The sequence below is a fragment of the Natator depressus genome, chromosome 8 (assembly GCF_965152275.1).
Source record: "Natator depressus isolate rNatDep1 chromosome 8, rNatDep2.hap1, whole genome shotgun sequence".
In the NCBI taxonomy this organism is placed as follows: Eukaryota; Metazoa; Chordata; order Testudines; family Cheloniidae; genus Natator; species Natator depressus.
Window position 1 is genome coordinate 64,134,451 of NC_134241.1, and position 144,179 is coordinate 64,278,629.

Consider the following 144,179-nt stretch of genomic DNA (forward strand, 5'->3'; position numbering starts at 1 on the left):
GTACTAGGGTGTGGTCTGAGGGTGACCCTTCTGGTATCCACTCCAACTGCGACCAGGGTTGTTCCTCTCTCCTCCCTCTACCCATTTTGTTCCGGCATGCCCCGCCTCTCTGGTGGTCTGGGACTGCTTGTATTGATCAGCATAAGAAGCAAGACATTTGTCTGAGTCCATTTTCTTATCCCATAAACACTGTTTTATATGCTCCTTAGACATATTTAGGAATTGTTCCCGAGTCATCAAATCACACACTCCTTCAAAGCTAGTTACACCCCTTCCTTTGACCCATTTATCTAACAGATCCTTCATCTGGTTTACTTAAGATACATTACTTAGTCCTAGGCCCTCTCTTAAGGGCTCTAAATTTTACTCTGTAAGTTTCAGGTGTAACTTGAAATTGGTTTAAAACCAAATTCTTAAATTTACCATAGTCAGAAGCCTCCTCAATAGGCATCTTATTGAATATGTCCAGAGCTCTTCCAGTCAATTTTACGACCAAGATGGTCATCTTGTGAGCTTCAGGAATTTGATGGAGTGTGCACAGTCTCTCAAAGGTGAGAAAATATTCAGCAATATCACTGGATTCATCATACTGTGGACATAGTCGCTCCCATTTGTGGATTGTTGGGGAAGGATTGTTAGGGTTATCTGGTATATTCTGCTGAGCCTTTGCCTTCTCTATCTCCAGTGCATGCTTCCTCTCTTTTTCCTTTTCCTCCTCAGTATCCTCCCTTTCTTTTTCTTTTGCCTCCATTTCTCTCCTGTGGGCAGCCTCCCTTTCTTTTTCGTTGGCTGACATTTCTTTTGCCTCCATTTCCATCTGTCTGAGTTCTACCCATCTTTCATGTTCCTTTTGTTTTTCCTCAGCCTCAAATCTGGCTAATTCCAGCTTCTGTTGAACAGTGCAGTCTGTCATCCTAACATCTCTGTTTTTAACTAATTTTACACCCGAGAGTTAGAAAGAAAACAAAACAAAAACTGGCTTGTAAAATTTTGCTGTGCTGTAACCTGGTACCTTTTTCTCTGACAGCTGTTCTCAGACTACAGAAAAATCCTTTTGTTATGTCTGCTGCTCTGTCCCCCAGGCAGAGAGACAGAATCTACAGCTGCAATCACCTTTTACAAAACCTTTTAAAATCCTGCGGTGCTTCTGGTTCAAAATGATCTCTGGTTCAAAATGATCCCACCACTCTGCCACCATGTCAAGGTTCCTTCCCCACTCTGAACTCTAGGGTACAGATGTGGGGACCTGCATGAAGGACCCCCTAAGCTTATTCTTACCAGCTTAGGTTAAAAACTTCCCCAAGGTACAAACTTTGCCTTGTCCTTGACCATATGCTGCCACCAGCAAGCGTTTTAAACAAAGAACAGGGAAAGAGCCCACTTGGAGATGTCTTCCCCCAAAATATCTCCCCAAGCCCTACACCCCCTTTCCTGGGGAAGGCTTGATAAGAATCCTCACCAATTTGTATAGGTGAACACAGACCCAAATCCTTGGATCTTAAGAACAATGAAAAAATCAATCAGGTTCTTAAAAGAAGAATTTTAATTAAAGAAAAAGTAAAAGAATCACCTCTGTAAAATCAGGATGATAAATACCTTACAGGATAATCGGATTCAAAACATAGAGAATCCCTCTAGGCAAAACCTTAAGTTACAAAAAGACACAAAAACAGGAATATACATTCCATCCAGCACACCTTATATTACCAGCCATTAAACAAAAGGGAATCTAACACATTTCTAGCTAGATTACTTAACAGGGGTTGTAAGGCTGCATTCCTGGTCGAGTTTAGGATCCTGACACAGGGAAGAAAGGAGAGCAGCAGAATATGGACCCTGGACTTCAGAAAAGCAGACTTTGACTCCCTCAGGGAACTGATGGGCAGGATCCCCTGGGAGAATAACATGAGGGGGAAAGGAGTCCAGGAGAGCTGGCTGTATTTTAAAGAATCCTTATTGAAGTTACAGGGACAAACCATCCCGATATGTAGAAAGAATAGTAAATATGGCAGGCGACCAGCTTGGCTTAACAGTGAAATCCTTGCTGATCTTAAACACAAAAGAGAAGCTTACAAGAAGTGGAAGATTGGACAAATGACCAGGGAAGAGTATAAAAATATTGCTCGGGCATGCAGGAGTGAAATCAGGAAGGCCAAATCGCACCTGGAGTTGCAGCTAGCAAGAGATGTTAAGAGTAACAAGAAGGGTTTCTTCAGGTATGTTAGCAACAAGAAGAAAGTCAAGGAAAGTGGTGGGCCCCTTACTGAATGAGAGAGGTAACCTAGTGACAGAGGATGTGGAAAAAGCTAATGTACTCAATGCTGCTTTTGCCTCTGTCTTCACGAACAAGGTCAGCTCCCAGACTGCTGCACTGGGCAGCACAGCATGGGGAGGAGGTGACCAGCCCTCTGTGAAGAAAGAAGTGGTTCGGGACTATTTAGAAAATCTGGGCGAGCACAAGTCCATGGGGCTGGATGCATTGCATTCGAGAGTGCTAAAGGAGTTGGTGGATGTGATTGCAGAGCCATTGGCCCTTATCTTTGAAAACTCATGGCGATCGGGGGAGGTCCCGGATGACTGGAAAAAGGCTAATGTAGTGCCCATCTTTAAAAAAGGGAAGACGGAGGATCCTGGGAACGACAGGCCAGACAGCCTCACCTCAGTCCCTGGAAAAATCATGGAGCAGGTCCTCAAGGAATCAATTCTGAAGCACTTAGAGGAGAGGAAAGTGATCAGGAACAGTCAGCATGGATTCACCAAGGGCAAGTCATGCCTGACTAATCTAATTGCCTTCTATGACGAGATAACTGGCTCTGTGCATGAGGGGAAAGCAGTGGACGTGTTGTTCCTTGACTTTAGCAAAGCTTTTGACATGGTCTCCCACAGTATTCTTGCCAGTAAGTTAAAGAAGTGTGGGCTGGATGAATGGACGATAAGGTGGATGGAAAGCTGGCTAGATTGTCGGGCTCAACGGGTAGTGATCAATGGCTCCATGTCTAGTTGGCAGCCGGTATCAAGTGGAGTGCCCCAAGGGTCGGTCCTCGGGCCGGTTTTGTTCAATATCTTCATTAATGATCTGGAGGATGGCATGGATTGCACCCTCAGCAAGTTTGCAGATGACACTAAACTGGGAGGAGAGGTAGATACGCTGGAGGGTAGGGATAGGATACCGAGGGCCCTAGACAAATTTAGAGGATTGGGCCAAAAGAAATCTGATGAGGTTCAACAAGGACAAGTGCAGAGTCCTGCACTTAGGACGGAAGAATCCCATGCACTGCTCCAGACTAGGGACCGAATGGCTAGGCAGCAGTTCTGCAGAAAAGGATCTAGGGGTTACAGTGGACAAGAAGCTGGATATGAGTCAACAGTGTGCCCTTGTTGCCAAGAAGGCCAATGGCATTTTGGGATGTATAAGTAGGGACATTGCCAGCAGATCGAGGGACGTGATTGTTCACCTCTATTCGACATTGGTGAGGCCTCATCTGGAGTACTGCATCCAGTTTTGGGCCCCACGCTACAAGAAGGATGTGGAAAAATTGGAAAATGTCCAGTAGAGGGCAACAAAAATGATTTATGAGGAGAGGCTGAGGCAACTGGGATTGTTTAGTCTGAGGAAGAGAAGAATGAGGGGTGATTTGATAACTACTTTCAACTACCTGAAAGAGGATGGGTCTAGACTGATCTCAGTGGTAGCAGATGACCGAACGAGGAGTAATGGTCTCAAGTTGCAGTGGGGGAGGTTTAGGTTGGATATTAGGAAAAACTTTTTCACTAGGAGGGTGGTGAAACACTGGAATGCGTTACCTAGGGAGGTGATGGAATCTCCTTCCTTAGAAGTTTTTAAGGTCAGGCTTGACAAAGCCCTGGCTGGGATGATTTAGTTGGGGATTGGTCCTGCTTTGAGCAGGGGGTTGGACTAGATGACCTCCTGAGGTCCCTTCCAACCCTGATATTCGATGATTCCTGATCTGTTCCCAGCAAAAGCATATCTCTCTCACACACTCTCATACACACACAACCCTTTGTTCTCTGCCCCCCCCCTCCAGATTTGAAAGTATCTTGTCCCCTCATTGGTCATTTTGGGTCAGGTGCCAGCGAGGTTACCTTAGCTTCTTAACCCTTTACAGGTGAAAGGGTTTTGCCTCTGGCCAGGAGGGATTTTATAGCACTGTATGCAGAAAGGTTGTTACCCTTCCCTTTATTTTTATGACAAGGTGGTTAATATATAGTCCTTGATGGCTCACACCATATACACATGTGCCAAACTCAGTCCCTCCTAATTTCTGTATGTGAGATGGAACTTGTTCTTAAGGACTTGTAGAAATTCTTGGCTTTTTTGTTTTCTGTTTCTCCTTTATCTGTCCAAATGTTCTTACATCCATGTATCTGGGATATCTGTCTTGAAATTCACATAGGGTCAGTCTACATGTCATGCTTAATTTCATAACCCACCGCTGCTTTGAGTATAACCTGGTCCAGGTGAAAATGTTTATACACACGCGCGCGTGCACACACACACACAGATACACTCTTTATGAAAACCATTTAAATTATAAGTTTTTCTCTGTGAGAAGGCTGGTCTCCTCATAGGTGTCTGTATAGTGCCTAGCCTAATCCTGATGGAGGCCTCTCTGCACTACTGTAATATAAATGTTAAGTAATATTGAATCAGTGCAGGAAACAAAATAAGGTAGAGCTCCTCTGACACAGGAAGGTAATCAGGTATTATAAAGAAAGATCCCTTATACAAAACAATATATTCAAAATCAGCTTCCTTCTATGTGGAGCTGAAGTTCATATCTCCACACCAATTCTAGTATGCAATTTTGCTAACCAAAGACCATGAATGATTCCCATTACTTCTCTGTGTTAGGATGATTCCATACCAGGCTATTATTCTTCCTGTGTTACCAAATTCCAGGTTCTTCTATTCAGATAAATACCATGTCTATTCATAAACTCCTAGCACACCATAGCTATCTATCTAATATTTAAGAGGCTCCCTGAGGACAACAGGATATAGCATATTATAAATCGTGTTTAAATAAATCTGAATTCACACTGATGCCAGGAGATATTAGCTGCACCTTGATCTGAAAGTTACTACTTTCAGTTATAAGATGTAGCTTTTTGTGATCTCCAGAGAAAATGCTCCCTTTTTTAAATATACCTTTGGGGTACTTAGAGTAAGAACTTCTATAGTCATCTGGGGCACCATGCCAGAAAAGAAGAGGGAACACAGAGAGAGGATGTGGGTGGGTACCACTTAAAATACCCTGGGCTGGGAGGAAAAGAACCTTAGGAAAAGTGATGGAACAAAGGACCTAATGAATGCAGTCTAGAACCTTGCAGTGTCTCCAACAACAGTTCACCTGGAGCTATCCCCTCTTTATTGCAGTAACTAGAACAAAGCAAAATGTATCTTCATACTAAGGGTACCACACAGCACCAAAGTTAACTAAAAATCCATAAGTTTCTAGGAGGACATGGCCTTAGAATTTCAGGTATTTGTTTAGAGAACTGGTGCTCTATGCATTCTATGTGCATTGATCTCCCATTGGATCCATGTCAGATCTCTGTTGTAAAGAATAATTAAAAAAAAAAGTTAGATTCAATCACCCCATCATGATCAAGTTACGGAAGAAAATGCCATTTCATTAGCATGGTACTGTATAATACACTACTTGTATATGAGCAGGATGAGGGCCAGATACCCTAATATTTACCTGTTTGTTTGAGCTAAGAAGGAAATCTTAGGTGAAATGTGTTTGAAGCTTCTATTTATATGCATAATAAAAAGCAGACATTGTCAGTGGGAATGCATGTCACAAGGGAGAGACAAAAGAAATGATTTGTCATTCTTCTGCTTTTGGGAGTAATGGCTATGCAAAAACTCACCAACATACTAGAAACTGAAGCTAATGGATGAAATTAGCTTAGAGAATTGCATGATGTTTCAGTACCCATTCAGCTGGTGTTAGAAATTTAGGTTGGTGCCTGAGACTTGTAGGTGAAGCATGGGTGGGGATGGGGAAGTGGTGGTGTGCTTCAATTTTCCCTTTTTATTTTTTTTCCACTTACACCCGGCAGCAGGGAATGCAGCATGACCACTCACCACTCTATCCCACAATTGAAACAATGAGCAGAACTTTGTTACCAGCCATACAAGTAATTTCTTTCCAGCTTATCTCAAAACAGTACAAAGAGGCAAGTCCAATAAGGTTTGTATTTTAATGTTTATTAGGTGTTTAAATAAACTTCACATAACAGTGAATTGTATTACACCAAAATAAGGAATATTATCGCCGTTCTTTAACTAAGGCTCCCATTTGCAAGAAATTTTGGGGTAGGTTTGTCTTGTTGTGCCAAGGACACACACAGCTGTCATCTCTTTGCATGTGCAATGTTGCAGTGCATAAATTTGATTATTATTATTATTATTATTTATTATTTTAGAAGTGTTTTCAACCATCTTTCCTGTGCTCAGTGTCCTCCGGCATGCATACAGGGAGGCTTTTTCTATACCAGAGTTTTTGTTCATATCTGTAGTAAGTAAGAGATATTAATGGCAGAATGATCTCCCTTTATGTTGTAATCAACTCCAGGGAGGAGTGATTGTTGTCTCAACCATCTAAGTCAAACCAGCTTAAAACAAAAAATCCTGAAGATATTCGTCTTTTGATCAGAAAAGTTTCATATATGAAAGACTTTCAATGCTGCTTTCAGAGCTGATATTCCTCTTGACTGTGATCGCAAAAAGTGGGGCCACAGTTGCATTCATTGTTCAGTGAGCTTGTCCACATAGTTAAACCCACCGACAGCAATGAATGTTGATTGTGACCTTTTTAGTAAAGCTTTGCAAAGAGGATGGGGTGGGGGTAAGAGATACCTTGTGTGCTGGTTTGGCAGCTGTCTTCAGTGAAAGGCCTGAAAGCATGAAGCAAGGAGGATGATGGTTAGCTGGAGGGTACAATCAACGGTCGATGGTTTTCACTTTAATTCCAAACTCACCGACAGCGTTGAATGTTCACTGAAGCAACCACTAAAAACAGAACTCCACGGACTTGACAGCATCCTTAAAAATCTGAAAGGGGAGGGGGAATCATAACTGACACAGTGGTTTTTAATCATACAGATTATGCAGTTTGTCATTGTTCCCTTAGCACCATCACCCACCCTCCTTGGCCCATTCTATTACAGTCCTACAGCAAGGAACTGGCAACGCTCCAGGCTTTGATCCTATGAAAAGAAAAGGTCTGTTTCATTTATTTAAAAGCTTTATTTATCTAGTTTGGAAATCTAGACTGAAATATCTAATGTTGTTTAGCTCCATGGTTTGACTCACGTTAATCAGAGTGTGCAATCCCATACCTCTACACAACTGGGTAAAAGCAAAATGAACCAGCAACGTCACTAATAGATTGCCCAGTCCCAATAAAGTCTCTTCTGCTGGGTAAATTCAATCAAACCTGAATCTGTTTAAGGTTGTTGGGTATTGACTGTTTTAAGCAGCTTTTGTTTCTCAATAAGCTTCTAGGGGAAGATGGGGAGGTAGAACTACTTCATTCTCTTTGTAAATTACCATATATGCCAGTAGCATTATATTAAATAATTGTCTGTTCTGAAAGGAGCATCCTGTTTCTTCAAATGCTTCTATACAACCCATACAATTAATCTAATTTAGAAAGCCCTTCTACATACATATCCACCACACACATCTGCCTAACCTAAGAAGTCAACTGAAATCCCATTATACTAGTTTAGAGGTAATCAGATTGCAATCTGATGCAGTGTTAGTCTTTCTTTAAATGTAAATTTCAGTTTGCTCCCCCTGTTATGAAAGTAAGAGGTGAACTTATCTGGGTCATTCTAACCTAGAGATTCCTTCTTGGAGTGCAATGGGATGTGTGTGTGGTAGGCTTTTTTTGTTTTTGTTTGTTTGAAGTGTCTTGTCCATATCAAGGATTTGATTATCACGCTTCGTGAAGTACTCATTCTGATAAGGCTCCAGCAATAATGGAAGTTGTTTGCCTTTCTTCTAAACTTTGCCAGTTCATTTAGACTTTCTCTTCTATCAAAACTGGCTTTTAGAGAAAAGGAAGTGTATGTAGTATTGCAATTCATGTGTAACGCAACAAAAATTTGTCGTCTTTGGCCATTAATTGGAAGGGCTGGGAAGTGGAAAGACAAGTCTCACTTTGTCCTCTGATTCATACTCATCTACCTTGCTTACTATCTGCACTGGCACACAGAATTGGTCTGCAGAAGAGAAATCCCTTGAAAGGTTCAAGCTAAACTATAGAGTTTTTATCTTACTGTGCAGCAGAACTAGTTATCATGAAACTGATGATTTGTTGGTTTTCATTAAGTGCTGCATCTGAAATCTTGTTTCCAAGTGGGGTTGGTGTGGTATATTTGGCATATCAATGCATAACCTATTTTCACTTCAAGCATCTCTTGTTCAACTTGCTAATATTCACATAAATGGAACCCCAAAGCTAAAAGACACCACATATCATGACTCTGTGCTATTTCCTTTAGTATGGTAAATAAGGCTCCGTGACAAGGACTTTAAGTCATAGCTATTTCTTTTAACTGATTTGTCCTGCTGCCATAAATATAAAGGGAAGGGGTTAAGAAGCTCTGATACAGTACTATAAAATCCTCTTACCTGTAAAGGGTTAAGAAGCTCGGGTAACCTGGCTGGAACCTGACCATGAAATGACCAATGGGGGGACAAGATACTTTCAAATCTGGGGACCGGGGGAAGGCTTTGTCTGTCTGTGTGATACTTTTGTTATGCGGCTGCTCTGTCTCCAGGCAAAGGGACAGAACCTGCAGCTCTAATCAGCTTTAAAAAACTCTCCCTGTTTTTCAAGCAGAGAGAAAAAATTGTCCTTTTAAAAATCCTGCTGTGCTTTTGGTTCAAAAATGATCCCACTGCTAGCACCATGTCAGGTTCCCTCCCCACTCTGAACTCTAGGGTACAGATGTGGGGACCCACATGAAAGACCCCCTAAGTTTATTTTTACCAGCTTAGGTTAAAAACTTTTTCCCAAGGCACAAATTCCACCTTGTCCTTGAACAGTATGCTGCCACCACCAAGTGATTTAGACAAAGAACAGGGAAAGGACCAGTTGGAGTCCTATTCCCCCAAAATATTCCCCCAAGCCCTACATCCCCTTTCCTGGGGAAGGCTTGATAACATCCTCACCAATTTGTATAGGTGAACACAGACCCAAACCCTTGGATCTTAAGAACAATGAAAAAGCAATCAGGTTCTTAAAAGAAGAATTTTATTTAAAGAAAAGGTAAAAGAATCACCTCTGTAAAATCAGGATGGTAAATACTTTACAGGGTAATCCAATTCAAAACATAGAGAATCCCTCTAAGCAAAACCTTAAGTTACAAAAAAACCACAAAAACAGAACTACACATGCCCTCCAGCACAGTGAATTTCACAAGCCAAAAACAAAAGAAAAATCTAATGCATTTTCTAGATAGATTACTTACTAACTTTACAGGAGTTGGAGGGCTTGCATCCTTGATCTGTTCCCGGCAAAGGTATCCCACAGACACACAGCCTTTCTCTCACTCCCCCCCCACCCCCACCCCAGATTTAAAAGTATCTTGTCCCCACATTGGTCATTTCTTGGTCAGGTGCCAGCCAGTTTACCCGAGCTTCTTAACCCTTTACAGGTAAGAGGATTTTATAGTACTGTATCAGAGCTTCTTAACCCCCTTCTCTTTATATTTGAGACCTGCATATACTGGAATTGATTGCCCCACTTTTTAAACATGTAATAGTAAACTAAGATAAATGATTTGCTGTCCTTTATCGAACAGAAAATCATACTGGTGCACATCAGCATGACTGTAGTAGCATAAACTGGAGTCCTCTTTCTTCTGCGGGCTACAGTGTGTGTTGTAGACAGGAGGCTCCTTTTTCTTTTCTTTTTTTTTCTTTTTTGGCCTGGGAAATGAATCACTTGCAATTGTGAAAGCTTCAGAATTCAAAGTAAATGCAGAGTAAACTTGTTTTGCCAATACAGCCAAGAACTTGTGATGTATCCACATATAGCAGACCACAGTCTTGCGGCTTGATTATCTGCTCACTCACACTGGTTTTATTCCAGTGCAACTCCATTGGCTTCAGTGAAGTTACTCCTGATTTACATCATCATGAGTGAGTGGAGAATCAGGCTCTTGGATTCGACAGGCCTTTGTTCCGATCTGCGTGTGGTCAATGTTGTCCCAGCTAAATGAGCAGTTTAGGGTCACTCACATTTTAGCATAGAAGAAGGGAGGATGTTTGCTTTTTATTCTCCATTTCTTTTAGTACTACTTCTCCTTTTCTGTCACTTCCCCCCCCCCACTCTCTCTCACTCACACACACACACACACACACACACACATACACACACACACACACACACACAATGTTGCCTGGCTGATAACCAACCTCTCTATTTCCAAGGTTAGGTTCTGTGGCTGGGTTAAATTCTATCTCAAAAACTACAGCTGGCTTTTCATTCTAGTCTTCTAGACTGGAGATAGATGTAAAACCACAGTGTTGCTTTATTTAACTCTACGCTGATGGAAGCAGAGGCTCATGAGAAATCCAGGCACTCATGAGCTGCAGTCCCGATGCCCCAAACCTGCAGTTTATGTAGGGTAATAATGCTTTCCTCTTGTCATCTGGTTTTCATTTAAAAAAAAAATTCCCAACTGGGCAAATATAGCTTAGCTGGCTGTGCTACAAATGCCAGATTTATTTTAAGTTTTATTTCAAATCTCCAGGCTTATGAGAACATTCAGATTACTTGTATGCTTTTTTTTAATTTAAGGTTAGTAGGTCATAAATAAACCAAAGCACTTTCCTTGCTATGAGCAATAGGGTCATAACGTACATGAAATATCACTTTTAAAAAAGTAGGAACCTAACGTGAATTGACAGAGGTACATGAGGAAGTAGTTCATTGTGTCGCTGTAAAGGCCATAGGGATTTGGGCTGTTGAGATTGTCTGTTTCAGGAATAGATTATATATCTTGTCTGATGACCTGCACTTAATTTAAGTGACTGCCTTTGCCAGTCCTTCCAGAGGGCAACAGTGTGAAATAGAGCATCTCATCTTCAGTCTCCAGTCCTTTTTTCCTCTTCTTGATGGCTGACCTAAATTGAAGATATGGGGTGTGTGTTGCACAAACCATTACTTTGCTGCTGAGGAAGCTGCATCTCAACTCCTAATTAACAGGAGTCCACATCTTGACTTTTTTATCTGGTATCAAAGAAGAATGTTTAACTGCATAATATTGGCTAATATCAGCAACTAGATTTCACTGTTCACTACTACTCATGTTTACAGTTTCCCTATATGGTATAGTTAATTAGGCTTCCTTTCCCTATTTGGAAATAGTGACTGCAGCTTTAATTTGAAACTCTTCCCTGCCCTCTTCTTTGTCCCTCACCTTCCTTTTTCCTCCTCCACGCACCCACCCACCGATTGCGGAATACATGATAGATGTCAAATAAGTCTGGATCCATGTTGACTGCATTGAACATCCTTTTGAATCTGTCTTGCTGCCTTTACATGCAGTGAGATTGTTAAGACAAGCACCTGGTTATACAAATAGTCTGGAATTGGGGATTTCTTGCAAGTACATACAGGTTCTAAGTATTGCACTCCTAGCATAGCTTTTTAGGGATACATTTAAAAAAAAAATTCTATGCAGCTTCTGCACTGATTGAAAGATTATGTTAATGTAGCTCAGTGGTAAAGGCTTTGAGTGGCTTACAGCATCTTTAACTTGCACTGACAACATTTAACAGTTAATAGCATCCCCTTGATGTTGTTAAATTGTTACTACAGGGAAAATTATGCCTTGCATATAAATATTCATTTGTCTAGAAGCAAGGGGCAAAACCACGTTGTTCTGCACGTGTCACAAACTATCACTTGTGCACAGTTTTTGGCTACTTTCATTAATCTCCCACAGTCAGCAAGCCTTCAGTTATACACTTGGAGACAGGAAGAAAGAGAGTGCATTTTCAAACTCTTTTTCAATTTTGACACGAAAGTGTGAATTCCAGTGGCAGTATCTAAAAATGGTATTAAGACAGATCCTCCGCTAGTATAAATTGGCATAGCTCTATTGGTATCAATAGAGCTAGGCCAGTTCACACCATATGAGGTCCTGAGCATGATTTGCAAGTAGAGTGAGGCATAATTATTGGCTCCTTTTTATTCCCTTTTAAAACCAGTTTACCTGTTCTTCTGTTCCATTGTTCATGTTGTTTCTCCATTTTTAAATATATAAAATTATATATATAAAACCCTCTCAAATGCCACATCTTCATATTGTATTGACACTGGACCTGAAATAAAGTAACACACACAAAGAATGAGTTAAATCCACTTGACCATTGTCAACAGAAGCTTTATTTTATTTCTTGGCTGGCTGTCCAACGCAAGTAACTTATTGAAATGAAACTTAGTGTTAAAAGTAAAAATTTATGGACACTGCAAGAAAGGAAGTCCTTCTGTAGCAGAAAGGGGGGTGGGGAGGAAGCATTCACTTCTGCAACACATGGGTAAAAGACAACAACAGAACCTAAACTGCGAAGCAGTATTATCTGATCTCACAATATTTTTACAAATCCTAATTGAAGTGGATAGAAGTTTGGGGTGTGTTGGGAGTGCAGAATCAATTCCTAAATATGGACTCAATGTGGGAGTTACTGGGTGGCATTAGATGGCTGGTGTACGCAGGAGATCAGATTAGATCGTCATAATGGTCCTGTCTGGCCTTAAAGTTTATGAAAATATTTTAATATCCTTGTGTAGTACTGGAGCAAAAGGATGTTCTAGGGAATCCTTTCACCCACCATGAAATGCAGCCACCTCTGGGGAAAAGAGTAGCAGCTGTGTAACATGTCAGAGCAATACCACTTACCAGTCTAACACAGAAAGGGAAAATGTTATATTCAATACGAATCATAATAGATTGCTTTGTGTAAATTCTGCCACTTATGGAGCCATTTTTTTCTAGTGATATGGTGTGTATATATGTGTGTGTGTGTGTATGTATGTATATATAATGTGTGTATAAACGGAAACTATACTGTGTACCAAATTTATTCCTGGTGTAATGCAACTGCCCATGAAATTTAAAGAATAAATGTTGGCATGTTAGAAAACCTGCTTTGAAATAAAATAGCAGCTATAGAAATCTTTTAAAAACTTTGTGACCTACATGGCAAATTGCTGAATAAATACATAGCTTCCCTCAGGCCAGAAGATTTCACTGATGGCTACTGAAGATGGTTTTTGAGTAAACTTGCTGTCCAAAAATTAACTGTGCTGTTAAAATTAAACACATCAGCTAATATTACATGTCTGCAACACAATCTTTCTGAGAAATGGGATGCTGTTTAATCACAATAGTTTAAGACCAGTGCAAGTGTGAGCAGTGGTGATGACCTATTTGCTTAATCAAATATTTGATTACTCTTACAGAAATTATTCAGAGAACTAGAAGCTTTCGGTGAATACTTAGCCATAAAATTTTTAGCTTTGGAAATTTGCTAAAATTCTGATAATGACTAAAATACAAACTAGGTCATATTAATGTAATGTTTCCAAAGTGCATTTACTGTATATTGAATGTCATTATTTATTGGTTTAATTACATTTAATTATCTTAAACAGACATCTGTATTATCAGGTCTGATTATGCCATACTTACATGAATAGTCCTATTTTGAAATCAGAGGAACCACTCAAATGTGAAGGGATTACAGGATTGGATTTATAGTCTATTTTTCATTTAAAACCAAGAATTAATGGACAATTTCAAATACTGCCTGCAGTTGCCCAGCCCTCTTGGGCTAGAATTCTCTATTCAGTTTGTTACTGGAACATATTGTTATTTATGGAAGATGTACACATTTGTGTTCATAAATCACATACAAACATCTGTTCTTTAGATCACTCAAAGTAGTATGGCAACTGCTTTTTATATCAATATCCGTGAAGCAAAGCTCACCTACTGACTTCACACTTAACCTCTATTTATTCTAGCAAATATTTCAGCACTCTAACTTTCTAGGCAAGGCAAAACACTCGGAATTGCAAACAGTCTGGCATAGAGATCTGTGTGGCCCAGGCCCAAAACGTGTCAAGTGGAACTAAAACAAAGATGAGGTGAAAATTAGAAGCAACATGATAGGCTTAAGCTAAAGCATAAGTAGTTCAGCTAGCAATTCTCTGTACTCACTATCACCTTTTGAAGACCATTTCTTACCATCTCTCCTGTTTTGATTGCCTCAGACAGACATACTTTCCTTATCTGACATAGAACATAGTCTAGTGGTTAAAGACCAGAATGATGAGTTTGGAGATCTGTGCTCTCTAGTCCCAACTCTGCCACATTATTTAATTTTTTGCATACAAGTCACTGAAGCCAATAATTTTAAAGCTGCACTCATAAAATACCTGGTGCACCTGCCAGCTGTAGTTGTTCACAAGCAAATGTTTAAGTACATGTGAGGCAGTGTTGCCCAATAAATAGCGTACTGGGCGGGGAGTTAGGAGATCAGAGCTCTTTCTATTGCTGGTTCTGCTCTCTTCAGGGCTTTGTCTCCTTTTCCCCATCTGTAAAAGAGATTAAAATACTTGTCTGCTTTTGTAAATCATTTTAAGATCTGTGGATGAAAGGCACTATATAAGTAATTGTTGTTGAAGTCTGAAAGTGCATAAGTGCATTCAGTGTCTTAGGTGCTAAGAGTTGTTTTGTTTTTGCGTGCACTCATCTGTAAAATGGGAATATAATATTTCTCCTCCTGACAGGAATGGTATTGTGAGGTTCCCTTCATAAATGTTTGCAAAGCAACCTTTATGGTAGTTAGTGCAAAGTATGGATAATTTTATATGAACAATAAAGTATTAACTTTGAAGTCTCTGTAGTAATTGAATTTTAGACTGCAAACCCAATCCTGCATCTATACAGTACCTAGTGCAGGATTGGGGCTTTATATAAAGCTCAACTAGACATTTGTTTCCTTGGATCAAGAGGGAGCAGGATAATTGCCTGCATTCTCCAGCATGAACAGATTTTAGAAGAGCGGATGACTTTCTGGTCTAGGTACTGGATTGGGAGATGTGTATTCAATTCCTGCTTCCATGCCCTCTTGAGCTTAATCTCTGTACCTCGGTTCCCTAGCTGTAAAGTGGACATATTACTTTGTTTCTACGGCCCTTGATCTGCCTTGTTTTCAAAATCTCTTTACAAGAAACTGTCCCTGCTTAAATGGGTTTGTACAGCGCCTAACATAATAGAACGCTGAAATTGGTTTTGTCATCTAGGAGCTATTTTAATCCATTTTGCACATTACATGTGTTTTTTGCTGATGGCAGTGCTGCGTGACTATAATGGCTATATTTCAGGTTATTCAGCGTGTAAGATCAAAATGAATTGCTAATTAGAGAGAGAAGGACGTTTTTAGCGTTTCATCTAGAGATCCTATTTTAAAGCAAAGATGACATTTAACAGTTCAGATGTATATGCGTGCTCCCATCACCCTTCAGAGTCTGGTGGAGTAACAATACGATTTAAACTTGTTCCCCTTTTCTTTCTGATTCACTGTAGAATTGAACCCTTGGAACTACAAAATTCTAATAATCCTAACTCTGCCACTCAGTTACTTTCAACCAAGGTGAGTGTTTTTATCCTCACAGTGTCTATTTCCCTTGTCTAAAAGATGGATAAGAGTTACCTGCCTCACAAAGATGAATTTGTTCAAAGCACTATACAGACATTAAAATACTATATAAACCCTAAATAGCGTTATTGTGTACAGACATACTTTACATGCTGATAACTTGCAAGTTGTATCTAGAGTAGGCACAAGGAATTTTATTCTTCTAGGAAACATGACATTGAACATTGTCTAGGGTCTTAAATAAGGCATTCAATACTAAGCATATGTTTAAGATGGAAATGAGCTCAAGGCACAAATGGCATTCCACTCAGAATTGCGACTTTAAAGTCTGCAGGGCAATAGATCAGTGATAACCTTATCATTTTGGCAGGGAATATACCATAGTGCTTTAACACCCTTATTTTTTTTGAAAGCTCTGTGTACTGAACAAGTTTCAGGCATAATTATTACAATATTTCTCACATAATATCCTAGGTAGCATCAACTGGTTGTAGCATTCTACTTCACTTCCTGTCCTAAAAATATCACTGTTACTATTAACTAGCTGCATAACCAATCTTCAACATCAGAGGCTGAGCATTTCAATGGTGGATGAACTAATCCTATGAGTATATGGGATGAAATTCTACTCTTGAGATGTGGCCATGTAAGGGAGATGAAGTGGCACTGGCTCAGCATTTACTATTGGACTGCCCACCAGCACCAACAGGACTAGTTAGGTGGAACTGAGGTTGAAAGGGATTGGTGGGAATGCTCAGTTCACCTTACTGCTGCTCTGAAAATGAGAGCTAGTGACTGTGCCAACCTCTGCGTACACACTAGACAACTGAACACTATCACATCCACAGCTGACACATCATGCCCCCTTCCCCCCCACTTGGGATTGTGAAGTGCTGTGGGTTGCAGTACAAAGGCTCCTGTCTTGAATGTTAGTAGGACTCCTCTAATGCAATTGTATGGCATACTGGTTTGGGGATACAGAGAAGCTCCCTAGGTTCTCTTCACCTCAATCATCACTCTAATGCTCATCACAAGGGAGGATTTGGCCTAGAGTTAAGACTTCTAGCATTCTTTGAAGATGGAAATTTGTTGTTCTCAAGTACAAACAGCATCCTGGGCATTAACAATATTGTCATCTTGACTTGCTAGTATGTCCATTGTTCTCAGACATAATGACTATAGATGGCTTACTGATGGCTAAGAAGACATCAGCTGAACAGTTCAGCTGACCAACAACAACTATTGAGAAGCTTAATAAGTTTAGCCCACTTTCAACTCTTGTATTTTAATCTGCTGCTGATGTTCAGGCAACTGGAGGGTAACCCATTCCCTACACACCAAGTATTAAGATGCTCAGCCTTCCTACAAAGATGCACTGGGTTCCCCTAAGAGCTTTCTCAACAACCCCATTTCTAGAACAATGTCAAAAATGATCTTCTTGGGAAAGGAGTGGTGCTCCTACAATCCCAGGAAAGGAGAGCTTTCTTCTGTTGGAGCCTAGTAGAACGAACTCCTGTATCTCTAGAGTTTGGGAGGGTGGTAGAATTTCCATGAATCATTGGCTGTGCACTGAGACAAGTAGTAACTGGATCAGGCCATTAAGTAGCATTTTGACAATCAAGAATAATCCTTTCATGTATTTTTAGGCAGGTGTTTATTTCAGCAGACCCATAGCCTTAAAATCTCACCTATCCTGCAGGGAGGGAGGGACTCTGTAGAACTCGTCCTGCAGGACAGGCAATTTCTCTTGGAACAGAAACGACTTTAATGCTACAGGAGCATATATTTATCATTTAAGTATCTGCATTTTCCAAAGAAAATTTTTCAATTTTCATGAAACTTACCAAGAAATCAAGGGTCATACTCTGGCTCCATAAGTATACAGGTGAAATCCAGCCCTGTTCCTATTGCATTTCTGCACAGGGAGTAGTCCGTATTCCCTGATTTGAAGCATGGGGGGAGAGAGTTAGCACCACCAATGCCACCATACACTCCACAGTGGCCTGCAGTGGAGAGAACTCATGTTGTGCCCTTTTCAAAATTATAGCGATTGCTGCTCCAGTGCCTCCAGAAGTTTTCTACTGGCAGATCAACCCCAGCCACTGCTGCTGAAGTCCCTGCCTGCTACCCTCAAATATGGCAATAGTTTCTCGATCCACAGTTTAATTCTAAGCAAGGAGTACATCACACAATCTAGTATTGAGGCTAGTACAGAATGCACAAAATAGAGCTGATGATTAATGATAAAGTTGCTACTAATGTGAGATTGCCCACTTGGGAGGAAAATGTTGCTGTGTTGTCCTAGACTTGCTCAGAGGAGACAAAACAAGATGAGAATTTTTGCAGTAGAGGTTCTCTCAGTAGATCTCAGTTTTTCAGTGTCACATCTCAGGCTTTTACCACCGCTTCTGGAATGCAGATACTATGTGACAAGGACTCCAATCTATTCCATAAGGTGTCCCATGGAAGAGACTCAAGGACCATCACCTTTCCCCACTTGCAGTCATGAGGACCACCTCACGCATTGCATAACTTCTGAGTATTTACAGAAATTATTTACACATGGACAAGAATTTGGGGTGGAGGGGTTAATGACCCAAAGCTAATCTCCTAAATAAACTGCCAAATTTTCAAAAGTTCTGAGCACCCAGCTACACCCATTCAAAACAAATATGCTAATTATGGGCTCAGTTCTGCTGAGCTTGACATAAATTGCATGCTCAACAGCTGAGAGGAACAGACCCAAAATGTACATGTTTAATATAGCCAGGGCCACTCTACTTTGGCACTTGCTCCAGTAGCTTCAACCATCTGAAGTGGACCAGAAACCTGTTAGTACAGTGGCTTATTGTTAGTCTCCTTTTACCCCTTTAAAATACATTTTTATGTGCATGAGCAGGTATATATTGTGCAATGTATCTGTGACTAAAGAAAATTAGTTACCCATAGAAGGTTAAAATAGTAGATCAAAGGCTACAAACCCCTTCTCCACTTTTATGCAAGATAGTAATCTTTATAATCTAAGGCTTTGTCCTCTCTGCCTACCTAGTGTCCTGCTTCCCGTAACCAGTGAGCGCGGCTGCCCTTTGCGGAGCACTTTATGGTCCAATAAGCACCGTCGACTCTTGCTTTCTATTGAGAAGACTAAACAGGACCCCTACTTTATTTTTTTTTTCCAATAGGAAAATGCCAGGTGGAAGTGATTGTTAAAGTACAACGTGTGCTGAGTGGAGTAATTGGAGAGTTGGGAAGAGGGGTGAGGTGTTTTTTTGGTTGGTTGTTGTGTGGTGGGTTCTTTTTGGTTTGTTTGTTTTTGTTTTAGTTTTATATAAAGTCTCCTTTTCTTTATCCTTCAGTTCCTGGTTCGGGACTATTTAGAAAAGCTGGACGAGCACAAGTTCATGGAGCCGGATGCGCTGCATCCGAGAGTGCTAAAGGAGTTGGTGGATGTGATTGCAGAGCCATTGGCCGTTATCTTTGAAAACTCATGGCGATCGGGGGAGGTCCCGGACAACTGGAAAAAGGCTAATGTAGTGCCCATTTTTAAAAAAAGGGAAGGAGGAGGATCCTGGAAACTACAGGCCAGACAGCCTCACCTCAGTCCCTGGAAAAATCATGAAGCAGGTCCTCAAGGAATCAATTCTGAAGCACTTAGAGGAGAGGAAAGTGATCAGGAACAGTCAGCATGGATTCACCAAGGGCAAGTCATGCCTGACTAATCTAATTGCCTTCTATGACGAGATAACTGGCTCTGTGCATGAGGGGAAAGCAGTGAATGTGTTGTTCCTTGACTTTAGCAAAGCTTTTGACATGGTCTCCCATAGTATTCTTGCCAGTAAGTTAAAGAAGTATGGGCTGGATGAATGGACGATAAGGTGGATGGAAAGCTGGCTAGATTGTCGGGCTCAACGGGTAGTGATCAATGGCTCCATGTCTAGTTGGCAGCCGGTATCAAGTGGAGTGCCCCAAGGGTCGGTCCTCGGGCCAGTTTTGTTCAATATCTTCATAAATGATCTGGAGGATGGTGTGGATTGCAACCTCAGCAAGTTTGCAGATGACACTAAACTGGGAGGAGAGGTAGATACGCTGGAGGGTAGAGATAGGATACAGAGGGACCTAGACAAATTAGGGGATTGGGCCAAAAGAAATCTGATGAGGTTCAACAAGGACAAGTGCAGAGTCCTGCACTTAGGACGGAAGAATCCCATGCACCGCTACAGACTAGGGACCGAATGGCTAGGCAGCAGTTCTGCAGAAAAGGACCTAGGGGTTACAATGGACAAGAAGCTGGATATGAGTCAACAGTGTGCTCTTGTTGCCAAGAAGGCCAATGGCATTTTGGGATGTATAAGTAGGGGCATTGCCAGCAGACTGAGGGACGTGATCGTTCCCCTCTATTTGACATTGGTGAGGCCTCATCTGGAGTACTGCGTCCAGTTTTGGGCCCCACACTACAAGAAGGATGTGGAAAAATTGGAAAATGTCCAGCGGAGGGCAACAAAAATTATTAGGGGACTGGAACACATGACTTATGAGGAGAGGCTGAGGCAACTGGGATTGTTTAGTCTGAGGAAGAGAAGAATGAGGGGGGATTTGATAGCTGCTTTCAACTACCTGAAAGAGGATGGATCTAGACTGTTCTCAGTGGTAGCAGATGACTGAACGAGGAGTAATGGTCTCAAGTTGCAGTGGGGGAGGATTAGGTTGGATAGAAGGAAAAACTTTCACTAGGAGGGTGGTGAAACACTGGAATGCATTACCTAGGGAGGTGACGGAATCTCCTTCCTTAGAAGTTTTTAAGGTCAGGCTTGACAAAGCCCTGGCTGGGATGATTTAGTTGGGGATTGGTCCTGCTTTGAGCAGAGGGTTGGACTAGATGACCTCCTGAGGTCCCTTCCAACCCTGATATTCTATGATTCCTCGCTCCTCCCAGCACCTCTAGTTCTTTCCTTTTTGCTTTCTTCTCTCCCACTTGCCTAAAGTCCTGAGAAACTGAATTTGGGTCCATAGAGCAGCTCACAAGCCTTGTCCTTGTCCTTTTAAATCTTAGCTTAAATGCTCCCCAGCTGCTTCTCCAGCCCAGCAGCAGTGATGCTTTACCTTGCAGGCCAGCCACTGCAGTGATAGCTTAAATCCTGACTAACATCCCATTTAGGAAACTTGACTGGGAGCTGGTTTAATGACCCACATTCCATTTCTCAGAGGATTGGCAAAGGAGGTGTGAGAGACCATGGTGAAGAGACAAGCTTAATTTTCATTATTTGTACCATGATAGTGCAGAGCAGCCCAAACAGAGATCAGGGCCCTGTTGTGCTAGGCACTGTACAAATACCTAGTGAGGGACTGCCTCTGCCCCTAAATAGACAAGACAGGGTAGAAAGATAAACCAAAGGCACAAAGGGGTGAAGTTACAGATTTTGTCTGCAAAGTGTCATTTAAAAAGAACCCCCTGTGGCTGTTAGGTTAAATGGGGGATAGAACGTTAGTGATGAGAGAGAGTTAAATTGCGTGTGTGTGTAAGTAAAACGTGCATATAAGCTTTTAACCCCTTAATGGGTTCTCTTCCACTTGGTAACTTAAGGACCAGATGGTACACTGCTGTGACCTACAGAAGGCTAATAAAATATGACTGGACACCTGGGCCTATAGTTTACATATTCAGCAATGAGTTTGGGTGCCTAACTTGTGACTCATTGAAGGGGCCTGGTGTTCAGAGAATGAGTGTTCAGCCCTCTCAAAAAATCGGACCCTTTAAAGGTGTCTCAGGTTGGGCACCCAAACTTGATAGTCACTGTTAGATGAGACTTTGTCTTCAGTGTCCACAACCATTGTCTAATACGTTGGTAGATTTCTGTTGTCTTGCTTTTGCATAAAACCCTCTTCAGAATAAGAACTTTCCTTGATTGTCTGCATCTCTTGTATACCTACGTATCTTCATGGATAGTAATAAGTGAGGATTCTGTACTCCATGGATTTAGCATTTTGTATAGGTAAACAAGTGAAACTGATACTTTTTGTATCTTTCTTGTTCACAGCTTTAGGTAAAATTCACCTCTGTACAGAGGGCCAGTGCAAGGCCTGTGTATACCACTTAAGTCCTATGCAAACCCTATATTGAAGGCCTTGTGTCGAGGCTTTATGCTGACTCTGCATACTGGGTGACTTTCATTCTTGGTTAATGTGATCCAGGTGCTAAAAAACCCTGGCTGAAAAGTGTTAAGTTAAAAGCACAAGTCAGCTAGGTACATAAATATTACATGGTTAAATCTGTAATGGGTTCCCACAGCAGATTTGCTTTGTTTAAAGAGTTCCATAACCCTGCTGATTTATGGCATCTTTTCCAAGAGTACACTACTTGCAGAGAACTCCATCTAAACAGTTTCTGTCACACTGGAGGATTATTACACTTGAGTAACTAATTAGCCACAAGCAGCTAACCGCTGCTGTTTAGGACAAAAGACACGACCAAGAAAGCTTTTATTTCTGTTGTGGAAAATGACCTAAGGGGTTTGGGGACGGACCAGAAAGGAGACCTAACTTTTCTGCTTTCATTTAATATAATTCAAAAACTTTTTTACTTTAATTAAAGCTGATAACTAATAGGTCGTGTACCTAAAGGTTAGAGCACTAGACTTTGTCTCTGAAGACTCAAATTCTATTGCCAGCTCTGCCTCAGAGCTTCTGGACAGATCATGCTCCCTGATTGTACCTCAGTTTCCTTTTTGATAAAGTGGGGTTAACAGTTATTTGTTTAACAAAACACTTGGAGCTCTATGGCTGAAAAGTGCTGTGTTTAATGGTATGTTGTGTTCTGTTGAAACTGTGGGGTGAGGAGGGATGGGGAAAACATTTCCAAACCTGGGCTAAATGATTTTTTAGACTTACATTTACAGGTATATTAAGAAAACTATCAAGAAAGTGATTTAAGGTGAGATACTGGCCTCACTGAAATCCATGGATGACTTGCCACTTACTGCAATGAGACCAGGATTTCACCCTAATTTTTTTTTTAAATGAAAGCTGAGGGGGAAATATCAAGTGTAAAACAAGCTCTGAAATACAGACATGTCATGCAGCAGTGTTGTCACTTCCTATTTCTATCCACTGAGCGTGCAGCGGAGTTATCACTTCTCCATTATCCCATGTTCCCAGTGGCAGTGTTCCCCCTCCACTCCTCCCACAAATATTTGGGGAGAAAAGGAGTATATTTCATTGCTGTGTATTTACAGGAGAGAACAGATGTCCTTGTAGCCTTTGCTTTTTACTTTTTCCTTTCTTGGCAAGGTTAGGAAATGTAGTCACTAATGCATGTAAAATGTTTGAGAACCTTTGGTACCATGGAAGTGCCAAATATTATTTATTGTTCAGTAAATGTATTGGTGGGAGTCATAAACTCTCATTGCTGCTTAGCAAAACAAGAGATGAGGGGCAAGGGAAGTTCAAGCAAATACTACCTCATTCAACACCATTCACTTTTCTTCCTCTTTCTTCTTCTCTCCACTTTTTTACCCTTCCTGCAACTGCTCTCTCAGCCCCCTACTCTTGCTGGCTTCCACATATGTTGAAGCCTCACAAGTCTGTGCTGCCCACTTGTAGCAGAGCTGTTTAGAACAATTAGTGGCAGGGCGGAGAGGCTGGGGCCTGATCATCCAGTTGATGGACAAGATTGGGGCCATTGAGTCTTGATAGCATCAGATTAGTCCTTCCTGGTTTTATCAGATTATCTGCACAGTGCATGTGGATATGGTCTCTACACCATATAGTCTGAAGTGTCTGACATATTGAGATCTTGCTGTTTTTCCTCAGTTCTGGCTGTGATGCTACCTGTTTCGCTGGTAGGTGGAACTACAGTAAAGGGTAACATCCTGGAGAACTTTTTATGAGGGCAGGTTTGAATACATGTCAGCAAATATAATTTCACGAAAAAGAAACATGGAACCAATATGGCAGAGCTGTCTCCGAGAGGACCTTCCTGTAGCAAACTGGCACTGCAGTGTTATCTGTCCATTCAAACCAGCCTTAGCTTAGTATCTGTCTTAGAGAAATGGAGCAAACTACTTCAAACTGGGCGCACTGCCATTATAACAGATGGGCATAAATGTAGGCATCCAAGAGACTGTTAGGCAGCGCTGAAATTGGGAATATCTAAAATATGGGAGCTGGTCACAAAAAGCGGGGTGGGGAGAGGATTCAGTGAAAGCTCTCGTTACCCATGGTAATTTTGTAGCGTTGAAATTTTAAGATAGGTACCATTTACAAAATTCAAATGCAGATCCCGATAAAAGTTTTGAACTCCTCCTGTTTGGATTGTTCAAATTCGTGCCTATCTCTAGCCAAAGATGTGGAATGTTCAGCTATCATAAAATGCTGACTGACAGCCAACTGAGCATGAATGGTCTCTGTTCTGAAGACGTGCTCTATGGCCCTTTGTTGATTTGCATGCTCAGAAGAGGTGGATCCGTCATCTGAAAAAAACCCTCTTCACTGTCTAAGGAACAGTGAATATGAGACTCTCATTTTTCTTTTAAAGGAACACCCCACCCCACCCCCACCCAACTCCAGACTATCTCCCTATGTGATTTAAGAATAATTGTTGTTCTTCCCCTCCCTACAAACTGCAACTGAAAGATGAAATCATGAAATGCAAGGGTTGATTTGGGGTTAGGAATGTTGCACAACACCCCTGAGTGAGACACCATCAACGATGCAGATCGAACCCAGGAGACCTCCTGATGTAGCAGCGTGAGTCTCTCTGGCCTGAGCCAAAAGACCCAGCCCTCTAAGGCAAAGCTGTGGAGGGGGACAGAGGGCCACCTTGGGTGGATTACAGGAGAAGGCATATAAGAACAATCCAACTTCACTGTTAAGATACTTAACTTTCTTGAATGTGATTCAATATTACATTAGCTGTGCCCAATCGTATCTGAACATTGTGACCTTAGAGGAAAAAGGGAAGACATGAATGTTCATTGACCAAATGAATGAGGTGAACGTTAAAATGGGTATTTTGTTTTGAGAAGCTGTAGTAAGAGTTGAGCTGTCCTCTGTACATCAAATGAGGGCAAAGGGTGTAGGGATAGCACTTCTGGTATTTAGCTGATTATTGTACAGTAAAACATGAATTAAAAAGGGGTGTGCATCAAAGATAAAGTATTGTAGTTTGCTGTAACTGTCACCTGGCACATACCTCCAGTTTTTTTTCCCAGTAAGAACATCAGATCAAACATTCGAGCAGTAGCTTCCATTTTTTGCATCTGCAAATTGTATGTCTAATCATTATTTTATTAAAAGCATTGCATTTTTCAAATGGCTATAAAGCCCAAATGAGCTCCTATTATGCCAACCTTTTAAAATATGTTTTTTGATTCCATCTTCACTTTCAGCAGCAGCAACAATAACAAAACCATTGTTGTGGTCTCTTTTGACAAGACTAAGAGACCCCGAACCTCCGTTTGGAATTCTCCAAATCTAAGACTTACTTTGTTTTAAGTGAAATGTGGTAAATGAACCTGTTCTTAGTGTCTACTTTTTGTCTCTGGACTCTCGCTGGAATCTTAAGGATTCTGAACAAATACAAATAATGAAAAGCAGTGATTAGTTTTGTCGGTTGATTTAAAAAAAAAAAAGCAGGTAAAGAAAATCCCACCATAGGAAAGTCAGATGAGATCTATACTTTTTAACATAAAACTTTATCTCATAAAAATTAACGAAAGCAACTCTATGTTCAATATATTTAGATTTTTCAGATACTTAGTTATAAACTTTAAAGAAAATGATATGTGAAGTTGCCGTTATGTAATATCTTCCCTGGTAATCTGCATTAATTAGGCATGAGTTAGTTGCCTTAAAACAGGATCAGGAGGGGATATTGCTTTCTTTTTCCCTAAAATAAATTACATGTAGTGTCCTATGGATTCTGCCATGTGAAATTTGCCACAAAATTCATCCCTTGTTATAGGGTTGTGGGTTTTTTGTTTGTTTGTTTTTAAAATAGCTTTCTTTAAACAGCAGCAACAAACGTTGGTTCAAAGATAACTTTGATACTGGGAACCAAGTATAAACCAATGCAATGTTTTGTCTTTCTGAGTCTGCAAACAATCTGAAACAAGAGGTCTGAAAGGAGTGAAAGTGAACAGCCTTATTCGTCTCAATTGACTGTTTACTCTGCAACCTAAAGATGCAAATTTTAAAATGTCAGCATTAACTGTTTTACTGCTGATCTTTCAGCCTAAACATCCAGTTGATGTATTAATTCAACCATTACAAACTGTCTGCCCAGGTAACAAAAGCCCCTCCAAACTACTCAGCTACCAAAGCCTACAGCTTCCCTGCCTCCTTTCCCCCCCAACTTTACTGATGCAATTATCCTTCTGGAATACTGAAAACTTAAAATATGGAACAGCAGAACATAACTGAATATAATGGCAAAATAAGTAATGCCAGGGGCTAATGTGCAGATTTATCATTTCCATATTTAATTACAAGCCTTCATTTTTAAAATTTAAATCAAGTTGCCATGCTAGAATGTCACAGAAACCGGTGACCTTGCCAAAGATTTGATGCCCAGCGTGCTGCGGAAGGACAAGGCCTTGATTGGAATGCATTTTCTTTTATTGTCATGCAATTTAACAGATTATTTAAAAGTAATTTGGAATTGGGGGGAAAAAGCAATTTCAAAATTTAGTCTTATGGAAACCTGAGCAGGCTACATTAGCTTGGTTTAAAATTATGTGCCACAGATTTACTGATGCCAAGAACTTTTGTGTCAAACTTGGAGATCTGCTAACTTAACACTAGCTGAGGATATGGCCCAATGAGTCCATAGAAGAGGTAGAGTTTTGAATATGGAATATACGTCAGTATCCCTTCTTACCATTTTTAAGCCTTAGCCTCTGATTGAAAATATAAGTTTCAATCCCATCTCCAAAATAGTGACCTAAAATGGATGATTACGATCAGGGCCTGATTCTCAGGTAGTGTAAATTGACGTCAATGGAGCTATGGTGACTTCACACCAGCTGAGGACTGGGCCTGAATTTTTCTAGCTATTTCAGACACATTATATGACATCTCACAATAAACAGGATAGTATTTCAGTGGACTACCTCTGTGGACAAGAGACCTTGTTCACCCCCCTCCCCTTAATCTCCTTATTAAATGAGTTATGATGTAAATAATCAATATTCTGGCAAGCAGGACAACAGCAGTCATCTTAACAATCTGGTTATGATCCTTTCTCTCCCCCCCACCCCCCCAACTTCTGTTTTTCCATATGGTTTCTTTATCTGTGTGTTGAAGTGACAGCTCTCAGGTGATGTGGACAAGAACCAAGCCAAGTAATTGGCCCTCGGGGGTTTGTATTGTCTCCAGCTGGGCAGTCCTCCAGGGAGAGGTTCAGCAAGGAAACCAGAGCCACAAAGTCTGCCTCTATAAGAAAGAGTGTTAGCTGCAGTTGATAACTTGACGGGTCCATTGTATGCAGCTGCCTGATTCTAGGTGTGTGATTATAGTGGCTGAAAATTTAAGCCTCTGTTGAGCGTTCAAGTATTTTTTTTGCTCAGTATAACCTACTTAAGTATTCTAAATCCATCTCACTTCAGACTAAGGAATAAAGATAAGTAAATAGAACTGGTATATAAGGAATGGTAGACTTTTTTATTGCTACTAGCAAATAGTTAAAAAGAAAAAAGTATTAGCTCGCAAACTTATTTATCTAGTAAAACAATGTAAAACCAACTCTGACCAATTTTTTTACTACAAGATTCACAGCGTAGGTTCAGTGTCAGTGGTGAGCAACCCTCAATCCTAGAGGGAGAGTTTATACTTGTTCCATGTGCAAAATGAGTGTCTAATCAGAAAACAAGTTGTAAAAATATGTAATAGATACCCTGTTGTTGATCTTACTTAGCTGGCTTTGAAAACTTTTTGGTTTGAGATTTCACAAGAATGAACATTATTGGACACAAGGGGAGAAGGAGGGATGACACTGGATATCCTACTTGTGCAGTACACTTTTTTCACTACATTATCAGATGAGGTGAAGCTGATAAGCTATTATATGACATGATTTTCACCTGACTAAAACTGTCCAGATGCTACCAAATGTTGCTGCTAGAACTCCTACATCTGATTGGGTCTGTCTTACCCCCATCACACTCCCAATACTAAGCCATGCACTTTCTCTCGGGGGGGACCTTGGAGAAACACCGAGGGATGACAACAGTATTCCCAAATGGACAGAAGTCTGGTGATAAACTACAGGAATATCTTGGAGAAGGCGTGACTGTAACAAGGAGCCAAGAAGGCCAAATGTTAACTCAAAGTGCTACCCCTACTTGAAAATGTTGCAAAATATATTGCATTTCAAGGCTCTTTATAAATATATATACTGGAAACTGTAAACTGGGGAGGTGAGAGCAGGGCCGGTTCCAGTGTTTTTGTCGCCCCAAGCGGCAAAAAAAACAAACAAAAAACCTCGCCTCTGAACACAGACGCAGAGTGATGGTGTGGCCGCCGAATTGCCACCAAGCGCGAAACACGTTGTGACGGAGCGACCGCTGAATTCCCGCCACCACCGAGGGCGGATTGCCGCCCCAGAGCCCGACGTCCTGCCGCCCCTTTACATTTGCTGCCCCAGGCACCTGCTTGGTTCACTGGTGCCTTGAGCCGGCCCTGGGTGAGATATCTATATCTATATTTCACCTCCCCGGTTTGCAGTTATTTATTTCTGGGGAGGTTAGATATATAATATATCATTTCATTGGGGTTTTGTTTGGTTTGTGTTTTTGTGATGAATACCCATTTGCATCCTGATTCCATTTAGCTTTGGCTGTTGTTCCTTATAGAATTCTAATCCCCATTATTTTGGTTTTGTTATATCTGGTTTAAAGAACCAACCAACCAAAAAAAATATATATCCAGCCTATTCTGTATTGGGCAGTCAATTGACAGCATCTGTAAGACACCAAAACACAAATAGAGAACCACCTCTATGGATTTGGCTAGATCACTGAAGGTGATTGCAAATGCATACTTCTGATTCTCATCCACAATCAGATCCAGGTTCCGAGAGTCACAAAAACATGAGCCATTTGGTACCATTTTCTCTGCATGTGACAAGGACAGTAAAATCTGTTAAAATTTGCAGCTTTCAAAAGCAGGTCTTCAAAAGAGTTTTATCTGAGATAAGCATGATGATATACAGATTGTTAATTCATGGCTGCTCTGTAGGGAACCTCTGCAGTGAATTGTCGGATTTAAAGTAATTATTGGAATTAATACAGAAATTATCTCTGTCTGTTTAAAATATTTTCATCTTCATTGCCATAGGTTTCATGTGCTAAAATTGTACAATGTTCCGGAAGCACAGCTGCACTAGGCCTGCTCTAACTTTGTCCTCCCTCTCCAGTTCCCTGCACGTTCTGGTTGATAGTGAACAAATAAGCAGCCCACAGAGCTGACATATTGCTTTTTGCCTTTCACTGTCGTCTTGACTCCCATCAGAGAGCTCTGAAACCTACAGTTTGCTATTTGACTAAGCAAGGAAGTTATTAGCATTTTTCTTCAGGATGTTTATAAAATTAAGGGATTGCAAGTTTAGGACATTTCCTTCTATATTTTAAGTGCAGGGAGATGGAGTACACAAGAGATGTTTTAACTACAGCAGGCAGCAGAATGGTTTCAAATTACCTAAAACAAATTGACATATTGAGGCTTTTTATCAGACTGTTCAAAATACCACCATTGTGAACACAACTAAATACAATCCTGTCTGAACACAGGAAGACCAATGACTGCTGCAAAAATAGATTTTGGCTGAGGTGGTAACAAATAATCATTTGCCTTTGTGTTAAAGAAATCTGTATATTCAATTGGTCTCCTGGAACAAAAACTTTTTTTGTACAGCTAAGAAAAAAAATCTATTATTGCACCAGGTTTTTGTTAAGTCTTATGCCCACCCACATGCAATAATATCTTGTTTTGCAAGCTATTTTTGAAAATTTGTAGATTGAGTCTTGGAGTGTGCACAGAAAAGCTATACATCTGTCTGAACGTACTTGACATCCTAATGTGTCTTGTTTTGGCACTTTTACATTTGGTATTAAACTGTTTTTTTCCTGAACTTAATAATATAAATAGAATTAAATAGCAGGCTGTAGATATAACATTTCATCATTAACTCTCTGGTAATCATGGAATATACAGATTGAAATGAGATCCCACTGGGTGTTCAGAAAAAAGGGAAAGGAAGAAGTCATCTGTTGTTGTATAGAAAAGTAAATATATTTGAAAGTAGCCAGGAAAACAGTCCAAGTAGGACTCGGAAGTCATGAGTTCGTAGCACCAGCATGGTTTATCATAAAGAAAAATTTTCCTTTGTACCTGACTATTGGGCATATATGGAAGTGATAAAATCACTTGATAGAGAGCTGTATACAACAGAAGGATTACAAATAGATAGTGTTGTGATTTTAGTTATTGTTTTAAATGCTATCATCCCGCTGCAACCGTAACCAGTGGGAGTTCTGCTGTCCACTCCTGATCCTAAGTCTGTAGATGTTTTTTCTCTGATCCATTTTTTTTTAATGTTGTATTTGAATATGCATCTTTGTGCTCCCCCAATCCTAGGGCTGGTTCATTCACTAGCATAAGTTACAACAACCTTCAGGTTTCTCTAACATAAACCCAGCTGTCCATGGCTCCTGGAGCTGTTGTGACATCAAAAGATCAGCTGGGATCCTGGCCATATCCCATACACTGGTAGCCATGATGGGGGGAGGGGAACTGTGAGAAGAGCTGCTTCAGCAGTTTTATGATATTAGAGGATTCTCCTGTGCAGGGAGAAGCCATCCACGAGCCTTTAATGTGGGTTTATGGTTTCTTTGACCCAGTGAAGTGATGCAAAGCAAATGATTGCACGCATAAATTGGAGCATATTGACTGATCTGAACTAAAATGAAATACACAAAGGGGATGTTCTAGAGAATCATGCCACCCCGTCCAGAAAAGTTTACAGTAAACATCTGGGACTTGTATCCTTCCTTGAGAGCCAGCAAACACGACCTTTACCAAACCAATGGAGGGAAGCCAATTGTAGTTATATGGCCTCCAGGTCCTAAGCAGTCAAATCTAGGGATGTTTTAATCAGAAGCTTCTTGGCTAGCACAATAGTTGCGATGATTTATAAGGAAAGAGCTGTTCCAGAAGGCAGCTAAGGTCCACGCCAGCTTTGGGGTAGGATTTTCAAAAGTGCCCAGTGTTGGCCTAAGTAGCTTTTTCCCAAAGTCAGTGTGAGTTTTACTGCTGACTTCAGTGAGAGCACAGTAAGGTCAATGCTGGGCGCTCTTGAAAATCCCACCCTTATAGACCAAAATCAGCATTTACACTAAGTGCACCTGGCAATAACTCAATGCAGATTCAGATTTCACTAAGGTATGAATAACCTTTAAGGGCATTCCCATCAATGACATTGCACTAATAGAATCTGGAAGTTAAGTCTGGACAAATGTGGTGAGGTCAATATCAGGCAAGAGATCTCAGAAAGATGAGAGACAGTGATGCCTCAGTGAAAAATAGGCTCATCTCCGTATAAAAAAATAATTATGGTATGCCAGATGGTAAATGCTGTTGACTTAATGATGCATTCTCAGTCATAACAAATAACTATATGAAGTCACTCTTCTGACGATAGTTTAAACCCTGTGACTTGAATACTACAGCCAACATGTGGATGCATTTCTCCTTAGTTTAGCAATAAGCAGATGTTATATGCTAGTGCATATATACAGCATTTATTAACTCAACAGCTAAACGGTGCAACACCTCCTGTGAGAAGATTATGAAAATATTTTAAGTTTACTGAGTACACCTCTGTGTGTCTAGAGAACTGCTTGTTTCAGTGATGACAATTCATATGGTAAACACACTGAAATCTTTTAATAATGATTATATTCACTTAAATAGTTTAAATTGTGAGGATCAGTTCCTGCGCCTAGTAAAGTCAATATCAGTGTTCCCATTGACTATGATGGAAGTAGAATCAAGCTTCAGATATGAGAAAAGTAGAGGTATCTTGATCCAAGTCCAAGTCAAAGATCAGGTCTGTGATTAAAAATTGTGATGTAGTATAAAGTAAAGCTGATGATGAAGCAAATGGGGTATTTAAGTGACCAGCTGTTTTATAGGCTACTAAACCAAAACCTCTTTAGTTTTAACATATTTTAGACTATCTGGTAAACTTTGAATATGTGAAATGCTCCAGAAAGCTTTATACTAAGCCAGACTTTAAAAAAAATCTTCTTGTTTGCATTTAAAATATTTGTTGTCAACTGTTTGAATTTGTCAGAAGTACACAGTGCACTTTTCTTTAAAGTCTGAGGATAATAACAATAAAAAGCCCCTCTGGAATATAAATACTTTGTACTATCAAGACAAGGCCTAATGCTATCTAGTTTCCTTCGTTTTGCATGTTGTAACCCCCCTCTACTACGCTGTCCCTGTATCTTGGATTGTGCGCTCTTTGGGGGAGGTACTATTCATTTTATATTTGAAAATGCTTAGCCTGTCATGTGCTGTTGGAAACTGGCCTATACCAGGGATAAATTTGGCCCATTATAATCAGTTTCAGTGTGTGCTTTTCATTTTACATGAGGAGTCTAGTGACCTACAACCTTCAGTTCCTTAGGTGTGTCCAAACTGATGGGCAACACTCCGTTTTGGATTATGGAGAACTATGATCTGTGGGAAGGAGGGGAAGAAATGAGGCTAAATCCTGCTGGTCCTTACTCACCTGAGTAATCTCTCTTGTATTCAGTGGAGTAGCCCATGTGAGGTCTTGCCGGATCAGGCCCCAAAAGAACAATTCTCTGGCCTTAAAACAGCTGAATTTCAAAGAAAGCAGTTCCTTTGTTTATATCTGATGTTAGAGCCTTCCTCTGCAAAGAAAGCATCAGAGGAAGTGATTTAATATGCAGGCTTGGAAGGGTAGGGATGTAAATTCTGGTCCCAGCTCTGCCACTGACTTGATGTGACCCTGGGTTCCTGTTACTTAACTTCTCTACTTCAGTTTTGCCATGTATAGTTGAGGAAGGAGTTGAGGGAGGGGGGAGCCTTAGAGTATTTCCCAACCACAAAGCAGTGTTGAAGCTAAATTAATTAGTCCAGTTAGAATGTGCTATAGAAGTATGAAGGATTTAATGGGTATTTGCTATTGCAAATAACTTGATAGACGCAAAGGCCCATATGTGCCTCCCAGAAAATATTGTGCTTCCATCTATTTGTATATGTAGGTATTACTGTACCTAAGATGCAAAGATCCTAAAGACTAAAAGGAAAAAAACATATTTGATCTAGCTTAATTTAATTAAAAGAAACTTTGTGCTTTCTTTTATCTAGCTGCCTCTCACAGTCCTAGTTTATATAATCATAAAAGATTTTTAGTCTGATCCTGCATTTTGTTTATATCAATGGAATTTTTGGCTATCAAGGAGTCTTGCCTGTGCAGTGGATGAAGTATTAGGGCCCTTTGTTAGAAACTTTAGCGAGCTCTAAAGATAGCTGTCTCTTACAGCTATTCTCTGGCAGAGAGTGAGTGTGTGATTGATTGAGGACAAGTACAGTATAAGAAAGAATAGTTAAAACACAGACACGCTGACATTATAATGCAGTGTTTCGTCAGATGATGTGGTGTTTTGACTACTTGGCTGCTGCACGTCTATAATTTAAATGACATTAAATGGGACAAAATAGCTATAGTGTGGAGACGAGAAATCTTTGGGTCTGTACTTAGAATGCAGATAAAATAGCCCCCTTTGAACTTGTGGAGCCAAATGTTGTCCAAAGACACTACTGTTCTGTATGGAAAAGAGGTGTGTGGTGTTTTCTTTTCCCCTACCATAGGCTTTTTCTGGTTAGGGTGCTTGGCTTGTGTCATTACAAGGCTGCAAAGCAAAGGGAAGCAGTTTATATTTTGATATCCCATGCCCAGTTTTGCCATTCAGTACAGAATTCACTGTTGTGAACTATATCATGACTGTGTGTTCTTTGTACTGTTGACTTTTTAATATGCTCCTTTATACTTTCATTAAAGTAGCACACAAAGCTAACTTTTACAAGCAGCCATTGATGTTCAGCTGTAACAGAGTTTCCCATAACCCTGTGACTGCATCCCTGATATATCTCATTTGGTTCCACCAAGTTGTTGTAATACTCTCTCTGGCTTTTAGAGTTTTCTATTTTTTTTTAATTCTCTGCTATTAAAATTATAACTAGGGTATGTTTTGCTCATTGGATTTAAGCTATGTAGCTGCTCACATTCCTCACCCTCATGGAAGCCAGACTTTTAATACACCTTAGTGTAATGTATGCTGTAACTGTTTGTTTGCCAAATTAGTGATTCTTTCCAGGAATCGGCCTGATCATTGAATACCTCATGAAGTGTGTGTGTATAATAGGTTGTGAGCTGTTTTTTCAAATACATATTTCAAAAGGGAAAATAAATATTGTGTAAATTAAGCTTGTTTAAAGTATTCCAGATTTCTAGTGGGGGGACTTTTGATGATAGATACACAATACAAAGAAATAGAGCAAACCCAAACAAAAGAATACAGCCTTTGTAAGTTGCAGTTACTCATACCACTTTTCATGTACATTGGCTCATTGTATATAACTCGATTGCCATACCAGTTAAATATTTTCTGCCACTACTTGCCTCCCTCCCCAGGGTTAAGTTTATGTACTCTTACCAAAATATTCATGCCATGCATGACTTAAGTCCTATTTTTGTTCTATGGACAAACCAAAAGTAAATTGTTGGTCAATAAGGCAGCTTCTCCAAAACCAGTCATCTAGTAAACTGGAGAAATCCCCAAACCTTTAGTCAATGTGTGCATGTGCCTCTTCCCCTCATTGCATAAACCAGGTCTAAAACTCAATTGCCATTTCTATGTTGAATGATGCAAATATTGATAGACAAACAGAAGTCAAGAGAATTAAGGCTACCATGTTAATTTAAAGAAGTGTTATTCAAAACAGAGGTTACTCCTTTGAGGTGTATTTAATCCAGTGTGGTTGGTGGGGTTTTTTTTACTGGCCATAGTGATCCTTTCAAGGATCATTCTTCAAACCTGTGGAAAATTTTGCTACTTTCACAGCAGCCTACTTATCCTGTACACTTTTATATAATAAATCAAGCTATTTCATAACCTTCTGCATGTTAGGATGTGGTAAAACTCTCAAGTACTGTAAAGGCTTTGGTTTTCAGTTTTCTTAATACCGAATAGTTAATAAAAAGACAGCAAGATTATTAATAAACCTTGTTTTTTGTTGCCTTCATTAGGTCAGTTTCTCCAAGATCGTCCCCTCCAGGTATGACTGAGCTAATGAGACTTGCTAGAGGCTTCCCTTACTGAAGCTATTAGGCATAATGCTATGATTAGTAGGCCAAAAACCAAGGTGTTGGGTGCTTCAAGACAAGGATAGCTTACCAGAATTGCAGTAATTGTGACCTGAAGTTCTGACAACAATAAATATTCTGTGACATAATTTTGGTGTAAACTTCTTCTGTCAACCAATATAAACAAACTGAGACATCCATCAGGTATGGGAAGAAGGGCCTCTCCTCATCATATTCCTCATATCTCCTTCCACTTTCTTTGTTTTATTAATCGGAGATGATATGAGTAGAACAACAGAGTTTGATTATTTTGGTAAAACTAATGGCAAAAAGGGAATAAAACTCTTCCTCCCATATCCTTTCCACCTCTTTCGTGTCATTGCTCTGCCAATGTACTTATCCCATTTTTTGTTATGAATCTTGATCTTTACTGAGTGCCTAATGTTTACTCTTTATGCAAGTAGAAACTGGTTTCTTAAAGAACAGGTCTCCTTCTTCTCTAGCAGGGAAAGATCTATGGTCAGAGCTGCTTTCCGGATAGGAACAATTGAATATGAAATGCATTGGTTTAGTGTCATTGTATCTCCCCAATGACTATAACAGCCTGGTATTTACTCGCTACTGAAGAAATTCTCCTCTTAGCTCAAAGGATAAATGCCCGCAGTTTTTGATGCTGAATGTCCCAAATTTATCTTTTTTTCTAATTTGGGGCGGTGTGTGTGTCTGTTTGCATGTGTACATACATATAGACACAGTTCATTACACATAATGTCAGAGCTGCTGAAATTTAAACACCTCAGATGTTTTGTTGTTTGAATTCTATCTCATTTACATAAAATAATTGTGAGTGGAACCTGTGCACTGCTACTTATAAAATGAAATGTGTATCATTTGCTGAAAATGGAAACCAAGAATGCTATCAATCCTGAGAAATCTCTCACTGTTGGCTTGTGGGTGCTGGGAGGGGGAAAACAGCTACTTCCCCGATAGCCTTTCTGTAGACTGCACACAGGGAAGCTAGCTGTTGGAAATGGGAGCCCTGGACAGGAATGAGTTCAGCAGTGGATGGACATGCATCGTTTTTCACCTCCTCACTCACTCACAAATCAACAGCAGTTGAACTGGCCTACATCTCAATCACCTTCCCTGCTGGAACCTCCTCCTATTTAATGGGGGCATTTCTAGGATCCCATGGATAGTCTGGCAGCATGATTCTGTTGGGTAAGGAGTGTTAAGCAGCTAAGGCTGCAAATCCAGTAGAGGCACAGACTCTATGAAGAAGGTCCTGTGCCTTCAGCTAGTCTCCAGAAATTGTGGCCTAACCTGCTGCTGCTTCTGTTTGTTTGGGATCAAATCCTGCCCTCCTTGAAAATATTTGGAGGAAACTCTGAGGGGAAAAAAGTGTAGTTTTTTTGTTTTGTGTCCCTCCCCCTCCCCCCCCCACCGCCCTTCCCCATCCTCCTGAATGTAAGGTTACTCCTGCAGGTTTTACAATGGGCATGGAGATCAAATCCTATGGTAGGAATAGATCAACTCTGGAATCTAAATATTGAAAAGGATACCCCAAAGAGGCGGGAGAGAAGTTGTTTGCATCAGCACTGATAAGACTATTATTAACAGATTCCAACTGAAAGATCATATTAAATAGTAAGGCAGAATATTGTGATGGATTCCCTCTTCCTTCATCTGAGCTGCAGGTGGGTTTAACTTCTGAGAGGCTGTGGGGAATGGAAAGTGAACAAGGTATTCGGTGCTACCTATTGCTAGCTCTAGGGGAATAGGCATTGCTGAGTAAGTACTCTGGCAGGACTAAAGGATTCATGGCTTTCAAAGTGATGTCATATCTCCTTTTTGATACCCTCAATACAATATTGTAACAATCAGATCAATTGGGGAAAGTAATCAGTATCTGAAAGAGGTGAAAGAATCACTGGGAATCTTTCAAGTACACAGTTTGACAAGTTAACCACAGGAGCTGTGATGTTAGTGATGTTAGAAAATTGTGCGTTTCTATAAGATCTGATTTTATACTCTTTTTTTTTTTATGTTGAGTAGTACGTTTCAATAGAACCATTCCAAGAGTCATTAGTGGAACTAATTGAAGAGCAAAGCCAGAAGTGGAGGTTGAACCTTCCAACCTCTCCAAGGTCCTCATCAGAAGCAAGCTCCCTGCAGACCAGGACACACCAACTCAAAGTGGCACCAGACATTTCCAGAATAACAGATCCAAAACCTGACACATCTCCATAGCTACAATGATCAACACCCCCTATAACTCACCTTTCAAGATCCATGGGTCCTACACATGACTATCACAACATCCAGAACATTAAATACCCTCAACAACTAATGTGTGGGTGAAACTAGAAAATCATTATGTTCTCGAATAAATTCACACAGGGTGAAGGTTTTTTTTCACAAAGCTATCACTCTATATCTGACCTCCATTGTCGTCCTCAAAGGAAACCTGCGTAACACTTTCAAAAGACAAGCCTGGGAGCCTAAATTCATTACTCTGCTAGATGCTAAAAATCATGGACTGAACAAACACACTGGATTTTCAGCTTATTACAACAATCTATAACCCAGTAACTCCCTCCTTGTCCTATGAGTGCAGAGTTGTTAACAGGCTACTCTACCTTGAATGGTCCCTTACATTAGGTGCTAACAACTTGTAGTAAATATGTTCCACCTTGCGTTTTGCAGTGATGCTGGAAATACCTTTCCCTGACCCGAAGAAGAGCTCTGTGTGGCTCGAAAGCTTGTCTCACACCAAGAGACGTGGGTCACCCACCTTGTCTCTCTAATATCCCGGGACCCACACGGCTACAACTACACTACATACTCTCTCTCTCTCTCTCTCTCTCTCTCCTGGGCCTCAATAACCTGATAAGGATCAAGATTACAAACGGTTAGTCCCTCTCACATAGCAGAGGTCAGTGTCTGCTGATTCAAGTAGCTACTGTTGCACTTTTTTGCCTTAAAGCTACTATGAGGATTAATGAGATAAACTTAAAGCCAGGGGACAGCATGACACAAGTAATGACTAGCATTTCCCCCAACCACTCTGCCTGCCTTTTAAAATGAGAGTAGAAAGTCACTAAGTTTAAAATCATCATTAACCCTGATAAATGTTGATAACTGATGGCTTGGTATAACACTGCCTTTGATTAAAAAATTAAATGCTCATGGCTTGTGCCATTGTACTTCACTTTAAATTTGAACTAATGAAATAAATATAAAAAATTCCAATTCCATGGTATTATAGCAGTGATGAATTAACCTATTACAATATAGTTGTTGTATATATAACAGGGGAGGGAGATCTGTGTGTGTGTGCATGTGTGCACACAGATGTATTTATGGTACTTCTATCACCTTTTCCATTAAAATTGTATATTATACAGTATTTCCTTCAGTGATCAAACTGGCTGCTGCTCTTGTGTTTTAAAGCTACAAGCATGTTCCATAACAATTAAAACCCTGAGGAGAGTACAGCTCACTTCCTGATTTTAGAACAGGAGTCGCAGCTGCTATCATGGTAGTAGGTTTCCAGATGTCTGTGTTTGTTGTATGGAATAGTGTTGTAATTGCAGGAAGGAAGGGATATGATTTTGCTATCAGAGAATGTTGTATCCATTGACACCCCCCTGGATGTGGCTGCAGTGATGCAGATACAGAATGTACAGTAAAGTACAATATAGTGGGATAAAATTTGCCTCCAAGTCACAGTATTGCCATTTAAGTCCTGGGGGAGCCATGTATGGAGTTCAGAACTGAATATGGCATCTTATATAGCATGTAAAGGAAAACAGCAACTTTTTAAAAATGTTTCAAGTCAAATTTGAACTGAATGAGAAGTGCCTTTTTGTATTTCCAATACTGGCTTAGGTATTGCAGCCCACTGTAAAACTTATTCAGTGAGCTGGGAGCTCAGCAATGCCTAAACTCAGAGTGAAGAACGTAGGGGCAATCTGAGCTCTTGATGTCTTGCTTTTGTACAGTTGTAACAGAAGTTGGGCCATGGGTGGATGATAAGAAACTCAAATCCCTCGCATGCCTTTAGCACCCAGCTGGGGCCTAATCTTGCATTTCCCCCAAACACCCCAGTACATTCTGTGGGAATGCTGGAGATGTGACTGTGGGGTTTTCTTTTTTTATTTTGTTTTTCTTTTTAAATCAAAACCACAAAAACCCTTCAGTCTCTAGTGAGCAATTTGGTAGGGGTAAAAATATTTTCCCGGGAATTTGTAGTACAGTCTCTTTACATCACTTCCCACCGCCCCAAAATTTGGTGACTAACAGCTGAACCTGAATTTCTGCCCATCCCTAGTAGAGATGCACACAGATTATTCTGACTGTAACTTTATATCAGTAGACACTCAAACTCTTATCCATTTTTTTTAAATGGGTCTCATTGCTCCTCTGATGGGAAAACTCACAGGAGGGAGGTTAAAGGGATGAATCTTGGTGAATTTCTCCTTGTGGTATATTTTCTGGGACTGTACCATTGGGGAATGTGGTTCGTTCCCAGACAGGACACATGGTCTTCTCCCCACTCTTTGTACACATTTGAGGACTCTCTGAGCGTCCTAGTTGAGGTCTCGAATAAAACCACCATGGTGAAGTGGAGTCCCCTTTTTACACAGGAGAATGGAGATCTGCATATAGAGGATCCCTTTGTGTGCCAGTCTAGGGTGTGTGACTTGATATCATGTCTTAAATATGAATAAGAAACCCTATCTGAATTAAAGCAAGTCATCAGACCAAAGCTACTGAGACACCAAATGACTGTTTCAACAGCTCTGTGAAAGAATGCTCAAAATCAGGTTAATAGCTCCAAGGGAGAATTGATTTCTTTTTCTGTTTAATATGGTTGGTTACTCCTCCGAAGTAGTAGCTCGGAAGTGGTGCTCCCACTGCCCCATGAGGTTGATCCTGAAAGGTGCTGAACATCTCCTTGTCATACTTGGTTTCCATGGAAATCAATGGGAATTGAGGGAGCTCACCAAGCTTCAGGATTTGGCCATTTTAGACTCCTCTTTACAGGGAGAAGGATCTGTTTCTCTTCTCTTCCCTTGTACATCTCCCATAGGCTAGATGAACTTCTGGCAATAAAACAAGCATCCTGCTGAAGTGACCAAACTGGGAACTAAAACCCCAGGACACTTCTTCCCTTTTGCTGTCTGCCACAGGCTGCAATAAACTTGATCCCGTATGAATAATAGGCCCTCATCCTAGTTTTGACCTTTCCAATAAACTGGCCTCTCCATCTGTATCTCTATTATTTTGAAAATGAGGCAGGGTTAGTAAAGTTTTGGAAATGCTGTATTACTGGACTTCCATTTGCCTTTAAAACCCCATTTGCTCTAGCTTCCTCTGCCTAAGGAGAAATGTCTATTTATTTGATAAATAATCTCCTATCTAAATTCTAACAAAGAAAGGAGGGGAGAGAGCTGCCATGTTACCATACTCTCCGAACTCAGTCCTTTTAAATTCACACTATTTTCAGACTGTTCCCCTTTCCTGTTAACTGTGCCATCTTTTCAGACGTAAACCAATCATCACTTTGCAGAGGCAGTGTGGTTTACTGGATAGGCCACTGATCAAGGACTCAGGGCACCTGGGTTCTGTTCTCAGCTCTGCCACAGGCTTACTAGTGACCTTAGCCAAGTCACTTCACTTTTCTGTGCCTCTGTTTTTCCCCTCCCACCCTTTCTGTCGTCTAGTTAACCTAAAAACTCTTCTCACTGTTTGTACAGTGTTTAGCACAGTGTGGCCCACATGTAGCAACCCCAACTCTTGTGTATTATTTGTGTTGTGGTAGCACAATTTGTCTCTTGTTAATAATATACTGCTGTCATCTTTTGCAGAAAAGTGCACAGCATGAAATCCCCAAATCCATGCCCTCTTCAAATCCCTAGTAAATGTAAAAGTAGTCAGGATGGAGGATTGTAGCTGCCTTCAGTCTGAGGCTACAGCTCCGGACACCCATGCAGCTAGTCTGTGGCCATTACTATGGCCAACAGGCTATATTAGTGGCCGGAGCCCACTGTGTCTTGTGGCTGAAAATCTGGGCAGTTTTCAAACTTATTAACCTCACCCTTCTCACAACATGATCTGCCCACAACCCTCCTTTCCCTACACTCCTTTGGAGTTAATTACAATGTAGCTTGGCTCAGTGTGTGACAAACAAAGGTTGTGGACTTCTTCTATCTGGTCTCTCTTCCCCCTTCATGCAGTGGCACTATAATGGTTCTTCTGCGTTTTGTGCCTTCTGTGGCCCTTCTTCAGCAGGGATTTGTCCCATACTCTTTAAAATGCAAAATGGCATGATTCATTAAAACAGAGGACATGGGGTGGGGAGTCAGATGTATCATCACTATTCAAAATTAATTGAATTATTTGGTTATATCAAGTTTTCAAAGTAGTATGAAACTCCAAATCACCATTCTCTGTGCTACCAAATTAATGTTATAGGCATATAGCTAGTGAATATTTCAGATGTGCAACAGTCTTTTAAGATCTGTGGTCTTCCATCATTATACATTTGTTTATGGATGGTGTTTTTCCCCCTTGCACAATGTGGTCTGTTCTTCACTTGAGACACAAGGGATTTCTACACACAGCTTCTATTAATGCTACTGAGGTGCCTGCATAAATCTATGTGCATAGGCTTTATGAACACATTTAATGACGCAATAGAACAGCATAGTGTAACTATATGTTTCCACAATAGTAAACCTAACACAGATTAAGGCAAATAATGATATTAATAGTTCTCTTATGGAAGAAAGCTTGGGTAGGATTCAGGCAAGAGAAAATATTAGCCTTGTTTTGAATATTTTTTCCCCATCCTATTCAATGTGCTCTAGTTATGTCAAAAACTTTAATCTCACTATGCTGTTTGTTCCAAAGGTACAACCTCTGTTAATTGCATTGCAAGCTACTTCATTTTAAGAAATTCTAAAATTAAATGTCTGGAAAACACACTTTTCTCATTTAAATAAGGATAAGATATATCGGGGGGGGGGGGAGGGAAATCACATTTACACCAGTACATGAAATTTTAACATACAATTCTAATGCTTGTCTTTCAGTAACAAACAAATGTTTGAGCTAGAGCTTGCTGTTTCCTCAATGTTTACTGGTGTGATGTGATGTGATACTGTGTGTGTGATATATATATTAAAATAAATACATAATTGAACAAGCATGGTATGTTTTTTTTCAGATCAGTGGGGGAAAAAATCCATGTTTGTTCCATGGAATTTTGCACAGAAATTCTCATGGTTCCATTTTTGCACATGTGTACATGAACCCCATACTTTGCTTTATTTAGAATGGCTCTTTCCACTTAACATGCTATTCTAATTTTTGCTATCCGTATGTGGGCTGCTTTTTCTCAAATAGATCAGACGTGTGTGGTGAGGAGAGAGGGATGCCTATCTACAATGCAGAATTAGCCCACTTTTGCTATAGATTCATGTTCCTTTGTAATGTTACCTTCATCTGTGACTCCTTGTTTGAATTCATAAGGCAATGTGAAAAACCTTGAACTTCAAATACACTTAATTGTGTTGATCAGTATTGTAGCATTTGTTGGAAGTGGAACTGGAGGTCCATTGTAAATGGTACAATATAGCCCCTCATGAATATTTTTAGTATCTCTAGTTTGTCACATATACTTGAATACAGCTTTTTAAAAAAAATGTTAATGGCCTTCCCTCCCCCAGGATTTTATGTGGACCATGCCTTATTTGCATACCACTAATTCTTTGTAATCACATGTTTTTCTCTCTCCTTAGTCACTAAAATATCCTCTTTGGAGGCATTTGTGGACCCTTATGTGTCAACTGTAGCCAGAAGAAATTGCCTCAGGAACTGACTTGTCGGTTATCTACCTTAAGGTGAGTTTCCAGCTTGATTGAAGAGCACTACCATTCTCCTTTATTCCTTTTAATGGACCAGTTCAAGTATCTAGTTACTTTCCAAGCTCTCTCTGATCTTTCTGATTCAAGTGTAGTTGAGAAGATGGCAGTGGGGCAGTTTCTCCTTTGTGTATGTTTAATCTTCTCAATAAGTTTCAGTCTCTTGACAAACTCATAGCACTGAAACTTTCTCTTGAAAGGATGTCATGACCTTCAGATGTCTGGCTTTGGTTGGACCTTAAAGTCTGCTTTGGACACTGTTTAAAACATCTAGTATAGCATAAGTGCATACAATATATAATATAAGGTAGTAATGTTCAAGGTCTGCTGTAGATCTGCTAGCAGCTTTCAGTACATTCTGCTGTGTGTGAAAAGGGCTTTCTGTTTCTGCTCCATTCAACCATGAGTTAGCCTTCATATTTTTTGGGAGGGGAGGGGGGCTCCTATTTGGTTTTGTTTTCACCTGTTTCTATGGGTTAATGTTACATAGCACTGGCTGCTTTGTCATATGTTCACAGGTGATGAACAGCTACATCCAATCCCTGCGGATGTTGTGAAGCAGTTTGATTTTTTTTTATCACGGTTTCTTATGTTCAATTATAGATGCCTTGATTTTTTTTAAAAAAAAACCAATACAAATGATTCTGTCTTAGGTATCTTCTAATGCAATTCAGTGTAACAGAGAAAAATACGCTGGCATTTACTGGTTCCTTATGACTCAGGTCTCTGTCATCTGTGGTGGTTTTCTTCAGTGGCAGCTATTCACATCAGATAATGCTCATTACTTTACAATAATTGTGCATTCTGTTTCTATCATCCACAATAATCCTGTTAGTGTTGTTACTTCTTAAGGCTCATTGTTGGTAAGCATCCTCTGATAAAAGTCTATGTACTCTGACTCTTTGATCTGTTGAAGTCCATTATAACTGCACATGTTGCTATAACACATAGTGATTGGCTTTTAAGGCTTGCCTCTCAATGAGCAGGGTATGGCTTTAAGCATCTCACCGGCATTTTAGGAGCTTTTGCTAGATTTTCTCTAGTCTATTGCTGAAACATTAAGCCATAATTTTATTCATTAACAGCTAAATTACTGCAGAGTTTTTGTTAATAGGCCTTGTAGGCCTTTCTGGTTTTCAGAGTTTGCATTCAGTGTAGAAGTCAACAGTAGCCTCTAGTTTTAATATATCATTGAAGGTGCTCCTACTAAATTACTTGAGCAATATAAGAGGCTAATTTTAAGATTTTGTGATCAACTGATTGCTTATTCATCAGATCACCTTTTTTATTTTCCTGTGTTCCTCATGTATGGACTTCATTATGTAGACTTGCTCCACTGGGGCTAAAATTTGATATTTTTATTCGGCATTCAAAATTATTCTTCATTTTTAAAAGCTGAATGAAAGTCTTTATTTTCATTTAAAAAATTGTACTAATAAATAATAGATTTGTACCATCTCTTTGCAGTAGCATAAGAAGCATTTTTATAAATTTTAGGATTATAAAAAAAAATTTAAAATGCAATTGTTTTTTGAAAGGCAAACTAAAGAGATCATGTGCAAATGTTATTGTTTGAGGACTGAGTTTGACCTTAAGGCTGGAACGTATTCTTCTGACTTTAGCCCTGATCCGGCAATTGTTCTCCATGTACTGACTCTCCATGGGGCTCGATGTGAGTGCAAGGGTACTCCTACATGCAGTCAGTTGCAGAACAGAGGCCTTGATTCTGAAAGGCTTTGATTTCAGTTAATCCACTTCCTGCTTATGCTACAAGAACCAAAGGGTTTTCTATGCCCTGTCTTCCCTGCTCCTCTGTGTGTCTCTCCCTCCCTTTCTCTACCATTGATTAAGTGCATCACTAGTGTATATGCAAGATATATTTTTAAATAGCGTTTATGGAGTTTGTTAAAAGAATGCCGCTAAGTTTGACAGGCCGTAAATGTAATCCTCATTCTAAAAACTACATTCTTTAGAGGCTGAGATTGAAAGGCAAAATACCAACAAAAATCAGCATTGCTAGTCAAAAGCTGCAGTTAAGTGTTGTCTAGTGAACAAAACACTGGTGTGGAAGCCTTGACTCCTGGGTCGGATTCCTTGCTCTGGCTCTTGGGAGCCATCCTTTCCCTCTTCCCACTCACTACCCACTACAAAATCCTGGACCCCTGTAATGTGATGGAAGTAGAAATGTAAAAATACAATCTCCCTTCTTAAATTCCTGGCCCTCTTCCTTATGAAGATAGGTTGGAAATTATTAAACCAATGCTAAATGTCAGCTAATCACTAGACTTGAAAGGAACAAGCAGCAGGGTCCAGTTTATGAAGCAGGATCTGTGGGAAGAACCTAAAGATCTTCACCAAATCTGTATTTTCTCTAGAAAATGTGACTTGATTAAATTTTGGATGTAGCCCAGAGGATCATTTTGATAATCTCCCATGCTCTTAGTTTGGCCCTATGCAGAAGTGTGGACCACAAGTTGATTGATTGATCACAGTGAAGGGGTGGCCCGCAAATGAATTTTCACAGTCCCACCCGAAGTGCTGGCTTTGCTATCACTAATTCACTGTCTGAATTCATCAAATGTCACTGTATGACCTAGGACAGATCACTTAACCTCTGTGACTCTGTTTATCATCCATAAAATGGATACACTACTTGCCTCACAGCTCCTCTGTAAAACTGGTTTCCTTAATGCTCATAACGAGCTTTTGAGACCCTCCGATGAAAGACACCATGTAAGTGGCAGCACTATCATTGACAATGACAACAACAAAATCAAAAGCTACAGCAATGTTTGAAATCCCAGCTCCTAGGCAACACACCAATAGCAAATCTGAGGTGATAAATTTGTTTTGACTGCAGACCCCCACACATAAATTGACTAGACAGATGGGATGATGTCACAATATAAACATGCAGGCACAAAAGGGGACAAATCCTGGCTCTGCCGGTGCAAGGGGCCTGAAAGCTGTCCTAAACGGGTAGCCAAGGTTTCCCATGTTCTGGGGGAATCTGCAGCTGGTGTAGAACTAAGAATTTGGGCCGAAGTCTGAGCTTTTCACGTCTGTATGTTTGTTTTTACAGTGGTTCACCTTTCTTTGGGTGCAGTATCCCACAGAGCTTCAAGCAATTGCAGTACTAGAGAATAACACACACTCCATCATGTGACAAATCGTTTTAAAGATAACATAGCAACTTTTTCTGTGAGATTCAGAGTAAATAGGCTGGAAACTGGACTGGGGAGACAGGAAGCCCCCATTCTGTTGGAAAATATTCAGCTACAAGTAGATAATTACTTCACCATATTTCTTACATGCACATTAGTCATTTGTCTTTTCCTAAAGAACTTTTGAGAGGGAATTTTCATTATCTCGGTTGACTGGACAGAGCTTCCCCCCCCCCCATCACCAAATGTGGTTAACATTGCGTATAAATAATCTCTCACGTTGAACAATCTTAACTGTGTATACAAAAGTGGATAGAATGGGATTGTTTCTCCCCTCTTCATTTCAATTTCTCTCCTTTTTAAAAGTATTCTCTTTGTTTGCTAGCAGCTCCCAGCATGGAACACTAGTCAAAAGCCGAGGAATGACTGTTCACACAGCAGGACAAAAAAGTGAGGGAATGGAAGGAATGGACTCAGTGAGCAAGGACCGGAAGGAAACCAGCCAGAGGGTGTAGTGCTTGCATGGGAAGAGGGAGAAAGAAACAACCCAGCAGTTACTGCATCTTACAAGTGGGGTTTGGATGACTTTCTGTTGGGGAACAAGATATTACAAAGCCTGCTAGCCTAGGCAGCCGCTTTTTTAATTTGCCTGTCTAGAACAGCTACTTCTGCGGCTACCACAGAAAGAGAAATTGTAGCTTTCAACCCTTCATTTCATCCCTCTTACCTATAATCCTCTAGTTCCAGTCTGTCTGACCACTTGACAGGGCTTTTTTAATTAGTGAAGCTTTGGGCTGGGGGGGTGGGGAGGGAGTGAAGCTCAAATATGTTTTGCATATACAGAAACACTAGACAGCCTTGGAAACTCTTGATGAGATGAAAAACATTCTGCTGGGAATATAAAACAGCACACAGTGCATAGAATAATTATTCTCATAATTGAGATTGTCATGTGCCTTATTAGGAAGCATCATTTACTTGAGATCCTTTCCTACAAAATAAATAAATTAAAATTTGCCATGATATTTTATAGCCTATTTCAAACTCTTGTCCGTTTATTTCAGTCTCTATATGATTTTGATTCCTGAAGAAAGGCTTACAGGATTGCTTTGAAATCACTTTCATCTTAGTCCTTTTTGTCTATCCTTCAAACACTATGTTGCACTCTGCGACACAGAAGTAGTTTACGATACCAGACTGCATGAGACAGGTGGAGCTTCTTAAAAGCCAGTCTCTGCCCTTGTGTTAGGGCGCCTGCACTTTCTGATTATTTGGCAGAGTTGGCATATGTTTAATAAAATGTTAGTAAATGCCAGTTAGGAAAGATGTACTTTAATGCAGAGTGCAAGACTTCTCTGTATTCCTGGCATTTTCATGAAGGTCAAGAAAATGGCTTACTCTAATAATTTCTTAATTTTATGGCACAACTGACTGACTGTGCTGTACCTTGGAGACCTGATAACATGCTTCATCAGCCTCTGTGGAATTCACACAGAAGACATTGGTCAAATTGCCTTCAGCTCACTTCGTTTGTTGGTCTGCAATTCTGCTCCAGTTCCTCTGGAAGACAAAGAAACATGAAATTTTATGTGATAGCTCAGGACATTGTTAAATATATCAGCTGAAAATTGATCCTGACATTAGTATAGCAGGGACCCCTAGTGTTAAATCTCTATCAGAGTTGTTTTTATTTACATATTATAATACATTATTATTCTGATGTCAAGCGGTTTATGTTTGGCTGACAGTTTGCTTTGGGTAAAACTAAGTAGGCAAGGTTTTGAACTGGGAGAAACTTTAACAAAATATAATAGTTTAGTTTTCAGTAATGTTACAAATAGCTGGTTACTTTTTTGTATTTCTACATTTTTTGCTGTTTTTGTTGAATAGTTAGATTATTGAGGGGGACGGGACACAAAATAATAAATTTCATCAAAGTGAGGCATGGGTTTATTTATTTATTTATTTTAACTAAATGGTGCCAGTCAGCAGGGTGTCAAGATCCCATTTTTTGTTGGTCATTTTAAAAACACTAAAATCTGTGTAGTGCTATTTTTCATAGTAAAGTTTTGCTATGCACATTATGGCCAAACTTTTCAAATTTGAGAGCCTAACCCCCAAGTACACATGTAAGGCTTGTCTACAATACTGCTTAAGTTGATGTAACTTACAACACGTGGGGTGTGAAAAAGCCACCCCCCTGAGCAATGTAAGTTAGGTCAACTAAGGGCACTGTGGAAAAAGTCTCCCACTGATGTAGCTTCTACCTCTCACTGAGGTGGAGAAATTATGCAACAGGAGAGTGCTCTCCTCTCAGCATTGCGCGTCTTAACCACATGCACTATGTCCGTGCAGCTGCGCTGATTTAGCATGGTAATGAAGACAAGCCCTTAAACAGCTAAATACAAATAGCCTGATTATCCAAAAAAACACAAAAAAACCCTGAGCCCTCTTAAATCCTGTTGAAGTTAATAGAAGCTGCAGATTCTTTATGCTTTTGAAAATCAGGCCATCCTTCCATCTCGATGCCTGAAGACAGACTTGGAAGTTTAGCCTGGAATCTTCAAAAGAGCCTAAGGGAGTTAGATGCCTGACTCCTATTGAAATTCTGTGAGAGTTGGATGCCTCGCTCTTAGTGCTGGGATTTCTAAAGGAGCTTCACTTTTGGCATGCAGGTTTGAAAATGTTGCCAGAATGGCATACCTCTAGAACAGATCCCAATAACAAGCACTTGAGTTTCTCTGTCAAAAATCCACTTTATTAAACTGTTGGGTTTTTTAAATTATTTTTCTTAAATGGGACGGTCTCACATTGAACTGTTATGGTAAAACAAAATTCCAATATTTATTTTGTGATGGACTGTGTTGCTTTATAAAGAGTTCTCAGTCAGAGAAATACTACAATAGCATAAACTTCACAGGCTATTAAAGTCTGTGGAGTTAATTCTCATACTGGTTCTATGGGAGACTTTTTGGTAGAGATTTTCAAAGCCATCTAGGGGATTTAGATATGCATCTTATGTTAAAATTAATGGAAGAAGATGTTTAAGTCCTCCAGATGGCTTTGAAAAATCTTGCCTGCCTTTCTTATTACTATAACAAAAACCAGGAAATTAAATCACCCTAAACCCAGTGTTGAAGTAACATTAACAACTAAATGTTCAGTGCAATGCACAGTGATTTAATCATGCAATCCCCATTAATGTTAATAAATTTTATCCCAAGGGTCTGACAAATTTACAATTGTCTATAAGCAAGTCACTTCAGAGTAGAGGTTGAATATCTCTCCTTTGCTCACCCTGTAGCAGCTATTGCCAGGACTTGTGATCATTGCAACAGATTCAGACACATTAGGAGGAATTAAAGACAAGAATATGAGACTTAATTCTCAATTGTTGTTGCATTTATAGATAGAAATAATCTTAAGGAGCTGATGTGAGAAGTAGCCTTTTTTCTATAAAATATTTGAACATAAATACATTGTGTTGTCTGAATGGGAGAAGAGACCAGCATATGCCTGTTTAAAGGGAAGTATTTGTCAATCTGTTTAATGTGTAATGTTTGTCATCTACTTCCTTGAGCTAAACTCTCCTCTCAAACCTTTTTCTTTTGTATTGTTTATCGGAGAGGTGAGCTTACTAATTGAAGTAGATAAAGCATAGCTCTACCTCTCCTGCTTACAAATCTTGTCTTGTTTCTTATTTCGTGCTCCACTCCCTGTCCCTTTCATCCAGTCAACAGTGCCAGCGTCCATGCCCTTTTATCTGCTTTCTTCCATGCTACCTGCCCCCTGCTCTTGCGATAGCTTCCAGAGCTGGTCCACAAAGCTACTGCCACTACTTTTGCACTGGGATGGGAAACTAGCCAAGTTATCATCTTTATTTTATCTTTTGCATGTGAATTAAGCATGTGTCACTTCCTGGTTTGAAGGGATTGAACATTAAAAGAGGAGGGGATGTAGGGATACTGCAATGAGTTTGGGGACTGCTGTGGGAGAAGTCCAAAGTGTTCTGTGGTGGAGGGAAGACAGAGGAGGGTAAATTGTGTATTGTACTGCGATAGTGCCTAGGCACTGTGCTAGGTGCTATACAAACAGAACAAAAACATGCTCCTTGCCCCAAGAGTTTATGATCTAAGTCAAAAATGAGACATCAGGATACAGCCAGACAAGGGCAAAGGAAAACAAACGATAGCCAGTGGTTTCAGCACACTAGCTCCCTAACTGTTAATTTGTTAACACCACAGCAACAGAAAGTTTCAAAGAGGGAATTGAAAGAGGACAATGAAAGGGCTTTGTGGATGTTTACATGCACTCTTACCATGGGTGCAAGGCAGCATAGGAGAAAGCACAAAGGTGCTTGTTTGAAAATGTAAGAAGTGGACAATAAAGGCTGCCATCACTGGCTGAGCAGATATTGGTGTCAACTTCTTGATAGTCTAGGAGAGAAAAGTAGCCAGGGGATAGGAAGGGAAAAGCAGCAGCTTGTATTTGATGTGATGTACAGGGAACTGGTGGAGGTGGCACAGTTGAAGTAATGAGCTAGAACAGGGATGGGCAAACTACGCCCGGGGGCCGCATCTGGCCTTCAAGCTACTACCGGAGAGCGGGGTCCGAGGCAACTGGGGCCAGTGGGAGCTGCAGGGGTGGTGATGTGGATGGGGCAACGCCCAGAGCTGCCTGGTCGCACCTCTGTGTAGGAGCTGGGAGGGGGGAACATGCTGGTGCTTCCAGGAGCTGCTTGAGGTAAGTGCCGCCCAGAGCCTGCACCCCAACCACCTGCCCCATCCCTGATCCCCATCCCGCTCTCTGAACCCCTCGGTCCCAGCCTGGAGCACCCTCCTGCACCCCAGAGCCCGCACCCCCAGCTGGAGCCCGCACCCCAACCCCTTCCCCAGCCTGGAGCCCCTTCCCTGAGCCCACACCTGAACTCCTCATTTCAGGCCCCATCCCAAGAGCCCACACCCCCAGCTTGAGCCCTCACCCCCTCCCACACCCCAACTCCCAATTTTGTGAGCATTCATGGCCCGCCATACAATATCCATACCCAGATGTGGTCCTCGGGCCAAAAAGTTTGCCCACCACTGAGCTGTGGCATTTTGAATGGCTATGAATGGGGCAAGACTGCATTGGGCAAGACTGGTGGAAAGGATGTGGCAATAATTAAGATGGAGGGCTTGGGTGATATCTGTAGCTGTGTGGGGAGACAGAAAAGGCTATCTTAAAGATGTGATGCAGAACACATTTAGGGTTTCTCTACGCAGAGACTTGCAGAATGTCCACACTGCACAATAAGCTGAGGCTCTGGCTCAGGTTGGAGCCCAACCCCTACCCTTCTGTCCACACATGGATCAGCAAAAACTCAGGACCCGGGTTCTAGAACCCTGCTTGGGGTGTGGGTCAGAACCAGAGTCCCACTATGACTCAGGCCCAAGCCCTGTCATCTTGCAGTGATGGACACAGGTCAAGCCACAGAGTTGTCATAAGGTGTGAGTAGTGCAGCATGGAGATGTTAGCAAGGTTGTGAGACCCAGGCCCAGCAATAATTAATTGGAAACACCAAGTCCACAAGCCCAGGTCCCGCAAACCCAGATTTACAATAGAGTGTAGCCCTACCCATCACACACAGTGAGGCAGGATGTAAATCTACCCACACTAGCCTGCTGTCAACTAAGTCATCATGTTGATCCTGCTGCCACGCAGTAAAAATTCTGCAGTCAAAAAACTAGTACATTCACACCTCAGCTTGCTGCACACCAACTCTCCATGTGGACAAGCCCTGAGACACTGCTTGGATGTAAGGCGCTCTAAGGAGAGGTGCAAGTTGAAGAGGACACCCAGGTTAAGGATCTAAGTGACTGGGGGCTGGGGAGTGTCTATAGTGATTGGGATGTTAGTGGAAGGACTTGGGGAGGAAACTTTTTAGTTTTATATCTTTTTAAAAAACAAATTAATAAATCTGTAGCTAATCCATCATGTGCTTATCCTAACTACTCACTTTGCTTCCATATTGCAACCCTCTTCCCTATCTTTAACCTTTCTTTGATTCTTATGGGGTAGGGCCTATGCCTTCCTGTGTTTGAAAAGCATTCAGTATCTCTCAGCACCGTTTTCTATTGTTCGCTTATTGTTCTTAAGTAACTTTCTCAAACTTAGTGTAACACAAATGATGTTTGCTCAGTGTTTTATTGTTGGCTATTGTTCGTTAACCTCATTGTAGCCCTATGTTTCTAAAATTTACCCTGGTACAGAAATATATAGAAAAGGCAAATGGTGAAGACTCGAGTACAACATGGTCTACACCGAGCAATAAGGGGACTAAGAACTTTCCTTACCCCCCAGCATGGCCTGCCTAGCCCCTGGATCTGGGTATGCCGGAGACTGACACTATTGCACACTTGTATGCACAGGGAAGGGGTAGAGAATGAGTGGAAAGTTGATTTTGGCCTTCACAATGTGCTGGTCCTCACAGCAGAGTCCTCCTGGGCATATCTTAATAGCTTGTGGTACAAGCCACGGAGAAGAAGGGAAGGGATTGCTTGAAAGGCAAACAGTTCCCTTCTTGTGCAGCCCCTGGGGTGCCACAGCTATGTGCCATGCCTCATGCAGGGCTTGTGGCAATCATGATCTAGCCAGAAGTGTGAAACCTGCCCTACATTGACTCCTTTGGTATGTGTGTAGGGGATGGGGGGAAGGAAGGAGAGGGTTGAATTTGTATTTAAAATATTATAAAAATTAAAATATCCCCAGTGCTATTTCTTAGTCTATTACCTCAACAGGTATAGTTAATTACATTTTTAACCTGTTAATCATATAGTAAGTCCTAATGTTTCTGCTGAAAGTCTGCTGGTTTACTGGACTGTGGAGGGTATATCGAATAGCAGCAGACCTGTAGGCATCCTGTGTAAAAGAAAAAAAGGGGGCTATTATAAGTAGATGCTTAGCAAGAGTGCTGCATTCTGATGAACAGTAATCAGAGCTGAAAGCATTTGGAAAAACCATACTAATGAACAAGCCCTTGCATACATCCTCACTTCCGCCAACAAAGATCTCCAAAATTGTCAGCCCAAGGGGAGCTTATAGACTTCCTTTAATCATAGCTACTTTTGCTATTAAGTGATAAAGGAGTGGGATCAGAGCTATCCAAATATTTTTTTAAAAATCACTTAACTTAGTGTATTTTAGTGTAAATATTCTTCTTACATTTAAATCAGAAATTTGAACACTCAAATCTTCCCCTTTCCCAGTTGCACAGCCTCACCCCAATTTCCTGATGAACAGACTCTTTTCAAAGAGAAATCGTGCTCTTCCCCTCCCTTCCACCTCACTACTTTGCATCCAACTCTCTGCTGATTTGCGCAGCTCCAAGGCAGACCAGATCCAGCTCATTGATGAATGCCACCACAGATCCTAATAAGGCAAAATGAACTTACCATGCAAAGCCTGCAAGATTGCAGAGGCTTGGGTGTCAGGGTTTTAAACTCTCTCTGCAGTTCTAGTAATGAGACATGCTGGGGCGTGGGGGAGTCTTTTAATAGTATCAAACCTTCCTGAGGGTTTTTAATACCTCACCAAACATTTGAGAAAGATAGTTTTTTAAATTTGCTTTGTTTTAATTGCATATATACTATAGCAAAGATTATTCTTAGTAAGCAGTGTAGGATCAAGTTGGATTTTGTTGAACCCCAGGCTTTCTATTATTGAAACAAATTCTTTAGACTATCACACCATTTTGCAGTCTGAAAAGATTATTGGGTTAAACAACATTTGTTGGGCTTGCTGTATAATCAAGTATAATTTCAGTCATCCTTGGAATATTCATTCCTATTTTTGCTTCTGAAAATGCAAGCATGTGTCAGTGTTCTATTATTCTCATTGGTGTTCTACACATGAAATCTGTTTTCACTGAGAAAATGGAATCTTTGTGTCTTTGTCTCCTCACTAGCTTTCAGGCATGTTTTGGCAGGAGCTTTGACTGTCTGAGGCACTTGGGGAGGGGCCTTAGTCATTTGTCAGCTTTTCTTGCATCTATAATTTCTGTCCACTCAGCACTATTGAGGGGCTTAGAAAAGGGGGGAGAAAGTCAAACTCTTAAAATAACTGCCAGACAGTAACAGTTTAGGGGAAGGGGAGAGAGAACCCACAAATGTGTAAATGCTTTTTTGTGAGCTGTAGGTTGAGACTCTGCAAAATCTATCTTTCCCCCAGATCTTGGTGTATAAACTTTTGTTGTGTTACAGGCTTGTTTTTCTAGTAGGTTAATACTAGCTCTTACAACACTGGTGAGAATTGTTCCATTAGTGTAGTGCTAGTATTCTAGGCCCCCATTTCCTCTCAGCAAACATAGCCTGATTTAAATATTTTTTTAAAGTCTACGGCAATTTTTCTCCTAACTAGTCCTCCCCAATACATCTGCTTTCAGCTCCTTGCATGATATTAGAATGTGTGATGTAACGAAACAGAAATTAGGCTAGTTTTTTTGTATGAGAGATCCCTTCCTATTAAGAGAGCATTTCTCCTTTTCAGCATTTTATGGAATATTTAATGTTGATCTTTCTCTCTCGCTTTCAGTAGGCTATTGAAGCTCAGAGCTCATACTGTGAGCTGTTAATTAATCAGTGTGACAGATGAAGAAAGTCTCCAACTATGAAAGAAAATGTTACTTCAGTGCCTAATAATAAGGGTAGGAGCTGCAGTGATTTAAGGGGTTTTTTGTGTGTGAGAGTGAGATAAGCAGTCTTAAGCTGTGTGAGGTAACAATGTTGTTTTTTTTTTTGCAGTCTCTGGCTCTGCACAAACATTAAAGGACTCATCTATAGTTTGCCTTGAAAAGTCTAGACAGGAGTTAAAAGAGCCTCTCTTATAGTTTGCAGGGATCCTGTTTCCCATAATTAATAACAGGAAGCAAGTAAACAAGGTTTTACTGACAAATGAAACTGCGACAGTAACATGTACCCAAAATGTTAGATTCTAGCTGAGAAATGTAGCTTAGGTCTGTTGGTATTAGTGTGCAGGAAAAGATTACTGTGCAGCACATTAAAGCCTTGTTCAAGTCTAATGCAGTTATGTGATAGAAAACTGAAGTCTGAAAGAAAAGATAATGTATTTTAATTATGGAGAGTGATTCCTGACCTTAGTTTACTTTTATTTGTTTGTAGTCCAAGCACACTTCTCTTTTTTGTCATTATTTGAAACATTTTGAATTCAAAGAGAGATTTTCATGTTTATTTAAAAGTTACCAGAAGGCAATGTAGACATTTCCTGGAACAAACTGGGGGTGTGTGTGTGTGTGTGTGTGTGTGTGTACAACAACAACAAAACCCCTACCTTTCCTCTAGCTTGTCCTCAAGTTCTCTTTTGTTTATCTTCCTAAATGTATGTGTGTGTCTGTGTGTAGTTGTTTTTGCTAATTACATTTTATATTTTTGAGCAGCGGCTTTCATGTCAAAGGTAACTTTTCAGAATATGGTAGAAATCCATCCAGTAAATACCAACCGCGTTTTCTGTATATTTCTAGAGACCTAAACAACAAAATGGCCTACATTCTGATCTCATTTATGCTGATCTAAAACCAGAACAACTCCACTTATTCCATTTAGGGTTGCCAAGCCTCCAGGATTGGCCTGGGTCTCCAGGAATTAAAGATTGTCATGTGATGAAATCTCCAGGAATACGTCCAACCAAAATTGGCAACCCTAATTTCATTACACTATTAAGGTCTATGGAGTAACTCCAGATCTGAACTGGTAAGATTGAGATCTGAATGAACATGGCTCGGGCATTTCTCCTCCCTGTTCTGGGTTTTGCTTGCTGGGGGCTAGCAGCGAATGAATACGTTAACTACACAATGAGAAGCAATGGAGGGTGTAGGTACAGTTCACTCAGTATTTATGCTAGGAGTTCAGGGCCAAGCTCTCTGAATTATGGCTCAGTCTATCATGTCTCCTATACTATACAATTGTATAATATGTACTATGTGTTATCTTAGCACTGACCTTGAAAACAGAAGAGAGCAGTGAAGTGGTGTCACTGATTCTTAGGTACGCTAGGCTATAAATTCCTTTGTTTTTATAGTGTTAGCTATTTAACTTAGTTAACTATTAGAATTGTATATTTTTTGTTCAGAAAATACTAAGGCAGAGAGGCAAAAATAAGCCTGCTTGTAGAACTGTTATGTTTTTGCCCATTTTTGTACCTTTTAGAAGATTAACAGCCATTGCTGTACAGGAGTATGGAGATGAATACTAAACAGCCACTCCATAAGGCATTTTGGAAGGAATTCAGTTGATTCAAAGAAAGCATCCTAATAATGTATCCCCTTTTTTCAAACCGACCGAATACTTTCATCCTTAACCAAAACAAATATTTACTTTGTGTGTGTCTTCCATGCCCCTCCCCCCTTTACAATCAGGTTTATATTGTTTACATTGTTGCTATTATTACCTAGCCATATCAGGGAACAGGGTGGAAATAGTCCATTATTAATGACCAAGGACCCAATTCAACAAGGTACTTGAACACGTGGATAACTTTATGCATGTGAATAGTCCCATTAAGCTCAAATACTGAAGTATTTAGAAAGCAATCCAAGCTCCAGTTCACTAAATGCAAGTTTGATTTTTTCCAATTAAGAGGTAGATTCTGCAAACTTCACTCATGTTCATTAATGATCTACTCTGCAAGTAGTCGTGCTGGTTTCAAGTGGGACTACTTGTAGAGAAAGGTACTATTTAATGCAAATGTGGGATTCTTAGTACAGATAAATATCTACTGTCATTAGAATGAATATTGCAATAGAAAATGGAAGCCATGTAGAAAATGGTTAAATGGAAAAAGTAAATACAGTAAATGGTCTTCTCCCTGCCTATTTATAAATTCAGTTGCCACCTTGTCACCCCCATTAGATATTTAAGTAATCACTTTTCACACAACTCCAGGCACACTATTTTATTGTTGTGGCATGGCTATGTTGTGGCACTATTTTTGCTATGGCATTGCATCAGAATTATTTGTTTCCTAGAAATCGTTGTAATTGGCTATCCTTGAAAACAATTCTGGATGAAGTGCCCCATGAAAGAGTTAAATTTTCTTTCTCCCTTCAGGTAACTGACTATAGTAGTTAATCCTTCACTGAATATAGTGGCACAAATTCAGTTTCTTTAATCAGAGATCTCCGATAATGAGACTTTTACATATTGAATATAATTTGTCTAGGGTTAGCAGGTTCTCAGACCACAGGGAAAACAACTCACTCTAGCTGTTTATTCAAAGGCTTTGTTTGTTGTTTATGGAATCAGCAGGCAACATCACATTGAGCTTAAGCTTTATGTTTGCTATTCAGTCTGTAGCACCTGTGTGTTTCACAGAGCTCGCATGATGTTTTTAAAATGTTTTGATTTGCCTCCCCCTCCCCCAGCACTACACTGAAATGCAGGCATTGCAGTCCAATTTCAAAATGTCAATGGTGCCATAAGCTAAGTCAGGTGTAAATTGATGTGGCATATGTGCCAAAGGGAGGATGTAGCAAGAATAGCAAATAATGAGGGTGTAAAATAAAGAATATTCCTGATTAATCATATATGTAAAAGATTCACTACCCGGATGCTAAAAAGACAGCTGTGCCAACTTCTGCTACTGACATGCTAATATCTTGACTCTGCAACCACAAGGATTCCAAAGTTGAAGTGAAGCTCCATTGGTACCTAGGACATGCCATGAGTTTTAAAAAATGATGTTTGGAAGTGACAGTACAATCCTGTACTGTAATTTTCTCTGCCAAAAAATATGAAGGCAGCTCATTTTAGGGTCTGATTAAAAGCTTACTGGGATAAATAAGACTCCTATGACTTCCATGGCCTTTGATCAAACCCTTAACTCACCCTTTCAGATTACTCTTTAGGATTTTTTATTAGTTTGTGTACATTTTTTTCAGGGGATAACACAACTCATGAAGTTCCTAGCAGGACACATTTACTACTTCACCATTTCTGAACGTTATTCTCTAGAGTATAATTTACCCACAAGCAGAAAGATGTTTTATTTTTAATAATTCAGTGATATGCTGTTTTGCTATAAAAAGGGACCAAGTACTGTAAAGGGGAAGTAAAAGTGCATCCAGCTTCAAAATATGAATTCCCAAGTTTCTAATCACATTACAATGATTTTTATTCAGGTATTTATGTTCAGGGTCCATTTTTATAGACACTTATGTTAGGGAAGGGGTTTTTCCATATCTAACATCCCTGTAACATCTCTAACAGGAGTTGTACAATATTGTGTACTTTCTGTTAGTCATGCTTAACTTAATCCTGGCATACCACTGAGCAACTGTGTTCTTGCCCATCTTCCTCTTAAACAAAATGGTGCTTATACAGAAGACAAATACCATACCACTTGCCATGGACATAGTAGAAAGGAAACACATTGATTCAATGGTGAAATTGCCTACAGCTTTATCAACATGCAACTATCTGCAAATGACTAATGTTGGGTAGTCCTTGCAAGAAGAAGGCAGGGCCCTGTTCCCCCTTCTCCAAAGTGATGAACCCAAACCAGCGCGTCTGTGAGGCAGCAAGTCCAATTTTGCATGCCTTCCAATGCAAATGCCTGATTCCTTGAGAACTTTCATCCACCTGTGACTATATGTGATGGTGTGTTTTTTGTTTTGTTTTTATTTTAATTCAATTCATGGAAGGCAGAGCCAACCTTTGGGACCTGTGAAGACTGCAGTTTTGGGGAGCCTCAAAATGTCCATTCTAATTTCAATTTCTATTAGCCTGTTTCTACCCTTCTCCCTTGTGGAGATAGCCCTGAAAGTGTAAAATCACTGCTAGAGTTGAAAGCTTCCCATTGTGTGAGTCTTTACTACCACTTGCAGGTTATCAATGATTCTCCCCCACAGCTGAACACTGCTGGTCTTTGAGGCCCATGAAATCCATTACCCCACATCCCTTGATTATTTGGCCAGTGGGATCCCCAACCACTTCACAACTAAGGATGCTGTCCAGGATGCCACTACTCACTACTACTCATTTCCTGGCTACTACCTGGCTGCTCACAATTGATATGGCCCTTTGCTGAGTTACCAGTATAGCTCAAGGGGAAGGAGCAGTTCATCAGCATGAAATAAAATAGGACTGGGAGTAAAAAAACTTCTGCTTTCAATCCCTGATGTTATCTGGTGAGTCCCTTTAGCCTGCATCAAGTCACTTGGGTCAAAATTTTGAATCCTACGAGTCTGTTAGGCACCAAAGGCCATATGTAGGCACCCAGAGTAAATATGGAACATCAGTAGAACCCAGGGGGTGCTTGGCACCTCTGAAAATCAGGCCATTAATTTAGGTGCCTAAATATGGAATTAAGTGCCTAATTTTAGACACTGCCAAAATTTCCATTCTTCAACTTTTAGGCTTCTCATCTGGAAAATGACAGGTGGAGGATGCATACCTACCAGACAAATGTTGTGACAACTGGTTAGCTTTTGTAAAGTGCCAGATACTACAGAGTCGGGCTCCTTGGGGGAAAAAAAAGGTAGATGGGTAGAACTATGCACAAGTCTCAGTACAAGCAGCTGGGCGCCACTTGTGAAGTAGAGAAGGCTGTTGGCTGCCCAGAATCTGTTTGCACCCATTCATTGTATATAGGGAGTGAGAGAACTTGTGGAGGAGGAGTGGCAGGGGGAACCTCATAAAACTGTCCCACTGAACTTTGTCCATTGGCTGAAGCCAGTAATAGTGGTGGGCTGTTCATAAGGAACAGAGGAAATGAACATTGGTTTTTCAGGTCCATCCCAAATTCCAGTGCTGGAAAGAACAAATACCCCTGTAATATGTGGAAATTCAGGTAGGAAGAAAAACCTTTGTAAAGGATGAGGGAAAAGAGGCTGTACCCCTGCTTATGTGTTCCCTCATGGCCAGCACAGAGACAAACCAGCCTGTGGGGAGGCTGGAATCAACATGATGGTTGCCAGTTGAGGGGGAAAGAAGAAATGAGGTGCTGCAAGGTTGTGATATCGTAGCCAGAGGCCCTGTCCCTTCTGGCCAGTGGGGAAGTAAGAAAATAGCTTCTCCTTTTATTCTTCCTACTGCTGCCCCCTGTAAATCTAGATGAACTAACATACCAAATTTAAACATGCATGTGTAGCCTGAATTCTCCGCAATCCCTCCTCCCTCAAATGTCGTCATTTCTCTCTTCGCTAACTAGAAAAGCAGCCAGTAGAGGGGAATAGCTACAAAAGAAAATCGTGTCTAGAAAAAAGTGTGACAATTCCAGGCATTGGACCCTGGCCAAAAATATTTTCCTTAAAGAACTAGAAAACATCCCCCTTATATTATTCACTGGTGGGTTTTTTTTCCTTTCAGAAACCGCTTTATTTCTCATGGGCAGTGTCTCAGTGATGTTTCAACAGTTGTTGTTGTTCATAAGTATTTGGCTTTTATTGTAAAGCTTCTGGGTGGACAGAACAAAACTCAAGGTGACCCCTTTGTTCCTATGTTGCTGTTTCTCTGAATAGACATTCTCCACTCACACGAGCAGTATGTTTTGCCCTCTTCCTCTCCCACCGCCTTTTTGCTGATCTCAATCCTTCAGTAGCTTTTATGCTTTAAGGGAAGCATAGTCGTTTATGCAGATGGGAAGGGAGCTTTGTTAAATAAGAGAACCACAGACTTTGCTCTTTTTTTCTTTTGGCAAGCTCCTTTTGGCACAGTACTTTCTCCTGAGTAAAGTCAATATAGTAACTGGACTGATGCAGCCAAACTTGTTGCATGAGTTCATAAATCTTACCATTCAGTGAGAAACTATTTTTGTAAATCAGATTTTTCAGAGGTCAAATTCCATTTTCTTTTGTGTGTGTGAATGTAATTTGTCACTTTTTCCAAGCAGCGTAGCATATAATGTCCTCATTTTTATAATTAACACAGATTATATCCATTGTAAGGTGTATTCCACTGAAAAAACTTGTTCTAATTAGAGACTACGATTCATCAGGAAATCAAGTGGATCTGATTGGCTTCTGCTGAGGTACAGCTGAGTGACTATGACGTTGCAATCACACTAACATGACATGCACCTAGCTCTCTCAACAGTGGCTGAAATAATTTTAAATGCCTCTTGCCCATCTTGTTTCACTTCAGAACATAAATCCATTCTACACCTGGAATAAGGTAGTATTTTGCAAGAAAATACTACAGGGCATGCATTGTTGGTCTACATTCACCCTTCCTTAGTTGAAAGCAGTTAGCCTTTGGCCTTATGCCTCACAAGACACCCAAGCCAATTGTGGTACAACAATGAACACCCTGTCAAGTCTTATTACCACAGTAGATGTTACAATCCACTATACTAACATGTTTGTTCATTAAAATGGATTGTTAAAACCTCTTACATTTTATTATTTAAGGAGTCTGAAACAATGATTTTTAGATTTAAAAAAAGCAAGATTTTTATTATATTCTTTCAATATAAAGTGTTCATTTAATTCTGAAATTGGGACCTTTAAGCTTATTTGTGAGCATCTACATGAGCAATGCCTGGGAATCAAAATCACACCCTTAAACTGAAACCTACTCCATATTTCTGTTTATTGTTTAAAATTGATTGAATCTAAGAATTTTTTTTAAAATGTCGAATGTATCTTTTTAGTGATGGCTTCTCAAGACTATTATATTATCTTCTGCCATGAAACTGCATAGAGATCCTCTGCCATTTTTTTAAAATATCCTTGCCTACCACCCCTCACACTACAAAAAAAAAAAAACATCAAATGCACTTTTCACTCTTGATACACTTTAATTTGTCTTCTCTGAGTTTGGATGAACTTTTTGCATTCTTCTGAGTTCAGTTGTGAAGTGTTTTTTATCTTTTAATTAATTTCTCTTCTAGGTCTCATGCACTAGCATAATGCTGCCAAGTTTGGTTTACAATAAATGAAGGGGAATAGAATTTAAAAATGACACCCCTATTTCTAGTAGAATTTAAAAAAATTGTGGAAACATTGCTATTGCTCGAATTTTGTAAGAGTTTGGGGTCTTTGTTTTGTTTTTGTTTTACGATTAACTATACTGTGTGCCTAACAGTGTTCTTTTTAAAGATTTTTTCTGTTTTTAAAAAACCTGACATCTTAGTTTTAAAGTCAGTGGCATCTTTAACATCAAGTATCAAATGCCTATGGAAGTGAACTGGTGCATAATTCACAATATATTTTTAATTCCCAAAAAGTTTCCTTTCAGAGCAGCCATTATAACCTTCTATGACAAGGGACTGGGTGAAGCGCAGAAGGTCCACAGAATTTTCTTGTTTATCAGAATCTTTTCTCTCTACCTCTGATCCAGCATAAACAGATGTATCTTCCCTGACACCACCCTTTCCTTTCCTTAACCCTCAATTTCTTATCCATGACCCCTAACCAGTCTTCTTTTTATGAGAGATTTAAAAACTGGTAATGTCTAGAACAGCTCTCTGGAAATCTTGTGTACTCCAGGATTTTCCCATGCGAGAAGTATCCCAGAATGTATTGGATCCACTCAAATGCACTAGAAGTCACATGATTCTGAAGATAACAGCTAGTCCAGACATTGCCATACTGTACTTGCTGATGTCCTGAGATAGTTTTTAGCAAGGCTAGCATCCACTCCCTATGATGCTATGATTGGGACCTAGAAGAGATAAGTATTGGGAGCAAAATGTTTAGGCTTTAGTTCAGCCCACAAACTAGGCTCATTTTTTAGCAGGCTTTTATCTCCTCTGAAATGGCTTACCTGTCTCTAATTAAAACTCTATCAGTTCTTTAAATGCAAGGGAATCTTCTGGCGGCAACAGAACTGTTATAAACATAGCAATGTAAAAATCAGTCCATATTGCCCGGTAAAAACCATTGCATAGCTCTTTCACCATGGAATTCCAATTCTACTTGCAAAAATGTAATAATTAGACTATGTAAAACATATTTACACTACCTGTGCTTAATTGATGGGGCAGGTACTTCTGTTACAATTAACTAATGCACATAAAGTGCCTTCATGTTTTGCTCTGCTTTATTAGCTCATTTCACTAGATGTCTTTACAACTTGAAAATGATCATAAAATTTAAGCACACTTGTCCATAAGACCAATTAAAAGCATTTGTGTTACTGAATTGTGTAATCAAATACTGTCCTTCACAGGATGCCTTGTGACACAGCAATCCCGCACAAGGCTTTCATTCCAGTGAAACACAGGAGTCGTTAATTATGTGTCTATTGTTAATTTATGTTAAAAGCCACTTCAAGATACATTTGGCACATTGGCTACAACAGTAAAATTACATCATGGGAGACTGAATTGTTACTAGAAGACACAGGTGTCTGTGTTATGCTGGAATAAAGTGACATGACCCAGGATGTTGTGAATGCCCGTGACCCTTAAATGTCTGATTTCTGGTCAGTATGAAAGTTTTCATACTAAGACCAAACACTATGTACTGGACACTATTTTTCAACTGGAAAACCATAATAGAGCTTATGAATTGAAACGGGAATTTACTGTGAAACCTCCTTACATTTTCAATGAGAAGCAATACTTGATCCTTGAGGTGCAATGCATGATTTTGTGGCAACCTACGTGACACATCACATTACTAACAAGTTCACTAGCAAGGCAAAAGGATGAAATGCCACTTTCTGTTAAATTAAAAGTAGTGCCCATTCTTTCACTTCTGAAAGCTCCTATCACTTCATATAGCTGCTTTCTCACATGAAAAATGGCAGCAGTCCTGTGCAAAAGTTGTGTGTGTATTACAGGAGAGCAGTTTATGGAGAGCTATGTGGCCCAAGATGCCAAGTCCTTCATAACCTGAGGTGAGGATCAGGACAGTCATGCTATGATTTATAAAACCCATACTACTTTGTTACAATCTGCTTATATTCTTGACTAGAGAGGAAAAGGAAAAAAAAATCTAAAGTTGGAGTTTTATTTGCACAGACTTGATAAAGAGTATACTGTTTTTGTAAGTGATGAACCTATGCAATCAATACAATAGATATCAATATTATTTAATTTTGCTTGGTTATTTTTTTTTTTAGGATCTGAGGTTTGTATGCTTTTAATTGTCTGTTATAAAGTAGCCTCTCCTGTTTTTGAATTGTTTAGTATGTTGTAGCTAATACATGGGTAGGATTATGGAGTGAGTGTGTGTGTGTGAGATTTTATTTATTTATTTATTTATAACACACACACACACACACACACACACACACACACACACAGACTAGAAGATGCCATTTCACAGCAACTTTGGGGGTTTTGAAATCTGTGTTTTATTCTGTACTGGAACAGAACCAAAAACTTTCCAATTTTTTTTCACAAAAAATTGAGGTGTCAATGTCCTTTTTCAGATCAAAAACCTGAGCTCTTTAGTTCAGGATGAGTGTCTGTAGTGCAGTGCTTAGGGCATTGCTTTGCCTGATTTCAACCTTTCAGTTTTGACAAAATAAAATTGCATCTAATGTTCAGACCGGCTATACCTAATATAATTTAAACATCTTAATAAAAAGTTAGTTTTATGTTGGAACTGTGTACTAGTTGGGGATAAAAGGATCAGCCATATAACTAGAAGAATGAACAAAGATGATTTGCTGTGTGGGGGTGTGTTGTATTTGAATGTTGTTTGGTTATAAGTGTAACATGTTATTGCTGTCACAGTCTGAACACACAAAATTATTTTCAGGGTTTTAGGAGCCAGTGGGGGAGGGAACCAAACAAAGTAAGACTTATTTAAATAAAATAAAAAGTAATGAGAAATGGAACTCCTACCCCCCAAAAGACTTAGTTATAATAAAGATATATTGGATTCTGAGAGCTATGAATTTGTGGTTATGACTAGTTTTTGAAATATTTCCACTATAGCCATACTGGACAATACTCATACCTGCTTATTTTCCTTGCATTGCACCTCACTAGTTGGCAATTTGCCATTCCTATGTGGAAAATGAGATAGTATTAATTAGGGCAGGATTGAGAGATTTCAGATGTCTGAGGTGAACAAATGTTTTACTTGAATGGACAGGGAAGGAATTTTGGATAGATGGGGAAAAGAGATTTAATTCCTAATTTATCTGGAACATAATGCAATGGAAAGAACTTCTCCATGTATCTAGGACTTTGGAATAATAGGAGCACAGCTTCCTTCAAAATCCCAGAGTTCATATTACCAAAGACCTGGTGAAGTCCTGTATTGGGTGAAACTTTTGGAGCTTTAGTTTAATTGTGGTTCTAGGTAGATATCCAACAAGGATAGGTGATGTATTAAATAAAACTACTTATTGTTTATCTTAATATTTAGTCTTTTGTTTCAAATCTGTATGAAAGAACAGCAGGTGTCCTGATGAGCAACATGACCTTTTCATGATATTCTAAATAAAGACTAAGGTCCTAATCCTGAAAAGACTTATGCACATGCTTAACTTCATACATTGTGAAGTTAAGCACATGCATAAGTTTCTGCAGAATTTAGGCTTAAGCCTTCAGTGTTGCATAATGCATAGAAACTGAAAACGGCAACCATACACATTGATTCTGATATTTCTGATGCTTGACAAAAAGTTGACTCCATAGTCATCTTGGCCCAGGTTATTGAAAGGCTTTTTTGTAAATCCTAGTGGTATTTGTAAGCCCTAGGCCCCAACATGCTATTTGGTAGTAATTCATAGGCACATAAAAGGTATCAAAACTGCCAAAAGTTGATCAAACACATAACTGATTTTCAAGCTGACGGAGTATATGAAAGAGGGTACTTTCATGTTAACAGGCACTTGTACACCTGGGATGTGCTTGGTCTAAAGATAGTTGGGGCTGCTAGTCTGTTCAAACAAACTCTCCTTTCCCCCTTCTTTTTTGATGTTTATAAGAATGCCAGGTGCACTCACTAAAAGTATGAAAAAATAATAATTATAGGAGGGAACTGTGTGGTATTCCCACAATTTACAGTCCACTGCCTCCAGTAAATGAGAGACTACTTGAAAGAACTATCATCTAATGCTACCCTCAGTGTCCTCTTGACAAGAAAGGAATAGAGATATTCTGCTCTCCTAAAAAGAGGGATTGACAATCTACTTCAGTGATTAACTCATTGTGTCCTTGCTATATTTTTCAGACCAACTTTCTGTTTAAAGCCTGACTATTCTAAGTGCTCTAACCTAATATAGCTTTTTGGATTTCCTTGAAATTTGGTGTGCCTCATTGGGGGGTAGGGTGGGAGGGAGAGCTTGTCAGGGTAGTGTCAGTAATCCAAATTTGGAGCCACTTTGCTAAGGGGTTCCTGAGATATAGAGCCCCCACCCCCAAAAAAGTTTTTAAGTTAACTAGGCAGTCCTCTTGTACACAGAGGGATCAAACCAAGTCTCCGATTATGGGACCAGAGTCTCTAAAGTTCGAGGTTACCCTCACCCGCCATGTGATCTGGGATCAGGGGGTGGAGGCTGAAAGTAATGCAAATTTAAACATTTGAAATCCAGAAAATAAATAATTAAGATAAACATCACCTTGGAGTGGGGTGGGGGCTGGCTGATGTGTGTGTCTGTGTGGGTTTTAGTTTGGGAAAGGGGCAAAGTGGATAGACCTGTAGCATGGCTGCGGAAGCTTAGCTGAAGAAGGGTCAGGAGTCCCATCTGGGAGTGGGTGATGGGAGCAAGGGGTCCAGTTCAGTGTGAAGCCAAGGCTCCATAACCAGGGTAGTGTGCAGCCCTAGGGTAAGCTGCTACCTGTGATGTGTACACATCATCATAGGACAGGAGATGGGAAGGGTCAACTTCTTAGATGTTAATGGTTTCTGCAGTGCCAGCTAATGTCTTAGTGAGATGGGAAGGGGAGGAGGAGCTAGAAATATTGGTGTGTGGGGTGGTGGTGTAGGAAATGCTGGGACAGGGGTGGAGAAGGAGAGAGACCCACCACTATCCTCTGTCGTGCTTAAAGCAACTGTAACCACCATGTACTATAACTGTCAAGGGTTTGGGACATAGGCCATATATGAGATTTATCTCACTGGTTCTGTCAGCAATAAATTTGTTAGTCTCTAAGGTGCCACAAGTACTCCTTGTTTGTTTGTTTGTTTGTTTACACATAAAAAATTGAAAGCATGACCATTATCTCCATTCTACTGTAAGAAAATGTACAGGACTGGGGAGAAGCACTTAAGAATTACATAGCAACCATGTGGCCTAATGGAAAGACCACTGGTGTGTGACTGTTCTTAGGTGGGTGAACTTTAGCCAAGTCACTTCACCTCTCTGTTTCTGTGAAATGGGCATAACAATGTAAAGCTCTTTGATATCTAAGATGAGAAGCCCTTTTGACTATACCTATCCACAGTACCATATTGACTGCAAACCTAACTGAGAACTACAGGTGCCTAAATGACCACTAAGTCCCACCAACAAGTGTTTATCTGTGTTATAGAGATTAGGAAATTAAATGGCAAAGAAGTGTTTGTTAATTCAGAGGTAAGGTTTCCTTGTGATAGCTGTCTCCCTTCCAGAATGTTGAATGCGGCAAAACTCAAACTGCTAAAAAAGAAAATACAGAGTTAAGATAAATGCCCACACAACCTTAATTCTGCCCTCTCTGAACAATGACCAGGCTTTTCGTGTAATGAACATACACTACCTGCACTTGCCCAATGCTCAAACACTGAGCCTATTCCCCAAACAAAATACCACACTGGTAAAATTTAACCACCAATTCAAGCCCTCTTGCAGCCCTGCTTCACACTTACACACGGGAGACCACCTAAACCTATACTTACCCCTACCCATCATTAATCCATAGTCTGCTCTGACTCTTGCCAATATCCATGGCAAAAAGATTCCAGTGCCCCGAGACTGAGACAAAACATACACAATTCAGTATTGAAAGGACGCAGACTGGCACAATAAGGTTCGAGTGCACTTCTTTCCTTTGATCCTACATGTTGGGGGACTCAGACCCATATCTCCTCCTATCATTCAGTACAGCTAATTAACAGAGTGCATGCAGATAATTCCTAATGGCTCTTGGCACCCCCAGGGAGACGGGGGTGGGTACAGTTAAGGTTGTGTGGGTATTTACCTTAATCCTGTATTCTGGTTTTCAGAAGTTTGAGTTTTGCTCAACTCGTTGTTCTGGAAGGGCATAGGTTATCAATGGCCAACCTTAACTCTGTATTAATGACATTTTTTGACTTTTAATATAGCTAGGAGCAGTGTTCCTAATTGAAGTCAATGTCCTAAAGCAATTCTAGAGCCTATTAAAAACTCAACACAGTGTGTGTGTGTGTGTGTGTATATAATATATATTTTTTGCTGCAGTTCAAAGAAAAAACATCTTATTTGCCCACATGGGAACTGGCTTTGGCCTATGTATTTCAAAACTTCAAACCAAAACTGAGACATATCTGATACACAGCAAAACCTTTTTGCATGAAATACTCCCCTCTGCCATTTACTGCAAACAGTAGGGAATTAACAGTCTGCTACCTGGAAGACCTCAATTTTTCAGGGCTTTGCATATGCTATACTGTAAGCAAGAGACTCTTCTTCACTTCCTACATGTGGATTCAGTCTGCCTCTTTGCCCCAGCTGCTCTAGCTATCTGTCTTTCTGGTTCCCTGAGAAGAGTTAGGCAAGGTGGAAGGTTCTTGGGAACTCCTGTGTCAATAGTAATGGACCAAAAAAGGTATTACAATGTGCCAGCAGGTCATCTCTGTTGGTCTTTTTTGGCTTGTCCCAGATGAAGCAGTCAGTGCCCTGAAGCTCTGTCAGTTTCTCCAGAAACTCAGCAACTGAAGCTTCACAGCAGTTTGAAAGCAATTCAGCCCATGAGTAGCCAAGGATGGCGGGGGAGGGGGAATAGATCCTTCGCCTCAGTAGGAGTGGCACATCTGCATTTTTTTTAAAGCTTTAGAAGTTGGTGGCCAATCCAGAACAAAGGTTTAATCATACCACTACTTCTGATGGGACTGAAGGAACACAAAATCTAGACTGTCACTGTGTATATGCCTTGAGTTGTAAAATCCAAAGCTAATTTTGAAGCCATATACATTATGAAGCCATGTACATATGAACATGGAAGTCCTCCAAAATAAATAAATTTTTAGAGATGGCCAGGCTACTCCTCTGAGGAGCTTCATGAGAAAGGTTATAGACCACTGATTTCAGGAGTGAAGCTATTCATCAATACAACAGCATTCTAAATCTATTATGAGTCACTCGCCCTAAGTGGACAAAGCTGTATCAGAACTGTTTGGTTCTGGAGACTTCCTGAATTGGATGGCTGATGCAGTTGCCATAAACAATCAGTCTCTGTAACAGAGTTAATAGAAGTAGGACAGGACGAACTAGACAACGCATATGCATGCACAATCAGAGGTGTTAATGATCACATCATAGATATTAACTAATGTTCAGTGATAATCGTGCAATTATAACAGCATGAGCAAGCGAGCCAGGGCTATGTCCTCCAATCACCTGTTCCTCAGATGATGGGAGCCATGGAATGTGTACTATAAACCTGATCTCACACAATAGATGCTGGCCTTTTTCTTCCACTACCTCCATGTATTAAGGGTCCCAAGTCCATGCCCAGGTCTCCCTTCTGTATTCCCATATGCACAGCTTGCTGTGGCATTGTTGAACGCTTTGCACACACTGTTAGCCATTGAAGACCACCTTCTAAGTGTCCTTTCATTACCATGCTCACAGTCCCCCAGATATATCTCAACCAGTTAATTGGGTAGCAGCCAGCCTCCGAAGCCGTGCATTGAGATGAGGGTGCTGAGCCAGGATGCACAAACAATTTCACAACCAGCATAGTCTCCTCTCCTACTACTCAAAACAATCAATGCCCACTTAAAATTCCCCCCTTGGCTAGGCCTACACCTATAATTCCCATTTCAACCTTTGTGGGTTGGAAAAAAAAGTTGTTTTCCTTCTTGTGACCCACCTCTTTTTACCATATCAAATTAATCTGGTGATCTTTCATCCAATGGCCTGAGCAGTAACTAACCTCAAGCTCCTTGACACTGAGGAGAGGGTCAGCCAGAGTTTAGGAAAAGGCTAAATGTGTAATCTAATCTTCCTCCTCTCCCCTTAATCAGTCTCCACTGAGCTCCCTTTCTAACCTTTCCCCTTCACCACCTCAGTATCTCCAATTACTACTCCAGTGCCTTGCTCTGAGTAGAAAGCAGTCATTCATTCTTCCTGACCCAACTACTGCACCACAGTCCAGTTTTCTTGGATTTATTAATCAGAAATCACCCCTCATGCTTTTTCCAAATGAAATGTAGGTGTTGAGCCAGGATTTCAATAATACATTCCTCCCTCATCCCCCTTAAGAATATTCTCTCTCCTTCCTCCTGCCAGTCCCTACAGTGTACACTTCCCCTGTCCCTTTATCACAAATGTTAAAATCTACTCAAACTTTCCTCAGTGATCAAATGAAGCGGTCTAATGGAGCCAAACTATTCAAAGGACAGGTAGGGAAACTTTATGTGATGGTCTCGCTATGACTGAAACTTCTGACAATCTCTGAATTACCTCCATCTAACCTCTTGAATAGGCAGATTTACTGCATCTTCTCTTGGAAGAAGATTCCTTTCAGAAAATACATATTCAATGACTGACAGGCCTCACAATTCAACCCTGAGAGGTGCTCTACTAAAGTTTTGGGGGAGATTGCTGTTAAAAGCAGTGATATGGGATCCGGTGTCCTATCGCGATAGTGGAATTAAAAATGGTATTTTTGAACCAGGTCAGCCATTAATAGAAACTGGAATATTCCTTCTAATAGTAACAAATATGATCATTCAAAAGAAGAGAGTAAGACATGTTTTTTCCTTCAGTATCATGGAAGTAAGTTTGTACTGGTCTGGACAAGACAGCATTTAGCAACAGTCAGTCTGTTTTAAAAAATGACTTTTTCAGTGCTGTTAAACTCTGTGAAATCAAGAGTGATCTGTAGATGGGACAGATACCCAACTTCGAGCTGCCTCCTGGAGACTTTAACATTTGGATTTTAAACCATTTTGAGTTTACTTGGTGTTTTCCTTTCCAAATTCTCTTTTGGACTAATTCCTTCTCTTTTTGCTGCTTTACATTATCACCTTTTAAGAAACATGTTCCTTGATTCTTTTGATCTTGTTGCACGTTTGGAGAACTGAGAGGATAGCATGGTAGCATTTGAATGAGAGATGCTTTGTGCTGGTCTTTCATTCAAAGTAAGTGAAAATCTAAGACTTGTATGATGTATAATAAGTTATGGAAGAGATTTTCATTACGTGAAACATTTTTGACTTCTAACCAGAAGGATGAATTCTGTAGTGAACCATCTTTTAAAGATCAAATGCATGAGATGTTACTGTGATACCAGATAGAATACAATATCCATTGTTCATACTTTTTGCATGACTAGAAGGAATGTTCAAACATAAATTTCATTCAGTATTATCCAGATGTCTGTGTTGGAGAATGGGGGTAAGGAGAGTGTAAACGTCTTTCATTTTCTTTTTTTGGAAGAGATACTAAACATCTCAACAGGGCTTTGAATATTTAATTTGAGTAATTAATATGCTACACTAGTCATTCTATGGTCACTTGTCTTCATTTTGTTTAGCCCGATATGATTTTAGCTCCTGGTTTCAATATGGACATAAATCATATCATGTAGTCCAAAACTGATATTCATTCATATCCACATTCCTCTGAGGTCATTATTTCCTAATCGTGTGGGCATGTAAAACATGAGACTAAATGAATATTCTAGCAGATGGCGTACGTGTAGACACATGTGCCCCTCGCCTCCTTTATGAGTGTGACTGTAGCAGAGAGCAAACCAGATAAGTATCAAGAGCAGGCTACTCAAGGACAAGTATCTTTATGAATTCCTTTAAAGCCTACATAATGTTTACATAATATTTAGTGATATCTAAAAAAACAACTGCTAGAGTGTTTATTTTTGAATGACTAAAAGAAACAGAAACCAGAGAGGTTATATTCTTTAGGTCAGAGCTGAAACACAGTGTAGCAAATAATGTTAAAATAAGTACGGAGTTTGATAGAAAATAGTGTTTAAAAAGCACTGTTATGTTTCCCTGTCTCTAAAAACACTAAGTCACTGCAGTTATGCTACCTTTGACCCTTAGGAGAAGTTCCACTACAGTGGGTTTGCAGCAGAATGCACGGAGTCTGGAAATATGTTATGACAGCTGTTACAGTCAGAGGCCTTCTTAAGGAAATGGAAAACAATACAGAGGGTCTTCCTTCAGATATGTGCTCATATAATGAAAGTGCCCCAATGACTATCTATGTAAGAGGACATTCCTTAGCAAATTTCATTACTTGGCATGAAATAGATTAGTTGAAAAGTAGGTCTCTCCTATTTTTTCTTGTTCCCCACAATGAGTTTGAACTAGACTTAATTCACATTAATGCAACAAAAGAAATGTTAGCACAGTCACGGTTCTGTCTTTAAAATATTAGATTAACTTTTGGAGAAAGCAGTTGCACAGTCCCAGTTTTCTGCATGTTCCCATTTGATCTGCAATGCTAAGTAGAAAAAAAGAGCAGAAAGTCCACCAAGGATATACTAAAGTAGCAATACAATGACTCCTATCCCCTGGAACGTCCACATGTTTGGGGCAAAAGGAGAAAGCCAGGCAATGCCCACTTTATGGAGGCCCTGTAGATTACCTCTTGGATATCATCTTTCTCCATGCTTTTCACACCCTTGGAGGGGAGGGGGAATCTTTTTATTGATTTCAGTGGGCTTTGAATGAGACCTTAAGGCCTCAGTGTGTTCACAAGGTTTAAAGGTGATGCTCCATGCTCCTTCCATTAGGCACAAATGGATGAATTTCCTGGAAACTCTCGGAGAAATCCTGGGCCCATTAAGTCAATGGGAGTTTTGCCATTGACTTCAATGAGGCTAGGATTTCTCCTTTGAGTTCAGTTTGGTTTTTCCACAAGAGGGGATTATGTGGTTCTAGGTTTGCTTGATTAGAAACTCTAGCAAATGAGAGGCACCTCGAGAGTGTCAAACTGATTGATTGGTAAATTCTGTAGAGATCCAGACTTGACACTTAAGTCTCAGAAGGTTTTAGTCCCATGGGGAATACAGAAGATACTAAAATATATTGTTTGTAAGAGAGCAGGTGTGAGAAGACATGAACTGACCTTCTGATTATCTGATTTTTCTGATAACATGTAATTGGCTTAAGACTACTAGCTTGCAACTGGCCTGGGTAAACTGCTTTTGTCATGGTAAAAAGGGATTTTGGCCACAGTATATACACCAATATATTTCATAAATTTATAGTCATAATTGGATTTTATTTTTAAAAAAACTCTGAATACATCAATATATTATGGTATCTCCTGTTATCAAGGAGATTCACAGAACAGTTATTTCTTATACAGTAAGAAACATGACATTTTCCTGCACTGCAACCTAAACTGTGTGTAGAAAATGGACTTGCTTCCTGTTTCTTTTCCCCTCTTTATAACTGAGGGTTAATGATTTGGTTTTACTTATTCAGAGTTACAGCAAATAGTCTTTTGGATGTGCACAAGCTCTGATAATTTACCAAGTAGCTCACTCCTCATTTACTAACTGAATGTGTCCAATAGGCTTTTCAGGGATGGAGTCTTAATTAGAGCCCAAAGTTATCCTATAGAACTGGTTGGGACTTCAGACTGAATTTAAATGTCAGTGCCAATCGAGCTCCCATAATGAATGATGATCTTCTGAATGGGATTATATAAACCAGTGGTTCCCAAACTTGTTCCGCCGCACGTGCAGGGAAAGCCTCTGGCGGGCCAGGCCGGTTTGTTTACCTGCCGCATCCGCAGGTTCGGCCGATCGCGGCTCCCAGCAGCCGCGGTTCACTGCTCCAGGCCAATGGGAGCCGCTGGAAGCAGCGTGGATGGGGGACGTACTGGCCGCCACTTCCAGCAGCTCCCATTGGCCTGGAGCAGCGAACTGCGGCCACTGGGAGCCGCGATCAGCCGAACCTGCAGACGCGGCAGGTAAACAAACCGGCCCGGCCCGCCAGGGGCTTTCCCTGCAAAAGTGGCAGAACAAGTCTGGGAACCACTGATATAAATCCTGTATTCTGAGCATGAATTTTTGGTGTACGAAGGAAGACGGTCTTATGATATGTAGCGGGGAAAGGAACTACCAAAAAAAGGCATGAGGCAAGGATAAAACTGCAATGTGAACTTAACCATAAAATAAAACTTAAAAAAACTCTAACACATGACACCAATAAGGGAGAAAAGAGGAAGTTTGGACTTAGTAATAAAATGCTGACAGATTAATCCCACAGACTAAGATAACTGAATGCTTCATGTTTTGACTCTCTGAAATTTGGTGAGACTAAATGTTAGCTTCCCTGTAAGTACTTCTGTTTATCTTGGTTAAGTTTCCTCCTAGTTTCGTAAGCCTGGTAGCCTCTGACAGAATACATTTTGAGTCCATAGGCTAATGGATATATTTGTATGATTCCCACTGTTATCATGGGAAACTGTACTTGTGTACACCTTATAGAAACATACCTGGAAGTGCGTAGTACAGACATATATGCAGTTCCTGATGTTAATGATGTTTCTTACCCAGAAATACTTTGAACTTCTAGCTATTTTAAGTAAAAAAACACCTTGCAGACTTACTTTTCCCAGTCTCTCAAGGCATATGGGCAAAATCCTGTTCTTGCAACTAGGGGACACATTTCAGAGGCTAGGGCTGGTGTAGAGCTCTGCTGGCTGTGAAGTGGGACTAGAATCATCCTGACAACAGGAAGCAAGATGGCTCAAGGAAGCTGGTGGGAGTACAGGTGGAATGTATGGATGAGGTGAACTTGACTGCTGCTACTTAAAAGATGCAAAATATGCTCCTCCTAATCCATTCTGCTCACTACTACATTTCCATGTTGTAACTGTCTTGAGCATAGGGCTGCAACCTTGCCCTGTTGTGGCACTCACTGCATGTGCATCTCCTTCCTGTCTTCCTACGTGCAGAAGTAAAGAGAGGGGGAGGGGACTCGGCTTCTGCACAGTACAGGGCCATTTATTTTCAGTGGGAGGGACGAATAGTCTAGTATTAAAAACAAATGATGAACCAGTGAAGGGAAATATTGTGCATATGTTGTGACAAAATGTTATGTAGAAATAAATGTATGAGTTCACCATTATACTATTGGATTAGTTTCTATAAATGTGGAACTGAGGTGAAATGCTAATTACTGCTCAGAGAGGGCCTGGTCTTGAAGCCCCTTTTTTCAGGCAAAACTCCCCTCGAGGTCTCTAGTAGTAATTTCAGTGGGGCCCATTAATTTCAGTGGGGCCAAGGTTTGGCCCTAAGAGAGTATATATCCGACATACATGCTGCTTTTACACATGGAATAAGTCCTTCATAGCTATATTTATGATGACAAACATGAACAATTTCCCAAACTACACCAATCAGTCAAAACAGTTTTTGTTACATAGCTGGTGCAGAAGGTAATGATAAAGGCTGAATTAAACTTCTAAGAAAATACACATAATAAGCCTAATACAAGTCGTCTTTCTTTTTTTTAAACAAAGCTTTGTGTGACATGACCTTGATATTCCAACTGTGTGTCAGACCATGTCTTAGTGTTTTTAAGCATATTTGCTTGTCTTGAATAAAGGTGTTTCAAGTGTTCTGAAGCGTGTTTGTCCCAGGATACTGGAGAGATAAGGTGGGTGAGGTGATATATTTTATTGGACTAACTCCTGTTGGTGAAAGAAACAAGCTTTTGAGCTACACGGAGCATCTGGCATCTGACTCAGAGGATGAAAATGAACATGCCTCAGTCCGAACTGCTTTGGATTGTTATCGAGCAGAACATGTCATCAGCATGAACACATGTCCTTTAGAACGGTGATTGAAGCATGAAGGGACATATGAATCTTTAGCACATCTGGCATGTAAATATCTTGCAACGCTGGCTACAACAGTGCCATGTGAACACCTGAATTTCTCTGTGTAGCTCAAAAGCTTGTCTCTTTCACCAACAGGAGTTAGTCCAATAAAAGACATTACCTTACCCACCTTGTCTGTCCTGAATAAAGATCATAGATCGGCTAAATTCTGTATTCTGTTGTGTATTTTCAAATTACGGCAAAATCATACCTTTTAAAAATCTTCAGGTAGTCAGTCATTCTTCAAAGAATATACAGTAGTTTATTTTAGGATTATTTGATTTATAACTAGGGCTGTCGATTAATCACAGTTAACTCATGTGATTAACTCAAAACAATTAATCACAATCAATTGCAGTTTTAATCGCATTGTTAAACAATAGAATACCAGTTGAAATGTATTAAATATTTTTGGATGTTTTTCTACATTTTCAAATATATGGATTTCAGTTACAACACAGAATAAAATCAATATATTGATTACAAATATTTACACTGTAAAAATGATAAACAAAATAAACCGTATTTTTCAATTCATTTCATACAAGTACTGTAGTGCAATCTCTTAATTGTGAAAGTGCAATTTACAAAAGTAAATTGGTTTTTTTGTTATCTAACTGCACTCAAAAACAAAACAATGCAAAACTTTAGATCCTACAAGTCCACTCAGTCCTCCTACTTGTTCAGCCAATCGCTCAGACAAACAAGTTTGTTTACATTTACGGGAGATAATGCTGCCCACTTCTTATTTACAGTGTCACCAGAAAGTGAGAACAGGCATTTGTATGGCACTTCTGTAGCTGGCATTGCAAGGTATTTACATGCCAGATATGCTAAACATTCATATGCCCCTTCATGCTTCGGCCACCATTCCAGAGGACATGCTTCCATGCTGATGACGCTAGTTAAAAAAATAATGCATTAATTAAATTTGTGATTGAACTCCATGGAGAAGAATTGTATGTCTCCGGCTCTATTTTGCCTGCATTCTGCCATATATTTCATGTTATAGTAGTCTCAGTTGATGACTCAGCACATGTTCTTCGTTTTAAGAACACTTTCACTGCAGATTTGACAAAACACAAAGAAGGTACCAATGTGAGATTTCTAAAGATAGCTACAGCACTCGACCTAAGGTTTAAGAATCTGAAGTGCCTTCCAAAATCTGAGAGGGATGAGGTGTGGAGCATGTTTTCAGAAGTCTTAAAAGAGCAACACTCTGATGTGGAAACTACAGAACCCAAACCACCAAAAAAGAAAATCAACCTTCTGCTGGTGGCATCTGACTCAGATGATGAAAATGAACATGCATCGGACCGCACTGCTTTGGGTTGTTATCGAGCAGAACCTGTCATCAGCATGGACACGTCCTTTGGAATGGTGATTGAAGCATGAAGGGACATATGAATCTTTAGCGCATCTGGCACATAAATATCTTGCGACACCGGCTACAACCGTGCCATGCGAATGCCTGTTCTCACTTTCAGGTGACATTGTGAACAAGAAGTGGGCAGCATTATCTCCTGCAAATTTAAACAAACTTGTTTGTGTGATTGGCTGAACAAGAAATAGGACTGAGTGGACTTGTAGGCTCTAAAGTTTTACATTGTTCTATTTTTGAATGCAGGTTTTTTTTGTACATAATTCTACATTTGTAAGTTCAACTTTCATGATAAAGAGATTGCACTACAGTACTTGTAGAAGGTGAATTGAAAAATACTATTTTTTTTACAGTGCAAATATTTTTAATAAAAAATAAATAAAAAGTGAACACCGTACACTTTGTATTCTGTGTTATATCAAAATCAATATATTTGAAAATGTAGAAAACCTCCAAAATATTTAAATAAATGACATTCTATTGTTGTTTAACAATGCCATTAATCATGATTAAAAAAATAATCACTTGGCAGCCCTACTTATAATGTTATTAACTAACTAAATAAAGCTTAGTGCGCTTTGCTCCCCTGGTTGATTCAGGCAGTGTAGAGATTTGTTTTCCATTATGAGTAGGGTCAACTAGCCTTCTCAAAACCCTTGTCAATTCAGCACGGAAGGCTGTCTGATACCATGGTGATAAGTGATACATGAGAGATATAAGCCATCCTGGGACATATCCTAGGCATATCCATGTCATATAGGAGAGAGGTGATAACATATTCCTGCAGTTAGCGTCTGTAAGTATTTATTGCAAGTATAATTAAGACATCTAGGATGTAAAACCAAAATAAAACTTATGTGCAAGCACTTATTGGTACAAAAAATCCACAATAACAAAAATCGAGTGTCTGGGTGGGTATCTCCTCATATACAGCAAAACAAAAATTGGTGATGGTCTCACTATGATGTTACATGAACATAGTGTATAATACTACTTCATTCTCTTTTATTCCGATCCCAGCTCTATGCTGCTACATATTTCCATCACAAAGACAAGATCTGTCCATTTTTGGTCCACAAAATTATTTGAATTCTCAGCTATGCAAAAAATATAATTTTGACAAATGTATTTGACCTTCAGTAAAATTGAATACCTGCACTAAATTGCGGACTTGAAAACAACGCATGTCATTTCAGGAGGGAAAAGGAATAGTTTTGGTAGAAATCAATTCCAGTTCCATAGTATAGTAACACGTTTACATTTAAAATCACTTTAACAAACTCTTCCTTCATTTTAATGTATTCTCAAACAAAGAGTATTGATGACATGTTAACAGCTGCATTGTAATCAGGAACACACTGTGCTGGAAAAAAAACCCCACTGCCTAGGTTTGGAAAGAGATTTTGAACATGCCATTCAAGACCCTAGTCTCCATATTTTTCTGACACTTTTTTCGAGTCTGTACAGTACACATGGAGATGAGACCAAAACAGAAAGTTGGCTTTAATTCTTTCCTAGAGCTTTGGGAACCTTTCTGACTTGAGCCTACTTCAAGAATAGGCTGCACTTGAATACTAGTTCCAAAGAACCTTGAACTCAACCATGTCACTCATCAGTGAATGCAGCCATCCCTTGGGTGGAATATGACCGCTGCAGCACACCCATCACCATGCAACAGTGTAGGGCACAGAAGCTGCATCCAATTGAAACTACAGTGATAATATAGGTAGAAAAAGTTTTTAATATAAATCTAAATATATAATTAAAAGTACAAAATATTTTAAAAGGCACCTATGTTACCCTAGGTGTGGCTTTGACATATTTAGAAAAAAACAGTCCAGCTAAAATCTTTAACCCAATATGAAATTCAACACCCAGCCAAAAACTTCCCTTCAAAAATCTAAACTTTAAACCTTCTTCAGACTCATCCTACCCAAATATTAAAGTGAAGACACCAGTCTTGGAGCATACGCTGAGGCTCAGCAGTCCTGGTCTATTTTGAATCTCAGTGGTGGGAGTGTGTTCCTAAAAGTAAGGACCCTGGCAGAGAAGCCATTTAAAGCTTTCTAGGTCAACTTTTAAATTTGTTCTCCCCAGAAATAGCCTGCATAGCTGCTCCTTACCAAATGGACAGTCACCAACTTAAGTTTCCATCTTGATTTTTAAATTCCTATGCCAGTGTAGAGTGCATTTCAGCAATCACATCACAAGGTGAAATCATTATAGCCAGGTTCACACCTGAACAAAACAGTTGCAATCTCTTAGCAGGACACAGATGTGGGGGTAAAAAGCATCCCTGGAGATGGAATTTAACCAAAGCAGCTGAAAAAAAATCCCTACTCTTACAGAAAGTACCATAGAATCTTTAATGGATGCATAGGTTAGGATACCATTTTTACATCTTGCATGAAAGATGGTGACACTTGTAGCCTAATTTAGTAAACAGGCAATTTCAGTAACTATTTATCAAACCTCTAGGGTACACACACAAATGAAATGTTACATGGTGTATGTATAACACATGGCATATTTAGTTTATAATGTTATTTATTGAAGATACACCAGAAGAAGTTCATCCAGTTATTTTTTTAAAATCCAAACCTGAATTATAGTCTTGATGTAGTATGGCTCCCTTTATTACTAAACTATATACGTTAGTTTTTCTCTATATTTATATCAGCCAAGGTCTAATTAATAGTACAAGAAATCAATTTGTTTCTGAGAACATCAGTTAGCCAAAGTGCTTCTCTTGTTTTTGTGTTTTACATTTCCATAGCAAAGAGAATTAATTTAAGAGGTCAATAATGTTGCTGCTGTATCTTGCATAGCCTTTCTATAATTTACCATACTGGCTAAAATTAACTGGTATGGCACATTAATCTTGCATTTGGCTATTTAGAGGTACGCTCCGAGACACACAAGAAGGAGAATTCTTTAAAATACAATTTTGTTCTTTATTTATTTAATGTGGTAATAGTTAATGGGGGGATGGGGAGGAGGAACACATAAAACAAGTCTATGTGTTCTAAATAAATAAAAAAAGCTAAGCCTTGATGTCGTATGTTTCTGATGATGATGTGTAAAATACCCTGTGCACTTTGCAGCGTGTGTGAAACCTGCACAAACTTTCCAATAAAGTTTAAAGCACTTGCAAAAATGTTGCACCTGGAGCCGAGGGTGGGGGGGGGAAGAGAGGGGAATGAAGAGGGCAAAGGTCATTAAGGCATTGACTAAACAGACTTCACACTCAGTGAAAAGTCCAGACAACCCCTGCAGTGTCATCTTACAACTCTGGTTTTCTTCTTTTCAAGACATAGTAATCCATAAATACACTCAAGTCACCAGCAGCTTCACTCTCCTTTTTTTTTTTTTTTTTTTAAAAAAACTTCAATTTTTTTCCCACTTCTATGAAGATCTGAAATTTTAACCCTTATGTCTTTGGATAAACTTTGGGAACAGCTTATCTTCTCCCTTACTGTTGTCATTCACTATACTTCTCTTTGAAATGTTCTCCTTTGCAAATTATCCTTCTGGAAAAAATAGTTTAAAATGATCTAAAAATAATACTTGAAAGTTGAAGTTAAACCTCAGCATATGGACAACATATCCTGGAAAATCACCAGATTTCTTAAATAACAATCATACAACCCTGCAAAAAATTTAACTGCAATCTTCTTTTGAAGACCATTTTAAACAAAGGCTTCACATATTTCATGCAAAAAAAAATTAGTTTCAAGCTTATTTTACTGGTTAAAATAAATTGATTTCAGCTAGAAGACTGCATAGTCATGACTTTTATTTTACTTATTTATTTTTAAATGTACAGAAGGAAATACTTCTCCATGTTGAATAAAATTAAAGGTAAAACAAAAAGTGGTGCTTGTGCTTTCATCATACAATTAAATATTTCAGTTTTGCACATATTGCTTTTACAATATGAAATCGTGAGACAAAATTATTTTAATCATTTTATCCAATCCCATTATCCACATCCTACAGCTTAGGGGACTGGATAAACTGCTAATACAATCTGGTGCCTTGACAGTAACAGTAGGCTGGTGAAATACATCCCATCAATAGCCCATAGCCTACACATTTTGCTTACTTCCCCTTTTTATCCTCTGCATTGCATGAGTCTGAAGTTCCACACAGGATATTTCAGCTCAAGCTTCTTTCTCATCACCCCGCCCATTCTGAGAAGCAGAGGAGAGATGGACACAGACCTGCTACAGTTTCATTTTCCTAATGGGTTTTTATAACCTGAACAGAGCTGTCAAGACATTTGAAAGTATGTGTGTAAGTACTTCTTTTGTACTCTGCATGAATATTGATTAATGCAAACACTTTATGGAGAGAACGAGTGTTTTCTTCTTTTGTGCAGAGCACCATCATAGTTGTACATAGACAAAAATATTTTTTTTTCCAGTTCTATGCATGTGATTCAGACAGCAATTTCACTTTACCACAAAATGGCGGCCTGAAAGAAACCACTGTTAAGTCTCATGCTCTGCAGGACTTTTTACTGTGCTGTGATTTTAGAAATGCTCACCCATGAATTTGTGATTTAGATCAATTAAGTAACAAAATCTGTTACCAAATAGAAAACAGAATGGCTAAATACTTCTCTCAGCTTTACTTATCCAACCCTACTTCAGTATAACAGAGAGCGGAACCAGGTTAAGGACATGTAACTGTTCAAACCAGTGCAAGGATTTTGTAGAACCAGTTTCTACAAGGTATTTAAGCATGTGCTGAACTTTAAGCACCGGAGTCATCCTACTGAAGTCAATGGACTACTTGTACACTTTAAATTTAGCCATCTGCTTGCTGAATCAGTGCCTTGCTGAATCAGGGTCTAAATGCATCAATATCACAGGTAAAAATAAGGGGACCAGAGACTGCCACCCTTGCTCACCTTGAGTAGCACCTTACTTCTCAAGTCAAGCAAATGAAATCAGTGGGACAACTTACAGAGTAAGGTACTACACCACATTAGTAGGCTTCACAATCCAGCCCTATGTGACTATATTTTATACTGAAGATGAAATTATCTCACTTATCTTCTTAAATACTAATAACATTTTGCTAACAGCAAGCAACATACTATATGCCCAAACAGATGAAATGTTTAAATAAATTAAATGAAAATGAAGTATTGTACCTAACTAAAAGCACACACTTTCTACCTTTCCAGCTAAAGAAAGTACATTTTTGTTTAATTATTAGGCCCAAGCATACAGACCTGGTGCAGATAAACACGGAAGTCAATGGGAATTTTGCCTTCATATTCAGTTCAATGCTGCTTCTTATGCCCTTCTTTGTGGTATTTGAGCATAGGGCCTGCAACAATAATTACATGTCCAAAGCACTAATTAATCCTATGTGATGTAGATGCGTGACTATTACCCTGTTAGAAACGAGGAAACTGAGGCAAAGGTTAAGTGAATTGTCCACAGCTAGATAACTCATTGGGAGAACTGGCATTAGAACCAAAATCTCCTGATTCTTAGTACCATGCTCTTATTACGAGACTACAAATGCAGGAATGGCCCTAAGGTGTCTGTGCCCTATTTGGTGTTTTCAGACATATCTACTATTTTGTTCATTCTTTCTGATACATTCCTAAATGGTGTGTGTGTATATATAGATATATTGGTTTAAAAAAAAAAACTGCCTCGTAATTTTTGTTCTGCTGTCTTTCCCCTTTGCCTCATTCACCTTACACCTGAAGAATGACTGAGGCATTAATGAAACTTTCTTCAATTGAAGAAAAGAAGGATATTTCATAGTGGCATGTAAACATACTTTCATCAGTAAACCAGAGACTTATGGGGAAAAATCTCTTGATTCAGGTTCATAGTTGTGGGTTCCAATGGAAGCATAATACTCGTCCGGGACTTGAACGATACAGAAATTTTATATTTAGTGATCACAACAATAACCAATTTATTACCATCTTTGATATTTCCTTAACTGTTGTATAGGGTCCAGTATTGGATTCAGTCAGGCAATTTTTCTTCCCCTTCTAAATTGTCCATCCTATCCGCTTAGCTTGTCTGCAGATTCAGGGAATTTGTAGATTTCTGATCTATTATGTATTTCTTAAATACAATCATTGTTAAATCTCAATAAATGTACACCCATAGTAAATTTCTTACTAAACCCAAACAAAATTGTAAATGGTAGACCTTGTGGTGCAATCCATGTCAATTTGATCTATAGTGTGTGTGCACGCGCGTATACGTACATACACGTTCTCACACACACCAGCTACAGAAGATATAATTTTGACACAGTTTCCATTGCAATCTACAATTCAGTTTAAGGGAGTATATATAACACACATGTACACAAGCTGCTAATGATTACATGTTTTAGATGTTATGTTGGTGTGTGCAGTTGTAAAAACATAAGTAGTTTGAAATTACATTTTGCTGGTAATATTTTAAAATATTTGAGATTTGTTTTTATTTGAAAAGCCCCACCTCACTTGCATCTTCCAACTTCAAGAGACAATGGAAAGAAATCCATCATTCTATAATTCACTTGTTCCTTCCCTTAACGGTAATGAGCATTTGTTTAGGTTTTTGTATATTGGACAAAGAATAAATGGAGAGGATCTGTTTGCCTGGAGAGTGAAACAGAACTTTTTTCTTGTCCTTCCAATAGAAAGAGGAACTTGCAGTGATTTTGCCTGAACACTTCTAGCCTTGCAGTTTTGTATAACTAATATAAATTAAATATTCTTAATTATTTCAGCTCTGGCTAGAAATGATACAAGACAAAGGGGAGACTGATGCAGCGTGCCTCACAATGGCTCTACTGATTTCTGTACTGGCCCTTCCTCTGCACATGGTCAATTAGAATTGAAAATTCTGTGCTGATTTCATTTGCTGGAATTTTAAAGCAGGTCAGGAAGAAAGATGTTATTGAAAGGAAAATTCTCATCTAAATAAGAAAAGAACACGTGGCCATCTGGTCTCACTATACCATGCCGAAAGTCATTTAAACTCCGTTGTAGTCTTGATCTTTGCAACAGTTAGCCAAAAAATCAAACGGAAATCTGTTTACATTAAAATACCCTAAATGGTTTTATCTATAAATATGCAATGCACAGTTCATTTCCTATCTGTGATGCATGAGCTCATTTGACCCCACTGCCTTACTGAGCTGGACTGCATTTCTGGCAGGCAAGGTTTCAGTCACTCCCAGCCTACTTTTGCTACATAAAGGTACCAACAGAGCAACCCATTTTTTGAAAGGCTTGTGTGATCCCAAGTAGTTTCTACTCATGCTTGATGTTTGTATTTATACTTAAAGGAGGCACTCAGAGGCAATACTTTTTTTAAAGTCATTAGAACGGGAAGTTTCTATGCGTTGTGCTGTAGTGTTTATACAACCAATCGCAGTGCACCGGCTAGCAGACCATGTGGAACAGATATCAAACTCCTCATTTTGCATGGACTAGAGTCATAAATATGTGTGAATTTTCATGAACGCTTTGTTTCACCATCAGCAGGATTATTTACAAGTTTAAAGAAAAAGTGAGTTAGCAAAAAACAGAAGCCAACATTTTCAAATTTAGACTCTCTGGGAGACTAATTTTGTAACCAAATTCATATTTAGGTGCTTCAATATAATTGGCTTTATTTTCAAAGATGCTGTGAATCTGCAGTTTACACTGATTTTGGCAGAGTTTGCTGAGTGTTTATGAAAATGGAGTCACTTTTGTTCAGGCACTTAAATATGTACATCAGTCCTAACTGTAAATATCTAGAAATGAAAATTTTGGCTTATAGTTCTTGTGATTCAAAAATGAACTACTCCAGTTAAGCACATTCTGTACATCAATATTCATTTGCTAGCTGGAAAAAGTCCACTCCAGTTTAAAGCTCATGTGTAATCCCTATCTTACGTTTGGTAGGAGAATTGATTCTTTTGTAGCATTTTAGACCATAGGAAATGGAAAAAACCCACTAATTATAATTATTACCTTTAGAAAATACATATCAGCACTTTAGTCTATAGCTAACAAAATGATTTTGAATTATACATGTGAAATATCAATGTACGGTTTTATTTTCAAGGATAATACCAGAAAAAGGGAAAAAAAAGATTAGCAAATAATGAAATTGTGGGGAATGCATGTTATATGTATATATTTTTCACAGCTATATCCATCAGTGTAGCTACTGATATGTTATACCTTTTCAAATAAGATATATTAAATTATTCTTTCAGGAAAGTGTTTAATTATTTGTATTAGAATTTGGATTTATATAGTTTGAATACAGCAATCAAGTTCTCTGTCTTCATTTCTTTGAATTACGCTCTAGAAACCTGTAGCCCTATTTGAGGTACTGGATGCTGTTGTCATTAGGTACAACTTAATCTTATTTTCTCTCTCTTTCCCTCTTTAAGCAACTTACTAGAAAGTTTTATAAACTGCTCAGCTCACCCAAAATAATCAACATATGGGATACCCATATTTGGGTCCTGTTTTCAAGTCTAAATCTAGTATACTATTTGCTGGGGGAGGGGGGGAAGAGAGAGATTGAGTGTGAGTGTGATGACAATGATAACAACAATAAAAGAAAATCACCTAAAGTCATTTATCATTTTCCTAAAAGCCAGCTGATATTTTGAATAAACCATACTTTCTTAAACCTTGTCAGGTGATGTGTTTAAAAAAAAAAAGTTTGTACTGTATGTAAGTGTGTTAAAGTGTTACTCAGAGTAATTTGATTTAAAAAAAAAACTCCTTTTCCAAACCACTATACCGTGTATCCAGTGACAATGAAATGCATGAATTTCAAAGAATAAAGTTTCTAGTGTATACATTTAAAAATTAAATGGAAAATGGTTCAAGAAATAAAATAGTCCTCCTTTCCTCCGGGTGTCTGTGCTAACCCCACCCCTGGCCACACCAAAATAATGTGTGTGACTATTTTTGGGAGTACTGTGTTCAAAAGACAAACTTTCTGGAAGTAATGAGACACAGCCAATCGGTGTTTCTCCAGGGAGTGCAGTAACTGCCTGACAATTGGAAGGCCAGATTCCCATAGTCAGACTGACTACCTCAACTAACCCCCCTCAATTTGGACATGGTTTACCCACTGGTATTTGAATACCACTAGGTTTGAAGGGGCTCAAAATAATCTGAGAGAATTGTTAATCTCTCTAAAACCTAATCTCTTTCTAAAGAGTCAAATTTTCAAAAATAGGTCCCTGAATTACTAGTATATTGTATATACATACATAGTATCCTGTATATGCATACAGTGTTTCTACATAAGTGTATGTGATCTATCTGAACAACATACTGTATGCAATACAGATACGTCATATACAGGAGTATACTGTTTATAAAAATCAAGATACTGGATGTACAGTGCATGCATAGAGATATAGTACATCATGCTATAGAATTGTTGGTGTGTGCACGCATATATGCATATATATATATATATGCATACACCTATTTATAAATGCATTTTTTCATATACTATTTAAAATAATACAAGACTTAAAACTGAGTTTGCATATATATATGCATACACCTATTTATAAATGCATTTTTTCATATATTATTTAAAATAATACAAGACTTAAAACTGAGTTTGCCCAGAGTAATACAAAAAAGGGATATTTTTGTCTTCAGTGTTTCTGCAGTATGGGTAAGACTTCTGTGCCTAGTCTACACGTAACAGAGAAATAGGCTTGCCGTGCATTGCGTGCAGGCTCCTTGATTGTAGAGGGGAAAAAATCTGGCTGGAATCCAGAGAGGCTAGCATAGCGCTCTGTTGATCATTATGTCTAGCCTTCAGGTGTCTCAGCTCACAGTGAGCGGCAGTTGGGGGAGGTGTAGATAACAGGAGAGCAGACAAAGAAAAAAATGGTGTACTTAAAAAAGATTATATGAAAATTCATGTCAAGTTCTCCTTTTAAACAATAAATTCTTTGGGTTCCTTTCTCCACAATGGGAGCACGTGAACATCTGCCCTGGAAGATTTATTTAAGCCATACTTAGTAGTGGCTGAGCCTTTCAACAATTTTTCCTTATTGGAATTAATTTCTTTCTTTTTTTTCTTTTTTTCTTTTTTTTTTTTTAAGAATAAGTATGAAAATCTTTCACTCAAACTGTTTTCATCTCCATGTTTTCTTACAGAGCCAGACTAACTGGGTCTGAATCAGGTTTCCATTGTCTTTTTTTCTCTTTTTTTCTTTTCTGTTAGTCCAGTGAAAATACTTTCAGAATGTAACTTTTTAAAAGAAGATTTGGACTATTCAAGGATTTCTTAATTTAAATACAAAAGGATAAATCAGTGTGCTATTATCTATTGGAGTTCAATTTTGTTTCTAGGGAATGCGGGGGAGAACTACCTCTGCTTTGTCTGTTGCTTCTGTTTGAGAACTCGTGTAAATCTTACACAGAAAGCAACTTAGATCTACCGAGATCTCCTGGCGAGCAAAGATCTTGGTAAGCTATCAAAATGCATCTCATTATGAATGGCTTATTATTTCTCCCCCCACCCCCGCCTTCTGACATTATGCTGTGAAGAGTCTCATACCCCTTCCCAATCCATCAGGAATTTGAGTGAATTCTTTCTAAATAGAAGGCAGGATTCAGAAATGTTTAAAGCAGCCTGTCCAAGCCCCTCCTCACACTGAACGATTCCAGATTGAATATTTATTACCTGCCTTTTTTTTTAATGCAACTATAAACCTTTCTCTTCCCCCTCCCTGTCCCCTTCCCCCTCCCAAACATTGAAAGAGGTAGGATGGGAACTTTGCTTGATTTCATTGTTCAAAACATAAGAGCTATTTGCCCCATAGTGTCTTTGCTGCCTTTCAGGGCTAATTATAATAACTGTCAGATGTTTGGAAAGTCTGGACTGTCCTTGCCAGCAGAGACAGCAAAGTTTGCCTTTATTTTTTCCCCATTAGGGACAGATCAGGCCTGAGTAAACACAGAGTGCAAATAAAACTGAACAACATACATGCGTGGGGCTTTTTTGCCTTCCTTTTTCTTTATGAACAAAGCAGCACACTGGCTATGTTAGGAAGCAGTGTGGCATGCAGCTCTTATGCAGACACTGCCCTGAGGGATAACTGATTTTCTCCTCTTCTTTTTTTACTGAAGCCTACAGGAAATATTCCTGAAAGATTCCCAATTGTTTTAGATAATGTTCAATCTCCATAGCCAGGGAAAAATAATAAAGAGCATATTTTAAAGATATGGTGCATGCAACATGTAAACAGCATTACACTGCACACTTTAAGGGTGAAAATAAAAACCGATACTCACAGTTTCATACTGCTAAGCTGTGCTAGTCACTGTTTCCTTCAGTAGAGATGTGTGTGGTGGGTGAATGTCAAGGATGCAGATCCCAATTTAATGCAGAAGGAAAGTACAAAAGTGTTTTATAAAGTCATTCGGAAGTCAGTCACTTGTGCTCAGACATCCCATTGCTGCCGTGCAAGCTGTACTATCTGCAATTCTGAATTGAACTAAATACTGCTCATGTGAAAGACAGGGGAAATGCTGTCATGTGGGACACACAAATCCACCCTATTGGCTCTGAAGGCATAACTTAGGCATCCTTGTTTTTCCACTATTGGTTAATAGTTAAAACTGAAAGACTAGGTCTTCCTAGTGAGTCCCTTTTCCCTCTGTGCGTGGAAGAATGAGTGTAGGATTTTACAGTGACAGGATTAGTTAAGAAAGGGACTGAAGTCATCCTTTGACTGAGACTGGTGGGTGGGGATTGGAGGCTGAGCTTTTTGCGCGTGTGTGTGTGTATCCTTCTGCAGTCTTGCTTGAGCTTTTTATGTCAGAAATACTTGCAATTAACTTTGGAGATGAAACTGAAAGTTCTTATTTGGGGTTAAGCAAGGATTTTTGTTTTTAGATTAAGGTTTAATATTGCAGAGTTCAGTATGGTGATTTTATTCGATTCATTACAGTGTCCTAACTAAACAGATTATTTATTAACACTTTTCATAGATTCACAGATTTTAAGACCAGAAAGGGATGGCTATGATCATCTAGTCTGATAGCCTGCGTAATTCATCCAGTGATTCCTATATTTTGCACAATAAACTTGTGATTAAACTAGAGCATAACTTTTACAAAGCTATCCAATTGCACAGAACTATTATTATGTTAACATTATTACATTTAGTAAGCACTGAAATTTCATAAACTTCATTCTTGCCAAGGTGTAGTAATTGCAAGAATAATGAAGAAAATATTAGAATTAAACAGGAGGGGAAGAAGATCAACTTTTCTCTATTTAAATGTTCTGCCCATTTGCCTGATTTAGTTATGCAGGCATCAGCGGTAATTTGAAACAGTAGTCAGTCATGTGTGACATACTACTCCAATTAACCCTTATTAAAAAGACCTTTCTGAAATCCAGCATGCACACACACAGTCACAGAAATTAGATATAGGAGAAATCTATCAGAGTTACCTAGCCCATCCTCCTGTCAGTTCAAGATTGTTCCCTCCTCTACATTTCAAGGGCTTTCATCCAGTCTAGTTCTAAATATCCTAAACAATGGCACTTCTGTCAATTCTATGGGAGAGTGTTCTTGAGTGCAAAGGCCCAATTCAGCAACCAAATAGCTTGTCCACACTTGGAAGTTTATCAACATAGCTATTCCAGAACTTCCATTTTGGTAAATTTCCAAGTATAGACAAACCCACAGTCAGCTGGAGCTTCTCCCACAGAGGTGGTATGCAGCATCCCGTACTCAGATTTTGGTGTCTGGAAATTTTACTGCTATCTAGCCTAACCAGCACCCTTTTATTTCTTTTCTCATTCATGCTAGTTAAACTCTATTGTGCCACCTTTGAACAATTCCTCTCGCTGCTTAGTGTTTACATTCTTCAACTATTTATAAACTTTTATCATGTCTACCCTTGTCATTACTTAGCTCAATACAGTATTCCAGGTGTAAAGCCATATAGAGTGTGGGGCTGTTCTCTCCTTAGTCTGTGATGCCTCCACAACAAATTGTTTCTGACATGTTATGAATATAGTAAATATAAAAATAAGTTTCCTATCCATTCAACAAGCCAGATTTAGTGGAAAAAATACGTACATTGGAGGTTGTTATATCCTGATTTCTCTCTCAATCAGAGAATGAAGCAGAAACCAAACGAATGAATGTATCAAATGCAGCTTTTCATCTCTCTGCTGTGTTAAAATTGCCATCTTGTCTCAGGAAATGTGTTGACGGCATGCTTCATCAATAGTGAACTGTACAGAAACTACAGGATTAACTACAGTCTCTTTACCCACCAATAGATTGCTATTTAATATGAGAGGAAGGATATAGATTCATGCATGCATACATTAGCTGGCACAATGGATGGTATCTTTGGAGCAGGGATAATGTCTTCCTGTATTTTTATACATCTTCAAGTACGCTGGGGCCCAGTCCTAATTGAGGCCTATGGATATTACCACTGTACAAGTAATTAATACTAATCAGTGCTTGCAACACTATGGTACACCGTTCATTCTTCCTATCATCTTCACCCCAAATCTGATTGGGTTTTAGTCATTCAGGCCCAGATTTTTCAGTCATTTACATGAAGATAAGCCTGGGTTGTTTGTGGGGAGTTGTAGTGGTGTAAGTGACACCAGAATTTGGCACACGATCATAAGGGAAAATGATCTGCAAGGGAAACGAAAATGTCTTTTTGAATGTTTTAATGTTACAAAATCAGGTGGTCTCTGCTGTGTTTTCCGTAGAGGTCTCTATGGATGACTAAAGAACTATTAGGATTGGATATCATAAATACCAAGAGAGTGAAATCTGAATCTTCGAGAAGGGATAGGGGTTTTTATTCAGACTTTAAAAAAAATTAAAAAAAAAAACATATTTAAGGCAAATTCTGGACAAACAGATGGGATTAAAATCTTTCCCAGCCCTTTCAGTTAAGGGCTGAAAGCCTCTACCCTAGCTCTATGGTTCTACAACAAAACCTGGGAAGATAAGACTTGATATTCCTGGTATATCTGAAATATAATACAAGAACAACAAATATTTTTCAGAGAAGGAATAGAGATGACAGTTTTTAGGCCTTTTGATTATGAACAAAGAAATCCCAGGTCATTTTATATTTTCTGTGTAGGTCCCCTTTTAAAAATATGAAGTAATAGTTGGCAATAAAGTAGCAGAAAAACAATTTCTGCCACTTTAACAAGCTGAAGTATAATAGTCCTAATAAGGACAGGTACCTGTATGGTTTCAATAAAATGAGGCTAGAGCAGTAGCATCAAATCTTTCTCTCCTCCTTCCAACAATGTGTTCATCTCCAATAGACCCTTCACATCTGGACTCCAGAACACTGAGGGGGCAGAGTTGCAAACCCTGGGAGACTTTTTTTCTTTTTTACAGTGCTGGTGGTCTTTGTAATTTTGGTTACTTTTAAAAATTCAATTAAAGTGGGAATAAATACTAATAAAAGAAACCTTACTCCAGAGAGCAGTAAACTCTTTGGGTTTTAAGCCTTTATACATGGTCTTGTCTTAAATATATTTTGAGTACTGATGTCAGGTTTTGGTTTTGAAATGTTTGTGAGTGGGTGGGTGCGGAGGGGGATTATTTCAATAGAGCAAATAAACATCTGACTCCAGTTAGCATTGTTTTGCTTTTTCCTCAAACATCAAGGTTGAATGGCACCATTTTCAGGGAAATGTAGGGAATCTAAAGAAGTGGTAATCTACCCATACTTCTCAAGCCATATCCAGGTCTTGGAGGTGTCATGTGTGCATCGAGCACAGGCTACAGATCTGACTGGTGTGAGAGCACGAAAGGAGAGAAGAAAAACCATTACGTGACACACATGCAGATCTTCTTCTGATTTTTTTAATTTCTAACAACTCTTCTGAAGAGTCTAAAAGCAGACATTCTGTTCTCAGAGTTGCTAACATAATAATACATTAATACTGAACTCTGATATAGCGTGCAGAGACAAAACATATATGCCTGTATACATACATACACTGTGTTCTCGTGGGGCTTTTACCTGTGTTCATTCCAGTAGTTCATAGAATCACAGAACTGCAAGGGACCTCAAGAGGTCTCCTAGTCAGTCCCCTATACTCAAGGCAGGACTCAGTATTATCTAGACCATCCCTGACCGGTGTTTGTCTAACCTGTTCTTAAAAATCTCCAATGATGGAGAGTCCATTACCTCCCTAAATAGTTTATTACAGTGCTTAACTACCCGGACAGTTGGGAAGTTTTTCCTAATGTCCAATCTAAACCACCCTTTCTGCAATTTAAGCCCATTGCTTCTTGTCCTATCCTCCAAAGGTTAAGGAGAACAAGTTTTCTCCCTCCTCCTTGTAATAACCTTTATGTACTTGAAAAAACTGTTATCCTGTTCCCTCTCAGTCTTCTCTTCTGCAGACTAAACAAACCCAATGTTTTCAATCTTCCCTCATAGGTTATTTTTCTAGACCTTTAATCATTTTTGTGGCTCTTCTTTGGACTTTCTTCAATGTGTCCACATCTTTCCTGAAATGCATTGCCCAGAACTGGACACAATACTCCACTTGAGGCATAATGACCTTGGAGTAGAGTAGAAGAATTACTACTTGTCTTGCTTACAACACTTCTGCTAATGTATCCCAGAATGATGTTTGCTTTTTTTGCAACAGTGTTACACTATTGACTCATATTTAGCTTGTGATCTACTATGACCCCTAGATCTCTTTCCTCAGTACTCCTTCCCAAGCAATCATTTCCCATTTTGTACGTGTGTAACTGATTGTTCCTTCCTAAGTGGAGTACTTTGCATTTGTCCTTATTTAATTTCATCCTATTTATGTCAGACCATTTCTCCAGTTTTTTCAGATCATTTTGAATTTTAATCCAATCTGCCAAAGCACTTGAAACCCCTCCCAGCTTGGTATTGTATCATACCAACTTTTATCATAAATTTTATAAGTGTACTCTCGATGCCATTATCTAAATCATTGATGAAGATATTGAGCATAACCGGAGCCAGAACTGATCCCGGTGGGACCCCCACTTGATATGCCCTTCCAGTTTGACTGTGAGCCACTGATAACTACTCTCTGGGAACAGTTTTCCAATGAGTTATGCACCCACCTTATTGTACTTCCATCTAAGTTGTATTTCCCTAGTTTGTTTATGAGAAGGTCAGGTGAGACGGTATCAAAAGCCTTCCTAAAGTCAAGATATGCCACATCTACCGTTTGTCCCTATCCACAAGGCTTGTTACCCTGTCAAAGAAAGCTATTAGGTTGGTTTGATATTATTTGTTCTTGACAAATCCATGCTGACTGTTACTTATCACCTTATTATCTTCCAGGTGTTTGCAAATTGATTGCTTAATTATTTACTCCATTATCTTTCTGGGTACTGAAGTTAAACTGACTGGTCTGTAATTCCCGGGGTTGTCCTTATTCCCCTTTTTATAGATTAGCACTATATTAGCCCTTTTCCCTTCCTCCAGAATCTCTCCCATCTTCCATGACTTTTCAAAGATAATCACTAATGTTTCAGATATCTCCTCTCAGCTCATTGAGTATTCTAGGATGTATTTCATCAGACCCTAGTGACTTGAAGACATCTAACTTGTCTAAGTAATTTTTCACTTGCTCTTTCTTATTTTAGCCTCAGATCGTTCCTCGTTTTCACTGGCATCCACTGCATTAGATGTCCAATCGCTACTAAACTTTTTGGTGAAAACTGAAACAAAAAAGTCATTTACTCATTAAAGTCATTTATTTTGCAACTACAATATTTTCTTTTAGACTGCAAGTACAGTTTTATGTTGTGTGCATAAAACTCTCTTCTTCCTCTTTTCTACCTCCCCTTCCTGGTTGCTGAGAAACAATACATGTGTGAGAAGGCCAGATTGAATCAGAGAGCCACAGAATTATCATAGTATGTTAACATGGCATTGCTTTGCAAAAATGCTTTTATCATGATGATGCTTAGATATGATGGTACAGAGTCACGATGACAACATGTTGTCACAGTATGAATATGGTTATATACTATACATATGGTACCTAATTTTTCCCTCCACCACTGTACATAATTATGTGCATCATATATTAAAGGACAAGATCAAGGACTTAAATAACATTCCTTCAGATATATGTAGAATAAATGCAAGTTTGGAACTGGCATGTTGGGGTGCTGTACTGTATAAAGCAATTGGTCTGAAAATATTTTACATTCTGAATAAGAAAATCAAATGTATTTCAATAGTGTGCATGCTGTTAGGTTTCATTTTGTCCAATACATCCAGCTATTTTAATAATTTAATCTTGCTTCAAGAAAATAATTACAATCTATACAGTAATGGTCAAACTTGTAAATTAGCTTGTGACTTAATGAGTGGTGTCTGCTAAAGTTTAAATCAATGTACCTCTTAGCCACTGCTACTAAAGTCCTGCTCTGTGTTAGTAATGCATTGCAGAAGAAGGAAGCCATTACAGAGAACAGGAGCCAAGCAGGAGTCTGGAAAGAGACCGCAGAGGGAAAAGCAAAGTCACTAGAAGTCCTTGTATGGGAGGGAAGACGGCAGAGGGAGGAAAGAAGACATCATGGAGTCAGTGCAGCAGGGAAGGACTAGCAGGGACTGGAAGCACAGGTCACATCAGCTATAGCTTATTTGTGTTTCTGTCAGAAGCTGTTTTATCCCTTGGCTAAGAACAGTCCTGAGTTAACATGAAAAGAGCTTGAGTTACAATAAGATATGGAAGGATTTTTAAAAAATGCAGAGCAGGCATTCTTGCATACTTTATTGAAATGGCTGTTAATTGTTAAAATGCCTTCTGATCTGATAAACCATCCTATGAAGTATCAAGGATACGCGGAATGAATGGTCAGGTTGCAGAGTTTTCATTTAGTTAAATAAAATTGCCAATGTGCTTATTAAGGCTACAGTTGTTACTTTGTGTGGGTTTTGTGAGTGACCATGGCTTTTTTTTAAACCTAGTTTAAACAGTGGATGAAGTTGCATGTGTAATTTTGGGGCACTTGGGAGGTTTTTCAAAGGCCAAAAGAGTAGTCAGTGCCCAACTCCCATTAAAAATAATGGATGTTGGGTCCTCGCTTCTTTTTGTGCCAACTGGAAAATCTTTTCCTTCACTGTCCACATTGATCAATTCCTGCGGTAGAGTTTATCCAGCCCTTACATGGAGAATGATGTCTTAGTCCAGAAGTGCCTTGGAATTCAATGGGCCATGACTACATATGTTGAAATTCGTATTTGTGCCATTTCTAATACCAAACATCCATGTCTAATAGATGTTGTTACTTCACATTTTCCAAGCATGGTTCTGGTTACAGGATATTTGAATTAATTCAAATATCTGATGCCACTAAACATTAGGAAAAATGTGGGGAGACCCAATCAATCTATTATAAAATATTGTCAGCTTCTGTTCAAAACATTTTACAAATTGTGTGTAGGTGCGAGAACTAGAATAGGCTAAAAACAACTGCATCTGCAGATAAACTTTCCCAATACCAGAGTGGAGGTTGTCTCATACGGATTTTAGTCAGGTGAATTTGAATGAAATAATACTTGGAATTGGGTATTTTTCTAGAGCTTCACTGAGCTGTTTATCTCCAATTCAAGCTTTGGTCAGCAATTCAATGATTAGTGATGCTTTAAAGCATCACTAAACTAAGGTTTACATTTTATATTTGCCACTATTCTTGAAAGTATATCAAAAGTAAAAGACATTGAAATGCTTTCTTAATATTATAGACTTGCAAATTCCAAATAGTGGAGAATCTTTTGTTAAGCTTACCTGATTGTTGACAGTCTTCCTACTTTCTCCCCCTTCTCCAACTCATTCCTTTCCCTTACTCCTTTCATCCTAAACATATTCTTGTCCTTTCCCCAACACACATTGCCTTCTCTCCATCCCTCAATGGGCCCCTATTTCCCCAATCCCAGTCCCTGACCATCAGCAGACTCCTGTTTTCTCAATTATTTGGTCTAACCCCTAAACTGTCCCTGATTCTAAACAGGTTCTTTGATCTCAATAGACCTGACTTTCTGCCCATCCCCAGCCTATACTGTCCCTTTCTTAGTGATATCCTGGAGATTACAGGGTTTTCATGATAAACAAAAACGATCTGTTGTAAATTGCTCTAGTGTTTCCTAGGCATGAGGCACAGCAGAATGAATGTCCTCTTTTCTGACCAAGGGGAAACCGACAGTTACTGTTGTGGATTTGAAGATGGCAGATATCTAGTTTGGGTTACTAAGCCAAATAGGATCTTGAGAGCTGGGGAGTACGTTAAGGGCTAAGGAAAAGGAGTGGGATATGTTTTTTTCAAAACTAAAAGAGAAAAAAGAGGGAAGAGGGACTGGTTTAATTTTTAGACTGAAACTTGGTCCAGTTCTTAATCTCTCAGAGCTGGTTTCCAGTCTTCACTCAGGATGAATCCTTTGTCTTTTCACAAAAGAAACAGACAATGAATTAGAGGTATTTTTCAAACAAAAGTAAATAAGACCCCTATCTACAGTTTCCCACAGTCACCTGCAGTCTCTGCTAGAAACGTGCTACGTAAATGGTGTGATCCACAGCAAGGCCACAGGTCAGTAAACATACTGTGGTTTCTTATTCAGTAAAGTAAAACTGTTAAAATGTTCAATAGTTTGTTATATATCGATGCCCAATATGGTAAAGTTTGGACTTTAAGTTTATTTCTGTTTGGTTTTTGATGAACCAGGCATTCTAATAAGATCTCCTATATCAGGTTTGTTAGTCTCTTCTGGCATCTCAGTGTGTTGGAGATGAGTCTAGGTAGTTCGTCCCAGTTATTGTTCCAGTTTTTGGGTGGTCTCAAATTGTAATAGTTCTTTAAAACTCCTTTTGTAACCATCTGCCTTGCACATTTTCCCCCTTTAATGAATGAAATTATTTCATGCTTTACTTAAGGGAAGCTAATACCCCAAAGAGGCAATACCGATAAATTTGTGAAAATTTAAATTAAATTTATTTAATAATTTAAGCAGAGTAGTCTAGTGGCTGAATCTTAAAAGCCAGAGGACTTCGAAATTGCTAGTGAAATACTAGGGCACTTAAACATTATAGTTGGATTTTCTGCTGCTTTTTAAGGAATCTATCCTTGCTAGTTGCACAAATACCATTGGGATAGGATGTTATAAGAAATAGCATAGCATAGAATATAATAAAATAGGATTGCTAACTAGCAAGGAATTTCTAGATTCTTATACAGAAACAAAGAATTCCTTCTCCAAGCTAATGCCAGGGTTGAGTAAAGAATGGGGGGAAAGGGTGCAGGAGGGGAGGGGGGAAGAAGCTGAACACATAGCTCTTGGGGGGGGGGGAAACCCACAAACTGAAACATGTTCACATAACTACTATTATGTGAAATATATTCACACAATTTCCCACAAGAAGTTTAGAAAACAAAAGCAAAACTGCCCTCCAAACCTTAAAAATGTACTTATGCCTTTACTGAGTGCTGTGTGATCTCTCTAGCTATCAATTTTCTACAGAGCCAACCACAGTAGTATCTACACATCCTTATTTTTGTAACTTTTTTGTCCAACTTCTCCTTTTCTTCACTATTGTTTGATGATTGGCCTCATTTGTGTCAAATCTAGATTGTAGGTTTCACACTGCAGAGAGCTTGGTTGAAATCCTGGCCCTGATGGAGCCAACAGGAGTTTTCCCATTGACTTCAGTGGGGCCAGAACTTCTTTTTCCATTTTGCTTCTGACCACCTAAAAAAAAACCCCCAAAATGAAACAAAAAAACAAACTACTACTAAGACTAAAGCATTTGAAAAATGTCAACCAATGAACCAATTTTTACAAAGTGAAATTTTGGAGAAAATTCAGACAGCGAAAAAAGGGCTAAATCTGTAAATTTATTCACAATGCATAGTTCATCTAGCTCTACTTTAGACAGAAGGAAAGCTGCGGTGGCATCAAACTCTCTACTCTTGTGAGGCGCTGCTCTGAGACAGATTTCAAATGACAAGTCAACATGAGGTGAACAGATGAATCTTCTTCCCTGCCTTACTCAGCTGGGGAGATCTCAAAGGGTGGCCAGGCAGACCCCAAATGATACTCTTCAGGCATCCTTTAATTGTGAAGGATAAAACTGCCCAGGAGGTAATTTATGTAATTCCTTAAATCTGCTTTGCCAATATTACAAAGTATTGGGAAACATTTCAATTCTACCACAGCATGGAAAAAAGAAATTAAATTGAATGAAGGCTGTGTGATGCTGTCTTCTCTTGGGATGGAAGGAGACCTATAGGTTAACAGCCAAATTCTCTGCTGTTAAAAATGGAAGGAGCATTGTATTCAATAGGGTTTTGTCCATTTTACACTAGCAGAGAATTTGGTCCTAAAGCTCTTATTGGACTTCAGTGGGCTCCATTGGAGCTATATGAGGATTGGACTACAATGATGAGACCTGCTGCATGATCAAATAAATTGTCCAATTTTAGTTATGGTGGGGATGTTCCAACTGCTCAAGATTTTGTAAACAGACATTAAAATATCTTGGGTTCCTTTAGAAATGATGTCATTCTCCCCAGAGTGCTGCCATTTATGGATTATACTCCAAAGCACAAGGGGTATGTCTAAGTCATTATACCTCCTGGGGCTGCTCCTGGTTTGGTGAAGATTACATACTACCTGTGTCTCAGTGCTGTGCTAAAAGAAAGAATTTGGCCCTTAGCCCATTCTGTATGTCATGGAGTGTTCAGGCAGGGAAAACCCAATGACCTGGGCCATGAACCCTGTAAAATTCTTCCCTGGCTGGCTAATGTTCAGTCTTTTGGGGAAGAACCCATCCTCATTCGTAAGATTCATTGCCCAAATTGGGAGTTTGAGTAACCATTGGAGTATACTCAGTGAGTGAATCAGTGTGAGTTCCATAGAGCCATACATAGTAATTGCATAAGGTGGAGTCACAGACTCTGCTCCTAGAAAAAGAAAGCGGTGGTATATTTAGTTCTGTTTTCTGTAGCTGCTGGAGAACAGAGTGTTTTCACCAGTCAAATAAGAGACGCCTGTTGTAGCTATGGAGCCTAAGTCATTCGAAGATAAGAACAAACATAAGAACGGCCATACTGGGTCAGACCAAAGGTCCATCTAGCCCAGTATCTTGGCTTTCCGACTGGGGCCAATGCCAGGTGCCCCAAAGGGGATGAACGGAACAGGTAAATCATCAAGTGATCCATCCCCTGTCACCCATTCTCAGCTTCTGGCAAACAGAGGCTAGGGACACCATCCCTATCCATGGGCCAGCAATAGTGTATTGGGGGGTGGGGGGACAATTTTGCCTAAATTTTGAACAGAAAACCTGTGTTTTGATGACAACATGGACCTTTATATAAAGTGTATAATTTGGTAGCTTGTTCTTTAAAACAACAACAAAAAAAAGAACCTGACAAGTTATTTCTGCTTTTTGCCTTTTATTTTTCTACAATTCTCCTTATTTACACTTATCTTTGAACTGTTTACAACATTTGAAGGCACAATTTGGAATCAATGTAACTTTTAAACAGAATTTTTAAATTCTTTTGATGCTTCAGAAGCCTATTGAAATTCTGTACAATGAGGTCAAATTGCAATTTACAGTCTTTTGTGCATATTGAAAAAGCTTACTTTTTCTGTGATATGTTTTCAATAGGATAATAATGCCAGTTAGCTTAGGTTGGTCTAAATTTAATTTTAGTAGCTTTTTATATATAGCATTCCAGCTTGCTAGAATTTCTGGAAATGCATCTCTCTCAAAGAAGCAGAGTTCTACTGGGGATGCATTTTTATCCTTCTGTTAAAACCTCTGCATCATAGACAACAATTCATGGAGAAATATGTGTTTGTTCCTCTGAGAGAAGTGATCTGATAAACTGTCCAAGGTACAAGGAAATAGAGCATGTATAATGCTGATTTGAGATATTCTGTTGCTTAAGTGATGCATTAAATCAATATTCTGCAAAGCCTTTTTCTTGTTAAGTTATTTACTTGGCTGCTGTCACAATTCACCATTTAGAGCATCATCTTTTTAAAACATTTTTTTCTGTCTCCTAGCCTAATTTAACTTTACTTAAGGAAAGCAATATAATGAAATTGCTTCAGATATTATAATTTTAGCACCATTTTAAAATTTAATTTTTGTCTCAAATTCAATCACTTGGCTACTAGAAGAAAGAAATATTTCAAGTAAATTATTGGTTTACTGTAACCATACCTAAATTATCACCCATAATAATACTAGCAATCTGCGATGATCGTGATAATCTGGTAGTACATGTTTAGAAATGCTTCATTAAAGTTATGAAAACTGGGTACTTCCAAAGAGAAATTATATATTCTTTCATCTATGTACTATTTTGATTTGAGGGTACATTTGCATAAATTAGAGTTCAAGTATCCCTTTTACTGAACAGTCAAAATAGCCCATTCAAAAATAATTATGGGGATAATCAATATCTTATTTTAACTGGAGCTGAAGGTGTGCTCTCAGTAACAAAGCAGCGATCCCTCAGGGAAACCTTCATCTTGCTATCACTAAATGGCTGAGATGTGAAGTAAGTGCCATGGAACTTCAGCACCCTGGAGGTACTTTAGTTTGTCAAAATATGTAGACGTCTCCTTGATCAAGAATCACCTCTGCTGTGCTAGGATTTTACTGAGCTCAAGATAACAAAATCAGTTTAAAACATGCAATTTATACAATTAATTTTTCCTTTAATCAAGACTTAAAAGGATTAGATCACTCACTTCCTATTATAAACTGTGTTATGGTCTCTCATCTATGCAGTACTGTCTGTGAGATACCATTCACATACTGTGTAATTAATCACAGTGCCTACAAATGTATGTTGCCAAGTCTACATTTAAACTTCAGAAGTTTCCTTTAAACGAATTGTTGAGACATTTTTAATTACAAATGGCAGCCAAAGGGGGATTTTGGTGGAAAATAGTCCATTTTAACTTTCAATTGGACTTGGAAATCTTATTTTCAGAGTGAGATTTTATTTTAGATTTATTACATGCAACAGAATCACTAAAACTACACTTATTCTTCAGGGATTGTAAAAGTCCCAAACCAAACATAAATATCTTATTTTAAAATTAATTCTAACTAAATGCTTAAAGAAAAGTGATTGTCTTAAATTGGATAATTTTATTTTAAACTTAGGACATGGTCCAGAAAAGGGCATGGACCTGACTACATGAACACAAGCTAAATATCCTTACAGAAGTTTTGTGCACTGTGGAGGCTGCAGGAAACTCGTTAGATCCTGAGAGAACACTGCATGTGGCAGTGTTAAATGAGAGAGAGACCTTGTCTAATCCTTTTCTGTTAACTAGGTGGAGTAATCTCCCATCAGGAAGTGAGGAGATGGATTTAAATTTAAAAGCTCTCCCACACCCTAAGAAATTTCTTGGACTGTCAAAATTTTTCAAATGAAAGATTTTTTTTCATTAAAAATGTCCTTTTTTCAAAAATGAAAATTTTCATACAATGCTTTTCTTTGTCACTGAAAGAAAATGATTTTAGAAAAATCAGGATTTTTATATTTATCTTCCTCCAGCCCATCCCCTTACTCTTTTCCCCCGGATAGGCAAAATGGAAAAGGGGAGTAGATGAAAAGTATCAATACTTTCAATTTAACAAAAAAAATTTGTTTTGTTAACCTGCAGAAAAAATATTCTGTTATTTTAAAAGTGTTTACAAGTCTTTTACCAACTCTACTCAAATTTAATTTAAGTTTTAGGCTCCACTGTGTGTGTGTGTGTGTGTTGAAATTTAGTTCTTATGAAAAATACCGAATTTGATAGCCTGGGAGAATAGCATACCAGGAAACAGGGCATACTTCCCATCCACATATATCCTCACCAACAGGCTTAAACATGAATTTTAGCGGTGCAAGCATAGCTCCACTGAAGCTTTCACATTGCTGCTGAAACTGCCAACAGGATTGTCCATTGTGACAGTGATTTTGTGATTGTAAGACCTGTCCACTAGGAAATGAGCTGAGACCACAAGCTCATTTCCGATAGGCCATCAAACAACCATCAGAAAGTAGTGATGATGACTTTGTCACTCCCAGTCTGGACTGGATTAGAGTCAGTGACCTTCAGCTCAATATTCCATTTACAGTCCCTTCTCTCTTCCAGTGCTAATGTAGTCTCCATTCTGAAGCCTTGCTCTTATCCTTTTTTTTAAATCAGTCAGACTGCTACCCCCTGCAGGTGAAAAGTGAGCTAAAATTATTTTGGAAAAATCAATCATTTTATGTAAAGCTCGTCTACTGTAGTTTAATCCCTGCTAGTATTGCTTTTAAACATAGTGCACTTGTGGTGTTATATGAATAATACATTGTAACTACAAGTTATTTTAGGAACTGTGACTTGTTTCCAGTTTTTATATTATAACAACACTGAAAGTAATATTTTACTCCTTCCCTTGAAATACTTAGTGTATTCAATATCAAGAGCAATCACGTACATGAAGATCTTACTCATTCCATGTACTCCCCAAAGAAGAGATAAAGCATCAGTTCTAATGCTATTTTAAGTGCATGTGTGTAAGTATGTGTGTGGGGGTGTGTGTACATATGTGTATATATATTATAATAATTTTATAATTATTATAATATATTATATATTATATTATAATAATTTTAAATTAGGTTTGGTTACAAGTGGCTCCAATAAAAATGCCTTGCCAAATGGACATCAGCAGATTATGACTCTGTTCAGTCTATATTCCATATATTGTTTGGGTGTACTCTGTCTTACACGTGTTTGAACTAGATTGTTAGTGCCTTTCGGGTGAAATCCTGGCCCCTTTGAAGCCAGTAGGAGTTTGTCATTGACTTTATGGGGACAGGATTTAACCTTATGTCTTAATCTTTTCATAAGGTTCCTAATACAGTGAACTATTGGTTCTGGGAAAATAATAATGCTTATGCTTCAACTATAGAAAACAGAAGAGACTAATTCTAAATGAATATTTTAACAAGGATTTACATAAACTCATTCATTTATTTCCTCTCCTCTGTTTGAATCTGACAGAGTATCCATGTAAAATTTTCCATGTGATTTTAGTTATGCCAGTGGATAGAAGCTAACTTGGTAAAATGTGCAGGGATTTTAAATACCTCAACAGTAAAAGGAATTTTGCCAGCATTATTGAGAATTTGATATTACTTATGGTATGGCATATTCTTATTGGTGATTTGAAGTAGGAATGCAAGCATCAATGTTGTCAGATAGCAGTATTTTTTAAAGGTGTGTGTGCTGAGAATATGTCAGAGAGAAAAATTGGGGTTAGTAAGAGATAAGTCGAGCTGAATGAATAATTACAGCAAATCATTTAATCAACTTATTATTCCTGTTTTTCTGTTTGCAGAATATGAGAACGATTATTTCCTCAGATGTATTTGATTGTCTGATTATTGTGCGGTTTTTAATCTACCTCTATAACATAATTATGAACAGTTGCTGCAAGTGCTCAGTAGCAGATATTGAAATTTGAGCTAGTTTGGTTGGTTGTGGTTGGTCACATGGTATTGCCTCTGTTCCCTAATTTGATGAGTTATAACTCTTTATAATTAGGAGATCTTAAAGAAGTTACTGGGGCTGTCAGAAAGAGGCAGCAGATAGTAAACCTTAGGAATTTTTGACTTTTTGCTTTCTGGACCACATAACTGTTGCCCAGGACATACTTCCCAGAAAAAAAATAGGCTAGTGTAAGATTTATTGGAGATGTGGGGGAGACACTGTGTGTAGGAACACAATCAGGCCCTTTGTTAGGGGTATTCCAGTAAAGAAAAGTCAATTGTTTCACCTAGGAGGTAGATTCTATTTCAGCATGTAGAACAGAGAGGATTGTAAAGAACTTCAGAGAAACCAAGACAAACTAGGTCAATGGGCAACAGGATGGCAAATGAAATTCAGTGTTGATAAATGTAAAATAATGCACACTGGCGGGGGGAAAATTAAATTATTCATACACCTCAGAAGATTCTAAATTAAAATATCTCAACTCTAGAAAGAAACATAGGCATCACTGTGAAGAGCTTAATGAAGACATTTGCTTATTGTGCAACTGCAATTAAAAAAAAATCTCATGGTGGTAAGATGCATAAGGAACAGGATGGTGAAAATGAAGAGAATATTTATCTTCAGATAAATCAGTGTTGTGGCCTTATCTGGAATATTGTATGACATTCTGGTCAACCCATCTCAAAAAAGATATTGTTCAAGGAGCAATGAAAATTATCAAAGACGTGGGAAAACTCTCTCATGAAGGGAGATTGAAAAGACTGGTTTTGCTCACCTTAGAAAGGAGATGAATAAGAGGGGACATGATAAGAGTATTTAAAATAATGAATGGTCTAGAGAAGTCCACTCAGGAACTGTTGTTCTCCTTGTACAACACAAGAACACAGGGACATTTCAATGAAATTAAAGGTGGCTAATTCAAAACTGACAAAAGGAAATACTTTTTTCACACAATGTGTGACAAAACTGTGGAACTCTTTGCCACAGGAAGTCATTGAGGCCAAGAACTTAACAGGATTTAGAAAGAGATTCAACATTTATATAGATAATGATAATATCCAGAATGATCAGAATTAATGATAGTACACATTTTGGAAGGGATATTAAACCTTAAGGCTTTAATCAATCTGGAACTATTAGAGATCAGGAAACCAATTTGGGGGGCAGATTATCCATTTCTGCCTACTATGGAGTTCTTACATCTTTCTCTGAAGTCTGTGGTACTGTAGACTGCCAGAGATAGGACACTGGGCTGGATAGATCTCAGGTCTGATCCAGTATGGCAATTCTTATGTGCCTCTCTCTGTTCATTGGGGAGGGAGGGGCCAGGAGTGCCTTTGGAGGTTTCTTTACTTCTTGTCTCCCTAAAGTTCTCTTTGCCCCTCTGAATGTATTTTCTTTCCTTCTGTCTCTTCTCTGAAGCACATCCCAACCACATCTGCCCTCTTCGGCTAGGCTTCTTTTCAATATGTTCTCCCCTCCCCCCTTATCCAGCCATGAATCCTCTAGCCTGGTTTTGCTACCTACAAATATTTCTGAAGTCTCCATCCCTAATTTGTTTCCTCTACTGTATTTCCCTTCTCTCCACTTTACCCACCTCTAGTTTACCTTCCAACTTGGCTTCCTCTTTGGGCTGATTTGATGCCCCACTACCTATCTCTGATTCGATCTTCTATCCAAGCTACACTAGACACAGAGATTGCAAGATGAAGGCAAAGGTGGATTTAAATCTCCTTTGTGTTTCTCCTGTTTACAGGCCACCCAGAACCTGACAGAACAGCCATCAGAAACATCTTAAATCCATGTTCCTATGGCACCAAGAAATCATCCAAGTTGCTGGATATATAGAGAGCACAGTGGTGCTCTGCCCCACATGAATGCTCTCTACATGGCCCTTGTGCGTGGGACTGCAATGGTGAAGGCTTGATTATGCTGGCCCTATACCACCTGAGATTACCCTATGCCAAGGATATTCCCTTGTGCGATTATCTGTCATCTTTACAACCACTTGTTTCCATGAGAACAGTAGATAGGGACCATAATATTTGATCCACTTCCTGTTTCTTTCCCTATTGTTTCTTCTCTTTCCTTCACAACCTTCATTTGTGACTTAAGTCTCAAAGGCAGAAAAGAGAAAGCTACAGGCTAAGTAGTTTTTTGAGCTGGCAGAGGCTTCTTCTCTGGCCAGTCACTTATCTCCCTTGAGCTTCTTTGTCTGCTTCCTCACCTCCAATGAATAAAATACAAAAGGAAGTAGGGGAGGAGCTAAAGGGAGGGAGTGTGTGTGTAGAGTGACTAACCAGGCAATTGGAGGAAGGGAGGATCAGCCTTCAACTCCATCCCAAGATGAAGACACTGCTGATCCTCCAGGGAGCAACAGGCCATGTTTCATACCAGCTTGTAGAGTCACTGTTGCATCTGAATTATTAAAGGTGATCACTCAAGTGGCAGCTCTCTTATTATTCTTCGTGCTAGTGTTCAGGAAGGAAAGGTATGCCTTTTATTAAAAACCAGAATTGTTAGAACCTCAGTCTACCATCTCCCAGGCAAATGGCCTTGTAGAGCAGGACATCTAGACCCTTAAAGTATAGTTCTACTCTTTTTTTTTCTTTTTAAAAAAGTGCCTCTAAAATGGTATAAGAACATAAGAATGTCCATACTGGGTAAGACCAATGGTCCATCTAGCCCAGTATCTTCCTTCTTAACAGCGCTTCTCCCTGTGTATATTCAGAATCCTATCTGCCTGCAAAACTAACCAATACACATCAAATTCCGTCTATCAGATATAAACAATCTATAGACACAATTATTTTAATAAGAATTATTTGGTAAGAAATTTCAAACAAACTATGTGAGACGATTGTGTGCCTTTTGCAGACAATTCACAAACCAAAGAAGGAGACTAAATTAACTCAAAAGATTTATTCAGTATGAATAATTTATTACACAGTTTAAATTATTCTATCATTATTCTTTACATTAAGCACAGATTGGAGCAAAAAGTTATATTGGAGATTGAAATTTAAATCTGGAATTGCAAAAAAAATGTTATTCATAAAGCAAAACCTGGATCAAAGGGGACCTGTGATTCTAAATTATTTCTTCCCAACTGAATAAATAGTACCTATCCATTTACTGCAGATTTACAATGAGAGAGACTCCTAAACATTACTTACCAGGGCTTTATTGAAAAAGTTATGAGTAATGTTTTCAGCCCTGAATACAAAGTGCAAATTTATTGCGCTCACCCATCATCACAGTGGATACCCGGTTATTCAGAATTTTCAGGAGTTCATTTCAAAACACTCCCAGTTTTTTTTTAAATATAGTGCATATTTACTAAGATACTATATCATTATAACAGTGTCTAAGGAACAATATTTTAGAAGAATCAAGCTATCTTGTTTTAAATATTCCCAGATAACTGAACATATGTTATGATAGCGTTAAAGCAGAGAGTGTATATCAGTAACTGACCTGTAATTTTTTCCCTTATGTTGTACTTATTTCCTCCCACCATCCCTCCCCCCCAAAATTTACAAACTCAGAAAATTAAGGTTTAATTTAAGACATTCACACATGATAAACAACCTTAGACCTGATCTATAGTGATGCCATACAGTAGCCATGCAATTGCGATTAATGCATTTTAGCATGTAGTCCTAAATTAACTGAAAATAAGTCAGTTAGTTGTTGTTGTTGTTTTTCAGATGTTTCCCTTCATGGTGACCAGCACCTCAGTAGTCCTTTTATTTAATGGTTTGAAATACGCTTGTATTCTAATGTGAATCATGATACCGTAAAAGTAATGCCTCTGTAACTGACTTGTATTCTTGCCAGATCAATGCACTAGCAATGTGCTCCAGCTGCTCATGTCACTTATCAGGGTATTATCAAATCAGAAACATCAAAACTGCAAAATGTTCAGTTTAGGCTCAGCACAGGAGTAAAGGGACAAAGGCATTTTCATAAAGAGTGAAAAAAATATTTGAGGTGCCTAGATACTATGGTGATGGTGCTGTGTAAGTGCATAGATAGGCCACCATGACAGCATGTTCTGAGTAGGGCAGAATCAATAGTTTAGAGACCTGGAAAAAGAAGTCAGTGTGGGGGGAAATAGTTATTCCTTGCACAGCCAAAATTCCAGCTGACTCAGCCCAATTCAGCAAAGCACTTAAGTAGTCCCATTGAGGTAGGGTAAACTGAAGTAAATAGGTGGCAGTCATGTGTTTAAAGTTAAGTATGTGCTTAAATACGCTGGTGTATTGGGGCCTTACGTGACTTTTGAGTGAATTTTGGGAGGGCAGGATTAAGCCCTTTAGTGATGCTAGTACTAAACATGTGCAAAACTTGTTTAAAATAGTTTAAAAACAAAAAAGTCAAATTTTTGCCATTTGAAGCTCCACTTAATAAATGTGTGTTTGAAAATAAGGCAAATGGAGCTGTGCTATAATAACTGTCGTGGAAAGTGCTGTATAGGGGGATTTTTTTAATGGTTTCAAATACAGTATAGCTATAGCATGTATTTCCTCCTGTAGCTGGGAGAATAAAAGCTGTCCTATTATCTAAGGTGTTTTTCATTGCACACACCACACTGTCCTTCACATTCTTATATTGCATCAAACACAATTGTTTCCTCTCTGCATGTTTTCTCCGTATGAAAACTGAACACAGTAAAACACTTGTCCTCTTTATATGTTTGTATGTAAGGTGCAAAGGATATACGGTGCAGTGGTTGGTAAATTTATAAGGAAATACACAGCGATAGGGTGGCAAGGGTGAAGCTAAGCACAATTCTGAAAGTTTACTGCACAGTCATTTAACACAGAAGTGTAGCTCGCTGAAATTCAGTGAACTGTCTCATTAATTTTGCTTAAGTAGGAACACTTGCAGATTGTATCCATTTCCCAAAGAAAGTGACCATTATGTTTATCCTTAATATCAGGTACAGAGAGAAGAAAGACATCATAAAAGATACAAACAGACTAATGCTTAGAATCTGATTAATGGGATTTCAACTGTGTCAAAAATACCTCTTTCATATGAGACTGTGAAGACAGATAGTACAAATGCACTCAGTACAGGCACTGTTGCAACAAAAAAAATGAAAACTGTCTCAGACTAATGAGGCTAAGTGGGTTTTCAAATTACGAGGCAGTGAGGAATTATTTATATACAGTACATTCTTGATGGAATAAAAATCCCCAAGAAAGGGAAACAAAATATAAATGGGGTCCTTTAAAAAGAAGCAGGGTTTCCATCAATAGCTAAAATTATGATCTTTGTACTGTCCTGGGACTGTTGTCTATAAATTATTTTGCACAGTGATTGCATTCTATGTATATTGTGAAATACTGTACAGAGTGAACCCTGTGGTATAATTATCTAACATCACAGGCATTAAGAATGCAAAATCAGCTTCCAGACTGACAAACTATCTTAATAGCCAGAAGGCAACAGTCAATGCCATAAAGGCAGCTGTACAGTGTACAGCATTGACACTCTACAGTACAAAAGCAAAATGGATCCTTCACCAAATGAAAAGCAGGCAGATTAAGAGAGGGAATACCAGTGTTCAGGGAGAACAAAGCACACCAAGGAAAAATGATAGAATAGCTGAACTGATGAAAACAAGGAGTTCCAATGAACCAAATTCACCAGAACCAAAAATGTAAAGTATTGACCTCTGTTGACCTCAGCAAGATGTTAATTACTAGAGGATTAACACCCTTTTCATGTGACAGTGAGCACAACCAATCAACAGAAAATAATGTGCATGCAATCAAAGAACTTTAGGGCCTAACAAAAGATTATACACAAAGATTCAAAGGATTATAAAAAAGGAACTTTCTGAATCTAGCAGATGGACACATTATACCTTCCAATTTTCAGTTTCGGACAAGGTCCATTCAAATTTAGGACAAATGTCCAACATCTGGAAGACAAAAAAATTAGTACAGGGGGAAGATCAGTTGAAATGGAAATATATTCCTGTTTAAAAGTCTGGGTTTCTACCTCCTTAATTTCAATACTCAGCATATCTAATGTTAGCATTTTGCAGCAATAATTAATAGGGAAAATTCTGGGCCAGACAGGTGTTTGTATATTTTGAGAAATTACCAATCTGCTGTAATACAGGGGATCAGGAAATATTCAGAACAGTTCTAAAAACATAAGTCCCTGTAGTGGGGTGGTCACCCACTCCGGCCCTGAAGGGGTTCAAAGAGCCCCGGGGGAGGGCTGCGGGCTGCCCTGGGGGAGCCAAGAGGCTAAGCTGATGCGGAAGGCAGCCACAGCTGGGGCCACACCCCAATCAGGCCACAGCTGGCCCTGTAAAAGGCTGTGAGCGATGCAGAGAGATGGGCCTGGCTGCTTGGGAGCCGAGCAGGGTACCTAGAGTGGAGCAGGGCTGGGGGAAGGCTAGAGGAGCTGGGGGACCTCCAGCCTGGAAAACTCCCAGGCTGCAAGCCTGGCTATAGGCCGGGAAGGGTACTGGGGTTTCAGAGGTGTAGCCCAAGGTAGGCAAAGTCAGCAGGTCCAAACCCCCCTTGCCAATGATGAGTGGTTTACAGACTGCAGTCCACCCCAGTGTGCGGGGGCTAGATGGTGACTGGCAATAGCCACTGAGGCAAGGTGGGGATAGAGGGTTGGGGGGTTCCCCAGGGATGGGAGACCCAGAGTCTGGGGGCACTGCCAGGGGGCAGCACACCAAGGTACTGGGGCACTGGGGTCCAGGAGGGACTCAGGAGCCAGAGGCAAGTGGGACACCGGCCTGCGGAGGGCGCCCCGGAGGCTGGAAGAGCTAATTCCCAGGATGGCTAGCAGGAAGAGCCGCGCCGGTGAGTCTCGCTCTCTACAGTCCCCCAAAACTCTTAAAGTATATTTACTTTATATTTTCCATAGCTGTGGGCATAAGGCAACTAATTCCTCTGTATATGAGGCATGATTTGGTACTAAAACTGAAAATGGTGCAAAAAATCAATAAAAACCTCTCACTCTCCTCTTCTTCTTATGGAACTAGTATTGACATTCAAAAGGCTGACCAAGAGCTCAGTGGTGGTTTCACCCATACCCAGAATAAGGACCAGCATGCTGTTGTGCTTCTCCAGAAGCATCTTGGGAGGCAGGTTTTTTTTTTTAAACCAACTAAACTTTTGGACACTCTGATATCTTGTGGCAGTGAGTTCCACAAGTCAGTTATACACTTAAGATGTATTTCCTCTATCACTTTTAAGTTTTTCCTTTCATGTGATGCCCCCTTTTCTTGTATTATAAGATAAGTACCTTATTTACTCATTTCATTTTTTGTTTGACTCAATCATGTCCTGTTTTATTCATTTCCTTTCTAAATTAAATTTCTTCTATCCCTTTCCTATGTATCATAGCAATTTGATTGTTTTTAAGCCACTACAGTAGATTAAACAGAGATTCTAGTAATTTAGACCCAGAAATTTGTATGAATAATTCCATTGTGCATTATGCTGCATTTAACGTTGCACAAGCTGGAAAGAATCCAGTTTGACTTTCAGATTTGAAGCTAAAATGTTTCTTGTAAACTAAGCAGATATGATCCATGAGTCACTGAAAGACAGTAAACATGCACAATGTCATGTTTAGAGTCACTTCTCAGAAAAGATCCACACTTAAAGTAAATAAAAGCACCTACAGTAGGACACCCTATTATAATTATAATGAAAAACACCACATAGTTCTATATCATATTTAATATTTTTCTAAGTGCTGTAACAATATGAAATATTTATAGATGTGCCTGAGTTGGAAAACTCTATGTGAATCCACATTTTATCTAAATTCTAGAATGTTTAAATCCAGCCATTTTTGGTTTGGTCCATTTTATAGACAGTAGAGGTAAGTCTGGATCTAAAGATTTGTTTAGGAACCATCTCTATAGGTAATGAATCACCACCTAATTTTGGCTTATGTATGTAAAAATGCAAGACTAGAATATTTAATGTTTATGTCTGATTCCCCAAACTTCTAAAAATAACCTTACTCCGCCTCAGATTTGGTATATAAAATGCCAACATTTAGTATTTAAAAAGCAATACAACAAATAAACCACCATCCCTCCCCCACTCCCACAATACATAGGAAAATATCCTGACCAATCACAATGGACCCTAGTCATCCACATCCATATATGCAAAAGATTATTGGTAATCCTAGTAACCAATAGGATGGATTCTGATTTAGCTCCCTTTTTCAGATGGGGAAAAAGCTCAACACATATCAACCAAAAGTATCATTCTCATTTAATTCAAGAGTTCTGTACAAGACTTATTTCAGCATTCTGGTGAAATTCTTCTTGCCAACTGTTTCTCTTCCTTACCTGGATGGGCATACAGCATTTCTGTTGAAATTCTTGCAAGTGCAGATTTGATTTTTTTCTGTTTCCATTAATGCCCACATATGCACCTTTGAAATTTACTTTCTGCAAATACTTTGCCATCAAATCTCAATCATTCACATGTAGTTGGAAAGCAAACACAAAAAATGCAAAGCAAATAAAATGACTATTGATGGAAAGTGTTTGCATTGCCCATCTAGTTCTTGTATATAAACCCAGCAAAATATTCTGGGCCAGCTCCTTGACTGGCTGGCATGAATTGACATAGTTCCATTGAAGCCAATACTGAGTCAGACCAAATGTAAATTTGGCTCATATTTTCTAGCTTATACTGAAATAAGAAAATATAAACACCACCTCATTTATGTAGTATTTCTTATCCTGCCGCTTCAAGCCTTAACAGCAAGATTATCATGTAACCAGAGCTTAAATACTGCTCTCAAGCCTCTGTATAATTAGATCATTATTTTCATGATCAGGGTATATAAATAGCATCTTACAGTGAAACCTTGTGTTATTGATGATTGAATGCCAGAAGTAACATCCAAACATATCTGAAGCCAAAGCATGAATTTTGGAAAGCTTTAAATTTCTGACAAGCACTCACTCAAAATACCCACATGGGTATTTACTGTTCATTTTAATTATTCTCTATCAACAGACTGACAGGATGTGTGCAACAGTAACTGAGGTAGTGTTTGTAGATACTGAGATATGTACTTCTGAAATTACTTAAAATAAAACCTAGGTTTTGGACACAGACTTTAACGTAATGTACTCAATTGGAATGGGTTTTATTCTTGGATGTTTGATTAGTGAACTTGAGGGGCAGTTGTCTGAAACAGCACATCCAAGAAGAAAAAAAATGGTTTCAATCTATAATGAGAACAAGAAAAGTAAAATGTAAACGACTTCATGACACTCTCTACTTTTGCCTTGTGAAAATGTATGGAAGGGTTCAGTAGTGAGGTGACTATGAAATATGGCATTCAGTTCAATTAGGAATCTAAGTGCATCAGTCCCAGCTTTTCCTAGGAACTGGCTTTAGTAATTAAGCATTCCTCTTCCACATGCAGGAGCCTGGAAGAAGCCAAAGAGCAGGTTTCTGCATCTTTTGAACACTTATTTATACAAAACTCAGTTAATCAATAGAGGACTCCCCCAGAGAGAAAAAAAAGTGGGTGAGGAGTTAATTATGTTGACTATCCTCCCACTGCTCCAAATTTGCCCCGTGCTTATCTTATTACTAGTTATCTTACTGAGAACTATTTCTTTATTTTTCATTCCCATTAATCATGTTCAAAGATAGTTTTTAATGCCTATGATTAAGGGATATGCACTGAAAAACTGAGGACGGAAAGCCATATGGTGATGAAGCCTGGGAATTATGCCCTAAACTTTCACACTTAATGCACATCTATGATCTTATGGCTACTTGATGCCCATCTGTTAGGATGTCAGGAGACCCATTTCTAAATTGGCCAGATTGTTGCCCTAAAGCATAGGTGCTAAACAATGACTAAGCTTCAATGCACAGCATCATGGAAAGCCATAGTCCCTCCCTTACACCAACATTATGGAATTATCACATACCTCCTTACACTTGGTCATAACTCTTAGCACTTTCATGCTTAGAAAAATGTAAAAATGAAAATATGGTGCTCAATGACCTCTTCCGTCCCTGATAAGACAGATTGTGTTGAAATCAGCGTACCGAAACCCATCAAGAACTCCCAAGAGGCAAAAAGTATGTAACCAGATGTAATGGTGGGCATTCTCTGTACAGAGAATTTCATCTCAGACAAGATACCAGAGAATAAACTAAGACACGAAATAGGTATGCACCAAAACTCCGGGTACAAACTATACATATTCTTCAAGAAATTGGCAACCAGCTTAAGTAGAAGCAATTGTTCAAAGCCCTTCTCAGTGTCCTCCATGTTTTATGATAACACAAGAGACTTATCTTTGTTTTATTTCATTCAGCCTCAGAAACATTCTTCACCTCATTATAGAGCTAGGGAATTAACATTATCACAGAAAAAATACTGTCCCTTCCCCAAAGTGTTTTCAATCTAAGATAGATAAAAATGGGCAATGAAAGAAATAGACAAAGGGATGGATGGAGAAGCAAGGGTCAAACAAAATTTAAAAAATAATAGAATGAGTCATATTACATGGCTCTACTCAGTGCTGCTTAGGCCTCAGCTGGAGCACTATGTCCAGTTCTGGTCACCACTATATAGAAAGGATGAAAAGAAACTGGAAAGGATCCAGAACATAGCAACAAAGGTGATCAAAGGAATGGAATGCAAGCCATATGAGCAAAGACTGAAGGAACTGGGTATGTTTAGTTTGGAAACCAGGAGATTAAGGTTGGACATGATAGGCTGCCATAAAAAAAATGGAGGAAAATTGTTCTCTCTTGCCACAGAGGGAAGGACAAGAGGCAATGGGCTCAAACTACAGCATACCAGATTTAGATTAAATCTCAGGAAAAACTTTCTTATTGTAAGAACAGTAGGACAATGGAATAAATTGCTTGGGAAGGCATGGAAACGCCTTCACTGGAGGTTTTCAAAAAGGCTGGATAGCGATCTGTCTTGGATGGTTTAGACACAACAAATCCTGAGTCTTGGCAGAGGGTTGGATTAGGTGGCTCCTGTAGTCCAGTCTAACCCTGTGGGTCTATGCTATAGCAGGTGAATCTCACGAGTTCTTATATTTAAAAAGAGAGATTGAGGTCAGGCAAGAGGTGGGGAGGATTAGACAGCACAGGAATGTATGTAAACAATGGGAAGCAAGGAGGGGAAATAGCAGGGCTTGGGGAGGAAATCAGACAGTAAGGATGCTGCATGTTGAGGAAGAGAAATGTCATTTCATTCACAGCGTGGGGAAAAAACAGGAGAACATGGGAAGAGGAGAAAAAGAAGCACCAATGTGGAAAAGGTAGAATGAGTACAAAGAACAAGCTGGGGGGAGATGAGACGTAAGCAGTGGCAATCACCGCCCACCCACCACTACTCTTTGCTGATGTGAGTTGTGCGACTATTATGAACCAGAGCCTGCTGATTATTTGTCAGCAAGTCTAAGGAGGAAATATTTCTGTCAGTCATTTTCTGAGCATCTTCTCTATGGTTGACTATCTCTGTTCTGTCTACCATGCCCATTGAGTCAATTTAATAGATGTATTCCTTTGACAACAATGCTTTCCGTATCTGTGCGTATTGTGGTTTGGCTGGCAGAGCTCCACATCTGATTTTCTTGATAGCAGAAATGAATACGTAATGGTTCTAGAATGCAGGTTTTAGAGTAGCAGCCGTTTTAGTCTGTATCCGCAAAAAGAAAAGGAGTACTTGTGGCACCTTAGAGACTAACCAATTTATTTGAGCATAAGCTTTCGTGAGCTACAGAATGCAGGGTGGCCCCTGTGGAACCCAAGTGGGAAAACATGTCGAGGCTCTGTGGTCAAAACAGCTAGTAATAACTTCAAAGAGAGAGCCACATTTTGCAGTGAAGTTTTAATTGTCGTCTTGACTGTGTCCAGTTTCATATCAGAGACCGTTCTCCTGCCATACTAGTCTTCTAAGGAAATGGCACAATATGAAGATTTAAAATTGAGTCTGATCATTTCTTAGCTCTGATTATAAACAGACTTGTGCTTTCATTTCTTAAATAAATATTTCATAAAATGACGACGCAAGGCTCTCTTTGTGTTACGTGCTCTTGAAAGTTTGGTCAAACATGCTGAATATTCAGCAATAATGGAATCACTGATGTAGAATGGTAATCTTGCCTGGAGTCATATTTTCACAGCAAAGGGTCATTATGTAACTAAGTTTCCTTCTTTTTATACTAGACTTACTTCATTTTGTAGCAATCATTTTGCAAGGGTAATATGTTAAAACATGAGGGCTCCTGTCATATAGCATATCTTTTTTTTTTTTTGGCTGCATGAGATTTTGTTAAACAGAAATTATTTAGATCCACATTGAACTCACTGGAGATTTTCTTTGAGAAACACAGAAAATGTGAACCTAATTTTGAGTTTGGCTCAGCATCTGAGATAAAGCATGGGAAAACTGAAAAGTATGCAATTCATACTGGAACCTGAACTTTAGCTCCAAATCTTTTATCATCTAAGATCTCTGAAATAATGGAAATATAGTATCTGTTAATAACCAGATGGAATTTAAGCAAAATAGTTTGTTTTAACAGATGGACCTTTCAAAACCACTGATAAAACTGAACAGTTTATTTTGACTCGTTTTCTTTTTCCTGGAGGGACAGTAATAATCTTAGCCCTTATTTGCATATTTGTCTGACTACATTAATTAGAAGAAAATACTATATTGCTGTACATGGCATTTCTGAATGAACTAGGACATGAGCTTCAGACAAGTACGTTAATTTGGTCTGTGGATAAATCAGTAATATCATAGGTGCTCCACACTCTCCATTAGAAATAAAATTTTGAATACTTATGCATTTGGGAAATGGGGAAAAAGTAACTGTCTGCCAGGGGACCCATTGCTGGGGAAATATTTTGTTGTCTTCCCCGTTACTTACCCACCAATAGACACTATATATTTTTAAGAGTTGGTACATCAATAGTCTTTCAAGGCATGATCCAAAACCAAGTGAAATCGGTAGACTCCTATGACTTCTGTGGGTTTGGATTGGTGTCCCAGGGGACAGCAATGATCTTCTGGAGTTAGAAATTTTCAATTTCTATCCCTGAAGAATGTTTAGAATTGAGAAATGTACAGCCTGCAATGATGATTCAAAATGGCAGATCAATAAATCAGCATCTAACTGAGGAGAGGACGTTATTGCATAACTTTGTGATTCATAGGTTTTGAGGCCAGCCAGGAACCTCCTGTGTGGTACAAGCCATATAATTTCAACCAGTAATTCCTGCCTCAAATCCAGTACTTGCATTTGAACTGTAGACTACATTTTAGAAAGTCATCCATCTTTGATATAAAACTTTTAAAGGAGGAAGAATCTGCCACATCCCTTGACCGGTTGTTTCAAAGTTGAATTGCACTTACTATTAAAAACATGTGCCTTATTTTCCATTTGAATTTCCCTAGTTCCAACCTCCAACCATTAGATTTGTTTTGTTCCATTTTCTGGTAGATTGGAGCTCTCTAGTATCAGATGTTTTCTTGAGCACTCCCTCAAAGGAACTCTGATGAAACACATCATGTAGTGGTAATCAGCATTATGCTGCTATTCAGCTTAATATGTCATGCAAATATGCGCAATGTCAGTTCCCTATGATAATTAGATCCCAAAAATGTTTACTAAGTACAGGAAAATGTTCCAGGAGCTCAACTCCATCCCTGTAATGACAGTTTTATACCAGTGCTTCAGTTGCATACTACATTCCAAGTTACTAAAATTGTGACACATAATTTGCAAAAAAAACCCGTGGATCTCATGTTTAGTTTCCTTAGGCATTCTGGGAGGTGCACTGTTAAATCTAAGCATGTCTTTACCAGACTATCTTGATTAACTGTACATGAGATCTACAATCCCCTGGGATGCTGCAACTTAAACTGGAAGTCTGGTGTAGCTTCTAAAACGATCTTTTCTGTGAGAAGATTGAGTCAATTGTTTCTGCAACTCAGTACAGCTGAGAGAAAGGGAAACAGTGGTTCTAAGCCATCTTTCCATGCTCCTGATTCTGAGTTAGCCAGGGGAGATGACTCCACAGCATAATTTAGACCAGCCTAAGGGATGCTGTAATGCATGCCAGTCCCGTAGAGCATGCATATCTGCCAAGGATCAGGCAGAGCATCATGGAACGTCATCCTGCCTCCACCTACTCCTGGCATGCCCCCCTTCTGTATGCTCTATGCCTCCCCAGGACTTTTCCATTTTGGGGGGAGTGGGAATTCTGGCTGTCCCCTTTTGAGCAGATTTATGGCTGTATAGTTGGAAGTGGAGCCAAGGATCCTGCCCTACACTTGTAGGGAAGGGATTTTCTTACAGAACTGAAAGTGATATTGAGGTAGAAGGTTTGTTATCATCAGTGCATATGAGGAACTGCACTAGGGTTACTAGGAACTGCACACTTCCTCAGGGGTTAAATTCTCAGTATTTAGAATTCTCAGTTCTGGATGTGGCACAGGATATGGGCACCAGGAAATTTTGGAAATGCCATTCTCAGTGGGTTTGTGCTTAATATATGCTCTACTCTTATCCTCTTCCTGCCACTTGCTCTCACTGGAGTACATCAGCTCAGCTTTACATAAGCATCAAAAACCCTCCTAAAATGAAGGCATATCTTCCAGAACCACCTTACAAAGCAGTGATGTCATGTTCACAATTACTTTTCATTTCCATTCTGTTGGTTCACCCATGCTTTGGAGCAGTTTGACTTTCCTTCCAGTTCAGTGATTCTGGGCTTGGTTCCAACAAAACATGAATATGTTGACCTTCAGGGCATGTAGTAAGGCACAGCTATTCTCCTAGGCTTTCCATGGGAGGGTGAAGTGAGTAGGAGGTGAAGGGAGAATGTAATTTTTGCAGAGGGTGTTCTAATGTGGGCACTGGCCATATTTTTGGAAATGTTTTCTGTGTACAGCTTTAGATTTTTTTCTGTTTATCCTTAATCACAGGCAAACTTATCCAAAAGTGTCCATCCTGGTAACAAAAGGAAGAGAAAAAGCAGTTACCCATATTGATTTGTTCATTAAAACTATAATTTACAAACATGATGATGAGAAACCAAGAGCAGTAGAGACTTGTTTAGGTTTATCTGGCATTTGTGTTCCAAACTTACTCTCACTTATACATGTGTAATCTGAGGACTGGTCTGCACTAGAAAATTATATTGACCCAGCTACATCACTCAGGGATGTGAAAAATCCACATCTCTGAGCAATGTAGTTAAGTTGACCTAAGTCCCTGTGTAAACAGCGCTAGGGTCAACTGAAGAATTCTTCTTCGAATAGTGTCCCTATGGGGGCTCCTCTTCAGCTGTAAATGTTCCTCTCAAGCCTTGAATTGGAGATTTTCTGTTAGCAGTGTCTGTTTGGCCCATGCACATTCTCTGTCCATCCTCATGCCACACACGAAGGATATATAGGATTGTGTGGGCAAACTGCCTTCAGTTCCTTTTCTACTGCCTTGGCCAGAGACAGAGCTTTAGTGTGTCTGCCTTATGAGTGCCTCAGTGTGTTGCTGATGTTCTGTAGTTAGTGGTGGTGACAGTATAGAATTAGCTGGATAGTAGTGAGAGGTTTGGATTTCCCACCCACCCCCCTTTTTTTTTCTGGGAGTCTGACCTGATTGGGCACTCCTGGCTTGCCAGGTTTCAAATGGTTACCTCTCTTGTCAGGAGCCTATTCCAGTCAGGAATGGCTATTGTAAATGTATCCATAGCTTGGGAGAGTCCCATATCTCCCCAAAAAAGTAATTTTTGCCTGGCTCTCAAATCTAGAGCACAGAAGAATTAGGAGACCAAATTGAATTTTCTGATGACAGAACACTCCCTTCGATCCACTTCTGAGTCAGGTCAGAAGACCCGCACACCCCCGGTACATCCGTCTCTGGACAAATCCAGTTCCCCTTTGACCTTGTCTCCCCTAACTGGGGGAAGAATTTTGAGGACTATGGGGGAAGGCTCTGAAGAAAAGGATCTCAATCTCCCACCAAAAGGAGCTAGCTCCCAAAAGTCTCCAATCTCCTACTAAGTCTATGGTTTCAGAGGCCTCTCAACTTAGTACTGTGGAGATGAGACTCTTCCTCTGGTATGGGTGGGGAGGGGAGATCCAGCGCACTTCAGAGAAGCATGGCTCCAGCACACCCCCAGTACCATCTCTGAAGGACAAGGAGACCCAGGATGTACTCTACTCTAGAACACCACCATCTAAGTTAGACTTATGAACAGTACCTTCACACTGTGCTCCATCGGTACCTGCAAAATCGAAGCACCAGACACTTTTGGCCCTGGTGCCTGCATGCTCCAGATCAACGGTACTGTCTGCCTCAACTGTTGCATTGGTACCAACCAATGGGGCAAGAATTCTGCCCCAGGAACTTGTCAGTGTTAGATGAGCCAGAGACTCCACTGCTTATGGGTACCGAACAACTCTTGGTACAGAGACCCCTCTGGATTACCATTGCTTCCTGGTAGTGCATGATTATTTGCCCTTTTCTATGGCCACTCCCTCCATTGGAGGACACTGAGGAGGATGAAGAAGACATTCAATCATTCTCCTTAGTACGCAGTTCCCCACCACATTGTTACAGAAGTCCATGCTTTGAAAAGGCTCCTTGTCCACATCAGTGATGCTGCTAGACCCATCTGTCACTAAATCCATCTCCACAGCAGTTGTCATGCATATGTCATGGTTCCAAGTGTTGGGGCTCCTGAGAGAGGTTCTGAATACTGTGGAGGATCTTCCATTTGATGATCAGAAGCTCTTTTTGGGGACTACAGATGAGTCCCTGCACACACTGAAGGATTTCAAGGCCACATTGAGGTCTCTGGGTACATACACTCCTACAAACAAGAGGAGATTGAGCAGGTCTCACAGTGCCAAAGATCACACTGGCCCAGTTCTCTGGATTTCACTGAACCCCTAAACTCACTAGAGAAGGACCAAAATTCCAGAGGAAAAGTTTCTCCCCTCCTTCAACGAGTATCCAGTCATCATCTAAACAACAATTCTGATGGGTTGGTCAAAGGCTTGACTCTTTCCTAACCTCTAGTTTGTAAGCTGCAAACTTTTGCCCACTTTTGGAGACCATCTTTCCCATTTCCAACAGGCTTGGTGGCATGCTACAACAGACAAGTGGGTCATGGCAGTTAGAAACATCAGCCTACACTATCCATTTTCTGTCCCTCCCTCCTTCCCACTCCCCTTTCCCATCCCCTTCAGGGACCCCTCTCAGAAGACTGTGAGTCAAATGGTACACTGTCCCTTTCATGTAGGAGAGACAGAACTGGTTCCATCCCCTTACAGAGGAAATATTTTATTCCACGTATCTTTTCATGCCAAAGAAAGATGAAGAGTGGGGACTGGTCTGAGATCTAAGACAACTGAACAAATTTGTAAAGTCTCTGAAATTCAGGATGGTGACTGTAGCAGCTAGAATCCCCTTTCTAGAGGCAGAAGATTGGTTTTCAGCTCTTAACCTGCACGACGTCTAGCTCCATATAGTGATACATCCTGCACATGGGATAGAGAATCATAGAAATGTAGGACTGGAAGGACTTGATAGGTCATCAGGTAGAGTCCCCTACAGTGAGGCAAGATTAAGTATTGGACCATCCCTGACAGGTGTCTGTCTAACCTGTTCTTAAAAACGTCTAGTAATGGAAATTCCACAACCTCCCTAGGTAATTTGTTCCAGTGCTTAACTACCCTTATACTTAGGAATTTTTTTCCTAATGTCTAACCTAAATCTCCCTTGCTGCAATTTAAGCCCATTACTTCTTGTCCTGTTCTCAGTGGATAACTAAAACAATGTATCACCCTCCTCTTTATAACCACCTTTTATGTTCTCCAGACTAAACAAACCAAATGTTTTCAATCTTCCCTCATACATCATGTTTTCTGGACCTTTAATAATTTTTGTTGCTCTCCTCTGGACTTTCTCCAATTTGTCCACATCGTTCCCAAAGTGAGATACCCAGAACTGGACACCAGTATTCCAGCTGAGGCCATATCAGTGCTGAGTAGAGTGAAATAATTACTTCTTGTGTCTTGCTTACAGCGTTCCTGCTAATAAATCCCAGATGATGTTTGCTTGTTTTGCAACAGTATTGCATTGTTGGTTCATATTTACTTTGTGATCCACTATGACCCCCAGATCCTTTTTTTGCTGTAATCCTTCCTAGGCAGTCATTTCCCATTTTGTATTTGTGCAATTGACTTTTTTCTTATTCAGTTTCATCCTGTTTATTTCAGACCATTTATCCAGTTTGTCAAGATAATTTTGATGTGTAATTCTATCCTCCAAAGCGATTGCAGCCCCTCCCAGCTTGGTATTGTCCATAAACTTTATAAGTATACACTCTCTATGCCATTATCCAAATCATTTATGAAGAAATTGAAGAGAACAGACTCAGGACGGATCCCTGTGTGACCCCACTCAATATATTCTTCCAACTTGATTGTGGACCATTAATAATTACTCTGAGTGTGCTTTTTCCAACCAGTTGTGCACCCAGCTTATCATAGGCTATATTTCTAGTTTGTTTATGAGAAGGTCATGTGGGACAGCATCAAAAGACTTAGTAAAGTTGTGATATATCCCATCTCGTGCTTCCCCACAATCCATAAGACTTCTTACCTTATCAAAGAAGGATATTCAGCTAGTTGACATGATTTGTTCTTGACAAATCTATGCTGACTGTTTAATTAATCACCTTATTTTCTTCTAATTGATTACAAATTGATTTTGATTGTTTGCTCTATTATTTTTCCAGGTACCAAGTTAAGTTGACTGCTCTATAATTCCCTGTGTTGTCCTTATTCCCTTTTTATAGATAGGTAATATAGTTGCCCTTTTTCAGTCCTCTGGGATCTCTCCCTTCCTTCACGAGTTCTCAAAGATAATCACTAATGGCTCAGATCTCTTCAACCAGTTCCTTAAGTTTTCTAGGATGTATTTCATTAGGTCCTTCTGACTTGAAGACCTATAACTTACCTAAGTAATTCTTAACTAGTTCTTTTCCTATTTGAGGCTTAGATCTTATCCCATTTACACTGATGTTCTCTGTTAGCTGTCCGATCACAACTAACTTTTTCAATGAAAATTAAAACAACGGCATTGTCATGTTTTCTTTTATTGTCTTTCTTCCTCGGCCTATCCTGTCTTTGGTCTTTCTTTTGCTTCTAAATGCCTCCATTTCACCAGGGACCAGGATAATTTTCAATACCTAGTATTTCCCTTTGGTCCCAAAGGAGTTCTCAAAAGCTTTTAGTGGTAGTAGTTGCTTACCTTCTGTGAGAAGCAATTTTAGTCTTCCTGTGGCTTGATGACTGGCTACTCAAGGGCCAATCTTATGAAGCAGTACTACCTTCCACCCAGACAGCCCTCTCTCTCTTCTAGGAATTGAGTTTCCAGTAAACATAAAATTCACATTAGCCCCTATACAGAGAATACAATTCATGGGGGCATATCTGGATTCATTGGCAACTGGGGCCTTCCTTTCCACAGAGAGATTTGTAACTTTGGCAAACCTGATATGAACAATTCAAGAAATCCCCTGGTTCATATGGCATATGGTCATATGTCATCTTGCACCTTTGTGACCAAGGAAGCAAGATTATGCCTCCACTGCTTTCAGGGCTGGTTCAGAAGGATTTATTTGTCAATCAAAGACAGTTCTGACAAACAGGTCACAGCTCTCCTCCAGGTGAAGAACTCCATAGACTGGTGGAAAACTCAACTCAATGTCTGCATGGGCATCACTTACATCTGTCCAGCTCCAACAGTATCTGTGACAATGGATGCATTACTGCCAGGGTGGGGAGCACACATTAATGCCCTCAAAACACAGGACTGATGGTCACCTCAGGAAGCCAGTCTCTGCATCAAACAGTTGGAACTCAGGGCAGTCAGGAGCACCAGCCTTCAGTTCTGACCCCTTATCAGGAGCATGATGGACAATGTGGTTTGCATGGTTTATATCCGCAAACAGGGAGAAGCACTGTCCTTTTCCCTGTGTGCTGAAGCTGTGAAGTTGTTGAACTGGTGTATACCCTATTAAATTCAGATCTCAGTTACCCTCTGGGACTCCAGAATATCATAGCCAATATTCTCAACATGCAGTTCTCCGAGGATTACGAATGGGAGTTGGACTATCAAATTCTTCATGGGCTATAACAGAAATGGACGTATTTGCTTCATTCAGCAACAAGAAATGCTCCTTATTCTGCTGGAGGGGATGCGTAGTCCACCACTTTTTAGGAGACACCTTTCTTCCCTGAATGAAGGGCCTGTTCTAAACATTCCCTCCAACACCACTAATTCTAACAGTGATGAACAAGATGAGATAGGACAAAACTAGGATTATCTTTACAGTATCAACATGGCTGAGGTAAGCTTGGTATCGTTACCTGCTTCACCTGTGGGTCCAATGAGCATTCAAGCTTCCCACCTCCCATTTATGGTATATTTCAATGACAAGGTCTCCTTCTGGCTGCACCCAGAATTCTTACCTAAGGTGCTGTCAGATTTCCATCTTAACCAGTGTATTCATCTACTGGCACTTTTCCCTATACCACATAAATCTCAGCATGGATCTCCTTTCTTGTATTACATGTGGCCTACATAAGACCAGGTAATTTTGAAAATCACCTAAACAGTTTGTCTCCATCGCAGAAAGACCCAGGGGGTCCACAATTTCTTCAGAGACTTCTGAAGTGGATCTCTCACTGTATTATTGCTTTCTACAAAATATCTGGTACTTTAACTCTCCAAGGATAATAGCACACTATACCAGATTGCAGGAAACTTTCACAGCTTTTACTCAAAAATATCCCAGTATCTGAGATATGCAGAGCTGCTATGTTGGCTTCAGTGCATACCTTTTCTAAATAGTATGTCTTGGTCCATGACATCAGATCTGATGCAGCACATGGTTCTGCTGTACTGTGTTCAGTCTTGGACTTAATTCCAAAGCTCCCTCCTCCCTGTGAGGCTACTGCTCAGGAATCACTTGAAGTAGAGCACCTACAGGGACACTGAGGGAGATTTGCCTGCAAACCTCTCTAGCCTTGGTGTCCAGCCTGAGGAGGCATAGCATGCATGCATGAGCTGAACGGAAAGTACTAATGGAAAATCTCCAGTAAAGGACTCAAGAGGTGCATGCACACTGAAGTGGAGCACCCATAGGAAAATACATCTTACCTTACAAGGTGAGAACCCCTGCCATCAGTGTAGGTAGAGTCTACCCTTGAAGTGCTACAGCTATGCAATAGTAGCTTTTCAAGTGTAGACAAGCCCTGAGTGAAGGTAATGAGGTTATATCAGTTTAACAGAGGACAAAGTGTGGCCTGGTAGTTTCACAATATCGCATGGGAGCCCATAGAGAACATTCAGCCACACTCTAAGAAGCTAATTCAGCTCTGCTTATGCTACGGTTCAATATGGCCCATTCACTTTAGCTATGTGCATTAATTTTTTTTTCTGACTCGTAACACTGTTAAATAGAGGTCTGATTACTGTATTACTGTGTCTCTTTAAACAAAAGCTCACTGTTGTAATGATTGTTTTGTTTCTGATATTTACATGGCAAGGATCTGTAAACCTATTAATACTTCCTAAATAAATATTAAACAAAAAGAAACCGATCCCAACTGCTTGATATTTTTTTAATGCTGAATAAATAATGGCCAAATCCATTCTATTAATTATCATGACAAATTTAGCAATTTCTGGTTTCATACGTAGACTCTCCAGATTTTTTTTTAAACCTTAGAAGTTGAAACATTTTGAAGGAGGCTTTATCACTGTAATTCTGAGCAAACAGTATTTAAAGGGAGGGGGAAACAGACCTCTGCATTTATTTTGCAGCTCTTTTTTCTTGCCTGGGTTTTGCTAATTCTGAAGTGTTGTTCGTGAAGCCAGGAAAGCAGTAAAGTCTTTGAAAGGCATGAAATAAATTCTGTTCACTGAGTGGGTAATTGTTCAAGGTCATCTGTTCGTTGTCTTTGTCTTGATTGTTTGAATTAGTAGCTAATAATGGGGCTGAACGGTGAATGAATTATTATCCATGGGGCATATTTTGGGGAGTGTCAGGAAATATTACAGGGTAATTAAGGTTATCCAATAGCAAAGCTGTGTTACCAGCAGATGTCTAGTAATTACTGTGTTTAAAAAGTGTGGGTCTTGAGCTAAGATTATAGCTTTTATATTGTCTGCCTTTGCAAGTCATATTTGGAATTTATTCAGTTTTTTTCTTCAGCCCTTTTCCTTTTGTTCTGATTCTGTCACTTAAATTCTGACTTAAACACAGGCCTTTCCTGCAGAATTAAAATAAACATCAGCAGATGGTATGCAGTGTATGTGTATATAAAATAGAAATGCAGTTAGTGAGGACTTTAAAGATGACTGCATTGGTAAATACCCTCTGCTACTATTTATTTGTTAACCAATCCTGATTCCATTCTAGGGCTTGTACATCAGCTGCTTAAGTCCCAAAATAGTTCCAAGATGAGTTCTTGGAAAGATTCTTCATCAGCTTGATCATATTTAATAGAGACACAAGGACTCATTTTGATCAATTGTGAGTTAATTTTAGTTTGTTGGGTTGACCAACTCCTGACAGGACCAAACGTTCTGAGTTCAAAGTTCTGTTGTTGTCACTGACCCTACGCTGGCTGGATCTTTCAGGGGCAGGGTAGGGAGGGGTTGAGTACCAATTCACTTAGTCCCTGATCCAGAAAATTTAATTTTTACAGCTGGGCCGAAGGAACACAATGCAGTGGACAAGTATCAGTGGCATCTGGAATGTATGGAATTAGCACAGTTGACTGGCATTGGGGGAAGGCAATATATGCAAGTAGTGTTGGAAGGCAATATATGCAAGTAGTGAGGTGTAAAGGTAATGGGAATGCCATTGAGTGGAAAAAGGAGAAGCTAGTCTGGAGATCTGAGGATCTACAACAATTACAGGAAGAAAAGTGGGAGGCTGGAAAAATAGAGGGAAAGTAAGAGAAACACATGACCAAAAGGGTAGAGAGGGAGATCAGCAGAAAAGAAAGGGAACCAAGGGAAAAGATTGTGAGCAAGCAATCTAACCTAGAGTGATCTGTCTAGGCTTTACAGCTGAATACATATTGCCTAAGATGTGGGAGGTTGGTTGGTTCTGACATATTTTTAAGGAAAAGGTTAATTTTTGAAATGCAAACAAATTAAATAACATTTTAAAAGGTTGATCACATTTTAAGTAACTTCCCATGAACAAAGTTTTCTATTGGAAAGTTCTATAACATTCTGGGATTGGCTCTCCATCACCCTGCACATATGCAATCATTTTACACCAGTACAAAAATCCTAAAATGCTACCACCACAGAATTGTAGCATTTTGCCTTACTGTACGTTGGTGTAGATTACAGTGTACAGGTCAGTGGAGAATCAGGACCTTTTTGGAACGAACTCTCTCTCTCTCTCTCTCTCTCTCTCTCTCTCAGTTTCTGCCTGTTGGTTTCCCCACCCCTACCACTTATAAATAGAGAGAAAAAATATGTGATGGTCATTGTACTAACATTAAGCACTGTAAGGTGCTAGGTTTTTTGTTTTCCCAGACTGCTGGCACCATAAATGTGGATTACATAATCACTAATGCAAAAGCATTTATGGTTGGGGAAACTCTTGCTACTAGTGTTAGTGATTTTTATTGGTATGTGGCTAGCAGCATTTAAGGCTGAGGGCCTGACTTATCACATAGGAAGTGCCAGTATGGACTTCTGCTTACTCTAGCTATCTACTGTATCCATTTCATGTCAATCACCCAATACCGTTAATACACTTTACATAATTCTAGAAATTATTTTAGCAAAATCAGCAGACATTTCATTAGGGCTGACTGAGTACAAAGCTGCTTTTGAATTATAAGCAAAGTGTGTTGAATGTACAGTGTTTATAATTAGAGATGTGCTGGCTATAAAATACTTGTATCCATGGGCAGAGAGAAATTACCTGAGGTGACTTTGACATGTCAGTTATTCATTCTGACTTGACTTGGGCATATGGTTCCTGGATCAACCACTATGACCCCAGTCCAGCAAAGTATATTTGTATTTGCTTAACTTTAAACACGAGTAATTCAATTGAAGTCAATGGGATATTCATGTGCTAAAGTTAAGCACTGTCTTAAGTGTTTTGTTGGATCAAAGTATATTTCTGAGGCAGGTTTCCTTTACAGAACTGTCACTGGAGGAGCCTTGAAATGCCATTAGTATTCCAACCACTAACTTCGCTCTAAACATTAGTTTATTTATCGATTATCAGATGTGCTTGCCGTGCAGCGAATTAGGTTTCAGTGCAAAGTTAATGGTAAGACTACAGCCACAGCCTCCAAGTTTTCCAAGTGAGTACTAATATGCGGGGGGCGGGAAAAATCTCTCTGCACCTGCAACTGTATTGATTTTAATATTCTGTGTTTATAAACACAAGTTGCAATTGGGCTTTAAATGTTTGGGTTCTCTGAGTTTAAAAATGTAGCGTCTCTCCAAATCAAATCAATTGAGAGCTTCAATTGACCTGCAATTAATCTGTCAATGAAACCGTTTAGTGCTCATTTCTTGCATGCACCATGGTGTCCCAGATACTTGGGAGTCTTTGTTAATATTGAGCCATTCCAGTATTCATTCCAAATTGCTACCGGCTTTATTGAACACATCTATTCTGGCTAGACATCTACCTGTCACCAACTAAGGGCCTAGTTCAAAGTCTGTTGAAGTCAATGGGAGTATTTCCACTGACTTTAATGAGCTCAGGATCAGGCTCTAACACTCCCAAAGTCCTGTTCTAGCCTGTCATGAGTTTTTGTATAGTAAAACCTGGGCTGAAGACTAGTACTTGTAGGAGCACTGGAGGGGATGATGTGGGAGGGTCAGGGAAGTTGGTTCCAAGAGACTGCAATTATTTTCCTCTTCTTTCAAGTAATGCAGTTCTCTCACCTTTTGATATAACTGTAAATCAGCAGCCACTGCATTAATGAAGATGGCTGCAATTTTTATAGCACCATTTTTTTTTCCTGGTTGGAAAAAACTTAATGGGCAAGCTATATTTTACTGTAATGCTTCCCTTTCACTTCACTTCATAATAAAATCAGGGGCAATTAAAATTTTTTCCATGGATGGCTGACTTCAGTGTTTAATAATAATAATTGATTAAGAACTCTACACTACTAAACACAAGATATGCAAATCAATTGTTTAATTATGTCGGACATCCCCTTATTCCCTGTATGGACTACCCATGTTGTGGGTCAGCACAAGGACAGAAGCTTCCACAGGACACTACTCTCCCTGCCATGCTGGTGGGTGGGGAGTGGATGAACCTTGCATCGCAGGACTCTTTATCCAGAAAAAGGAATGTCCTGCACCCAATTTCTAGTGTTATATTTAATGTATCTGAGATTATTCAAAGAAATCAAAAACAAAAAGTAAACTCCTTTTCTGTGACTAGGGATCTTTGTCAGCTCAGACACTGATCCTTGAAATTAATCGCAGTTTTACCATTGACTTCAGTGGACATTTGGCTCAGGTCTAGCCTGACCATACTTCCCATTTTGGCTAGGACAGTCCCCCCCTTTTTTTTTTTTAAGCCCTGTCCCAGCCATCCCAACTTTTTTGACAGAAGTGGGCATTTGTCTCGTTGGCTCTTGCCGACTGATCAAGTTGACAAGAGCAAACAGGACAAATGCCCACTTTTGTCAAAAAAAGTGAGGTGTGGAGGAATGTGGCAGGGAGCGAATGGCATTGCCAGCCCCATGGTGGGCGGGGCGGAGGACTCGGGCAAGCAGCTCGGGCCAGCCCCGCACGGGGGATGGGGGAGGGCTTTGGCCAGTCCTGCGTGGTGTCCCATATTCCCTTTTGGAAATATGGTCACCCTACTCAGGCCCTAAATAAACATGACTGAACAGAACATTTTTAGTAAAGAATTGTGCTTTTTGTTGTGCATATTTAAAGGAGGCCTGATGTTAAGTGGCAGATAGACAGGTACATTTAGATTATGAACTGTTTCAATGACGCAAAACCCAGATTTTAAACATCCCCTGAACCATATGAGAAATGTTCTCCATTTCCCAGGGAAGTCACTTAAAGAGTCCCGTCCATCATTCCATGATGGACATATTTTTTTCCATCTGAGTAGTTAGTGCCACAAAAACAGCTAGTGTGATTTGTGTTCCCATGAAAGGGAGTAGAGATGCTGAGTTTCCTTCTATTTTGGGTTGGAAAGCAGCAGAGTATTTGGCCCTCAAAACCCAGGCATACTCTGAGAGCCAGGAGCCCAGCAAGGGAGTCAAGTAGCCCAGGAGCTGATTGGCTCCCTGGGAAGCCAGGGAACTGGCCAGTCCAATGAGTCTGGCAGCAGGCCAAAGTCACTTTTGAAAATGAGACTTCCACTCTTAAGTCACTTCGGCACTTTAGAACATTTTACCTTAAGTCTGGAATCATCCAGTTCTTGAAACCTGCATTTCCTTTCCCCACAAACCCTAAATGCATTCTGACTGGTACTGAATATTCCTCTTTCAAATACTCCCTTGCAATTTATGATGTGTTTCCTTCAGCCTCAAATTGCATGGAAAATGCCATTCAATTCAGTTAAAGCTCAAATTATACTTTTTTTTAAAGTATATTTAAATAGAGAACTAAAACCCACATAATTTTAGGTTAACTAATGTATATGAAACTGTTTGAACTGCATAAACTTAGTTACATTTTCAGTAACCCAATGCAAAAGTACTCTGCCATGCCATCTAGTGATGTTGAGTGCTGTACGTTACGGCCAAGCTTCCAAGTTCTTTTGCAGTAACTCTGAGATGGTTCATAGCCCCCTCGATCTATATGTGGAAGGCATGCACAGAGAAAAGAGATCAGACCCCTTATGTCTCTAGATCTGCAGACAGCTCCCTTTATGTCTAAGGGCCTGCATGCACTTGGCAATGGGAAATGGTAGGGCTGGAGGGAGATGGGTACCAGTGATAAAGCTATCAAATACTTAATTGCCGCAGTCCATTTTAGAGAACACTGGTTTAAAGGAAGCCAAACTGGTCAGATGCCTTGAGGCAGAGGTTGGATACAAGTGGAAAGGTTTCTTCTGAGATGGTGCAGAGGCACAGGGCATCCATATGGATTGCCTCCATAGGATTTTCAGGCAGATACTGGGGCGGGGGATCCACAAGGTTTAGGGGTATTTTTTTGCTCTATAGAGAGGAAAGGTAAACCTCCTCTCCCAACCCACTTTGTTTTTTATTAATAAAGAATGTGTGTACTAACAGAACATCTTAAAAATAGGAGAAATGGGTGACTGTATCTCCTATATAGCCATACAAAAGTCTTTCTGTTATCAGATATTGTTTTAAAAGAAAAAATCTATAGCTAGATAAAAATTAGACTGAAGTTGTTGCACATGGGAGACAAATAATCTTGCTCTGTTGGTCTTTGATCATACATTATATCCTCCATCTGATTCTGGGCTTTAGCAAAGAGTGGCTGGTGATTATTTTTAACACCTTAATTCAGAAAGGAAACAAGAATACTCATTTCTTGAAACATGATTTGTTGAATTTTCAAGGAAAGGTAGTTTACCAGGGTATCCTGTGACAGGAAAATACATGCTGCATTCACCAGAGCACAGGCGGTGCTGTGGTGGTTGGATCAGTTTGCAAATGTTGACCTAAGACAGAGATACTTACACAGAAAAAGCAACAACTTTGTACAAGTCACCAGAAAGTCTGAGGATTTGGGAGGAGGCAGGGAGGGGTTCAGGGCTACATTAAAAAGGCCCGAGTCATCAGACTTTAAAAATAGCATGTGTGGCCTCGTCTAGTGAAAATATAGAGTAATGTGACTATAAAAAGCAAGGCAAACTACCAGTTGACTGACTCTCTTTTATGCCATACACATCTTTAAAATTTTAAATTTGTTATTTTAGAAAAATATATGGTAGACTAAGAAGAAAGCCCACAGTGTTTGGCCTTTACTATTTATTATGTGAAATCAAGGGCCTCCTAGCATTGAAGATGCTTAAACCCTTGTATTTAATGTACAGTAGTTGTGTTAATAAACACAAGTTGGACACCCTCCAAAATCAGATGTAATCTTACTTAGCACTTTACATTCTCAAAGCACTCCATAAACATAAATGTACCTGTCAGTTTAAACTTTTTTTTTTTTTCGGTAAGAGGAACTTCAAATGCAACAGAAGCTAAAGGATCCATCTTCTCATACTACTGTTTAGTTGTTGAGATCAGACTCAGTATAGTGCACCAAAGTGCACTTTATTCATCTGCTTTTCATTAAATGCCAGGTTTCTTTTCTGCTTGTTAACACTTATCAGTTATAAACAGAGTGCAAACCAATAGTGGCCCTATGCAGATATTAGTTCCAGTATAGATCTTTTATAACACTGAGTCACATTGAAAATGACAATATCTTTGAAAATCTCCTGTTAAAAACAGACTTAGGGAAGTGAAAGTTGCCACTTTATACACCTAATATGTGCAGTAGTACGTCTAAGGACAGGCAAGTCTCAAAGGGTTCTGAATTCTGGTTCAGCTGGGCTATATTTGTTTCTGTAATGCTCACCCAAACTACCTGAACTTCCTGAAACAACATTTAAATAGTAATATTACAAGTATGGACTCTTCAGCACTTCCTGCTTGTGTCCTTGATCCAAAGACATTATCACAAGAGCAGTTTCCTTCACAGTATATTTGCATTTTAGCACCCACTGGAGTTGAGAAGTGCATGAATTAGAAAGAAATTAGAAAAAAAAAAAAGATAACCAAGTACATAGGAGTCCTAGGCATGGATTGGCTTAAGTTTAGAAATGCACAAGATTCAGAAGGGTTTTAGGAGGAGTGTTTTTTTTTGTTTTTTGTTTTTTTTTTTAAAGAACTAGTTCGCCCATCCCCAATGTAAAGTTACACAGGTACATTTGTTCTAACTTTGGCTTTTGACTATTAATGACAGAGAATGTGAAGTTTCAGAGTAGCAGCCGTGTTAGTCTGTATTCGCAAAAAGAAAAGGAGTACTTGTGGCACCTTAGAGATTAACAAATTTATTTGAGCATAAGCTTAGGCTCTAAGGTGCCACAAGTACTCCTTTTTCTTTTAGAGAGTGTGAAGTACATCTATTAATTTATTTGCAATTATCAGTATAAGCAGTTCCAACAATTTCTTTTTTCATACCGACAACATTGGAAACTGTCAGCTTTCAGGTTTCAGAGTAGCAGCCGTGTTAGTCTGTATTCACAAAAAGAAAAGGAGTACTTGTGGCACCTTAGAGACTGACAAATAATTTGAGGATAAGCTTTTGTGAGCTACAGCTCACTTCATCAGATGCATTCAGTGGAAAATACAGAGGGGAGTTTTATATACAAAGAGAACATGAAACAATGGGTGTTACCATACACACTGTAACAAGAGTGATCACTTAAGGTGAGCTGTTACCAGCAGGAGAGTGGGGGCGGGGGCGGGAAACCTTTTGTAGTGATAATCAAGGTGGGCCATTTCCAGCAGTTGACAAGAACCTGTGAGGAACAGTGTGTGTGTGTGGGGGGGGAGAGGCGGGAAATAAACATGGGGAAATAGTTTTACTTTGTGTAATGACCCATCCACTCCCAATCTTTATTCAAGCCTAAGTTAATTGTATCTAGTTTGCAAATTAATTCCAATTCAGCAGTCTCTCGTTGGAGTCTGTTTTTTTGTTGAAGAATTGCCACTTTTAGGTCTGTAATCGAGTGACCAAAGAGATTGAAATGAAGTGTTCTCCGACTGGTTTTTGAATGTTATAATTCTTGACGTCTGATTTGTGTCCATTTATTCTTTTACGTAGAGACTGTCCAGTTTGGCCAATGTACATGGCAGAGGGGCATTGCTGGCACATGATGGCGTATGTCACATTGATAGATGTGCAGGTGAACGAGCCTCTGATAGTGTGGCTGATATGATTAGGCCCTATGATGGTGTCCCCTGAATAGATATGTGGACACAGTTGGCAACGGGCTTTGTTGCAAGGATAGGTTCCTGGGTTAGTGGTTGTGTTGTGTGGTGTGTGGTTGCTGGCGAGTATTTGCTTCAGGTTGGGGGGCTGTCTGTAAGCGAGGACTGGCCTGTCTTCGAAGATCTGTGAGAGTGATGGGTCGTCCTTCAGGATAGGTTGTAGATCCTTGATGATGCGTTGGAGAGGTTTTAGTTGGGGGATGAAGGTGATGATTAGTCTCTAAGATGCCACAAGTACTCCTTTTCTGTCAGCTTTCAGAAATCTACTGGTTGTGCTTTTTTTTAATCTTTCATACCTACTGTTTGCTAGCAGGTATAATAGTCTTTTCCTAGAAAGGCCAGTAACATGAAGTTATCCTTTAATCGATGTGATTTATTTACATTTGGCTTCTTTTATGTAAGGGGACTGTTGCCCCCTTACTAACATTCAGTGGGGGTGTTTTAGTTGCTAGCTCCCAGTACTAAAAAGGGGGAAGTGTTGATGGGGAATCAGGACCCTGAGACTGACAGCCCCCAGGAACAATGGGGAGAGGCCAATGCTCCAGGTCAGCCTGAATGACAGGGTGGGCAGGCTAATCAGGGAGTCAGGAGGCCAGGGAGGTCCCGTCCTCCGTGTGAGCTGGATTTGCCTGGGTCAGAGAGAGTGGGGCAGAGCTAAGGAGAAAGCAGGGGCCCCAGCTAAGCTAGGGAGCAGAGCTGTGCCAGATCCAGAGGGACCAGAAAAGCAGCCCAGAGAGAGCAGACCCTGTCCTGGGAGCAGAGCTGCAGCCCCAAAGCCAGAGGCACTGCCAAGAGAGAGCAGACTTGCCTGGGAGCAGAGCTGCAGCAACCAGAGCCAGAGGGGCCAGAAAAGCAGCCCAGGAAGCAGGTCAGTGCTGGGAGCAGAGTCACAGAAGCAGCCTGAAGAGAAGACCTGTCCTGGGAGCAGAGCTGTAGCAACCAGAGCCAGAGGGGCCAAAGAAGCAGCCCAGGGAGCTGGAGGCAGAGCAGCAGAGACAGAGTGGTCGAGCTGGGGCTGGAGCAGTCCGGAGCTGGGTGCGGTGAGCAGCTGGGGAGAGCGAGGGGGACCCTGGACAGCGGGCCCAGCACAGGGAGATGCCTCAGCCAAGAGACTCTGGCTGCCAGGCTTGGATTGTAACCCCAACAGGGCAGGGGCGACACTGGGAAGAAAGGCCCTACCACTTAGAGCCTGAGAGCATGTGGCCACCACCAGAGCAAGTGTCTAACCCACAGCATCCCTGCAGCACAGCCAGGGCCTGAGAAGAAGGCCTGGGACTTACAAGGAAGAGACTGTGAACGGCCCTGACATTCCAGAGACACTATTTGTGATGTTCCCTGCCACTGAGCGGGGTGATGTGTTTCCTTTAACCTTTTCCATTTTTCCTTATTCTTTTTAAAATTAATTGTTGATTAAATAACTTGCATTTGCTTTAACTTGTATGTAATGGTCAGTGGGTCAGAGAAGTGCCCAGTGCAGAGAGAGTACCCCGGAGTGGGGACACCCTAGCCCCTGTCCTAGGTGACCACAGCAGGGTTGGGGGTCGAGCCCCCCAGGAATCCTGGGCCCAGCCTTGGGGTTACAAGGATTCTGCCAGACAGGAGAGTGGAAGGGGAGTCCTCAAGGGCAGGGAGGCCACTGGGTAAAGGAAGTAGGAGCGAGGACTCAGATCCTTTCGCTAGCCCACTTCACCGGGGTAGTGCAGAAGCCAGGAAAGTTCCCCACAATAGCGGTACTATTCCCCCGCTTACATTTAGAAAGGGGAGTGCATTGTTATAGCTACCATTATTGTGTACATGTTAAAGTTTTATGTATAAAGCCATAGCTGAATCCTGCTTTCATAGGGAATTTGATGCTGTCATAGGGATCCCCTTTTGTGTGCCCCTTCTCCACTTCTCAGGATAGTGCATGATGCTGTAACAGAAAACTAACAGAAAGCACTATCAGCTTTACTCCTCTGTCTCAACCATGGCACAGCTACAAGAAAACCTTCACCTAATATTGTAGCATCATTATCCTTCCTACCCAAGCAGTGGTAACATGAGGATTTTCAAATGCATGCTGTAGAACTACACATAGAAGCCCATCTTCATATTAAGTAGAGCTGTGTAAATAATTGTCATCAGATAATTTATCTGAAGTTAGCCCCCACGCTTTTCTATTTATTTTCCCGGCCCTTGAGCTGCTCATTATTTACCAGGATATATTCATTATTTTGATGTATTAAACAGTTGTTTGTCTTGGAATTTCTTATTTCAATGAATTGATCGAAACAATTCTCTGCAAATATTTGGTATTCACTGTTGGAGTTAGGATGATCAGTTTGATTAAGGGTGACCATATGTCCTGATTTTATAGGGACAGTTCTGATATTCGGGGCTTTGTCTTATATAGGCGCCTATTAACCCCCACCCTGATTTTTCACATGTGCTGTCTGGTCACCCTAGCTTGATTAGTCAGATAAGCCAGATGGTGGAGCTTCTCTTCCCCAACTGGATGAAATTGTAAGTATTTCTCTTGTAAATGCTTGTGCATGCAAATCTCAAATTTCATTTACTTGAATACTACAACATGTGCCTTTGAAAATTGCTTTCATTTATGCCAGTAAAACTTGCACACAGATTTATGGGAAGGTGATTAGTAAAGGGGGATGTGAAAATGACCTACGTTCGTTAATTCAAATATTCAAGCAGAAATTCATGGAAAATATCTTGTTGTAATCACTTATATCAAGTGTTCACCCTCAAACTGGCAAAGGAAGGATGATGTTATTTCTATAAATAAGGGCAAGGAGTTGGTGTTTTGTTTTTTGAAGTATTATTACTGAAAATATATTCATGTGCATGGGATGTTATAATATTTGCAGTTTAATTTTTCTTCCTTCCGCCCCCCTCCCCCCCCGCCCCCTGCCTCTAGAATCATGATTTTTGTATGCTGGCAGTATTTCATTCCGTTGTCAGAAGAAGTAAATAATTGACACAACTCCAAATAGAAAGAGCTAATCTTCATGGGAAGTAAGAGTTTTGAATGATTTATTAAATGTATATTTTTGCAATGCATTTGAGTCAGTGCCATGGCATTACTATGATCTTACATTATAAATTCTATTATAAAGTTACAAAAGTTAATCAATTGTTTTCACAATTTACAAACATTACTTAATTGAGAAAAGAAGATGGATCTGTTCTAATGAAGAATTTGATTTTTATTGTGTTATTTTCTGGTTATGTTACTACAGTATACTCTACTCTCTATTCTATAGAAAGAGTGAAGTTTAACAATGTCTTATTATTGATGGTTTTTGTCAAAGAACTTGCGGTAACCAAAAAATAAAGAATGTAGCCCAGAACAGTGAGAAATAACATGAAAAGTGCTCTTGGGAACCAGAAGAGATGATTCCTTGGGTGTATGTAGCTCTGAGGAACTTGGCACTCCCAAGACCATTTGAATGTTGGTACAGATCAATGCAGCTTCATAATATACATGGCTCACAGCTGGGAAGAACTGTATTTGTCTACCTTATTACATTATAGTATCTGCCTTATTACTCCAATTAAATTATGTTACATGTCTTAGCAAGCTGGGAGATGATGTACAGGTGTGCTCCCTTGCACATACACTCCTAAGCAAGCATATTTTTTTACATAAAGAACAAAAATACCAGAGTCATGTGTATTTGGCTTTGGTGCTTAGTTTCACTGCTCCAGCAAGTGATAGAGCGAATCATCTTTTAAATTTTGTAGGCCTGGTTTGAATCTGCTTCTCTTTGCACACAAATGTGGAGAACATGCATCATGACACAATGAGATACATAGAATACTTAAATATGGCTGCTAAAAACACCACAAGTCAATATGAGGATTTAAACTTGTGTTTAAAAGAAGAAAATCCCATATTTTAATTTTTACTTGATAAATTCTGTGGTCCATTGAACATGTTATGAATACTGAATCAGAGAACATTTGTATGTTTGTGTCTTACCACCCATAAAGGCTCATCTGAAATCAGGAGATATAAAATACCCTTATTCTAACAATAGAATGTCCTTTCTGGCTCTTAATTCAGCCTTATTTATGCAATATGCCTTCCCTTAAAGACTCAGTAAGATGGTATCAGCCAGCAGCGATAACATCAAAGGCACTTCATTGTGCATGATCAAGGAACCATCCAATGTCAATATAAGGGGTGGGTTTTTTTGCAGCTGGTTGGCAGCCAGCCAGGCACCAGGCAGTTATGGAGATCCTTAATGTTGAAGTGGCTTTAAGAGGGTTATGAAAAAGATTGATGGAAGACCTGCTTCTCTAGATTATGCCGAGAAGGGACCACTTGTACAATACAAAGGTAATATTTTTGGTTTGTGCTTTTTCTTTTTTTAAAGATTTCCACACATTTTGTCAGCTGTGCATGCTAACTTGGTAACCGGTGTGTATTACAGTTAATAGAAACATCACTGGTGGCCTCTTGTCTTGCCAAACATTAATAAATTGTATGATCTAAAATTTTAATGTAAAATATACAGTAATGTAGTAAAAAAAATACTGTGATCCTCCTTAGTAGGGATTACTTGTCTCTGGATTTGAGGGTCGGTGATTTGATACAGAAAGTTAATTTATGGTTGTAGCAACAGGCAGTAATATATTCCAACTCTGTCCTGGCTTCCTTCATGGAGTGTGAGTTGAGAGTTGCATCTGCCAGCTTGCATGGCCAAAGGTTCTGTTGCTTGTCTGCTAGTTGTGCTTTCAAAAGGCTTTTACTGATCGGAGTTGTATTCTACCCTATAGTCTGAGTGTGTAATGGGGGCTGGACTCATGGCACACTTCATTTACTTTCACATGGGGCAGGGGGCACCTTGTTGTGGAACCTCCCCAGTACTATTATGCATGGTTTGGCTGAGAGTCTGAAAGTCGCATTCATACTGTCAAGCCCGTCATGGTGGTCTTGGAGATCTGGGGCCACCTACAGGTTGTGTAGTGCAAGCAATTGGATGATGATTAGGGTATTGCCCCATTTTCCTTAGTGACCTCTTTGCCATTGAAGTTTCTGTGCAGTGCTGGAACAAAGACAGGTTACCAGCCTGGGCACCAGCCATTCCCTACTGGAGGTCCAGGAACAGATGAAGGCTTGGATCCCAGAAGAGTTGGTTCTGTATTCAGATCATGTGTATTCAGCTCAGTGTGAAAGGGAGCTTTTATAGTGACAAGTTATTAGGTGAATTACTTGGGATATGGGAGAGACAAGGTGGGTGAGGTAATATCTTTTTCTTGGACCAAGTTACAGGCTCTGGGGCTGTGCAGAGTTCTTCTTCAGATCTGGGAAAGGTAGTCAGAGCATCACAGCTAAATACAAGATTGGTTTCACCATGTATAACCATCTGACCACTACATGCAACTCCAAATGAACTTGAATTTAGCTGTGATGCTCTGAGTACATTTCCTAGGCCTGCAGAAGAGCTCTGTGTGATTCAAAAGCTTATCTGTCTCACCAACTGAAGTTATTCCAGTGAAAGATATTATCTCAGTCACCTTGTCTCTCTAATATCCTGGGACCAACACAGCTACAACACTACATTCAGCATTGGGATATGAGATCATTTATATATATCAAGTTTTTTCAATTTCCAAAACGCATCTTTCACCTCTAGGCACAGTCATGTGATCATTGGAAGCACATACCATAAAACATCAAGATTGTTTGTTTGTTTCAATCTCACTTGTACAGAGCAACAAAAGAAAGCAGCAGCTGAAAATCAAAATCCAACCATCCTTTCAACTCACTTCCATAGCCAAAAAACAGAGTAAACAGATCAGGCTTGCAAACTGTCCAAATTGTCATCAAACTAAGATTGTGTTGGTCCAGTAGGTTATCAGACTGATATTTATACCAATATAATGTAGGTATTACAATGCTCATAGAAGGTGTAGGGAAATCGTTTTTCTGGGCCCAATTCACAATCATCAAAAGCTTCTAACCTGACCACAGTTGTTGTGATGGAACAATAGGGAAGGTGGTGAGATGCATTCCTGCAATCTTTACATCTATATATAATGTTAAAGAAACAAATGGTGTGTGTTAAAGAAACAAATAAAATATTTAGATTGCACATAAAGTTCTAGAAGTGCAGAACTGAGGCTAAATGATGAGCTTCAACTATGTGTTCTTGAACATGTGCATAAGAGTAAATTACATAGTCCCATACTGTTTCTCTGATAATATACATTTTAATGTACATTTTTTTTCTACAATGCTTGAATTACATGTGGGCCTGCTTCTCCACACCATTGCAACTCTGTAGTACCAACAGTGGCTACAATCAAATTTGATTCTAACTATGCACTATTGCTAACTTTCAATTGCTTCTAATTTATAAAAATTATAAAAATTGAACTGAAACACACAAAGTGACTATTCCTCACTGAGGTCTAGCCACATGCTAAGCTTTTTCTTTATTAAAATTCAGCCATCTGGAGCTTTTTGTGAGCAAAAAGTCTTTAAAAAATTTTTAAAAGTGGCACAGCTTCTCACCTAGTTCAAAAATGTAGACTAGGACAGGACATTTTCACGCAAAAAGCAGAGGATTCCAGAAAGGTGAGTGAGTGAAATCACAGTTCAAAACTGAAGTTGACTTCAAATCTCAGCTATAGCTTTGGCTAATGTGAAGCTAAGGAAAATAGTGAACTAGCCAACAATGGTAGGGTTGGCTAGTTCACTATTTGTGAGCAGCAAATATTGGAGAACAGATTATTCATTTTTGAGGGTGAAAGGTTCACTAATATATTTAGTATACCATTCAATCTGAGAATTTTGTGCATAAGAATAATGAGTTAGCCCCCTCAGTAGTAGACAAAAGATTATTTGATGTTAAAAGAAAGAGAAAACTTAACCCTTAAGATTACTTTAAGGAGGTCAGATGCCATAGCAGTGGGTGTTGTATAAGAATCTAGATAACAAGTAGGGCTGGTCAGAAAATTTTCATTGAAATATATTTTGTTGCAAAAAGCTGTTCCAATTAAACAGATTTTTTTCATGAAATTCTATAGATTTTTAACAATTTCCTGAAAAAGGGAAAAAATGAAATAATTTTCAGATTTTCCATTTTGTGGGCAATAAAAATATATATATTTCTTTTAATTTATATCCAGGTAAAAATAAATTTTAAAACACCAAAATTTCCTGCAAAATGAAAATGCTGAGTTTCAACCAGCTCTATAAACCAGGAGGTAGAAATAATACATCATATGAAGCAAGGATTCAATGGAAGTAGGAGTAAAAGCCATTTTTATTGAGAGTTGGGATAAAAGGTCACTGACAAGTGTTTTTGGATTATTAGATACTATTTTACTGGAAAAATATGAACCTAAGATGATAACTGTCCAGTTTCAGCATTGGACAAGTTTGTAACCTCCCAGGAAAATAAAAATACTGATAATCTTAACTACTGCTGGTGCCTACTGACCATCTCTGACCTTTTAGCAAAAGATGGTTGGGCAGATTTTATGGACACTTGTTAGAGCTGCTGTTCTCTTCTTCTCCAGCAGTGAGTTTATTATCCCTTTATCTCTTCTTAGCACTTCCCTGTCAAGATCCACAACACTATGTTGGCCTGTCGTAGTGACTACTACCCCAATAGTCCCTGTTATCTTTGGCCCATGTTGTTTTTCTCCCAACAGAAATGCCTTCCAAGAATTAAATTAAATTTGGATGATTTCCACTTAGCTTGGTGGATGTTCTGAATCTTTCTTTCTACCCTCCTGTCTTTTTTTGCATTATTGCAAGTCCTATTCCTCTGCAACTTCTTTTCCTGGCCTCTCCCTAGTTTCCCTGTTGCATGTGAGCACTGCTAAGTCTGTGGGTTTGAGTATGACAGCAAGTGACGCAGCTGAATTAATCTGAACTTTCATCTTCCTCCTCTCCTTGCCATGATACATTACTTTTAAACTATCCTTCTGTTTCTCACACAAGCAAAGTTGCGAAACAACACTAGGGAAACAACATTGTATTGCTTTGGGGGGGGGGTGCTTGGGGAGGGGGAAATGAGAAACATAGACAACTCTGCTTTAGCAGTGACACAAGTATTCAGTGACCACAGGATGATGATCAAACTGAACTGTTTTGTTAATGAGACACTCCAATAATCCTCTTTTGGCTTTATTTATTTAAAATGATCTGCCCTCTTCAACTCTGCAAAGGCCTCAGAAGGTGGCATATCTTAGCTCTGCACCTGCTTAACTTACTCACAGAAGCCAAGGGTCTAGGTTGTGGAAATCTTTTTATTTGTGAGCATTAGGCCACATAGGCACCCCAAAATGGGTTAAATGCGTCTCTCCAAATTGTAGTCAGCTTGCTGCCTCGCTCATGAATGCCCACAAACTGACCCTTCTGGATAACAAGACCTTAATAAATAAATAAACAAACTGAAATTAATGCACTTCTCTGTATGGTTAATTTGATTAAGTGGGATACTATTTTTCACCCAGCAAAATGTTGTAAAATATGTTTGCAATTAAAGGGAAAACCCAGTTTAAAACTCTATGCCTGTTGGTCAATACTTACTTTTTAATCTCTTTGGTAATGGGGAAGCTCCTTTAAGACTGTTTGTTTTCTTAGTGATATAACTATCATTCTCCCAATGAAGATATTAACAAACTGGGCTTGCTTACTGGAATATCAAGGGGATGTCAGAAATGGCTGTATATCATATGGCCAGGATTTTTGGAGTTGACTAGTGATTTGGGGGGGAGGGGGTGCACAATATAAGAAACCTTAAAGGAACCTGATTTTTCAGAATGTTGGGTGTTTGTCACCTTCTGACAATCAGGATTCAAGTCTCTTTAAAGTGTTTCCAGAGACAGCCAGGCAAAATCCATCAGTTCTGAAAATCTTGGTCTCCTTTAGAAACCTTCAGAATGTATCTGATTGTATTCTGAGATCTACAGAGTCTGTGATGCTTGGTTTAGACATCTTTGAATATGCTCCACAAATGCCAAGTCAAAACATTTCCACAGCTTAGATGCAGAGAGCCAGATATTTAAAATAAATAAAATACCTTTGAATTTAATAGGTTGGGTTTTTTAATTAATAAAGCACAGTTCATGATATTGCACTTGTTCCTTTTCAGCCCAGCCAAGCTATATTTATTAAAAGAATGCCAAGTATTTGGTGAAATTAATGATGCTTAAAAGTGCCTAAAAGCCGAATAAAGGTGTTCATATGTTTAAAATCAAATTTAAAAAGAAAGCATGAATAGCTTCAACCCTGGTAACTAAAGAAACAAGTAGTTAGTTCTGTAAGGTGTCCTTTTTGTCATTGTTAGCAACATGCTTGTTTCAAATTAAATAAAATGTATTTACTACTTTTTATTCATTTTGGCAATTATATGTATAATACTGCAAGAATCTACATTGCAGGTGACCACAGATCTTTTGTGGGAAGTTCAGATTGTAAATGAAGTTGTTTTCAGACCTACATAAAATAATGGTCTACATAGATTCATAAGTTTTTAGGCCAGAAGGGACAACTATGATCATCTAGTCTGACCTCCTGTGTAACACAGATCATAGGAATCCCTTGAATGATTCCTGAACAGTTAAATGTATGGCATGAAATCTTGCAGACCATTTTGCTGCAGTTGGTCCCTATTTCTCCATTTGTTTGGTTGGAGAGAGTAAACACAAATAAATGTTTAAGTATGAGTCTGTAAAATATACATATTAAAATAGATGCTCTTGCGACATTTAAAATGTAGTTTTTGATCGACTTGGCAAGCACACTACAAACTAAATTATGCTTTCAGAATACATGAGTTTAAGCGTTTGAAAATTCTGTTAAAAGAAACTTTTTTCTAACTTTTGGTCAGACAACCTTTTAATGTTGTAAGTTGTATTATATAATTTTTGTTTACGTAGAGGCAACAATGTTGTAGTGTGTGTGTGTGTGTGTATATGTATGTGTAATTGTTTGTTTGTGTAGAAGCAGTTTAGGCAGTTT

At 39.4% G+C, this 144,179-nt stretch overlaps 1 long non-coding RNA gene across 2 annotated transcripts; it reads right to left on the reverse strand.

Annotated features, from left to right (window-relative positions):
- Window positions 1-9,659: 9,659 nt before the first annotated feature.
- LOC141992873 (uncharacterized) lies at window positions 9,660-89,221 on the reverse strand. Of its 2 annotated transcripts, XR_012640680.1 has the most exons (7): window positions 88,841-89,221; window positions 82,775-82,872; window positions 47,656-47,769; window positions 32,511-32,655; window positions 14,496-14,654; window positions 12,268-12,376; window positions 9,660-11,173 (listed from the first exon to the last, which is right to left on the reverse strand). It is a non-coding gene; the product is annotated as an uncharacterized LOC141992873 (long non-coding RNA). The 2 variants fall into 2 exon arrangements; XR_012640681.1 differs by lacking the exon at window positions 14,496-14,654.
- Between the last annotated feature and the right edge of the window lie 54,958 nt (window positions 89,222-144,179).